The 121,959-nt window shown below is 45.9% G+C and overlaps 1 protein-coding gene across 1 annotated transcript; it reads left to right on the top strand.

The window, feature by feature from the left end:
• Positions 1-17,737: 17,737 nt before the first annotated feature.
• LOC106743965 (lachesin-like) lies at positions 17,738-76,426 on the top strand. The gene is made up of 7 exons (XM_014618324.1): positions 17,738-18,133; positions 19,371-19,553; positions 46,350-46,513; positions 51,293-51,503; positions 68,883-69,010; positions 71,126-71,294; positions 72,405-76,426. The coding sequence occupies exons 2-7, from the start codon at positions 19,430-19,432 to the stop codon at positions 72,491-72,493; spliced, it is 885 nt and encodes a 294-aa protein (XP_014473810.1). The 5' UTR covers positions 17,738-18,133; positions 19,371-19,429; the 3' UTR covers positions 72,494-76,426.
• Positions 76,427-121,959: the final 45,533 nt, after the last annotated feature.

Here is a 121,959-nt window from a genome sequence, read left to right as displayed (position 1 = left end):
TGTGAACGGCTCGTGGGCGGTCCTTCTATCCACTACTCGCCGGTCTCGTTAACGGCTGAGATTCGAGCACAGTTGCTCCGGGTATGCATATCCTATCATGTTAACATTTCATCGGAATCTCGGTGTATTCTAGACTATGAAATGGTTCGAGCAATCGGGTACTATGATTGGATGCCAACATATTAGCAAAGGTTGGGGATAGTTTCTGCGTAGCGGGATTACATCACGTTTGAGATTGCATCGGCTCTTTCTTCCATGCATTCGACACGGCATCTCTTTAGACATCCCTTTAGATTGATGTTAGACACTCATTATTTTAATATGGGCTTGAAATATATTAATAACAGATACTCTGCGCGCTTTGTTATCGGACATAACGCATTTTTCTGCAGAAAGATGATATTCAGAGATATTTTGGTGAAATTTGACTTGTGTTTTATCGCATTCGCATTTCACCACCGAGTATTCCGTTCAAATATGAATGTAAGTTTAGAGGAGGTATATAATTTTATACACAGCGATTTATAACTCTTTATAACTATTTATAACGCTTTATAACTCTTAGAAATGTTATATGATACTCGTATAAATATTCTTGGATATCAAATATTTTCTTAGAAGATAGGAGAACAGCTTTTCTCTCTCGTTTATCATATAGACGCGGAGATTCAGATTTCGATTTCATTCAGATTTCGTACTAGGTACATCAAAGATACGCGACGAATTCTGCATTGTTTCTATGCATTTCACAAGAAATAAATGCGAGATACGTTACCTCCGTCTCGCATCCCGCGTTACGATGGTCAAGGCTATCTCTTAAAATTTCTACTCGCGACTTCGGGAAATATGACCTCTCGGAGAATACGCCGTAATACCGGCTCGTAGTGCGGGTTCTTTATGAGAGAATTCAAATTTTCATCCGCCGATATCGGATATAGCGCCGAATAAAAACGCGCATCCTTATCGAAATACGAACGCAGAACGTAATATACGCGTTTTCATCGGGGATAAGCGGAGACGGAGAGAAAAAGAAAAAGGAAAAGTGAGAGAGGAGGAGGAGGAGGGGGGGGGGAAGGGGGAAGGATTGCCGGGCATGGCAAATTTTGTATAACCCGCAGATACATCTCGTACGTCTTCTGGTGCATAATTCATGCATCGAAGTGCATACTCCATAGCTGAGGCGGCTCTTATAAGCCCGAGGCTTTCTCGAATTCTTAAGTTCTCCATGAAGTTGCGAGTTGTTACTGATCTCTCTTCGTGCGGGAGTTATGCCGTCGCGCGGCCGCTTCATCGGCTGACTATATTATCGACTCCAGTTTGACGCCTGAGCTGATTTCGTTCCGGACACGACCCGAATTTCTTCTCAATACGGTAGCGCGCTGCAGTGACGCTCCTGTGGATTTAGCATGCGCGGCAAACTCGTGACACATCTCAGGGCTGGCGGACTTTCGCGAAGCTTAAGTTTCTGTTCGTCCCGCTATCTCACGCCCCGTCACAGATCGTCACGTATCGCGTCACGTTACGTAACGTAACACGATGTAAACGCTGCGTCGCTGCGAAAAGTGCAGACGCAATGGAATCAGAGATGCGACGGTGTGTGTACGATACGATAATCGGAAATATCGAATGAGATTTTACGCAGGATATGTCGCGCGATAATCTAATATTGCATTTATTTCTCTGACGAGGTAATTTCTTAAGTCAACATTTATGCGTGTTCGTTAAAATTACGCGAGTATATCCGCGAGACTTACGCGACATAAATAATCCCGTCGACCGGCGACATCTGCGCCACGCGAAGAAGCGCGGTGTCAACTTTCAGATAGATGCACCGAGGAAGTATGTGCACGAGCGCGTCATCGAAAGCAACCATAGGCTGCATCGAGAACTCGGTTTTGCATAACTCGAAGATACGTTTCCCTCGTCGCCTGGTCCATAATTCATGCGCCGGTGTACATACTTCGGGACGCTCTTATAAGGTCACGGAGTAGAGCCTGCCTCTCTCTCTCTCTCTCTTTCCCTCCCTCACCGAGTTCTTCTTCGATTCTTAAGCTTCCCGCGAAGTTACCGGGTAGTTACTGATCTCTTCCCCCGTCTCTCTTCCTCCCGAAGTGCGCCCCAGAGTTGCCCCAGGCGGACACCGTTGGCCGACTACATTATCGACTCTAGTTTGACAGTCGGGCTGATAGTTTCAAGTATGTGCTCGACTCGGACTCGCGGTCGAACTGCAGCTGCTGCTGGTACTACGGGAGAGAGGAGAGGAAAGGAGGGCTGGAGAGAGAGAGAGAGAGAGAGAGAGAGAATATATACGTCAATTCGGAACATGAAACAAACCGACGGTTTCAGTGGACCGCTGTAGGTACCCGGCAGCCGCGTGTACGTTTCTCCGTATCAGAATATATACATGCGATCGGCGGAGCTATGCAATCAACGGTGAACCACGCAACCCGATGTTGGTCCCCGTGTTTGTTTCATGCACGAGTAATTGTGACAGTCGGCAATATGCACGAACTTCGGAGTGTTAACGCTGCGCCGGTATAACTCAAGACTACGATTCGCGGTTGTTTCATCGTGTATACACACTGCACCGAGACCTCGATGCAGCGCGTCGCGAAATAGCAAGCAAAAAGGCTTGCGAAGCAACAATGCGGGAACCGCACGCGAAAATCGTTACGCATTTGTCGGGGCAATTTAATCGGGCCCGAACTCGATATACCGCGCGCTGTTCTCGAATTAAATATTATCAGAAGCAGGAATGCCGGCAAGAGATGCGCAATGTTACGTTTCTAGGTAGATTGCGAGCGAAGAATCGGACGAGAAGGACGGATATTTCTCGCGGAATTTACCGTCCAAATGGCATTTCGTCAGAAACGAAAAAAGAAAACACGTGGATAGGGAGGACTCGTCGTCACCTTTTTATTTCTTGCTTTTTACAGCGTATAATTAAAAGTGCGGACCGAGGTTCGCACCGGATCCTATTGGAAATCGCACTCACACGATCAATCAGTTACAACAATCGTCGCAAATGACTGCTCGAGCAAGAGGCATCGCGCGCGCGCGATACAAGCGGATTATCGAGTTTGCTTGTGAAAGCGGGAGCTCACGTCGGGAAAATACGCGGCATGCCTGTGCCGCAATGCCCGGTCGTAATTTACCGTTTTCATGTTCCCCAATACTCATCGTAAACCTGTCAGCCGCGTGCCAAGTTCCTGCCGAGTTCTCCCATGACTTTTTATAGGATCCGTAATCACCGGTGTGATAAAGGCTTTTACCTTAACAACCCCCCGGCCCGGGCGACAGCTCGAAAACTTTACAAAAAGAACGTACTCCATGATAACCGCGATGATAACCGTGCAAAAGGCGGAACGACGGAGTGCGATAATCTACTTTACAAAGCGGCGGGATGCTGAAGCGTGGCATTAACTCGTTATGAATATACCTTACGGATGTCTAATTGCCAATCGATAACTTCCGCGCGAGCGATAACGAGAACAGCGTCGGTTTACGTCACTTTTGGAAATGAGAATTTAATGAGCACATATTTAGTGTCTCATGACGATCCCCTTATATAAAGTAAACGTCGTGTTCCGTTACACCGTCGACGTAGTTGCGAGCTGCGAACGCGACATTATTATCTCCCGCGATGATTGGGAATCATTTCTGGATCAGAGATATTTAAGCATCATCTAAGCAAATTGGCCCGATATTCCGGCGGGACTAAGGTTGTCGTAACTTCCCTGTTGAAACTATATTCCCAGGCGAACGAAAGTTGCTTATTAGCACAGCCGACGACGTTCGATCGCGCGACGCTTCATTATTCCCGTCGCAATAAGCCGCGCCACCAGGATTTTCCTAATCCTCTTTAGATATCAACGGTATTAAGCGCGATTAATTATCTTGACATTTGCGTTAAAGCGAACGACTACAAAGCGAAATAAAAAAAAAAAAAGAAAGAATCACCGTGCACCGGTCGTAATGACCGTTAAGCTCGCCAAATCCTGCTAATTAAAAAAGTGGTGTTTGTTATAGTCTAGATAAAAATGTGTGTTTTGCGCGTTTACGTGGGTGTAATTACATTAAGAAGAGAGTCGCGTTCTTTTGGCTCCTTTAAATATACTCAGTGAAAATACAGTTCGCTTGCTCGTCGGCGAGAATCATTTTATTGCAACCAACCTACTTAATTGTTCTCTGCAAATTAACCTGCGACAGTAACTCGTCATCACTGAAATTGGATATTTATACGCACATGCATAATTATATGCGGCGCAGTCTGATTAGTTGTTTCAATAGAACGTTTGCGATTTATGATTACCGTCTTACAATTAGCCGAAATTCCGTTGCACGGGACTGGAAATTATCGTCGCGAGTCAAAGATATATTGCGTATCTTACATCTTTTTAACATACGATATACGTCTGAAAGTAGATTCTCGGTAAGAATGAAATCCACATTTTTAAGAGATAGCTTCACAAAGCTGACGGTAAATCGACGCGATCCATCGCTCTTCCTTTCCCACGAGGGAGAATGCCTTTTCTCTATTCTCTTTGTCGCGTGTTGCGTATGGCGTCGACGAAAATTTCCAACGATAACATTGAGGAATCGAAAATTAGATTGGACCGAAACGCTTAAAAAGATAATAACGGCGTAGCGGCCTCGGAGCGGCGGGCGAAAACGTTGAAGCGGCAAAAATGGGGCGAGGAAATCGTCCGGTATTCTTCGAATTGTTCAAGATTACATTCTGCAGCTCGTGCAGTTTCTACGGCTCCGTGGGCTTGATAAATGCTCGGGGAAAAAAAGAATGGTGACGCCGGGATCTTTAATTTTTCACGAGGGAGGACCGGGTTGAATACAGCGACCGAATGCTGGGGCTCGACAGGGCACAAAGAAACGCGTCGAGTTCTGTATAAATCTCGTTAATGATCGAGCATCGATTTCGCGCCAGCTTGCAACGTCGACAGTGCGACGCGATGATTTATCGGTCCCGATATCTTATCCGCCAAGAACGACTTCGACCGCGCGAACTGGCGAACGTCAGTAAGTCCGCAAATTATTTTCAATGTGTTATAGAAAATACTCGGTAAAGATTCTTTAACCCTTTGACTGCGGCGCGCTAAACAAAAAAGCGCTCTCGATGTGCGGCACGAGATTCTCTCGCGTGACGCTGAGACGGTTCGTCTAAAGCAGGTTAGGGTATTACGTGCATAAAATTGAACAAATGGAGTAAATAATATTTAATATTTACGTAGATTTTTTGTGACCATTGCGCTGTCCCGGCGCACAGTAATGCACTGTACATGGAAGTGTGGAAAATAACTCTGGAGTTTCTCGATATGTTTTATGATCTCATTCTTTTTATGCTTGTGCAGGAGCAATAGCGATCACGAGATTTGCAGGTGACAACGTAGGAAAATAGGATAGTTCACGTGTGATTTGATCGAGCAACGCGAAAGACTTGGTGTATCATTATTCGAACATCACGGCAAACAAAATTATAGATATAATCTTCTAGTAGATCGAGAATGTTATTACAATATAAATTTGCGTAGCGAAGTTCGTTACAGAAGTAGCTTGCTCGCTCTGTTCGCAGTCGGTTCATTTTCCCTTCTTTATTTTTGATCATGCTGAAGTGCTTGTTATCGCGTGTGCTTTTCACGCTGCATAAATGCGAACGTTAGATTTATAGTTGGATGTAAGTCTTCTTCCGGAGACATTCACGTATTCCAGAATAAATTGTGAACGATTAATATTGCGAGAAATAAAGTCGTGTTTAATGGACAAGTGCTTGATGTTGCAACTAAAATCTCGGCTCTTTCGTCCGTGCATTTTGTCGTTACTTAAAACAATGTCCTTTCTTGAACTTTTAAGTTCACGTGGAGAGTAATATTAAAACGTCCAACATAGAAATGAAATGAGAATAACGCTATATTAATCTATAACTGTCACAATCGTGCGCGCGCATTGCAAGAAAATTATTTTATAATTTCTTATGCAAGAAATAGCGCGTAATTTTTGTGAAAACAGTTTAATCATGAGATTTGCTGTCACAAAATACAATCAAGAGCTTTGAGGAAAATGAAGTATTTTTATAGGCATGATGAAATGAACAGAAACTTGAAATTTTATTATTGTTATGAGCAATGTAATGGGATTTTCATTAAGAACCTTAGAAAAGTAATTATGTCATATATAAAGCAAAACTATACATATGTGTGATACATCGGATGTATTTCAGTTAAACAGGCATTAGGTAGTTAGAATATAAAAATCTATCTACAATTTGAAATTTTTTCTTTAAATCAAGTGTGAATAAAATAGATTAATTTCTGTAACAAGATACTACTATTTACCTTAAAATAACAGTCAATACATAAAAACATTATTTTCAAGATTTTGAGTTTTTTTCATCTCCATTGTGCGGCGCGCCATGTATATCCGTCGTACATAAATGAAGAGCGACGACAATATATACGACACACTCAACGGAGAGATATTTTTCTCCGACGAATATATCCGTCGTACGTAGTCAAAGGGTTAAGGCATGCGGATAACTGAATCATTCGAGCGGTCAATTCGAAGCGCCGGAACGTCGCGAAACGTTCGAAATATCGCCAGCGATTTGTCGACATGTCCCCACGCGCGCAACTGATTAATTCGTACAATATTCATCGCAATATTCCGCGCAATTTATCACACTTTTGCGCGTTACGCTGTAATGTAAGAACGAATAACGACGCGAGAGAAAAACTCCCGGCAAGACGGCGAACGATGCGCCTCTCGCAATCATGTTGGCGTGCTCCATGCGCGACGATAAAGGAACGAGAAGAATAGAAAAATTCGAGATAAAGTATCTTAAAGTCCGGGCGAGCGCGCGGAGAAGCAGCGGAGGAGCGTCGAAAATAATGGAACAGAAGGTGCTCGCGGTCCAATCGAAACAACAATTTACCGGCGGCCGCTTTTATCTATAATAGCGCCGGACGGAAACGCCGATAGAACGCGCACCAGGAAGGTAGTTCTATCGATGCCCCGACCCCGAGCGGCCGGATATTCCTCGGGCTTCTGGTACAAACGGTCGGACGACGCGAAATTACTCGGTGTTCTCCTCCTAAACAGAGGTGGCTGCGAGATCGACGACGTCGAGAAACGACGCGGGAGCGTCTCGGCTCGTAACTCGGAGTATTTGCTTTCGAATCACTTGACGAGGACGCAAGTAAGGATTCTTGGAAGGAATAAGGTTATCGGGACGCGGACACGTGACTACGTACACGTGCTCGATGTTTCGAGGACGAAGGACAGTAGGAAAACAAGCTGATACTACGAAGGGGACGACTGCCATATGGCGGCCAAGAAGGAGGAAACAGACATCACAGAAGATTCGCTTCGTTTAACCGGACCAGGCGCTGGACGCCGGCCAAGCGGGTATCATACGGACGTTAGCTGCCCTTTTGAACGTCAGTTATGAGTCTTTCGAATTGCATCAAAGCTACACAATGGTTTCGCTCCTTTTCTTCCTCCTCACACCCCTGCTCCTTTCTCTCTCTTTCTTTTAGTCCGTCTATCTGTTCATCTTTCTCCTTCTGTTCCGTTCTACTCTACGGATTGTTCTCTCTTTCGTGGACGTGCGCGGCCGGAAACTAAAAGAGGACATCGGACGGGCACGTCCTTGTACCTCGTCACTCCTCTTCGTCTTCCTCCGCTTCTTCGTTGACTCCTTCCGTTCTATTCCGCGAGCTGCTTCCGCCGCTTTCCCGAGGGAGAACTCAGTGTCCTCGGTGCTGTTTGCCCGGCTCCGCTGTCTCTTGGCAATTTCTCTAAAGCATGACTTCGACTAAAGATTTACGAGTGCCGAGCAAAGTGAAGTTACGATTTTTAATGTTGTACTTGGTTCGCGCGGCTTGTCCGCCAGTATCCGTAAGATTGTGAGTATCGTGCAAAGAGGGATTTACAGAGAGAGAGAGAGAGAGAGAGAAACAGAGAGAGGTTTTAGGTAATTTTAGTGAGATTCATATATGAAAAATTTTAATGCAATTTTAATTTAAACGATAAAATCACATATCCGCAATAACGTTTGACGTTTACGTTTAGACATGTGATTCGCACGAATTACAACAACGTGATCCGAGGATGCGTGAGAAGTAACGAATACATCGAGAGATTAATGAGCGTAACTTGCGCAAGCCCTGGTCCCAACAAACGAATAATGATGTTTCCACAGAGGCGACGAGTCGGAGAGATTTATGTCACGTAGATTCGTTCTGATAAATGTCGCGATCGGGTCGTTAAAGTTTTACGACGGTGCGTGTTGCGCTCACGGCGGATTCTCGCGCACGAAGCCGAACGGCGAAATTCGCTCTAATAGATTCCATTACGCGTCTCTTTCGACCTTTGATTTGATTTCGCAAATTTATTTTCGGCCGCGCGGTCAGCGGAACGCGAATAGCACGGAACACGTACAGCTCGTTACGCGCGGCAATATTTTTTGGTTCTCCTGTTTCCTGTCGCGTTTCGGACGAGTCGCCAAACCTACCTGCAATTTCCTGGCTTGCGCTGCATTTGAAACATCAGGAAGCATTTATGAAGCTACGTGCCAGGTTATCGAGTGTCACGCTTCGCTCACGCGGATGCGATTTTCCAAACGCTCGATTATTTTTTTCACGACGAAAATATCCGTCCGATCAGTGAAATTTGGACAGAGAATTGTGCGTCAGTGATAGATAGATAGGACTCTAATTGAAAGGAGCGAGGAGGCGGCTATGGAAGTTACAAGTCACAATATTATGTATAATTGAACATTTCCGTAAACCACTAGGATTATTTTTTTATTTAAACCAAGAGAATAGAATAGTGAGAATTTTTCTAACTTGGCACGTTATTTTTGTGTAAACACACGTCAGCGTTGCAACGCGAGCAACTGAGCTCTATACGGAAAACGGAAAGAGAGGCGGAAAACAAGAAATGTAATACACTGCGTTAGAAAAAATATCGTCAGCAATGCAGTGGCGCAGCGAGGCCTGAATTTCACGTGAAAAACTATCGCGCTTTCAGCACGATTGATTTCTTCCTTCGAAATCAAGCGCCTTTCGCGCTTTACGCAAAAACCTCCCATTTGACTCTCTTTCCGTTTCTCTTTTTTTTCTTTCTCCGGCTGTCGGCCGTACAGGATGTACGTTCCGCATTTTCCTTTTTTTTTCGCCGGCGGGCGTATGTCGATATCGGGACGTGAATGGCACTGCGTTTCAAAGAACCGTGAAAAAAAAAAGTGAAGGCTCAACCCGACGAACGACGATTAACGAGCCGCTCTGTCAAATACAATCATTGTAAGAGGGTTTCCTATAGAAAACGCGACTGTGTAACGTCGCGCCGTTCAGCTTGTCTATATCTCAGATCAATGGATTTTTTCCTCTTCGTTGGAATAGTCTCGGCCGCTTTTGCACGAGGCTTGTGGCGATATCATTATCAACGTAATGTCCAACGTTTAGTTATATAAGTTGATCTCCTTGCAATATGACCGGCTCGATCGGAAGGAGTAGACAGAAGAAGCGAATTCGTGCTCGCACGAATTTTCTGAAATCGCGAATTTTGTAATTATATCAACCGGTACAAAACGATGAAATTAATCGGACGACTTTCACATGAGATTTTTCGCAACCGATATACGGAAAAGAGAATAATTCCACTACCCAAAGTGTGTCGCTGCCGCATTCGAAGATAACTACTTTTCCTCGGAAATATTTCCCGCAGCTCCCGAATTTAAGCATCCTTTAAATAGAGAAGCCGCTCAAGATTAATCGAGAATTGAATAGTCTCATAAACGTTTGAGTCAAGGAGGTGCCGCCGCCATGTCAAATCGTGTCTATTGCACGTCCATTTTTCATAACGTCGCGACGAAAAATACGAGAAATATGAAGAATCCGCTTATGTAGTCACGAGGTCTCTCTTACACATATCCACCCTGGGATAACGGAAGGGAGCGAACCACTGGCACTCGGCCAGACCGAAGAAGGATCAACAAAACGGTGATTAAATTTTCATTAAAAAATGAGAGAGAGATGTTTTATAGTTTTGCTCTTTCTTTCGCGAGAAGCCGTATGCTCGGTTGTCCGTTCGTCGGAGAGTTCGCGGCACAGTCGTGAGGTAGGAGGAAGAGCTTTGCGGATTAGTACCTGGTGCCAAGTAGCGCATACGTATACCGACTACTAACGACGATCTGCTTTGAGCCGGTGCTGTAACTTCTCGTGCCGCGCCATGCAGCACGCTCTCTGAGCAACCCTGGCAACATATGGCGTTCACCAAGAATGCTTGGATTTCCACGACCCGTGATATAATCGCCCCGGCTGCACGCCGCAAATACAAAGCAGCTGCGTTCGCGCGGATAACTTCGACGTCGTAATGCGCGCCCGTCGCTTATGCGAATCGCACCTTCGCCACAGGAAGCTGTCGATAAATGTGAGCAATTGCGGATTCTTGTGTATCGCGTTCTTGTCGCGAGCGAGTTTTGTTTCGGCGGCTTGTTAAAACCAGTCTCGAGCCCTCGCTCCTTCAAACGCGTGGAACGTGCCGTTTCTTCTACTCCAACAACGATATCTTGCGTCTTGAGCTTTCAGGGGAATACTTACTCCTCTCATTATTCCGACAATGAAAAGATTTCATTTGTCTTCATGTTTGCATCAGTGTTTATTCCAAACTGAAAGGAACTAACGTTAAGAGGATGCCGAAGTACCAGAATTTGCCAGAATTTTTCAAGCACACTATTACCATTTATGTTTACATAGAATCATTAATTCTTTTATGATACACATAGAGTCATAAGTTTTTTTACGATGGCAATACACACAAGCATATATATGTCTAATAACATCGATAACGTCGTAACGTAATGTTACCAATTATTTTATTACTGACACTCTTATCGGAGTTCGATAGCCAAGCCGACATCCCCTTAAATGTCATTTTAACAGTTGAGTGCTGATAATAACAGAGTGGATGTGTTTTATTTTTTAGAGTGCTCAATTTTTTCATAAATATTCAATTGTTCCTTAATTTATTAGGTTTTATAGTTAGGTTAAAACTCCATAGTGAAATGAAAAATTGCTTTAAGAAGATAATTATAAGGTTAGTCAACAAAAATCTACTTGTTTTACATCAAATAAAATGAAAAAGTACTATGTGTACCTGGTTACACATGATTCACGCCAAATTAGGGATATTTGATCCACGGATTAAGTCTTCTATATTCAAGTAGCACAATTCATTAACAATGCATTGGTCCAATATTGGTTATATTGACATTCAATAAGCAAATGTTGCTCAATATAAAGCTAGCCTGTTAACCTAATCTAACAGATTAATTTGTTATCATGCTCTTCTGGCAAATCTTGTTATATTTCTATTAGCACGCTGTCGACAAAATTTATAGCAGATATTGCACAAAATCTAATTTTGCAGATTTGGCTGTTTGGCTGGCTTTATACTGGGTAATATTCGTTTAATGTATCCCCAATGAATTATAACGATTCTGGATTCAATGTTATCTACTTAATTATTCTATAATAATTTTAACAGATAGGTATATCAAGACAAATATAATTTATTTTATTTTAAAATTATATTTTGTAATAATTTAACTTAACAACTTAATTTTGTAAAAACTTTTAGTAAAGATTGATTACGATTATTCAATATCTTTTATTACATTAATTAAAACATAGGGGTGATACGATTTCCTTCGAATCAAGCCCCCCATTTCTGGATCAAGTTTCCTAAAATAGAAATAATTGATACATTTCGATTGTTTTATTAAAATATAAATTATTTTAACTTCATTATTATTTTTAACTTGATCAACATGATTAGATACACTATTAAAATATCTGTGATATAACATAAGAACATTTTGATTTCCCTATAATTTTTTGAAATATTCAACAAAATCAAAAGAAGGGACCAAATGTACTCAAATTCCCCTACAATTCAATCTAATCTTTCGTGCTTTTATATACGTGTATTAATAAAAATACGTTACATGATTGTGTTAATGGCCACGCGTCATAATTATGCGATATTACTGAAGATTCCGCTAACTGAATTATACGGCCTTGTACTAACATTGACTTTGGAGATCGCAATTAACGCCCGTGGTTATTTGCGCAGTCATTCGTGCGCATCGAAAGTAATTAGGGAAAAGCGGATTGCGCTGGGCGATTTTAAAATGTCAGCGAATGAGCGATAATACACTCGGAATCGAAATGTCAAAGGGGCTCGCATACCGTTTCATTCGCGCGGCAATGAATCGGTTGGGTTACCTTGAATTGCCTAATGTATCGTGAAGCTTAACGACAGTAATTCGTGCTCGTTTTCGGTTATCAATTTTTAACAATGTACGATCAATTGCTCAGAACAGATTTTACCGCACGTCCGGGCTTGAAAATAAACGCGCGGGAATTATATCCGGGTTCCGATCGCGGAGATAAAAGATTTGTCGTTATCTCATTGCCCTTACGTGACTCGAAGGCACGAAAACGAACGTTGAAACGTAAAATCTCGCGACGAACGTGCGCGCGAGAAAGAGAGAGAGAAACGAGGCTACTCGAGAGATCGCCCCTCGAAAGTACCTCGTTTCCTTTGTAAATGGATTAGGTCACTATTGTCCAGGTCCTCGAAGATAATCCTATGCATGCCGTGTCGTGATCCAGCAGTCACAGCCAGAGAATAAATCTCTCTCCACTCTAAATGCTAATGAACCTCGCGTGAGCGATACTTTTACATCGTTTTGGGGTAAACCGATGAGACGGGATAGCAACTGCANCCCCCCAATATAGGGGGGGGGGGGGGTGTTGTGTCAACAAACATCGAGCGACATAAGTAATTCCTAATCACATTTTCGACGATAATGCTCGCTTTCGCTCCGAAATATCAGAGTACAGAGAGTTCAAGCGACAACGCTCCGCGAAATTCGAGTCTATTGTGAAAGCTGCTAACAAAGGGACGTAAATTTTTGTTTGTGTAAAATTATCTTGCAATTTGCAATCATGACAGCTCTTTTTGCATAATATATACGTATTGATAATAATAATTTATTATGAAAATACGTATGTATTTTACGGAAATTTACGATAATACATACAGGAGGAATACGATGATTAAACTAGAAATTAAATTTACCGTCGGTCGAATCGATAGTCGTTTGTTACGATAATTGAGGTCTGGAAATTGGGTTGGAATTTTGCCCGACGACGATGCCGCGCGTAACTTGCTCGATTTCTTTCAAGGCGATCGCTCCATCGAATATTAAGCATCGATTCACGCCACTCGCCGGAACTTCCTGTTTGTCAGAAACGCCGGCGACACGCGGAACTACGTTAAACTTACTACAGCGCGCCGTAATCAGCAGATACGTCGGTGTGCTGCGCGAAATACTTAAATGTTTGCGAACTCGTGTAGCGTAACATTTGCATATCAACGTTAAGCTTATTACGCTCAGAGCAAATCATCAGCTCGTCAAAACCGGGTCTCGAACGAGACTGCACAAGCTCCGAGTCGTCGTTCTCGTTGTTCCTCGATGGAGATATCGGTATAATCTTGAGAGATTACAAGCCACTCACCACCCGCGTAATTCTCCAGGATCTCGATCGTGCGATCAATCCTCGAATACGTGACTCGGTGATTAGTTCCAATTTGCTGCGGTATCGGTGATAGTATTAAGTAATTACTCAACGCGTCGATGCGCATCGATGTGCACGCGCGCTTCGCAGGAGGAATTACAGAGCGCACTGCTTCTTCTAAATTGAACACTTGACATCCTCGTGACGTCCGCGCGCTCACAGAAATTAGAGGAAAAATGTTTAACCGTACAGTGCAGTCAGCGTATTATCGCTGAGAAACAGCCGATAGTCACTAGTGATCATAGTTATAAGCGTAGCAGTGCAAATCAGTAAAATGACGCTGTAAAAGTCTATTAATAGCAGCAACTCCTTTCCATCGGAGAAATCTGTCTGCAGAAAAAATAAAAAAGGATATTGTTTATTATTTCCTTTTCATTATCTTGATTCCCCTTTTAAGGCATTGCCAATGATTTTGCCTGAAATATTCTTAATTATATTTAATTTATATCATATTTGTATGAGTGTGTGTGTATGAAAAACACGTTTATCCTGATGGGACTCGAACTAGAAAGCTCTAGCTTTAGTTCTTCTTGTTATCACACGAACTACGCCAACTACGACATATAGTCGAATATACAATAATATGCACATATATATTCCTGACACGGAACGCGTAACAGCGATTTGCAATGAATCTTCTGCTGACAAGATCAAGTTTCCAGAAGAGTTTCCCATTCAAAATTAGTGGATACTCACTGAGATTCGATTTAGGAAAATAACGATACGAAAACAAGAGTGTAAACTATGATGTCCCCGTTCAAATTCGGAGTCGGGATTCCTGTAAGGTTCGCGTTAAACGATCGTCGTAAGCTCGAGTGAGGTCAAATGCGGGTAATCTCGTATTCCCACAAATTACAGACAAATGACGCCGAAGGTCGCGGCCACGATCGAGGAGCGGAACCGTCTACGGTGCCGAATTTGCATCCCTGCGGTAACAACATCGCACGATACCGCAGAGTCCAGCTTTTCCGATATATAACGGTAGATGCCGAGTCGTGGGAGGTGCAATCTGCGATCCGTATCCCTTTTAGCGGCGGGCATTAACGCGCCGTCAGCCTTCTGATCCTCGTTCCCGGATTGGAGCCGTAAGTGGAATGTCGGCGTAAACCGGAAGCAGTTACTGCCACAAAGACTGTCAACTAATGCCACGACGGTGGCCACTTCGGGCGGCATACCTTCCGCGAAGTTTCGCCGTGGCATTTGCGGCGGCTGCGCTAATGCGCTTAATTGTTACCGCGTGCACAGGTAAAACGGGTATCAGATCTCTTGACTAAGCCGGTAGACTATCGCGTTTGCGTATCGCGGCGGTTGACTCCATGTGGAAAGATACATTAGCACAACGTGGTTGTGCTGACAAAAAATACTTTCGAACGCGTACGCGTGTACTTGCGCGGGTAATTAAAGATTTCTCTCGCGTTGTCTTTCAAGATGAAATACGTTACAGGAAGTAACGCTTCTTTAGGGACGGCTTTCGTTGTATCCTCGAGTTCTTCCTCTTTGCTCCGCTTTGTTCGGGGATCGCTTGAACTTTGAGTTCGAGGCCGGATGAATTATGACGGGGAAAATATTTCGGAAAACTCCGTTTCGCGAACGCTGGTGTTGCTTGGGGCGCGCAAGATTAAAAGGCGTTTTAACGAGGTCATCATCGCGCGGCACACCCAAGTCGCAAACACCTGCGAAGCGTTCCACCTCGCCTTCTGGGCGGGCCATACACAACCATTTGCAGCTGCATGAAAATTGCAAGATACGGCGAAAATTGCTCCGTGCCCTTGCTCCGTGCGCCGTCTCTCCCGCATCTCGGTATTTACGAGTTTGCGACTTGTGCGCCGCGCCGTGAACGAGGATCGAGGACTGCTGAAGCGAGCCCCCTCTGCAGATATCGATGATCGATACGACACCAAGAAAGAGGGATGGGGGAGTGCTAGAGAAAAGAAGAGAGAGAGAGAGAGAGAAAGACACGCTTTTTAACACGCTACCTTCCTCGAAGTATTCAAGCGAAAAAATGCCGTTCTGCGCTTTATGCTAAGATATCTCCGGATGCCAACCGTTAAGGAGAGCTTCCGGGAGCACAACGAGAAAATAAAAACAGTATAAAACGCGGGTAATCGATGAGAAGGAATTTGGTATTCGGAGAATTGCCGGACAAACTTTTTAAGTCGTTTGGCTTTTGCGAGAGCTTGTGATTTCTCGTGTACAGATCGCGAGTGTAGCGTAAGGAAAAAAGACAATTCGCCTCGTTACTCGGAACGAGGTCAAATATTCATCGCGATTGTTGCAGAGAGAAGTGCACCATAATGATACTTTATTCAGTAATCCAATGAGAAACGGAGAATGCGATAGCCAGCGAGCGAATTTCCAACGATCGCGGAAACGTTACAATTTCCAATGACGTTAGCGGTCGGTGCCGCTTATCATAATATCACATTGATTGTTTAAATTTTGTGATGAAATATAATTTGAAAATATAATTTGAAAATTTTCCGCATAATAAATTACGATTTAATTAGGTTTATAATTTTAATTTTTATAAAATTCAGTAATAGAAAAACCCAACAGAATTAAACGATAAAATTAATAATAATTACAATGTCAGGACAGAATGAAACGATAAAACCTGTAACGGCTTGAATATTAATATAAATACCGTTGCCTATGTATTGCCGTTAACGTCAACGTTAGCGATCATGCAGGCAGATTATTGGTAAAGAATGAAAGGTTAAAGGCCTGGGAGCCGTCAACATCGTTAATCGATAATAGCATCATATTAACGTCCCGATAGATAGAATTTTAGCTTGATGTAAAGAAGAAAATCTCCAATAATGCCGGCAGTTGCCTGACAATACCTAAATCGATGTTCCTTTTTTTCTTAATTAATAACGGATACAACAATATCAGAAAATTATCACGTATCTGCGGTATTGTCTCTTCTCCATAAATAATGCTGATCGTGTATTTGAGAAAAATCATTGCCATCATATTCCACACAATATCGGACATTATATTGCGATAGGTGTAAAAGCTTCATTCTCAATTAATGGCACAGAGGTGAATATTAACCGAGGCACGCAGAGTTACGAGCAACGATCGGCAGGATGTACATTAAGCGCGATTGTCAGGCGTGCCGAAATGACAATCCATTGAAAAAGCGTTACGCTCGCCGAGAGCTGAAACGCTTGAAATATTTCCGGGCCGATAAATTTTCTTTCATACGTCGATACCCGGCCATAGGCGGGTTAAATATCGCGAACGACATCGGCTAACTCGAGAGGGGGTGATAACGGCCGCGCGTTTATCCCGCTAACAGCCTTAATAACCATGTAACGCTGGAGCGCGCCACGGCGGCTCGACACAAAAGTCATCGATACGACAATGCTCGCGCTAGCAATAGGAATGCCATCGCGCGCGCGGGGTTACGCCAGCCGTTCTCACAATCAGCCGTCGACGACGCGACGGTGGAACTATGACGGCGCGCACGAGAGGGGTGGCGCGCCGGGGGGTGAGAGTCGGCACGGTTGGGCATCGCAGGAGGGTTGGTGGTGGTAAGAGTTGACGTCGGTGGTCGGGGGCTGATATCTAGCTAAGCGCTGGCGCAGTTGGGTCGCGGTCTCCACCACGGCAGCATTTCGCCCACCGGTCTCTTTACGCACCTATCTCTCCCTCTCGCTCCCTACCCCCTTATCGTTCCCTCTCTTTCTCTCCCTTCGCCCTCCCCCCGCCTCCGCGGCCGGTGCATACACGACACCGGTGCATACACCTTCGCTCAGCCCCCTCCACCCCCGCGCGTGTAGACGAAGGTATTCGCGAGGCGCGGTAGTGTGCGTGCGGTATGATGAATGAACGACATTTTAGAGGGACGGAAGTAGCGCGCGGTCCCACGTAGCCCTTTCACGCGATCGTACGTCACACGCCGGCGGCACACCGGGGATCCTCGCGAAGATGCGCCTCGCGCGGGAGCCGCAGTCGCCCACGTGGAAGTACGGACCAGCTGCGGTGGAAGGATTTAGTGACGCACCAGTTCTCCCTCTGTGATTACGCGGGACCTACGGTCGTTCATTCGTGACAGCTGATAGGGGCGAAAAGGTGCGTCCGCTGTTCGTGAGGGCTGTTCTATTTCGCGAGATGTTCCCTTTTGGTAACGAACGACGCAGCGTACGGCGGTGCGACGAGGAAGTGCGCCGAGCGATCTCGAAGATTAGACGCGAACACGCGGCCGCCTGTCAACTCGACGAACTCGTGGGGCTGCGCGTTAAATTGGGATTTCTTATTAATCGCGAGTGCGCTCGGTGTCGCGCCGGGTGCACGTGTGAAGAATTCACGCGCAGCCAGGACGACGGGAATGACGGACCGTAAGAGCAGCGGACACGTGGGTCGCTTCGGCGTGCTCGATGTCTCGTGAATATTTTGTGACGACTGCTGTGGTGTGCGAACCACTGTTCTGAAACCTGGTCTGTTACTGTGTTTCGCGGCGTTCTCAGGTAACTTGATGATCTCTCCATGAGAATATTTCCCTCCGTTTCTCTCCCTCGCGCGCGTTATTTTTTACATAATTTTTTCCTTATTAATACATTAGTAAATATATACATTGCTGTTGGCTGCGTGTGATTTTTAGAAATATTTTCACGAAATATTAGAACTGTTCGAACTGAATCTTTGATTTTCGATTATTCGTTCGTACAGCACGAACAGGTAGAAATAATTTTAGTACGTTAAGGCAACGTTACTATTGCGGGTGTTAACAGAACCGTCTTGTCGCGTCGACCTTTCAACATCCTCTCGCCGACAGCTCGATGGGGTAGAGTTGTAGATTAAGCTATTTATTCAGCCTCATTGGCGCACGATTGGTTTATAGCGGCAACTACCCCGCGCGGATGCGGACGCACTCACTGAAATCCAATGACAAGCGAAATTAATATCCCCGGCCGTGTTGTGTGCATACCGAATTAATTCTCTGGCCGATTGTATGATTTGTCGGGGCCGGGGGTAACACCCTGCCGAATAACGGCGCGCGCGAATACAATCGGAATCAAATCACGTTCGTTTTCGATCGAGTGTTCCCCGCCGCCTCACTTAATGTTAACTTAAACGGGAGGGTCGCGGCATATGTCGCGCGTTTCGCGCACGGTCGCCGTTGATCCCGCTGCTCTCGCGACAGCAAATAACGCACACTTTTCACAGGAGCACGCGCTACGTGCTTTAATACGCTCGCCTCTCGTTTTTGCCGCGACGCTTGAAATCGTAATCGCGCCGGAAGTAATTACTTTCCCGAGTAATTGCGCGCGCTCGCGTATAACGCTTCGTTGCATAATTCGGCGAGGTATTAGGTACATCGTTGCATATAATATGAGATGTTAACGTGATTGCGGGGAAGATCATTTTCTCGCGTTGGCTTTCACCGTCCACGCCACGCTCTCCCGAATAACGATCGTTTTTACGCGCGATTTAACACGGTCGTGTGAAAACACGAGATACCCGGCGCTCTTGTCCTTAATTGTAGGATGAAGTTGTCTCGCCGTTATCGACGTTTCGGCGAAAATTCGCGACACGGAGACCCTTCGATCTCGATTCGCAGGCGACGTTGTCGTTGCTCTGCTTACAAAGTAAACAACTTGTCCCTCTCGCGCGAGATGTCGCCGATGACTGATAGAAATAATACGAACGAGTGACAAGTGTTGGAACTGTCAGTGAGAAAGTGAATTTCTTTTCATCGTCAAGCAGGAAGATACGTCACCCCGGTTGGACTATTGCGACTTCGAAGAGGCGGTCGACGCGAAATGTACCGGAAACGATGGACCGTAAAAGCATTGGGAATGGATTTGCGGTATAGCGGTAATGGGGCCGGTCGGCGCAAACCCTTCAAAATGATCAGCATCTTCTTCCTCGCTATGCTGCTGCACGGTGAGTAAGTCTCGAATTCGATCTCAGATCATTGCGATTATTGCGGCCTGTGTGCTGATGAATTAAAAAACCGGGTATTAATCAAGCTATCGTGAAATCAGTCATTAATCTATACGCCGATAATAGGATTCCGTCGGCATTAGCTAACGCGACGATATCTCGCCGCGTGGTCGCAAATGATGTTTACTTGCAGCGTGATTCGTACACCGAGATTACTTTTTAATAAGCTGAAGGGAAACGTGCGACATATCCCCGGCTCGGTGACTGTGTTAATCAAAGCCGGTAATCTGTTCGACGTAACGTGACACGGGCGTATTTTCTCTCTCTCTCTCTCTCTCTCTCTCTCTCTCTCTCTCGTAATTTCTATAAAAATGCGGTTCATCAAATCGCACGCGCGCATCGTACGAATTTCGGGAAGAAAAAGAGGAAAACGGGTGACACGCTCGTCGAAGAGCGAAGGTGCAGGGGTACACCGTGGACTGACAGGCGACTGTCCTACCGGGAAAATGGATGCTAGGAACAACAATGACCCGGCGAATTCGCAAATGTTGTTGCGGCGGGTTAACAAAGGGAGGGGAAGTAGAGGATGCGTACATCGTTGTAAAAAAGTGTACATTCGACCGGCACGTTCGATGGAGTAGCTTTTTACGGCGCGGAGCAGCGTAGCGCGCGAGCGAGCTAGCGAATCCGTCCGGCCGGCCATTATCGGAATTGCTACGAGCATATTTTTCCATTTGATAAACATTGCCGGGCAAACACGGCGGACGTTGTTGCAGCGTGCAGCGCTGCATAACATTCGATAACATTCGAAGAAGTTTTTACGCGTTAAGGCGATGCAGATCGCTTCGAGACGCGTGAATACGCGTTCTATTCGCGGGATCCGCAAATTCCCCGCTCGACGGCTCTCTGTTTATTCAACGATGCGATGTGATTTGCAGTAATAACAGGATGGATACCTTCATTGCGGCTCTCGGGTCGTCTTTTAACGCAAATTCGGCTCACGCAAATTCGATTACTATAACCGGATAGAACCGGCGGTTAGTTATTAATTGGATACAGCCCTCAATATTTATTGCGCGTGAACACGCTATTAATGTATTCCATTATTACCGGTATATCGATGCGCTATGTGTTACTATTAATTAGTATATATTCGCCGCATCAAACGTTGCGCGAACGTTACCAGAAATATGACGCAATTTACAAATCGGGCGACCTCGCGCGCGCGCGCGGCGACTTTATGAATCGATGCTGATCGCCGGCGTTGCTGCGAAAACCAACCGGGGATCTCTTCGCTGCAGTCAGCCTGCAGGTGCAAGACGCGTTATTCACGGGCCGTAAACGCAGGCGACGTAATATCGCCGAGGACATCTCGGTTGTCGAGGACAACCTGTTCGAATAGGAGGACGCCTTTACAACCGCTCTCCGGGCTGACTCCCGTCAGACCGCTGCTCGCGTCAGCGCGGTTCCTCTTGAGCCCCGTAAAATCTCGCGCAACTGATTTTACTTGCCGCGCAAGAAGCATCGTTTGCGAGCGAGCTGCTTCTATTAAAATGTTCAAGTGGATCCCGGGGAGACCCTTATAAGTCGCGAGTCGGGCGTTAAATTCGTTTCGATCGCTCCGATCGCTTCGTCCGCCCACGGACCTTTTTATTATCTCGAAATATCGCTCGCCTCTTAGCGGACTATTGTCTGGCTGCGAGCCACGTGAGAAGAAATTTGGGCGAACGGATGGATCCACTTATCTTCGTGTCGATGCGAAACACACGCGGAAATACGTTAATGCATCATCTTGATCTCGCGTATACGAAATTCCACGCTCCCTCTTCCCGTTGAAATATACGAATATAATGAATACGTATATACGAATAAGAAATATACGAATATAATGAATACGTATTGCGATGTCGATTTCGTAGGCGTGAAAAGTAGCGCGATGGAAACGGCTGTGAAATCGTTTTACCGGTCCTTCGGTGCGTATGCGCGCGTAACATGCGTGCGCGCCATCGGCAGGCGTGTACAGCCTCCAGTACATAAAAGGGCAGTAACTTTTTATTAAATAATACTCCGCGGCGCGTAGTGAATCCATCACTCCTCTATACGCCGTGATGCCCACTTCCGCCGATGTTCTTGCGTTTTATTCGCGTTTATGTGCTTCATCATCCGCCATCTACCGCGGCGTCATACTTCACGTAGTCTGACACGCGCGCCCGCCCCGCAAATATGACGTGAAGGCGCGACAGTGCAACGACGTTCCTTATACGCATATCCTTATCCCATGCAAATGGAGCCGACGTTTTACGGGAAGCCAAAGCTGGACCGAAGTGCTCGGGCAGGGGTGATAAATCCGGAAGCCTGATAAGATGAGGATAATAAAACTGCGCCGAGAAAGCCGAGCTCTCTTAGCTCGCATTTTGCTCCTGAAAGGAGTACATATGTCACCGGCGCATTCTCTACCCCGCGTGTTTTACAAACCCGGCTTGCTCCGATGTAGCAAAATTCGTTCGCGCGTCGTATACGACACGTAATCAGCTCGGATTCACGCACTCTCGAGAAACGAAATGCAGTTGCACGCGGTAATAATGTCGGGAAAAGTCCCCAGCGGGATGTAAGCGATGCCACGAAAGCGGATATGCGTGTCATCAAGTGGCTCAGTCGACGTATATTGATTACTTGATACGCTTTGCGTCTGCAATTTTCAATCGGCTGAATGATCGCGACTGAGTGACTGCAGTTACCGCATATATCCATTAGGAGATTGGAGATCGTAGGTATTCCACATCGTGGTACGATCGCATGCGGCTTGATATGGGGAGAAAAAAAGAGTATTCAGCGGATCTCCGAGGTCGGCGTACACGCGAGCATAATATTCGCGCGCGCGCGCACACATACAACAGGGCAATAATCTCTTCTACATTGAATGGCGATTTTTCGACCGCGCGCGGTGATTTTCGAAATCGTCCTCGAAATATCCCTCTGCCATTTCCGAATCCATAAATCGATTGCCGACGTATTCGCACGCGATAAAGTCTCCCTTGCGGCTGGAGTAAATCGCGTTTCCGCGACTGCCCGGTAGATTCGCGCCGTCGATCGTGTTATCGCCGCCGTCGAAGTTAATTACGATTTGCGGCTCCTTCCGAGCGGCTAAGTCGGTCACCGCTTAATACGATTAACCATAATTTATACATGGGGCTGCGGCTAAATATGCAGGACGTAAATTGTAAAACTCGATACCTCACGACCCTCACATTTACTCGAGATTGATGTTTTATTCAAACGACGCCGCTTAAGATCGAAAGCCGCTTCGCCTCGACGACGCGGCCCGTAATTTCGTATTCGACTCGAATATTTGTCGTGGGATTAAGTTTAGCTAACGACGTGGTATTTCCGTCGCTTGAGGATAAAACGCATCGATCGATATCACGAACGCGGCATTCTCTTTGACACGAGATTAGAAACGTCGTGCGGTACGTGCAACGTGTATAGCACGGACTCGAACTGAGAGGTCCCGTTCAAGATGCAACGTATCGCGTCTAACCGGTTTCGAATTGCGTGTACATAAGTATTCGGCTATAACATTATCCGTAATGGCACTGGGAAATGGGTCGCTTGATAAGCATGGATGACGCTTTAGAAACGCCGATAATACGGGAGAAAATAAAGGAAAGCGGACCGATTCACGAGTTCGCAGAAATTCAGTCGGACAGATAAATCAGGGTTCCCTTTATGGAGACATCTACATCGGATACGAGTAATAAAGCAATAAAAAAATAATCTCCGAGCTATCTCCGAGCAAGTATCTATCAAGGGGGAAACTTCTCGAAACATCTGCGCGCTAATATCCTGTCTGTGAAGATAAGTCGACGTTTTATCCCTCGATTCAATCGCACGTCCTTTCACGAGAACAAGCGCTTAACTTTGTATTGTTTAGTCGCTCCCAAGTCAATATTGAACTAACGATATATCGGAAAGATAATTTCGAGTTTTCGAGCTGCTAGCGTAAAATCTCAGTTTCGAGAGTATAACGTCGACACTTGAGCGATCCGGATTTGGCGGCTAATTAAAGTACACGTAATAATTTCCCGTTTTATGCACGAGACGAAGCATGAATTCATTATGAATGCATTATAATTACCTAAAGATAATATTAAGCGGTGTCTGCAATAAGTGTAGCAAGCATTAAGAAATTTACCAGTTACAATCGGTTATTCTTTTCACATTCGACTGTGATTGGTTAATTTCTCACGGCTTAAAGCTTACTACATGTATTTTGCAAGTAAAAACTAAACTATTTTTGATATTTTCACAACCAAAATATTTTTCCCGTAAAAAACATCTATTTTCGATGCTTCAAAATATTCTTTTAAATCTGACTTCCAAATCTCTGCAATGGTCCGAAAATATATATTTTTCGAATACGCAACAAATCATATTTTTTTCTGTTAAAACTATTTTACAACTTCATCGTCTTACAGTTAAAAGTCAAAATAATAAAAAAATTCATAAATTACGATTTTTTAAGTAAAACACTATTATTAACAACACCGCTGCCTAAATTCGAATTTTTTCAATAACTTAAAACTTAATTATCTGTGAACGAATAATGTAACATTAAAATAGAAGAGTTGTACTCTATCTTAGAACTTGGTCATCTCTTCTTTCACCATTTTTTAGACATGAAATTAGAAAAAAATCGTTTATGGTCAGTACGATCCTGTTTGCGGTGTGAATTACATTTCGGAAGTGTACGAAAGATTAACATTAAATTGCATTCGCAGGCGACTATGCATTAATAATCCCCCACGGTTCACAAAAGCTCGGATCATTCTCGGATCCATCAATATAGCCGATCCTAGAAGAGGATCGTTAGCTATAACGGATTATCGGACGTCATCGTTCTTCGTCGTAAAAAGGCCGAATCTCCGTTCGTTCATCGACCCGCGCCACGACCGCGCTCGTTCGGTGCGCCTTTTTGCTTCTCCCGAAATCTCGATCCGATCGGAAGTTCATTCCGAAGTAGCGCCTTCGATAAGACGCTTACAAGTAGGTGCTTCGGTAAGAAAGGAATGACGGAGGGTGAGCCAGGCGCGGCGGAACGAACTTTACGCCGACGGTGCTGCTATTCAGAAATGCAAACTTTTATTCCCGAAGCGTTTCGCAAAGTCCGCGGGCATCCTCGATATGCGTCCCCGACAACTCGCTGCGAGTTCGTCGGTATTCGCGCGGAGATCGGGACATTACGTGTCCCATATAATCGCCAATTTTACGACCGATACAAAACAATGGGAGTTAGTTTGGCGATTAATGGCGAATAAACTCCGGGGAAAATTCGCCGTATTGCCGAGCGAGTCGCGCGCGCTGACAAAGGGTCCTTTTTCCCGAGCTATTAAGTTTTCCGAGTGCTTCCGCAAAGCACCTCGTTACAAAGCCTTGGAAGACGAATTTTCTCCCGAGATACTTAATTAATTAGGTACGGCGCTCTAGATACGAAGCCGTAATTTAGACCGTGTACGATCTCTCGCCGTAATCGACCCCGCTACCCGGCGTCGCCGCACCTCCGCCGAGCCGCAACGTCGCCGTTAAACATCCTCTGTCGTTCGACCTTTTTTTTTATTTGAACAACAAGAGCGCGACACGTGTGCAAATAAATTTCTCTCGAGCAGAGGGGACTTTGCGTTAGGTTTTAATTGGAAGATTTATATCTCTTTTGAAAATAAGGCGGTACCCTATTATTTAAGCGAAGTCGCGGCGGTCGCCGCCGGCGGGAACGAAAGGCTCGTAAGTTGTCGTGTAATAACATTTTTGCGGCTGCGCGCTTCTTCCCGCGCGGGGTCATCCGAAAAAAAAAAACGAATCATCTTTTAAGGAGCCTAATTAATTGGCGCCGCTCGTTCATTTAACGTACCAACTTGGTCTCGCTACTCGCCTTCCGCGACCTACTTGTGGACATCGCCTTGCAGAAGCTCAACGGAAGCGCGATGTACGGGCCGACATTAATCATCCCGGTAGAACCGAAAAGTTGCCGTCTGAAAATAATTAAATCCGCCGGGTAGAACATCTGCCGGCGGCAGTAAACTCGGGACACGCTCTGAGATAGATTGCGAGAGAAAGAAAGAGTCGCTTTCCGGAAAGAATTCCGCCGCTTTGTCTCGCATTACCGATCTCCGAGATGAAACTCGGCAACTCTTCGCGCTTATTCTCGGATTAACCTAATTTCTTCTTCGACACACGGAAAATAGATGTCCGCGTTATATATATATATATATATATATATATATATATATACTCATTTCGCGAGCCGTGGGCCGTGATGAAGGTACTTTGTGGACGTTCGCGCAGTTTGCGTTTTCAGTGAAGTAACTCCCTTAACTCGGCAACGAGGGATAACTGCACGACGTAATACGTCCGTTCACAGCGGTTAACCGAGGTAAAGGGAATTCCTCCGGAGGCTGAGCGCGAGTGAACGTTCTTTGATTTATGGCACGGCTAATGGATAGATTCTCCGTCGCGGGTGAAAATTCATCAATTCGCAGCGGCGGTTAACGCGCAAGCTGGTCGATATATCCGTAACATGCGATATCACCGATCCGTGGTGCAAATATTTTTGTTCCCACCTTGTCAGGCGTTTTTCAAAAAGTCCCGTCGGCCGACGCCGTATACATAGATCAGACCGAGAATATAACATTGCACGCGCAATATCCACCGGTCGCGTCATGATATATCAAAGCGCAATTTACGGTCGCCGCTGTATCGCCAATATCAAACGAGCTTTTTCTCCTACCTCCGTCGAGAAAATATGGTCGTGTTCCGCCGACGAATCCGAAATTTATAACAGGATCAGCCGTGCGAGCCGATGACGGTCTCTGATCGTAACATCCTTCATCGAGGGCGCGCGAAGGCGATGGGGGATCGCCGATGAAGTGGGGTTGTGCGCGCTCGCTAAGAGAAAAGTGAATATTCTGCCGTTTCAACGTTGCAATTCTACGGAGCTTTCTACGTTCAACAAGTGAAAGGACCGCGGCGCTGGCGCGGCAATAAAGCATTCGCGCGTACTTCCGAAAAAAATTGCTCCCATAATTGTAACCGACTCGTACCAGGGAAATTTCTTATGCCCCGGAACGTTGCCGTTGCATCGAGCGTACGATTTATCTGTTTGCGAACAGATGCTGGGTTCACGTCGAATATTCCGCACAGGACGGTTAAATAACGACTCGAGATATTGGCGTCTGCGAATCAAGCGCTCCTTCGACATATTGAAATTCGGATCTAACGCTTCGAACGATATTAACGGAGTGCGCCTCGCGTTCGGAGCGAGCGAGCCTAGTACGGCGGGGTGAGGAATATCGAGGAAAGCGAAGAATCCATCGCTCATGCGGTACGAACTGCCGTGCCATTTAGTCCCTATAATGAGACCGCGCTTCTCGGACGAAGAAAAGAAATTCGATTCTCTCGGCTCGATTGTATTTTCCTCCCTTTCGATATCAATATTTCCCGTTGCCCCGGAACATTGTAGTCTTCTGGCTTATAAGAAATCTCTCCATTTCACTTCGCCGAGGCGCGCCGTAAAGCGTTCCATTCTTATAATTTACACGCGGACTGCGTCTCGCGGACGTAATTTAANATTTAAAACTGACATAGTCTCGCCCCCCCGTTCCCCCCCCCCCCCCCTCTCTCTCTCTCTTTCACCGTGTAATATATTAAAGTGTCTCATAAAGTCAGAGTATCGATCGAGGCGGCGCTTAATATCGGTGATACGGGCGCTCGGCGAGGTTACAACGGGACGTTGTTCGTTCGTAATTGTCTCGCACTACCGCTGTTAGTCCGCGATGGTTCGCGATGGATTCTTGACAGATCTATCATGCCGACTCATCAACGTTGAAATTTCGACTATGCGCCGCTGGAATCGGGAGAATGTTAGATGTGAGGCCCGGCTACATCGGGCATTTGAATTTTGATTGAAACGCGCGCCGCGGCACACGCAACGTTGCGACCGAGAATTTTTTTGCAAAATATTGCGTAAATTCAACACGTCGCGGAGCGATGTCGGATTCGCGAGATTCTTGAAAAATCGGAGATAACAGCTCGCAAGGGGGCTGTCGCGGATTGTAGAGTAATCCGGCCTGCCGAAGATATCGACGGGTGAAGGTTATTTCGCTACGCGCGTTCTTCGGATAAATCATGATAAATTGACCGGAGAACAGATTCGCGCGATCGATCGACGATCGTGTCACCCGCGGAATAACACGCGCTCGTTTTCGTTTGCGCGAAACGGATCGAATGGGAGAAAAGGCTCAAAGGATAGGAGCGGGATAGGATAAAGCGGTTCGCGCTGGTGCGACACCAGCGGTGGTGTGCGTCTTAAAGTGCTCTCGTTCTGACGCGCGATTTTGCATAAAGTAAATTTGTCGACGCACTCACTAACGAAAGCTGTGTTACTTAGAGGAGTTTTATTTCGCGCGAAACGCCCGATGCTGCTTTTTCGCGACGGGCGGCGCGGGAAGTAAAGGGAATCGATCGGCTGGCGAAGAAGGTGGTTCATCTCGATATGCGTTTCTTTATTACACCGTGAGGCCGATACGAGCAGACGCAGGAAAGGAGAATTTGCATCCCAAAGAGTTTACATTGGGAATACGAGCGGCCCGGTGCAATATTTTCCGAGGGAAAGGGTTCCTCGCCGCCGTTCTCCTGGTCGTCCGACGAAAATCGACGGCGCGTGTATATACGTAAAGGCGGGTTCTGCCGTTATTCAGAAACCGCCTCCGTTCTTTAGAAATTCTACCGAGAAGTGGAGAACGAGATATAACCGCATTTAGCGCTAACTACGCGGTTCCTTTATGAACCACTCTCGAAAATACGAGCTCCCAGGCTTCTCCGCAGCGGCGGGAGCGTTAAACCGTGAGGGGGCTGAATTGCGCTTCGACCGCGACTTCTCGAAGTTCATTCCGCAATACGTTGGATGTATATATATATATAAAATAATGGAAAGAATCCTCTTATATTTCCATGCCCGGCCGTTTAATTAAACGGCAAAGCTTTTAAGAGGCTTATAAGCTAAGATCGCCCGGCGCCTTATCGCGGCGACACGTCTGCGGTTGTCAGCAATTTNCCCCCCCCCCCCCTCGATACGACGAACCGCTCCTCGGTTCTCGGGGGGTAATACGAACTTTTTTTCGACTTTCTAATGGTTAGCGTCGAAGAGATGATTTATTCGCGCTACGCCGCACGACGCGAGGCAGCTATTATTAAGAAAATTCTGCGACGAGTCGCCGACGAGGACACGTCTCGCGGAATTCCGCGTGAGTCACGTTGGTATTTGCAATTTAGTGAGTAGTGAGCGCTACGGTAGACAACCCTGGCCTGCCGACAAAGCAAGCTTCCACCTGAATTGGGAAAGCACACGTGTTTGCAATAAACGCTCGCAACGATGCGTCAGGCGATCTTCCGCAGCAATAATTCCCTTGGATTTCCGCTATATTTTGGAATGTTTTACTCTAAGGGAAGACTGGGACTAGTTGGTACACTTAAGATGACGAACGACAATGCCGTATAAAAAATATAATATTATCGCAAAAACATTGTAGTTATGTTTGAATAACTTTTAAGCTACACAACGTATTTTCCAGGATATATAATGTTTTTAGTTTTATATAAAAGAAGAAAAGTGAAAGTAGAAAACTATGGAGGTGAGTCGAATCAGGCCGTATTATTTTGCGACAAAAATGACCTCATTACCGAATCGAAAAGTTAATCAAAGGACCATTCAAAGAAGCTATCAACGTACGGTAGACGAGTATCAACGTCACTAATTAGTACTTTGTACTATATATATGATGCAGTAATGCCGACAATATCTATTAAGGACGCTAAAAGGGAAATGCAGGCGCACGTTCTTGCGTCCGACGAAGAACCGCTCCATTCATTTACCTTTCTGATGAGGAAATCGCGAAGGAGCTTTCTCTTACCATCTCACCCTTTCCCTTCGCCATTCCTTCCGCCCTCCATGTCCCTCCATGCTATTCCGTCTAATTAAATCGGAGCTCCTTTGAGAGTCTTAAGCGCTACGTTTCCAGTTCTACCTCGAGCCATTTGCTTCTCTGTTATTTAGTGTCCTACTTCTTTGACGACGGCAACTTCGCTACACGACCCGCCCGGATTACGGCCGCGGAAGCTATGCACCCTTGCTATTTTGAAAACGAGCCCTGTCAGTGACGTACGAAACTGGCACGATTATGGCGCGTATAATTTGCAACTTGACATGACAAGATCAAACGGACGACCTAGCCATTCTCTTTGCCTAGCTATCGATTTTTACCAGTTATACTGTTCAAGACACGCACGAGTCAGCGTCAGATAACAGGTTCTAATTCATTGACAACTGAGAAGATACACGTGAATCATTATTTCCGACATTATTATCTTTTTTTTGCATTAGTTTTGTTGAACAAATGAAATATAAGGAATAGTGCGATATACAGACGTGACCATTATTGTGCCATATTATATATTACATTCACGCGAACTGCCGGGAATTATCGTTCCATTTCACAGTGAAGGAAACAAATATTTGTTCTTACGGGGCGGTTCTCGGTGGTCAAGGTTTGAGAGCTCTCCGGAAACGTAGCTGTAATTGGAGAGACGGAGGAAACAACGGCAATTGTGCGGCCTTTTGGTAGAAATCTTGCTAATCCACGCGATGGTCAAAGTATCTCGTCGGCGTGTGCGCACGTATATGTGGAAGAGCAGCGATTATACTTCTCGTTCGTTTTTTAACCTTCCGCTGAAGCGTCGCCGCGCTGCGAGAGTTGGAAGTTGCGGGGAAAATGAAAATGGATCGCGCCTTCTTTTTTGGCATGGAGTAAGCCATCCCCCCGTTGATTCGAAGGGCTGCTGTTCGAAATGAAAATAGATCGGTGAGCAAGACAAATATGCTTCCCTCTATCGATGAGTTTGCCGAGTAACATGCACCGCGCGCTGACAATGATGAGTCGGGTATTTGAAAGTACGCGGGGGGATGTCTGAGGGAAAAAGGGCGAATCCCGTTGTGCGAGGTGCATCGATGCAGTTTCCCGTCGAACGTGTCTATCGAGAAGCGCTTTCTTTTCTGTCTCTTTCTCACTGAAGGTTGATTTATTTGCTAATTTAGCGAACGAGCTATACGCTATATGTGTGTGTGTGTGTGTATGTACGCGTACGTTTCTAGGTGACTCGTCAATACGATATGATTGTTAGTTCGTTCCGTTGCGTGTCGTAACGGCACGTAACTTTCTTTCGTGCATCGGTTTCATCAAAATAGGAAGTAAAAAGAAGACACACACACACACCTATTACAATTATATCTTGCCGGGCATATAAAGAGAAGAGCGAGCTCAAAGGGAAAACAGATAATAAGTAGAACGTGCAGGCAGCGATTCCTCTCTCGAGTATGCTTCAAACTGTCTACACGCGTGCACACGCGTGCGAGAGATCATTAACAGGACGGAGAATGCCGATACGTCCGCGCTAACCATCGTGTTCGATGATTCCACGTTCCGCCCAGGTTGGATTCGCTTCCTCGCTCGGAACTGGATATAACTTCGCATAAGAGTTTCGTATGGGGATCCCGGTATATACGTGTAACGAGACTCCGCTATTGTGGCGCGCCGGTGTATCGGAGGTGGCGCGTAGTTAAAGAGAACAGTCGTTGCTTTTTATCGGCGACGGGCTCTCAACGATCTATTCGCGTGAACGCGGAACATCGCCGATAAGAATTTCTCCCCGGGCATCATCCCCGACTAGACAATAGAAAAGAAATTATCCTTCGGGATGAAGATCTTGTTCCATGGGGTGGACCGTGGAAGAGCCGGATGATCGTGATAGGGGACACCCCACCCACGGTGTTTCCGAAGAACCCTCGCGTTACGGCGATTTCGCTTCCGTGTACACGAAATGTCGTTAGCATCGACGAGTTCACGCTCGGGCCGTGTGTGCAGGTGCATTGTTGCGGCGTAAAACCGGCGCGGCGCGATGGTAACGGCGTTCCTCCGGAATACGTGCTCTGAAAGGTATGCCCTAATGCCTCCATTAAACGAATTCATTGAACAAGTGCACGAGAAGCTCGCTCCGGCCGCCGAGCTCGTTATAACGATTACTACTACGCGTATATGGATCGGTCGTCGAGGCGAACGACAAAAATACCTGCCGCGTTTCGTCGCTCGCTTTTTCACGCCCGGATCGGCGAGTACCGTCCCTTCGCTACGATGCTCCCTCGATCGATCGACTCGAGGATATCGTTGTTTTTGCGGCGCCGATGTTAAACACCGACCGTTAAACTCGATATTTGAGAAATCGCAGCTTGTGTGCGCGCGCCCGGCAAATATGCATACGCCCGCAAATATGTAATTTGTCGGGGCTCCCTAGCAGCGGATATTACGAGCGTACATAAACAATGTCTCCGTACATATTTTGATAATGCTGCCGATCGATCATCCGACGGATCGATTTTTCTCCCGAGCTTCCGGCCGGTTTAGCGGTGTACTCGGCTACACCGGAAACGGCGCGCCGTTTGCCTGTGTTAATACATATCTGCGAAGAGGGCATTAATTTCCCATCATGTTCTCCCAACTTTTGCAAGATTAACGTTGGAGCTGCGCCAACGAGTGCGAACGAGGTCTCAGGACCGCGCTCCAATCTTTCCTATGAATATGCAACCCCCTTCTCTCTCTCTCTCTTTCTCTCTCTGCCGCACGTTCTCGAGAAATGTTTTGCTAAAAATGACGCTAGAAACGGTTTCTCCTCCTCGTTGCGAAGGAGAACGACGTCGCGTCGAACTACCGTATCTTCCTTCTTTATCCTAGAAATGTATATTACATCTCGAAGACAATATTCACGAATCGCATCTCGATTTCAACCGCGACCGAATGCCAAAGCGGGATAACCCACGGTGTATTTTCATCGGAGAGATATAGCTCTTTGTTTTGATCGCGTGGAAACCGTTCCGCGATAACATCAGCGCGCGCGACACCGACGCGGACGGAATTAAATTTTCCCCGGTAAGATGAAGAAGAGAGGAGAAGAAGTTGTACATGGAAACCGCGTCCGCCACAGCCACTCTTCGGGAATTTTCTGGCACCGTCGCGATAGGAAGGTCACGAAGATGCCGCTCCTTTATCTCATATCTCCCTTAGGAGAGTGGAAACGTATATCCCGGCGAAACGTTTCGAGGGATCGGCGCAACCTCTCTCCGTCCTTGCGCCGTCGATCCTTCTGTCGAGTTAACCATCGGTACCGGTAGAACCGGCGAACGGCGTAACGATATTGCGGAAATCATCCCCCGACGGCGGACAAAATGCTCCATTTCGTGGCAAACGTCTCGAGATGTTTTTTAAATTTGACTCGGAAGCAATTTGTAGCTCTCTCTCTCTCTTTCTCTCGATCTTCCCGCTTCTCTCTGCGGACTATCATAACGCGAAAAGCGGAAAAATGGCAACCGAAGCGACAGTGGTAGTCGTTAATTATCTCGCTCAATTTGTACGAAATGTTCCCAAGAATATGAATAAATTATAGTTGGAGTAACAGTCGCGAAATATGTGCACATTACATAAGATATAAATTGTAATATTCAATAATAAATTTGTAATATTTTTATAACGCCGAGAAAGTAAAATTATCCGCTACGGTTTTCGAACAATTATGCGATTATGTGGCCGATGTCTTAAAATTCGCGATGGCCGTGGCAAAATTTTAATTATTCCCCACGTCGCACCATAATGTCGCTGGAAAAACGGGTACGTTTAGGGAGAGAAAGCTGGCGGGAATAAACGAGACCTGAATATGATCGAGAAAAAACGAGAGACGTTGCCATGACGCGAAGGGTCCTTAAAAATTCCGCAGAATGGGGGAGAACGCCGAGCTGGATGTTCGGTCAATCGATCCGTAAGTATCAAAGACGTATTATTAAAATCGTCGGGCGTCTCTTTGTTCACAGATGAAAGAAAAAGTAGAAAAAAGTTCTCCCTTAATGAGGGGGAGGGAGCGCTTGATTTTCCGTAGAGAAATAGATCATTTGATATCCCGAAATCCCCGGAAGTCAACCTTCAACGTGCCCGCAAACACGTGGAAATTCGGGAGACGATAGAAATCGCAACGAAATAGCGAGCTTAACATTTTCACTGTTGCTTGTTTGGTATCCATCTACATAGATTTTCGTAGGAAACATTGAAAATGTTAATTATCAGGCAACGTTACATCTGTCTGTTTATATCTGGAAAAAGAAAATAATAATAATGAGTGAAGTGATAAGTAAGAAGAATTCGCTTTTCCCTCTTACTTTGTCTTCTTACTTATTCCTTGTCCGCTCACGCCTTGCGTTGTCAACGTTCGTCTTACGAGCATGAAAAATACAGGAACATTTAAAGAAGCATATTTCGTTCGTAGAAAACATATCGCGCAGCTGTAATAATAAAAAGTAATCCAGATGTATACACGGCCATCTTTTCGAGAGAGAGAGAGAGACACGCGTATAATCAACAATATAGCGACGCGCGCCATGAAATTCGTAAGAAACGCGCGTCACTTACACTAGACGGCAGATGTTCGAATACAAATCCCTTGAAGCGAATTTGATTACGTCGTCACGTCCCATGAATTTTCTTGCCCGGCCAGATCGGAGGCTTAGAAAATACCCCAATTGCCGCCATAACTCCGGGTAATTTTGCGCGCAAGGTATCCCCAAGGCAAGAGGGGTCGGGAGCAGTTTCATATTAATATCGGCCCTTCTATCTTCCCAGGCAACGTCTCGTACCAAGCGACGTCACCTTCGTCGTCGGTTTGATTCAATCAGGCGCGGCCCTTTCCTAAATTACTCGTTGGCGCTTTATGGCACACAAAAAGCCGTACCCTCCTCGTTTCAGGCACACGGAACGAGCGCTAGGTCAATAATCTTCGACCAACAAGCCCTCTCTCTACCCTCTCCCCCTCTCTGTCTCCTTGACTCTGTCTCTTTCACCTCAAACCCTTGGCTTCTGGCTACATCGCCGCGATGCTTCGGCGTTTTGGAAGCGTCGCTCGTATTTTCGTAAAGTCTCGTCTACCTTTAATGTGTTTATCTGGCTCGAAGAGTTCTCGACGTGACGTCGCGTCACCGAGCTTCATGTTGAATAACACGGGACGGTGGCCTCGGAAAATAGAGAAATACCGCTGTAATATCGTTTGGTATCGCGAGCTGAAAATTTCACGCGGAGAGATCTGTGTGAGTTCAAACAATAATAAATTTCACACTACACCCGCGGCGTTGTTAAAATGCGGACGAGGCACGTAATAGCGTTTTATTAGCAGCTGTGCAAGCACATCGTTTGTAATGTCGTCTGATAAATCGCTTCGGGTGCGGCCGCAGCAAAGAACAGACGGAATGTTAGGATGAGCTTCTGCCTTTCTTTCCGCCATGCAATATCCGCCGCTATTTTCCGCAATACGAAACCCTTTGTTTACACGAGGCTGCCCAATGATAAATTCCTTTCGTCGCACATTCACGCCGCGAATTCTTTTACTGTGTCTACGCACACTTTGTGCACATTTCTATTTTTTTTATCATATCACGTGTGCTTTCCGCGCATATTCCGCACGTATAATTAATTGCGTGATTTCGCGGAGCTTCTCGGCGAAACACATTCGCTTCGCGTACGCCACGATATTACAGAAAAGATATGAATTAATTAAATTTATTTCATGTAACGGCACGGAATGTTCTAGGAACTCGCGTCGCGTTGAATCGTTTAGTAGAGAAAGTCAGCGTGGGACAGACCGTTAGGTCGGAAACGCGACAAGCTGCTTCGCGACGAGAGATTGTCTGAAATCTTGTTTTATCCGAAACTCCGGTCATTAAACACGCGATAATTCAGCCGGATAATGCACTCGCAACGCGGCAACCCCGTCGACTGCAATTCCACGCGTGCTCCACGCCCCTCCCCCTCCGCCACCTTCGCCAACTCGGCAAGAAGAAGCCGCCGGAATAATTCACCAAATGTTCTCCATCTCGTGAAGTGTAATGTAGAATAATGTTTTACACCATTGCAGCTCATCCCTCTCCCCCCTCCCCGAATGCTAGGTCGGGGCACGGCCGCGGGGATAAAATGAATTTTGCAGCGTAAGAACGCCCGCGCGCACTTCATCCATCATGCGCTTTTTTGTATTATATTTTCCGGCAAAAATGGCGTAACGCCAATACGGCTACGTGAATCGCGTGCGGAAACGCGGTGCATTAACAACGGCATAATCGGCACAAACAGCGAGCGTGTTTAACATTTGTTGCTGACGATTCTTTTTTTTTTCTTTAAATTTGCTCGCCGAGCATTCGCAGGTTTTCGTCGCACGCGGTGATTACGCGTTTGCGATGGGCGAATTTTTGAGATAATTCGGAAAATTCATGACACGCGCGTAAATTCCGGCGGAAGAATAATAATATCCGCGAACAAGCCCATCGACTGTCGACAGAGAGAGAGAGAGAGAGAGAGAGAGAGAGAGAGAGTCAATTCGACGAAAATGGAAAAAAAATCCGATTCGACGGGCGAATCTCTTTGTTATTCTGTCCCTGTTTGCGGATAATGCGAAAGCCGCACGACCCGGAATCGTCGCGTTTTAATCGTTCCGTCAACGCTACCATAAACTCGCATATCGCGGGCCATAAACTCATGACAATTGCAATTAACGTATAGCAATACATATCCTGAGAGCGGAATGTGCGCGTACATGTGTGTATGCATGTGTATATAATATATTCAATAGATAATGGCACCGATAAAGAGCCGTGCACCAAAGGGGACGAGACGTGAAGCAAATATCGATCAGCGCGCAAAAACACCCGGCGATTTTCCATACACTCGACACCGTATATATTCTCTTTCCCCGTGTCTTCCCGTACTTCATCGCTTCTCCATTGATACATCGGCGTCTCCTTTTTCTTTGCCGTCCGCACTTTTGCCCCGTGTGTTACACACGACCGTGGCGTTTGCGAAACTTTAAAACCGCGAGAGTTAACTCTTTCGGGACAATTTAGCCTGGCTGCCGCCCGCGAGATATCAGATTGCCCCCTTTTTACGTTTGTAGTGTGCTCAAAAAAATATCTGCAAATAAAACTTTCGCGATTTCCACGTCGTGCAATTTTCTCCGCATGCCTGCATACGTTACGATGACACGATGAAGTTATAAAATCATGTGTGAACTCCCTTCTCTCTCTCTCTCTCTCTCTCTTCGAATCGTTCGTATGTCAAATTTTCTCTTGCCGTTCGCATAAAGTTTCTCGTTGCATTTGATGGGATACATACGGGGTGTCGCGGTTTGAGTGTGTCATATTTCAACACTAGATAGAAGCTCACCTAACGGATGGTATTTTGTATTAAAAAATTTTGCAATGCTAAACCATATCGGAATTATGACGAAAGCTTGTTATATCTGTAGCAATTTTTGAGTGATGTATGTATGCACATGAAAGTACGTCATCAAAGATTACACGTTACAATTTCAGTAATAATTCCGGTATGGTCCGGCAAAATTTTATGATAATTTTCACTACAATGTTTCCTTCGTGTACTGACGGAAATAATAATTCAGAGAGAATTTTCTGTTAACGTCGACTGTAAATCAGTAATGTGAAGAGATAACATTTTTGACGGGACTTTACCTCGACGGAGATATAATCAGACCTTCGCAACGACGACTTTACAATGGTCTGTTTAACAAAGAATGAAAATAGAAGAGATTAGTCGGAACTCGTCAAAAAGTGCAACGGAGACACCCTGTATGCACCGCGGCAGTGCGAGGCTTCGAAGTTGCGTGCGAGAAATGAAATTATTTTATAACCGTCCCGCCTCCCGTGGCACTTTTTGTCATAACTATATCCTCCCTCGCCGGGTATTCCCGGGCGATTCTCGGCGCTGCCCTTTTCCTCGTAAAACTGGGTTAAATCCAAACGGGTGCGCCGCGTTTGGCTGGAATAAAAAAAAAACGCCGGGAGTGGAGAAGCGGAACGCGCATCCGCACCACCCCGGCGTCAGGTCATTGCTTTCTAACCATTCCGCGCTGTTGTTTCCTCCTCCCTTTGCAAAAATGCACGGAGAATATCTCGTGACGGTAACATCTCGCCAAGCGAGAAAGAGAGAGAGAACAGAGCGACGAGCGCGGTATAATCGCTATTGGTGACACCGTCGTTACTCGGCGGGCGACGAAGTGCGGAGTGCGCCGTATCTCGAAATTATAGATCGTCGCTTGCGCGACGAAGTTTCACGACGCGCGTTCGAGAGAGAGAAGGACTCCGGCTGGAGTACGGCGCTACCTAACGTTAATCCACATAGTCGCGACTAATAGCCGGGGATCGCGATTTACTATACGTCGTTCCCCCGATCGACCGCACACAGCTGCCGTTGCACGGAATTTCGCCCGCGAGCCACCATTCACGCTCCTCGCGCGATCTCCTCTTTAACAACTGAATAAAATTCCGCCGGGTTGTGGCACGTGAAAAAAGTCTGCGGCGGTGTTGAGCGCGAACCCGTCGTCGACCCTGCCGTCGTCGTCGTCGTCGTCGGTGTTATTTCCACGCGGAGAGAACCGAACATAAGTGTGGTTTCGTAAACAGTCGACGCGCTGCAAAGCTATTCCGGCACATTTACACCGGACTATTTGCATTTTACTGCCGGTACGATGCACACTGCAGGAAATAGCGAGAAGCTGTGGACGATGTCGTTGCTTCGGACGCTGCTCCGGAGCGGTAACGGCCGTGGATGGCAACGCGGAGAACGACGATGACGACGAGCGGGACGGCCGAAGGACGTTGACGATGGTGCATTACCGGCACGGTCGACCTCGCTTTTCGCGGTATGCTCGCTGGTGGTAGGCGGGATGCAAGGGCATGCGAATAGAAACGTTCGAACGCGGTGCGATGCACCCCGTGACCGAACTCCGGGTGTCTCGATGCGAGGATTACGATAATATCCGCGAGGCTCGAATTCAAGAACGAGAGACGTCGAGAGCGAAATTGGATCGCGCGCTACGCTGAAAAGAGAACGTATCGATTCCCGATGTTGTTGTTCCGCGGGAACTTTATCGGGACTGTATTTTGAGGAACCCCGGGAAGAACGGTGGGAATGGCTCTGTCGGGGTTTCTCCCGGGTCTTTTTTCAATTCTCCTCCCGAGCGGGATATTCGCCAAGTGTGCCAATAAGAAACGAACGCCGAGGAGACGTCGTTTAGGGAGACCCGTATATTTCCGTCGCGTTTCCCCTGCAAATAAGAGACGCGCGAATCGTTCAGTTAATAATCGTTAATCAAATTTCCATTTCGAGGCGCCGAATCGGCGTCCCGCGAAGCTGAAGAGATCCGAATGATTTCTCCGATAAGTCTTCCGTGCCAATATCACGCATAGCTCCGACTCGTCGGAAGTTTAATGAAATTCCATGGCGGACTGTGCAATTTCGCACATTAATTGACATCAGTCCTTTCGCTTTGCTATAATGTCGGCATCCTCATTCGTTAGCCACGGACATCCGCGCGGCAATATTCCGTCAGCGGCGTGCGAGAAAAGCCGGGAGAGAAAAGCGACTAAATAAAATAAATATGACGCGCATGGAGAAATTATGGCAATTCTCAGATATTTACTGAGACAATCGCACATGTATTCAAGGCGAATACGAGTGCGTCATTTTTCGTAATATTGTATAAGACGAACGTTTCAGTTAGCGACAGTGTCCTAATTTGTGATTTACAATCGCATTTATTTTCCTTAATAAGGCAGATAATATATCTCCGTATTTATCTTACAAAATTTATTTTCATTTTAAATTTTATATATTATCTGTTATTACAAGTGTTAAATAAAATTGAAAGCTATAGTAAGTACTAAAATATTAGAAGTGTAACCGTGTGCGCTACTAACGATGATAGTTCGAGCGATTACTTGCCGACATCTTAGAAGTTGGCGGTGTTAACCCTAGAAAGCTCAATGGGATCTAATGGATCCCACAACCATGTTAAACTCTGGCTAACTGAACATGTAAGGGCGTATATATACATAACATATACATGCCCTTTCGTAGCCAAAAAGTTAATAGAAGCAATATCTAACCATTGATTTATTTTCACAATAAGATTACTTTGTCACTAATTGGAACGTTTACCTTGCACGTGCTTTTCCTCGTTGGCTGGTTCTCGCGAACTTCCCGTGCTCCTCGTTGGAAAAGCTCGGAAATCTCCGACAAAGCGCGCAAAACCCACCTCCCATTCTGGAAATCAAAAATTCTATTATGTTTACCACGTTCGCACGCCGCTGCTCCATCGCGAGAGTAAGCCGAGCGTATTTCACAGGGAGAGAAGCAGGAGGGAAAGAAAGCCGAAGGTAGCCGATATTCGCCATGTCACTGGTGGCAAAATCGCACTAGACTCGCAAGTGGCATTTGCTTGCGATGCATTCTTTGCGTGCCCGGGTTCTCTCGGGTTCGCGGCGAAGAGCCCTAAAACGCACGAGCGGCGCGATGCATCCGTCACCCTCGATCGTCGACGTCGCGCGCCACCGGCGTCTATTTCCCCGGAATTTCCCCTGTACTTTTCGACACGTGTACGTACAACCGCGGACGTTTCTTCGTATCCGTGAGATCCCCGCTCTCTACAACTTTTCCGTCTAGCCGCGCTTTTCCCTGCCGGCGCGCGAGAGCAGAGAGAATGTTATTCCCGAGCGGCCGAGTCGTTCAACGACTTCTTCCAACGACAGTTTCTTCTTCCTCGATAATCTTTCATGATATGGCCAGCCAAGTAGTTTACAGATCTTTGCTAGCCGACTCTCTATGCAATTCGCTTAAGTTTCGAGCGATGCTAAAGTAATACCACCGCGTCGCCGCTCTTCTGAAATGCGTCTCGCAAATGCATTCATTGTGTTACTGCTAAGTTTGCTATTTGGAGTAGGGCTAAGTTTTCTAAATGTTCCGCGTATTCCCATCGATTTTTCCCGCAAGCACTGCTCTTGATGTATTTTCCCAAAGAATTTAAGAGTCTATTAAGGAAATATTCCACCTTGTCGGGAAGCTAATGTGACATTTATTGAAAAAGGTGCTGTAGGAAAACTATTAAAGCTATCAAGATAAACTTTTCTTCCACTTTATGGAAAGACGTGTCTTTTATAAGCCTGTCAAATTGGAAAGCGATGTCTTTAATCATTTTTGCGTTATCACTCCCGTTAGTTTGAAGAATGGTTTAAGTTTAAGAGAAAAACATGTTGAAAGTTTCAAGTTGTATTTAAGTATAGCTTTCGACTATTTATATTTAAACAGTTATTCTCGGGCCATAAAATAAACCTTCTATTCTACTCAAATAATTCCCGTTCAGCTAGCTTTTCATCTTTCCAAACTATTTTTGCCTCTCGAGATTTAGTGGAGCATCGACGCTCGGCAGCTTTCAACCGCTCGGCATCGCGCGTAATTATGAAAAATTTTGTCTGAGGCTCAAGTTTTATCCCCGCCACCTCCATAACCTTTAATAGTGGTGTATCTTTCATTGAATATACAAACTGCTGAACAGACAACAAATTTAATTATTTTCGATGCTGAATATATTTCGGAGCGAGATCCCGTAGCATTCAAGTTCTCATCATTATTTTGAGTATAGTCCTCGAGGTATTGTTCTAATAAATCTTGAAAGGATAGATTTTTGTAAATCGGTCGAAGGTCGAGGTGGAGGGTCATTATATCTAAAGTTCCATCTACGGTTTTCTGTCTGCGCGCCGCTTCAATCTGTGGCCTATAATTCCGACAATTCTTCGAATTTTCACTTGAAACTTCACAAATGCATTCTCAAGGCTTCGAAGAAACCATCGAAATATGTAAAAACCGAAAAGCCAATTTTTTGACCCGACAAGATAGAATACCCCTTTAATTTCTCGTTTATTTTCTCGTAAAAAGAAAAGCGTTCGTCTTTCTAAGTTAAGATTATTACTACCGCTAAGATTATTACTACCGCGGTTGCCACAACGTTCGTAATCTTTCAGTAAGCCTCTGGAAAGGCGTTACACGTTTGCTCCCGGAATGTCATACTTCGTCGCGGGAGATTCGATGTATGTTTTGTTAACATCTTCTCAGATGACGCTGTATTGTACCCGTAGCTACACGTCTCTGACTTCTCCATTTTACCTTCCGCTTCTTGCTCCATTTTTCCAACCACCTCTACAATGTCCCGACCTCTCGTTGTTTGAACAACGAAGGGCGGATATTATTGCCACGAGATCTTTCCAGTCGTCTTACAACTCGACCCGTGGATAGTCTCTTTTTCTCGACGAACCAGATACCTCTCACGATATCATTCCTGCGATGTTTAACGTCGAAAATTATTCGTCTGGAATTTAAACCGTTGAAAAAACGCTCCACGCGGAAACAGAGATTTATGAATTCATGGGTACATTACACTTTTATTTATCATTTTATATGATATGTTTGTTAAATTTTATTGAAATATCAACGTTGTTTCATTATGCAGCTATCATTATTTAGATTAACACGATATTAATTATTATTATTATTGTAATGGATTAAATACGTTAAAATGTGAAGATATGTTCGTTACAAATAACAAAAGCAGCTCCATGATATATCTTTGAATGCAAATGTCTGACCGGTAAATATTTTATCTAGTTCGTGCTTAACTTCCTCTTGTTCCTTCGCTGTACCTCGCGATTTTTTCTTTTATCTCCGAGCTTTTTCCGGCTGATACCGTGCCGAGCGTGCTTTAAAGACGAAGCGAATATTATTTCAGCGCAGCACCGTTAACCATTATGAGAATCTTGCCACGAGAGATATTTCCCTTTTCGCGAAATATTACTTCAAATTTCAGATAATGCGCGGAAAACGGTAGTAGCTTCCCCGAGCAACGTTTTACTAACTGCGCCCGGCGATATGAAAATTTCGCGACATTAAGCGTCCCGTCGTTGCACGCCGGGAAACTCGGCCGTCGCGATCGGAATACATAACGATATCACGCAAACGATGCATTAGCGTTAAAAGATCAGAATTAAAAGTTTCCCCAACCAGTCTCCCCGACGGTTCGCGGCCTCTCCTTTCGCCCGAATAACGAAGCCGCGCCAATACGGTTTCGGCGACGAGGGAGAGGTCACCTCCCCGGAAACTCACTCCGTAGTTGGCAGCGAGACTTCTCTTCCCGTCGGCAGGCGTTTCTCACGAGGTGCAGCACAGAGAGGGCTTCCAATTCGCGGGGTTGCCAACGCGCTCGCATAAGATGTAAATAATGTTTCGCTTCGGGTGCATTGCGCATGCATTGAAAATCCGAGAGAAATGAGCGGCGCGCATCCGTCGAACCGGCGGCCGTCAACGTCGGGAGCCAACACCATCGATACGTCCATTTCCGCGGAATTTCAGCCGCATACTGGCTTGCAGGAATTTTCGTGACATATGTCTTGCGATTTCCTCCGACAGACGGCTCCCTCTCTTCCTCTCTCTCTTTCCTTACGAAATAACCGACAGAAAGAGAGAGAGAGCCCCGCCGGCTTTTCACGGTCCCACTTTATTTTCCCTCTCCACCATTTTTCTCCTTCATTCACCTCCGCCCCAGCCGGCAGCAGTTCCGGTTGTTTGAACAACGGCGCGAATATTATTCCGCCGATTACGCGCGACTTTTCCGGCTGGAAAATCCCCTCCGCGATTTTCGCACACGCAGTCGGCGGTTCGCCCACCGGCAGGCCGATATTTCTTTCGAGTATATGCACGTGCATATGTGTATATACACATATATTCCGTCAATGTCAAACGACATTACCAGACTCTTCAGCGCGAGATACTATTGGATATCGACGGCTTCACTCGGTGCAGTGCCCTTCAGCTCTTTCATAGGACGAACTACGCGATCAACATTTTCTTACGTCGCAATGGCGTGAGAGGAGACGAAGAACTTGGCAACGCAAAGCGTCACGTTTCGCGGAAGTGCGCAAAATACGGGTCAATAGCGATCTGCGAGAACGCAGCTCTCTCGAAGTAATCATCAAAGTGTCCCGTTTCCCATAGAGTTCGCCGTGTGTTTCTCTCGGATATTAATCTCCAAGTATCGCAACATGTTATTTGTCATTACGCCTAATTTCGGAAACGTAACCAAGTTATCGTCGCGTCGGATAAAAACATAGTAGTTTCCTATTGTCGCTACGGTACAGTAAAAATCCTCAACTTCCGCCGAACAAGATGCTCATTGCTTGTAAGGTGACCTTCGCTGGCAACAATAGCGCGGGGAAGCCTTTTCACTTCGCGAAGAGGTGTATACAAGTGAAAATACTTTTATAGCAGCCCGAGACGCACAGCGAGAGGGATGCGAATAATTTAGCTGCTTGCTAAACCCCGGCTTTTGCTAGGCAGCATAGGGAATGGAAGGGGTTAATTTGTGAGTTTCGTAGGATCCTCCTCTCTCTCTCTCTCTCTCTCTTGAGGGCTCGCCAAGCTTATTACAGTAAATAGCTTAGGCGAGGGTGCCCTGTTCGACCTCTGTTCAGTTGGGCCTTTCATCTCGCAACACTCGTCTCGCTTTCCCCCTCTCCTTGCCTCCCCCTTCCTGTTACGCGGCCTAGGAAGGGGGATACAGCGCGTAGAATCGTTATCACTTTATCAAAGTCGGGCGCGCCGTCGACAGGAGAGAAGAGAGACCGTGCTTTCCACCGGCCGTATCGTTTATTAACGGCTTAACAGCCGCGCGCAACGTATATTGCATTAAGGTACGAGACACCGTCGCCGATTAAACTGTTGCTGCGCCGAGTAAAAAAGGTCGTTCCGCCGTGAACAACGCGAAACGAGAAACGACCGCCCCCGCACGACATATTTAAAGCGCACCGCGGTAATAGGATAGCGACGCGACGAAAAGTGGTTTCGAAATAAACCCTCTTAACCCCGCGGCCCCTTTCCGATAAATTCGCCGGGCGAATTACCATCGTGTGTACGGTATCCTCTAATTTGATATCTCACTTATGGCTGTTTGCACAGACGCCGTATCAACGTTGAATGTAACAGCGGCGGATGGCACGGAGGGATTCGAACACACAAGTTAAATATAAACCGCACGGTCGAACAGATTCCGAATTAATTCATCTCTGTCTCTCAAGTGTGATACGATCGTCTTTTAACCCTTTCGCCGCGGCGCGCTCCAATCAAAAGTGCTCGTTGCATCGCGTATTCAATTAGCCGTAGCAAGAAAGATTTGATCCACAAAATTGTGATTTTCGATATTTTGTTACAAACGGGTAGTTTATACGTCCTTCTGGATAAAACAAAAAGATCCAAGCTTTATGAATGGCGCCTAAAATTAATTAAATAAGAGTTTTGATTTTCTACTAGTTGTGCCATTTTTACTAGTTGCGTCTTATTTACGTACTTTTTCTTTATTTAGAGTTAATTTTGTCAATGAATACCCTGAAGGAGAAGAAAATGAACAATGCTTGACTTCTCGAACGATTGTGAAGAACCTCAATACTTTTTGTATTTTTGTACTTTCTAAATCATGTATCAAATTTTTATTTTCATTCTTTTCGAAACATATACCACTATATGGTTTGGATTTTTTGGACTACTCGGCAGAAAAAAACATATTTTTAAACAGAATAAACATTCTCCTTGAGGGAAAAAGTAACTTTTTGAATTTTGGAAAGATTTATTTCAATCGAAAAATTGCACTTCACGAAAGTATATCCGATATGAAAAAAATCTCAGTATATTAGACGACCTTTCAATTCGTCCGCCCGTTGATTCCGTTGATTCGCCGCTTCGCTCCCGATTATCGCAGCACGAATTCTCGGGCATGATTTTTAACCTGTTAACCGGGGAATTCCTTTTTTAATTACGCAACATATAACGGGCGCGTACTCTTTCAACACATATTTCAAGGACGTATTCATATGTCCTACCCGTACCCGATATTGTTTACGTTTGACGTATTTATACGTCCCGCTCGGTTAACAGGTTAAGGCAGAACGGAAAGGGGGTGCTCGGTGGGGCGCTTATCGAGCGATTCGCTGGAGTCAGCCGGAATCCACTTTAAAAGTGAGCGAACTTGCGCGCGCTCTGTTCCCGATCGCTGCGACGGCGGCAGCGCGGTAATGCTATCGAACTATCTCCATCGACGGGGGGGGATCGTGATTTGAATGGTAATCATTCCCCGACGCGGTATGTAAGCCACTAACGTCTTCCATGCAAATAGACATGACTTCGCTCGTCCACGCACGTACCGCGTTTCCGCGATTGTGTGCGTGCGCCCTTCCGCCCCGCGCTCTCACGATCCGTCGCGGCAGATATATCCATCCGGACGAAAGATTGCCGCAGTGCGGGGCCGGATATGTACGAGCTGTTCGACGGTGTACTTTCGAAGCTGTTGCCCGCACGAAGAACCGTTCGCACAGTCCGAACGGTGACGGCCGTCGTCGTGTTTCACCATTAAAAATTAGCGGAATAAATGGCTGAGCGCACGCGTCCCTTCTCGGCCGCGATCTCGAGTAATTGTTTTTTACCTTCGCTTGGTTGCCAGGCCGTATCTCCCGTGAAACGACGATCGATGAAAGAGGACTTTGAATTCCGACGGAGATTGTGGCGTCAGTGTGTAACATATTCGCAACAGTCACGTGTAATACAGCTTAATGCCGCAGACGCGACTTTTTCTCTTTACCGCCCCAGTTTTATCGTTCCGTTTAACTCTCATTCGTTCTCGACGCCGAACTTGTCGCGATACAATCTCCCTCTTTCTTTTTTCCTCTTGCGTTCGCGAGAACGTCTGTATTAACGAAAGCTGTTCTTTGCTTCCTTTCAGGAAACATCGCGCACGTATCGAGTCACTACAAGGCGGATTTCCAAGAACACGCGACGCTGGAGACCGATCCGTACTTTGACACCGCGGCATCGTCCGACGTCACCGGCTTAGTCGGGAAAACCGTCGAGCTGATGTGCAAAGTGAAGAATCTCGGTAACCGAACGGTGAGTGCATTCTTCTCCTTGCGTATTAACGCAATATTTATCGAGTTAACGAGCTTTACGTCGAGCGTACGATGAGGGACGGAATATTTCATCGTTCATTACCGCCGGCGAAATTAACGCGATTAATCGCGCACGCGCGTCGCGTTAAAATTATCGGCTCGGCCGAACCGCGGAATTGCATATTTCCCACGAAGCGAATTTTAAGCCTTAGCGAGCGGCGGGAACTCAGCTTTCGACACGAGATATCGGCAGGTGGAACATAACCACCGACACGCCGCGAGGTAGGCTTGCTCGAGTAATGCGCGGGATTCAAGAGCGACGCGCGGAGGCGGGCCGCATCGGCAGCAACATTTTCGAGATGCCGAGAGCAAACGAGGAACTACATCTCGTCTGCGGTATTAACCGGCGCTGGTAATAACGGAGAACGCGACATGCACAATACATCGCGTTGCGCGATGTTTACGACGTAATTTGCCGGCCGGCGCGAAAAGGGAATCCGCCGCATCGGCTGCGACGAAAACCTCGCGCTATTCCGATTATGCAATTATCGTCGTCGCCGTTGCTTCGGCTAAGGCCCGGACGAGAGATTTCTGTTGCGCCGCTGCCGCCGCACTTCCGGACCGGCGAAGTTGATTAAGTTCAATCCGCTCGCCGTAGGACACATTTTTTCGCTCCCGCGGCTGAATCGGTGTTTCGAGCTGGGTCGATAAATTAACCCGAGGGCAGACACGGCCCTTGGAGAATTTATCTTCCGCTATAGGACCCTCGGATGTCCTCGACCTCGGGGTATTAACGGTCCACGGCACTACTCGGGGATTATCACGTGGAGCGGTTAAGTAGAAAAGGACGACCTTTGTCGGACTACGTCTTCGTGCAGACTCGGCCGTCGGGAGGTCGCAGTTTTAATCCCGCTGCTCATCTCTATGCAAAACTTGGCTCTCGCATTTATGTCAGCCGCAACTACGTGTGTACCGTCTAATACGTTTCGCTGATACCGCGCGGTTTATCCGTCCGCAGGTGCGCGCGTGCAGGTGTTCGGGCGCGCCGGCAAAAATGTAGCGCGAGCTTCAACGGGTCAATCAATATTCTGTTAAGAGGGACGATATTAACAATATGTTGTCACGTTGATTTAGCAGCGGAGGCAGTGCCCTCGGCGCTAAATACGTACACGCACACGTACCTCGCGTACACACGTTTACACGGCTAATGTCGCGTGGGAATGCCGATGGAGCCGCGTTCCTCGGTCGAGCGAAATTACACGGTGAACCCGAGTCGAAATTTAGAATCTGCTGTAAGTGTCGTAAATACTAACTTGTAATCTTATAATGCTCCTTGTGCGCACAAGTTCTAGCGTAGCGTTGCTAACGACGTCTTTTGAGCTCTGTTTAGCCTTACAGTTATACTGAAACCGAAGTTAAGCCTTAGTTGGTACTTTTGAACATATGACTATCTGTGCGCTCAACTCCATTCTTTTCGTCCCTTTAGAACGAACAAATCTTATCGATAATATCAGTGTCTTATGCTATGCGTTTGTACGGAATATTCGAAATTATTCAAAGTTCGGCTACCTTCGCAGTCATATATTGGCAGTCATATCGTGTCGAAATTTTAATGGAAATTTTCGTCCTATTTTAATTTGAATTTAGATGTGCATTAAGTCTTCGAAGGTCTTCTATTGTGCTTCTCTGCTGCTACAAATGAGGAAGAATTGCCGTTTTGTCCAATTGATGATTTAATGTAGAACTAAAATTTAGACTGCAGGGATATAACTTTATATTTCTTAGTTTTCCTGAAAAACTGGAAAATATAAAACTATATGTCACAAGAAATTTACTGCGTATCATTTCTCGCTTCTGACGTCATGCAATCAATACGGCTGCCGAAGACAACCGAGTCTGAAATAATTTCGAATACTCCCTACAAGCGCATAATATAGGTAACCATCTTAGAGGTCCTCAACAAGCCCTTCTTCAAATCTCAGTGAAGAAAACGGAAATCAATTCCCATTTCTAGCGTCAAAGAAACACAATATTCTATATAATTTTAAATTCCACATTAAGTCTTCAAAGGGAGAGAACGAAAACAAATTCCCAATTCGTAGCAACGAAGAAGCATAATAGAAGACCTCTGAAGACTTAACGTAGCGCTAAACTAAACTTAAAGAAAGACTAAAATCTCGGGATATCCGGGGATCGTTCGATAGACTTACAAAGCACGACTGTATTCGCAAGCTTAATATAGAATTAAAATTTCGACACGGAAAGTTCCCGCGGGAAAAGTCCTCCGTGGGCCACGAAGAAGCCGAAAACGATGAAGTTGAAAAAGTGGCGGCAGGGCGAAGCGGTAAGAACCGCCGGGTGATATTAACTCGGGAAGTTGGCGCCACGTACGCAAAAAGATTCGAGGGGCAATTGCCATTACGGCAGCCACAGCGGTGCGTTCTTCTTGGATTTTACCCGCTCGCGTATTTCTGTTGGGCCGATGCCCGACAATCACGCTCTTTCCCGCTTTCCCTTTTGCTCGCGCGCGCGAATTTTATTACGCGGTAAAAGTTTCGCCTGAGTAGCGGAGGCCGCCGGTGGGCGACGCCTTCTTTTTGCGAAAAGTATATTAACCGCGACGCCGGCATATTCGAGCGACAATCGCATTAAACTGCCGGCGCAGTTTATATTTCCGATTATATTCAAGCGCGCGCGCGCGCGCTTGCAAGAGATTTAGCACTGCAGTATCGATACTTGGAGTATCGATACTTGGAATATCCTTCATCCCCCCTCTCTATCATCCCCCCTCTTAATCATAAGTTATTAGCGGGTGTTAAATTAATCATAAGTTATTGCGCGATGATACGAGTTCACAGTCATAGGGTTAATTAACTGAAATTATCTGCTTCCGTGAATATTTTTGCATAAATAAATGCTGGAGTATCTCTGCGATGCGCGGATTACCGGACGATATTGTTTCCGGTTTGGCTCCCATTGGGAGTCATTACAGCCGGTTCGGTTTAATGAATGCCAGCGTGATATTCCGGTTTTCGCTAAAACGCGCGCGCTCAAATCACCCTACGCACATTCGACGAAACGAGCCGCGGCTCGAAGACTCTCGCGTAATCTGTTTAAATGGCAGACCGGCAGAAAGCCCGATTGAAGTTATTAAAGCGACGGGGACTCGTCGTTACGCCGGCAATTCCCGACACGTGGGCAAATTGCTCGGGGTTACGGATGTCACGACGGGTCCGAATCATCGGTTGGATTCTGCGCTAATTAACGGCTTTGACAACTTTCCAGCGTCATCCGAACTTGGCGAACGTCACTTTACACCTTTCCCCGGTCATGCAAAGTTCGTCCATATCGTCTCTCCTCTCTCTTCTCTCTCTCGGGCCGACGTAACGATGTAATCTCGCAGTGATCGACGCTTCTCGTGTTCGCAACACCGTGTCACATATTTCGACACGGTGCCCGGCGTTATTAACGATTTTGAGGTATGCGACTAACGTGCACCACATACTTTGTGCGTCCGGCGGACAAGTGCCTCAATTATGCGACGCGTTTCATAATTTCCCGGTAAAATCCGCGGCACGGGCGCGAATTCGCCGCGCCTATTCGGCTATAAATAATTACGAAGCACCGTGGCCGCCGTCGCGCCGAGATTGTGGTCATACATCACGGAGTTATATAGCATTAAACAAAGACATGAAGTATTCCTGCTGCGGCGGATCTACCGCACTCATAAATTTCTCGGGCTAGGAAAAGGGAGAGCATAAAGTTTTATCGCTCAATCTTACGAGCAACAGGGCGTGAGCGGTTGATAGTTAGCAATGCGTGCGGCCCGCGGAAATTCAAGATTTCTGCATTCAGATTGTAGAAACCGGGCGTGCTTTCGCCGGTCTCGTTGTTAACCTCCGGCCGGGTTTACCATAAAATTTCGATGACTCGTAACCCACCACGTATAAATTAGTCGTACTTTGTTTCGCACGCATTACACACAACAATAAATTCCAGTCCCTGTCCATATTATCAGACGCGCCTTGATTTCTTACAATTCCATTGACTCCCGAGAACCGGCTTTATAACACGGCTTATCTCTCGAGCGAATTATGTTGAGGGACCATTGTTCTATAAAAGGTATTTTTTATGACGTCATTTCGCTCGGTTGTTACAATGATCTTGAACAGTTATGAACCCGCGCTAGTTGCATTATTGGTGATAATAGCAATCGATGGATGGTGACTAAATGAAGGCGTTAATTGAGAATAATCCGCGTACACCGTTCAGAAGATAGCAGAAATCGTAAACGTTCGGAAAAAAGTATCATTTATGATTCATTATTTGATGAAGAATACTTTTGCTTGGATACATTTCTCATTATGATGTTTACGTTCCGCACAATTTGCCCGGAACAAATTTAACGGGTCGATTTTCCATCCGCGATGTGCTGCTTAAGCGCAACGAAACTGACCCCGTTTTTGAAATGCATTATGACGAATGACGAGAAATGGTTTGTTTACGATAATATTGTGCGAAAACGCGTGAGGCCAAACTGGTGAACCGCTGAAACAATACCAAAGCCAAATATCCATGCGAGGAAAATTATGTTCTGTATCTCATGGGATTACAAGAGTATTCTTTATCATGAGCTGCTCCTACAGAACCAAATCATAAATTATTGTTAATCAAAAATTATGTTTTATTTTGACCCAAGAAATTCATACGAACTTCTCGGACAAGCCAATAGAAGGATCTTAAAATCTCGCTAAGTCGTTGTCTCGTTATTTGTTCTCAGGTTTCATGGGTGAGGCATCGTGACATTCATTTGTTGACAGTCGGTCGCTACACTTACACGAGCGATCAGCGTTTCGAGGCAATGCACACGCTTCACGCGGAAGAATGGATCCTGCGGATACGATATCCGCAGGAAAAGGATTCCGGTATCTACGAGTGCCAGATATCCACCACCCCGCCTATCGGCCATTGGATTCACCTCACCGTTGTTGGTAAGTTACATAATTTCTCGAATAGAAATCAAACTGGGACAGTAATCTCGGTCGTGATGAATAATTCGATGAACAGAGACGACGAATGAACGCGAATTCGTGAGACAATTCCTCCCTTTTCATCGGAATAAATCTGAAATAACGTTCCATTACGGACGAAGTCGTGCAAAATCCACATTAATAAAGCGCATATTTCTCCCGATGAACATTGGCTAAATATTGACCGTGTCATCACGAACAATCGCGCAGAAGAAAAGAAGAATGAAGGGTCATAAAGAAGAGAGAGGTATTATTACCTCGCTCGAGATACTCCGACGACGGGGAACATTTGATTTAATTTGCTTTGAATAATTCGTGCGAACGATTTAACGTGCCGATTGTCGTCGTTGTCGTCTCTCTCTAATGTCTGGTTCTTTAAAATGAGATTCGCGGGATTTAGTTATACGATTATAAGCGTCTTTACATAGATCGGGAGATCCGGCAGAACGTTGGAGAAATCGAATTACTTAGCGAAGATCGAGCGCATATATTATCGACAGATAGGAGCGTATTTAACCGCGAATACCCGAGTTGGAATTTTGGTTCCACATTAACCCTACAAATCCGGTTGAGCTTGAAGAATACCAAATCAAAATCTCAAGACGTAACATTTTACATATTATTTCCCTATCTTGATGTTACAAATGTTTACTTAATACCCTTTTCTTCATGTTGAATTGCTATTAAAAAAAAAAGAAATAGATTCCTTTTACAATTATTTAATATTCAATCTTCTATCTTCTATCTGCATTTATAACAAAATATTATACATGTAGAGGGTGATTCATAAATGCATGTCCATATTTGAGGGGTGAATCTATACACAAAATAAGTAGGAAACGTCATGTGTGTGTGCATAATTCCGAAACGTTTTTTTTTTTCTTAAAAAAAGTACCTTCTTAATAAAGATTCACAACATGAAGAAAACGGTAGCAAGTATCTATTTGACACATCAAGCTAAGCTAACAATTCGTATAGTGTTACATATGTCGAGATTCCTTTTAGTGGTCCTTTAAATTTGACGGAATTGGCAGGATTAATATAGAACTATAATCTTGACTTGTGTGACCATTTGTTCTTTGCGACTGAATCGAAAATCTGCGTTTACTGCGAACGCATGTTGTGACGATCGTCATCAAGCTTTTATCTAGACCACATCTGACTATCGTGAATAATTCAAGCGGCATGAAAGAGATTGGAGGAAAGAACGCGGAATAATATTCCCGTAACTTTTTTTTTTTCAAACTTCGTTGATCATTTTAAGTATTAAGAGGGCATGGCACGTAGCGAAAGTTACGGGTTAGCAGGTCTCGTGGGGACTGCCAGACGATCGAAAGAATTATAAATCAATGCGGAAAGTTACTCCGGGGAGAAATTACCAGCGACGCGCATAGCAGACGAACGTGGACATTGTCCGCGACTTACGATATCGTGGAATCACGTTTACGCGTGTCTAACGTACAAGAGAAGCGAAAGTTTCGCAAAGCGGTGCACGCGCGTTCCGGCAAGTGTCGAGAGAAACAAACGCAATCTGTTTTATTTCGACGCTTTAGGGACAACGGTTAGAATTCATCTTCTCGTTCGTACTTCGCGACAATTGCGTGGTACATCTTACTTACCCCGGAGCGCTGAACCGAATCGTAATAAGTCTTCGTGTACTCGTACAGTCAAAGCATATAACGAAGTGGAATAGTTTATAAATATTAAATCGCAATTCGCTCTTGTAACGAGAACAGGAGATATTCTGTATTCTTTGCAACGCGAAGATTCGTTTCACTCTTTGGATTCGCTCGAATGAAAATTGAAGTCGCGCTTTTAATCATAGATTTATCTTTAGCTCGAAGCGAGGGAGAAAAGCCGCGAGCTTTTTCTCCTCGATTGGTATCGATCGGATTTTCAGAAATTCGTAGTCAACAGTTATTCTTTCTTCGGATGCCTTCGGATCCTTTCTTGGATCTCGGGGTCGGGTCGGGGGTGGGGGAGGAGTTTTATCGCGATAGATCCAGAAGGGATAACGTTGCCGAGAGACGACGCGGGCGTTTCGCGAACACGAGTCACGAGCGTCGCCAATTATCGCGAAGCTAATGAAGCCCCTTTACCGAGAAAAGAGGGTGGAGGTCGGAGAAAGAAGAATCGACGGCATCCGCTACTTTGCCGCAACGATCTCCTTCTTGTCTCTACACCATCCATCACGTTGTCCTATTCCTTGTCTCGCTTCCGGCCTCTTCTTCTCTTCTCCTCTATCAGTTCAGACTTGTCACTTTTTTCCGTCTCGTTAAATTCCATGTATTTCCCAGCTTTGATAGAAGAAGGAAAATTTCTTGCTTTCCTCCTAATCCTTCCTGGGTAGCATTTCGCAATTTAATAACGTTGTCGCGTTAACTGCGGCTCCCACAAAGCATAGGGATTTGTAAACCAAGCGAGAGCAAATGTAACTTTCACTTTTCCCCCTTGACATTAATTCGAGTTAAAGGAGAAGTAAAAATTCCGCGAAGTTTTTACTTCTTCTTTTGCAGTAAAAAGAAAGAAACAGGATTCAAACTTTAGCCTCGGCGTTTCTCACGAGGGAATAACAATCCCTACAATTCCCGCTGTCCCTTTCGTCGATCTCGAGCGAGAAACGTCTAAGGATAATCGCGGGGTCGCAATGGCTGCTCGATTATCCGTACATCCGTTCTCGTTCGTGTGCGTGACACGTACATGTGTTATTCACGCCGGCTACGCACGCAATGTGTAGGAACGGCGTGACTCGAGAAGAAGGATAAATTGCGTCTGCGGTGGATCGGCGCGACGCGACGCTGCGAAGCTCCCCTTCGATCTTCGCCCATTTAATAAAGACACCGAGCCAGGCGACGCGTAGCGGATCGAAAAACAATAGTCGACCTTTCAGCGGCATTCTTGGCACGCGATGCCCGTGAAATTGTGGCGACAAATTGAGCCTTTCCCGGAGCGAGAGACTTTTCCCCGATGTTGCGCTCGCTCGTTCGTCCGCCCGCCCGCCTTCCACCACGATTCTCATCGACTGTCTGAAAAGGGAACGGTTTCGCCTTCCCTTCGCGAGCCTCTTTTAAGAGCTTCTTCGTCTTCCTTTCCTTCTTCGCTTCTTTCCGAACCGCGCCGGTGCTTCCCGCTGTCACGATTGATGTCGCCGTGGGCTTACATCGTTTGACTTGAAAGCTCGATTTTTAAACGCGTTTACCGTGCGAGACGTCGCTCTGAAGAGCGTCCAAGTCTGCGGAATGCCTCCGCGGGAAAATTCGAGAAAATTCCGGAACCGCGTTTGCACAGATATTTCACGCGAGGTCGAAGTTACCATCGTGTTCGTTACGCCCTCATAAAATAAAATGGTCAAATCGAGAGGAGATTTATTTCACTAATTTGCATATCATCTACTTGTTATTACAAAAATTCCTCCTCGCTTCATATTTCAGAGAAAAATACGTTCTCGGGGAGGGAGAAATGAGATATTCTTATCTTATTTTTCAAAAATCTCCTTCGGTAAAATCATTTTTAAGTATTCTTTTATTTTTAAGTAAGATTCTCACTTTGTGAGAATCAACGCCAGAGTGCCATTCATTGCCAAAGTGATACTACTTTTTTAATTTGTATAATTGGATAATTGGATCACTTTTGACCTCATTTCTCAAGTCCGATTTGGAGCCGGAATCACTTTAATTGCACGAGGAGCAAACGGCACTTATTCACTTTGACGACTTCCCCGATCGCGCTTACGCCCCCTCGTCATCTGTGCTTTCGCTTGCATGACGATCGGCACGGCTGGAAAAGTTCCGATTTGCGTTGGCCCCGCATAAAGGCAGGAAGCGATTCGTTACGGAGCGCCTTGCCGTTTGCCGATGTTAACAGCTAAAAAGTCGTCTTTGTTGCCGACCACCTTTTTTCGCGCAGTGGTATTACCTTCCTTTTATCCCTGGGTCGCCCGCCGCTTCTCTTTATCTTCCTCTCTATCTTCCACTTCATTTCATTGCCATCTAGGACGGCAATAAAGGACATGAAAGTTTTATCTTTTCATTTGCTCCTCTCTCTCTCTTTCTCTCTCTCTCTCTCTCTCTCTCTCCTTTCCGACTAGTTGTCTCTCGCCGAACTCGCCGCGAGACCATTTGATAACCAAACAAGAGACCCTCAACGCGGACGGTATTAAAACAACTTAAATAATTCGTCGGATCGATAAAATGAATTACACGTCGGACGGCATCCGGGCCGTCCGACGTGGCTCTCATTAAACATCGTGTCACAAGTATCGGCTCGAGCGGGTCGCGATGTTGAATTCGCGCGCGAAAAGGAAAGGGGTCGTTGCGACCCTCTTGCAATTTGCTCTTGTGCGATTGAGCAGCCCGCCCGTTAACTTACGGCGAGTGTCGCTGCCAAAGGCCGTAACAAATGCATCATTTGCATCGGGACCCTTCGCCGACGTTCATTTACCGTCGACACATCTGGGCCAGTAATAATACGATCGATTCTGTCCTTTTACGAGCATTCGCGTCGGCGAGCCGTCTTCAGATGCGACCCATCGATTGCCGTGGAGCCGCGTCGTACGATTAAACGGAGCTTGTACAGTTCAATGAGCCGTAGAGCGAGTCGTCATTAACATACGACGAATCGAGTAATTAGCCGAGCGCTCCGCGAGATAAAATACTGCGGCCGCTCCTCCCCTCGCGATCCTTTTTAACTTAATTTGTTTTGCCCGAAGCGCTTCCTCGGCCGTGCTATCCCCACAAAAGTCACCCACCGTATCGTAAAGTCCGCCATTTAATTCTTCTCCCCGTTGCGGACTCCGAATTTAATTAAAGGCGCTATTTTTTACTACCGAGCCCGGCGCGTCTTTGAGAGCGCATGGCGGCTCCGCGGAAGCGAAAATAACTCGGAGAGAGGCGAAGGTACGTCGTCGAAGTCCGCCGCGCGGGCGAAGCGAAGTGTCGCACCGGAGAGCGAAGCGAAATGTTCCCGGCGTCCCCCCGAGGTACGTGCATTCTCGTGCAAAATTTCGAGAGAGGCGAAAGCCTCGCCAACTCGCGTACCAACTCGCGGACTCGCGCTATATCGGGGGAGCCTCGTTCCCGATTTCGATCGTCATCCGAGTTACGACGTAGTTACCGCCTTCCTTTCCCCGACGGTGGTAAAGCAATATAGCGTTTTCGCCGTGAATCAATTTCGCGGCTGTCACGTACTCGCTCAAGTCGTTTCTCATTGACGTTAGCGGAAGTACGAGAAAAAGGAGTCTCTCTATTTCTCTCTCTCTCTCTCTCTCTCTGTCTCTCTTTCACCAGCTCTTGAAAGGAGCCGGCGGTAACGCCGGGTAGAAGTGCCCGGCGAGACGAGCGGCCAGTCGGTAGTTTTCGTTTGTCGCAAACGTGCGTGGAAAGTTAAAGCGTGCACATACAGCATAACGAATTTACGTTACCTGCAGCGCGCCGAGTTCCTTAACCATTACTGAGTGGCTCGGCTAGCCGGGGCATTAGGCAGCTAATTAGCGTTCGCTAATTAGTTTGCGCACGGACGCGCAGACTAATGCCCCGTCGCCGAAGCCGCGCGCGCGCTCTATCGCCGCTGCGACGTCGCGAGGATGGAAGAGCGCGTTGTCATCACCGCGAGTACGCGGGATTTTTAGCTTTTTCGTACGAGGTCTTGAAAAGGTTGGAAAGGGAAGCTATTTAAACGCGGGATACACACATTGTGTCGCGCTGTGTGCATAAGAACACGCGTCAAAATGGTCGGATCGATAATGCCGCGTGACGTAATAACTATTATCGCCGCTTCGAAATTTCGCGCCGCGGAACACGTTGTACGTATCGAGAGTAACAAATGTACCGCCGGGCGAATTAACGAAGGATAACGTACTTCGTTACGCGGAATTTCGAGCGTCCTGCGCTCGTGGTGGAGTACGCTCGCCGCGCTGAAAAATGGAGCGTATTAAACTCATTATCGTTGTAATTTCAGCGGGCGATATTAATAACTGAAACGCGCACTATAATAATCGGATATATTTCTTCACTAAGTTTCTCCGCTCTAGCATAACCGCCGTGCAGCAACGACGAAGGCGGCGTTAAGCGGGAAGAGAGGGAAAGATAGATAGAGAGATGTGTGTGTGTGTGTGACCGTCGCGCGTCGGTGCATTTATCGCGAGGTAAGTGGTAGAAATTGCGGCGCGAGTGCGCGGGTCCTTTGAAAATTAAAGAGGCGCCCGCGAATCCATTAAACGCAAATTTATCCGCCACGTCCATTAGGAGGCGCGATTACCGAGGTTGTCGTGACGCCCTTCCGCGAAAACTCACTACTCGCGCGCGCGGAGTAAACGCGGTTATCCTGTACGCGTGATATCGCGATTACGCGTTCGTCCCTCTCCGACGAGCTTACGGATTATTAAAGGATGCCCGCGCGCATAACGTCTCGGCGAATATTGAATCCGATAAGCGGGCAACTCGCCGCAGGTTTACGCGCGTCTAAGGAACTTTGTTCCGCCACGAGCGGAATTAATGCCATCCACGGCGGGTCCGGCAATGCAAATATGGCCGGTGCCCGCCGGTGACGTAGTGTATTCAATTTGTCAGAGTTTTGGGACGTTTCGGCCCGCCGTGTTCGCGCAGTAGCCGCCGGTGGGTTAAACTACTGCTAGAAATCCGCGGCGCACACACAGGGCCCGGGGTGAGCCTTGTGCAAATCATACGACGGGATTAGGAAGTGAAATACACGAGAGTGGGTGGTTCCCGGGGAAAACTGGATCAAGATAATCCCACGGAGATCTATACCTCCGGACACGAGTCCGAGGGAGCGAACGGTGATCGCGAGCGCATCGGCAGAGAAGGGGAGACAGAAGAAGAGAGAATCGACTACGTCTACGCCTCCCTCGGGAGGACGTGCCGCGCGCGCGAAATTGCGGAGACGAAGACGTTCGGGGGCTGAATTCAACGGACGGGCGCGACACGGGGAATATTTCGCGGCGAATCTCTCCAGATTGCCGCTTTCGACGACGGCGCTCTCTAATTAGCTTTGCACGACGCGTCGAATTATGCATATCGGCGGGGAACTCACTGCGTGGGGAAACTCCGGGCAGGAAGCGACGCTTCTGTTTTTCCTCCGGCGAGACACTCGTCAGATCTGCCTGTCTGCCTGCCTGCCAGTCTGCGTCTGCGTTTGTATCAGTTTGCTCGCACTCGGCGCCTCACGGTAAGGGATATAAATCTCGCCCGGAATATTGTCTCCGTACGGCTTACCGCGGCGGACACGCGTACCGTTTGTCTCAATTGCGGGCGCATCGATTGCCGGCGCAAATGTTATTTTTGTCGCGACGATAAAGTCGTGTTTATTGAATTTTTACGGCTCACCTTACCGCCCCGCTTTAATCCGGGCGCAACGCCCGGCCGGATTGAAAGCGCTTTAGTGTTTTGCCGGGAGCCCCGATTTCGCGATGCTTCCTCATAAATATTAATCGGGGGACTTGACAGCTCGCCAGACGCGAATCGCCCGCCATAGAACACGCGTACGGCCGCGTAAACGTACACGCACGCGCGTGTCGCGCGGAAAAGGACACTCCGAAACGTTGCAGTTTCCTTCGTTTTTTTTTTTCTTCTTCAATCACCGATCGAAGCCCCGTTAGCGTGACAAACGCCAATCGAGTATTTTATCGTCCGCTCGCGGACTTCCGAGTGACCGCAGGTGTTCGCGTTATAATGCGGCCGCACAAGCGGTAATTAATATATACGCAGTGAAAAAGAAAGGAAGAAGAGGAAAGAGTGTTACACTTTCTAGCGGCGCGGCGCTTTATAAGATATTCGCCGATAGTTTTAACATGGTTGAAGGAATCGTTATGAGCCGGCGGGCGGTATCGCGCACACATCGAACACGGCCGGTGGTCGTATTTCGCTCGCGCAAAAATAGCACGGTGCACTTAAGCAACGGCCCGTAATTACAATGCCATGCCGTAGTAAGAGCTGAGGTCCAAGTATTGTTATCACGATAATCCGGTCGGCCTGTACTTTGTAATTACACGCCGCTCCACACGGGCTTCCTCTCTCTCTCCCTCTCTTTCCCTTCCGCCGCGAGTCCGGCCGGCCTACAGTCATTGAAATTAAAGGTTTCGCATTTTCAACGGCCCCTCGTTAATTCGTCACGATGACGTTTTCGTGCAGCGTATTACTAATAATAAATCGTCCAATACGGCGCACATCTCTCTCTCTCTCTCTCTCTCTCTGTCGAAGGTGGGGACAGGGTAGCGACAGCGACAACGTGCGATCGCGAAATAAATGGCGCGAGGTTGGCGGGGGTGGCAAGGATCAAACCGCGATTTAATTGCTCGCCCATCGGCAACCGCCGACCGCCTGGATATCTCTCTCCTTTTTTTTCCGATCCGTAAGTTCGAAACTAATTAAAAGTCGACTGCTGGTGATTTCACTAGCAGGCGGTCGGTAATTTCTCGCGCCCCCGCGCTGCGCTTGCCGCGCCGATTTACCCCCTCGTTCTATATCGACAACCACCATTACAAGTCGGACATTTTCCTCGCACGCCGACTGTGCTAACGCAATCGCGTCCGTCGCAATCGGCCAGCTTGTTTCCCCGAGTCGATTTCATTAGATCAAATTTCGCCATCGCCAGACAGACGGACAGTCACGGATTCAATCGCCGGATCGCCGGTTCGTAAGTTCCCGTGATGTTCACTTCCGCGCACTTTAGGGAGCAGAGCCGGGCTTACCGATAACGGCGAAGGCTTTTAACGACGGCGGGGATGGGATTTGAAATTCCTCTAATCATTACGTGTGGATGGGTGTGTGTGTGTATCTATATATATAGGAAGGGAGAGAGAGAGAGAGAGAGAGGAAGAGATAAAGAGAAAGAGAAACGAACCAATTTCCGGGAAACATTGGTTAATCCCGTTTCCGCCGTTCTCTCGTGCCGAGCTGTGTATCCAGACGCGGCTCGGGTATAACGTTGGAAAACAGACGCGAGCGTCCGCATTAAAATGGATAACTATCTACCATGCAAGACGATAGACACGAGTGATCGATGCGCTCACGAAAAAGCGAGATTTATCTTTGAAGTTGCAGGCACGACGATGGAAGTTGTCAGTTCGTGTAGCGAGCGGTTGTATCTTTTATATGAATTACGTAGTAGAGGATATCGCGTTAAGCGCGAAACGACGCTCCTTCGGAAGCGACGGCCATCCTCTTCGGCATCCTCAAATGGATCACGTATTTTCCTGCGAAATTTTGTACGAAACATTGGATACCGCGTCTCAAACTCCCCGGAGAGTCGTAACGATAAAGGCTTACGACGACGATCGGAAAATCAAGAGAAAGAGGAGAAGGAGGGACATTTGTTACACCGTGTAACGACGGCGCAATTTCAGGAGCATTGTTTAATCCAACTTTAGATAATCCCCTCCCGCAGTCGGCCGTATATTCGGCGACTAAGCCGACGCACGTATGAACTTTAAGTGGTAAAGTCGGACTCGAACTTGGAATTAGCGAGTAGTACGGGTCGGATCGTGTGACGACGCGTAAAAGTGAAAACCGCGCGAAAAAGTGAATTTCTCAGGGCGAACTCTTTTCCGTGAGAAGAGAAGTGGGGTTCGAGTGCACGTTTCGCGCAACGTGGTCGCGACGTAACGATATGTGTTCGCGGATATCAATTTCTCAGGGGCCGTTATATTATGATGAAACAGCCGCTCGAATCCATAAGCCATAAATCGCGAGCCGCGCGAAGGGAAATTCATCCTCGGCGTAATAACGGCGTTCAACTATTTCGAATATCGCGAGGATGAAAATATATCGCCGCACCTGGAAACTATTTTGCAAGCGATGCGCGGTTAGCGCCTGATAACTCCGTCGACGATGCGCTCCTATCGCGCTTACGTAATCTTTACACGGGTAATTATATATTCGCTCTGCTAACGATAACGTCACTTTTCTCACGTCACGTGAAAAGAGCCCGCCAAGTCGTTCCGTTCTTGAGTATGTAGTAAGAGGATAAAAGCGAGAAGCGATGTGACCTCGCCAAAGGACGACGGGTAAAATGGACCGATTTTAGCCCCTGGAGTGGCAGGTAAAAACGATGGGTTTTTTGCAGTTTTTGAGCTGCCGAATCCGATCCTGAGCTTTACAAAATTTTAATTGCCGAAAAAGTATTAAAGTCAGCATGTGAAGCTATTAAATACACGAGAAACTATTATAAGAAAATTAATGAAAATAAAATATGAAACTATAATAAAATAAATAATATTAAATGGAAATTAATTGATATATAAACAACAGAAATTAATAAATAAAGGAGGTCTTATTTTCGGTTAAAGCGGATTTTGGTGCTCAAAAATATTTTGTGCGTGAATCTTGCAATTTCCAGTAGTAAAATATTACGATAATAAAATACTTTTAATGAACGGAAATCTACATATTATAGAAAAATATATACATAAGAAAGAAAGAAAACAAAACGCTGAGAAAAAATAAATAGTCATATTTCGGTCCCAAGGATGTGACTATAGAGAGATTCCATTGTATAGAATACGGAAATGGGCTGATCAAAACATAAACTATTAGAGGCGAGAGTATTATTATATTTTTCTAACAGGAAAACACGAATGAATATGTTTGTAAAGCTCAACAATAATCATTTACGGTACTAGATATTTAATAGATTCATATACTGATTTTGATACTTTCTCGACAAGTTGGCATTTTTTAAAGGTCAGCGTCAGATTCAGCAGCTCAAGAACTACAAAAAAGCACACCGTTTTTATTTACCATTCCAGGAGTCAAAATCGGCTCATTTTATCGTCTTTTAAAACATGAGATTCTACGTTATATAACTTTAATTATTTAGTGAAAAATTAATTTATGGATATTGATAAAAACCTAGGAAAGGGGGGAGGGGAGGGAAGAAATATGCCTTAGAAAGAAATCTACTTGACATCTTAGGAAACTGTTGGGCTTTTCGGACTTTTCACGCGCGAGAAGACGAATCCGACGTCGCCTGCGCGCGGCACGGGGGAGCTCTTAACGATCGCGGCCGGTTGCCGTTACGCGTCGTACAACGACGGGGCAATTCGTGAGGAATCATTGCTTAATCCGGTTCCGATAATCCTCTCATCGTCGCTTGTACATTCGTATACCGCGGATAGACGTTGCCTAGAAAATAGAACAGGATTAACGTGCGCGCGCGGGAGTGGCGGCGCGGGGCCGTACGCCGGGATAAAGTTTCGTTAGTTCAATATGGCGCCGAATGATTTCCGATTCTGGACGGCGGCCAAGCTCCTTCCAGTCGGTTTAGCTGAAATAAAGGATGTCATATTGAGAATTTGAGGAAAGTAATGCCCGGCCGGCCGTGCCGGACACCATTGTAAGCCGCGCGCGCGCGGATTGCCGGGGTCTGTTCGCGGCCTGGAAAACGCTATTTTGCGGGATTATCGCGGACGATAAAATCGGTACGTCGTCACTGTGGGGAATAACGCTCGCCGGGTTTGTTAGTCGAACGCGGTTTCGGGATAACCGCGAGCTTTTATCGAACGTTCCTGTCGGGATTGTTTTCGCGGTCGAGAGAGGGACGATGTACCGCGAAACGTATCGCCCGATCGGTTCCACTGCATCGTTCGGTCTCGCTCGGATAAATTGCCGATAAAGACGTCGGTAAAAAGTCCCGTTTATGGACCGCCCACCGCCGTGGCGTACGATCGTACAAATGTGATCCTTGAGGCCGCGCGCACCTCCGCAATCGCCGGCGAAAATGTATCCGACAGAGGAGTTTCCGCCCGTTTGCAAAATCGAGCCCGATACGGTGGGCACAGGGGATACAAATGGGATTGTGGTTTGAACATTGTTTTCGCTTAACGGGCTGTATTAGTGTCGTAACGGGCCGGGATCGATCGCGCCGGATGACGGCGGCGAGAGCGGATCGTAAACTTTTCAACGCGGGAAAAAGACCGCTCATTGTTCTTCCCCTTTTTTTCCCCCTCTTATTCGCCGACAAACGTCCGGATAGGTCGTTTCCTCCTTTTTTCGTTTTTTCGTATTTTTCGTTTTTTTCTATTTCAAAGGGCCGCCGCGATCAGCCAGAATCGCTTCGCCATTTCCGCGATATCACGAATCGTTCCCGCGCCGAATCGGCGTCTACGAAAGTAATTAGAATTCCTAATGGCTGCGAGCGCGCTTAAGTAACTGCCGGTAACAACGCATTATTAGGGGTACAGATACTCGAGCAGCTTTTCCCCGGGGGCCGAAACTTGGCCTCGGGTGCTCCAGCTAAGAATCTCGCCATTACCATCGCCTTTTGTGTAAATGGCTCTTGTTCGGTAGTTCCCTTGCCATAGCAGTTCCCTTATGGGCGTAGCGGGATCGCGCCGAGTATCGTAATGCAGCTGGGCATCCCTCGATTCATGCTCGAGAACGCGTTCTGATCGCGTTAGTGTCCGACGGCTAAGGCGGCGGAGGCGCGCTATCACCGTCGCCGATAACGCATTAATCCGCAAAATATGCGCCTGTTTAGAAGAACGTCGATCGAATGCCGTACCAGAGACTATGCACAACGCGCCATTGCGTATGTATCTCGACAACTCGATAACGCGACGATAACACTGCGAGCTGAGCGGTGCTAAAATACTAACGTAGTCGCCGCTCACTTTCCGCGGCGGTAATCCGCGATAAAGGAGAAAAGAGGGAAGAGAGAATTCCTCCTCGTGAAAATTACGTATTGCGACGTACGAAAGCAACTCCGAACGCACACACGTATCGGGAACCCGGTGTAATCCACCGAACAATTATTTACTTGGCCGCGTCCCCTTATCGTCGTTTCAACCCGTCCATAAATGACGCGTCTATCGGGAGAGGGAGACGCTTCGTCGGTGACGTACTGGCGAGTGATGCGCAATCGGCATGACGCGGCTTCGCGGATGTGCACTCGTGTCGTGCGTGTGTACATACAAACCAAACGGGTGGGAGGGGGGTGGTGATTCACACTGTAATGCAGCCAGACGCACGACACAGTTCTGGACACACAGTTTGGTGTCCGCGCGCGCGCGCGTCCGCCATCGATCGGCGCTCTCGAGCGCAATCAATTTCTCATCGGCTACGGCGCGAATGGAAGATCATTATCGGCGTAGGAATGCCCGTAAGGGGTAGGGAAGGCTGGGTCACCCCCTCCGTGATGGTGTTCTTCTCTTTCTCTCACACTCTTGACGATGTGGCGTGTAACGTATGAGAGCCACGGTACCGTGTTACCGCGATCGTTCGCAGCCCGGCCCTCATTCTCTCGCGCTCCTCTCCTCTCCGGCCGGCGGCAGTTCGCATTCGGTGGTCGCACACACTCGTACCTGTCCCGGCCGCTAACTTATCCCCGATACCGTCAGCTGCGTATGTCTGTCAGGTTAATGTCCCTGATCAGCACGAGAACGTATGGACACCGGTCTCTCGGAGCGGCGCTGCGAAAAATGGCCCGCGACCTGCGTACCTGCGCCACGGCGTGATTTATCGAGCGGTCGTGTTTTACGCCGACCGAGGAGATTAGTATCGGAAGGAGATGGACGCGCGGGGACGATTGCGGGCCCTTTATCCCTGCACATCGTGCACCGTGTGCGTAGCGCACGCGAAATCGTATCACGCGATCTCCGTCGCGACGGTAATATCTTTGACGAGCGAACCGAACGGCTAACACGTTTATTCTCTTAGGTTGAATCGGGGAAACGTTATCGCGATGATCAGAGTATTCGCTCATTTTTAGTGGGAACTCATTTTCCCACTCGATTTTATACGCGATTTTCGTACCGGAATTAAAGTGTTCGCTAAGCTTATCGCAAACGTATCTTATTCTTGTCTTAAGGTGTAGCGATTTACCGTTCCAGAGAAAATGAGTAGGTACTTTTGGAGGCCATTTTGCCTGGAACGGTAAATGGCTACACTTTAATACGTATATATTCGTAATTAGATTGTCAAGTTCTTCAGTCTGACGCCAAAATCGGGTGTATAGTCGAGCGGGGAAATAACGGAGGGGACATCTTAGCGGAACTCTTTTATCAATTTGCAGCGCTACACTTGTAACTATGGTCACTAGTGACTATTGACCGCTTCTCGGTGACAGTACACTGATTGCACTTTGAAGAATGTAGAATTGAAATACGAAACGGTGTGTCATACATACCGCACACCGCGAGACGGGGGATGATAACGAGAGGAGAACAATGAGCGCGGCATCCTTCTGGTCCGATGTCAAAGGGTAACAAGCCATCTGGTAACGATACAGAAGCGATCGTGGTATCCGGATGACCCGCAATTTTCGCCCGGCGGGGGATGGATGGAGGATGGAGAGGGAAGGAAGGTTCACAATCCCCTTATACAAACGTATTTCGCAAAGGGAGCGCCGATTCACTATCTGCCCCGCTTGTTAGTTTTTTTTTTTTTCGCAGGCAACAAGGCGGAGGAGTGGCGATTCAATTGCGGACGAAGTCGCGGCCGCATACGCGACTCGTCCTCGATTTATTTTCCACTCGGGGTTTTTTTATCCCCGAGGTAACGCGGCGATCGATCAAAGATGGAAGATCGATGGCGCTCGGACAAAAGCGGATCGGCCGGCTCTCTCGGCTTGCCCGAAATTTAGAAATATTCCGTCGACGTACGCGCGCGCGCGGATATTCGCGGTCAAGAAGAACAACGGAATGTCAAGGGTGCCTCGAAGATCCTGACCTGGGGGTCAGGAGCGCTCTCGACGTCGAGTATAAGATATATCTTATGCATAATGCTTTATGAATATATTCGCGATAAACCGGCGCTCGGCGGCGCGCACACTATTTCCCCGCCCGGCAAAATAAAGTAAAGGAAACTGAAAGAGAGAGAGAGAGAGAGAGAGAGAAAAAGGAGGATGTAATTTACGGTAACTGCGTTGTTACGGGGCAATTATCATAAATTAGCGTCGAATAAACCGTTATTAATTATTACTGCGAGTTAACACTCGGTTGCTCTTAGATATTTCCTCGACGCGGTCCAACGATTTCTGAAGCGTTGAAAAACGCGTCGAGCTTCAAACAGTTATTACGCTTGATTATTTTTATTAAACTTACGTCTCGATTATTTGCGATCGCGACTTTAGCCGGTCGATAGCCGGACGAAAACACGCTTTGTCGTCATGCCTGGCTCTTTCTGCTCACGCGGAGGTACAACCCGGCGAAGAATGAAGACCGACGGGCTGAATTCCTGACGGGCCCGTCGGTCCCATTGGACGAACTACAGTAGACTGTCGAGGTAACTGATCGTTCCTCTTAATAGGCGCTACCATGCGCGAAGAGTCGTCGAATTCTTGAGATACCTGCAGCGCATCGTAAAACCGACCGACGTCCGGCGCCTCTCTTCGGAATGCTCACGAAGAGCAACGTTCGCCGAGTCGCCCGAGAACGTATCTCCTGAGTAGGAAATGAAGTTTACTCTCTCTCTCTCTTTCTCTTTCCTGGCATCCAAACGAAGGACCAATGTCCACTGACGAATGCGAGTGCGATCCCGGTTAGAATAGTTGTCGCGCAATTGAGCCGACGCGTTGACGGGAATTCCGGCGTATCGCGGCATCTTCATTTCGGCGTGACGTCGTTAGCGTCGCAAAAACGCGCTTCAACCCTCTCTCGAAACTAACGACGGGTTCCTCGCGCGCGTTCTCGTTAACGTCGTATCTTAACGACGCCTGTGCTCTCTCTTCAGCCGAGGAAAGCGAGGAAAACCAACCAACCCACTCACCCACCCACGTATCCGACCACCCTGTCTCTGTTACCCGCAACTTCAGTCGAGTGGTGACAATACCGCGCCCGTACGAGTAACGTGCTGAAGAGAATTGCGTCCCCGAGACTTGCGCTGCCGAGCTCGGTATACTCGCGAGACTAAAGAACGCAGGGAGCGATTTCGTTTTACGAGGAATACCGTTCTCTTCACCGAGGGGCGTCCGAGGCGTCGAAATCTGGTCATTAACGCTCTCTGAGTCCGTTGAAAAATCCAAATTCTTATTAGAAGTAACATGAGCGAACTCCGAGACGCAGAGAGAGAGAGAGAGAGAGAAACATACAGGGTGAGGGTGAATCAGGCGGGAGGCTTCGGAACTGTGTCGTGCCGATGTCGCGTCGGGGCGATTTCGTTTAACGACGCGCCTTCGCGCGGTAAGCTTTGCAAATAACACGCAAGCATGGTAAGCCCTCGCGAGCGCGGTGTTATTACGCGGAACACCGGGCACGTTAACGACGAGGGCGGCGGGTGTCTGTCGTTCCTCGCGACGCCGGGATGTAAATCCACTCATATTTCACTCCATCGGGAAGCCGAACAGCCCGGTCGCCGGCGTCTGTCGAGCGAGAATAAGTGCCGTCGAGGGGAAGCAGCCGCTCCCCACGCTCGATGAAACAGCGGTAATAAGCCCGGTATCGCCGCTCGAAACACGCTCGCTTCGGTATTCCCGGAGAGGAAATGAAGATTTCCCAGCGCCGCCGCAGACCGCTCCGCTCGCAAGTCGGTCAGCAAACGTAGGAAGTCTCGAAACTGGTTTGTCGGATAATTGAGATCCACCAATGGGAATCCGAGAAACTTGGAGAATCTCGGCCGGCGGACTGTAACGATCCTGTATATACCGCGGACGGCGGAGATTCGCCGCGGTGGTATTTCCCAGCAACAAGATTTAACGGCGAGGGCCGGGGAAGGAACACGTTTTCCGCCACGGTCATTGATTCTTACGAGCGCCGGCCGCGGGACAAAAATTCCGGACACGCCGAGGTATCGCGCGCCGATATCGCCCTCGCGGAAATTAAGCGGGCCCTTAACGCCTCAAGACACGAGCGCGGGTATCGCGCGGTGGAGATATCGACGTACCTTTAACCGGTTCGAGGAACGGGAGCGCTTCAAAAGAATCCGTATATCTCGTGGTTCAATGGTTTCCTCTCGATCGCATACAAAGCGAGTCTCTCGGACGGAAACTCCCAATCATCCGGAATTGATTCCGTCGATACTTCCTCTCCCGGAGGAAGGTTGTTTCCCAGCGAAATAATGCGAGTATAATTCCGAGCGACCGCTCTTCCGCATGGTTGTTGCATTTCATTTCGGCTGCCAGCGTTTTCCCTTTCCGCGGGACGGTCGCGCGGAAAAATACGGAGGATGGAAAGCGCCGGTCAGAGCACGGATGAAAGGGACAATTTCGGACGTCCGGGGAAATTATATAAGCGAATTCGATTGTTCCTTTCTGTCGTGATTACGGCGATTAGAGAAGTCTCGTTCTGCAGCGTTTCCGCTAATAGAGGCCGTTTGGGAAATAAAGAGGGGTGTAAGAAAAAGTCGACATTTAAATTGAAACGCGCTATATGCACGCGACTCTCTTTTATTACAGAACCCGTGACGGAAATAGCCGGTGGTCCGGATCTGTTTATCAACAAGGACAGCACGATAAACTTAACGTGCTACGTGAGATTCGCGCCCGAGCCGCCGTCGACGATAATTTGGAGTCACAACCACCAGGTAAGCGGATCTTACGGCTTGCGAATGACCCGCTTGCCGCGTTGAAAGTCACTATCGCCGCAGTCGCGCCCGAAACTCGCGTCACGAAGACGCTTTCAACTGAAACCTATCTGAATTTCATAACCAACGTCGGTTTGCGAGCGAGACACTGACATCGGTACAAACAGAGACATTTTTCATGTTTCTCGCAATCGTTGAAAGAAAAAGAAAAAATCGAGGAGAAAGATAGATAGATAGATAGAGAGAGAGAGAGAGAGAGATACAGAAAGAAAGAAAGCGAGAGAGGAAAACAGTCCCCGCAGCTGTGTACGACCTTCCATCGATCCGGCGTGTCTATCGATTATCGCCGGTAACAACTCCTTCGAGCTTGCGATATTTATGAAAGGCACCGACAATGTTTTCTCCCCGTGGTCGATGAGATGACACATTTGCGCTCCAATCGCACGCGCGCGAACGTCTACCTTGAATAATCGAGTCTCTCGCGACATCGACGCGAATCGTTTGTTGCAGACGCATCGTAAAAGTTTCCGGATGTATATAGATATATATATATTTTTTTTTTTAGGTTGACGCGTTCGCGCGTAAATTATAATTAAGACAAATATTCTCGTAATGTGACATCAGTCTCATTCCGGCTTAAGAGCCTCGTGACAGCACTTATTTCCGTGAATGCGTACAAGCGGAATAACCGAGACGCTTGCACAGACGTCGCTTTAAGTCGTACTTTCGGGCGAAACTTGTCTCGAAACGCTTTCTGCCACTCAAGGAAGACACCTACAGTCGCCACTTTTGCCTCTTCCGCTCTCCACAAAGTGCCTTAAACCTCATCCAGTCACGTCAGTGACAGACCGAAACGGTGCACTTGCCTCTGTCCTTCACTGCGAGCAAGTAATTAACTTCCGTGCCGGTTAGTTATATACTTACGTCGCGATTGTCCGTGACAATTGAGTTCAACGATGGACATTGAGAAAGACGTAACACGTGCAACGGCGTTTTAATGAATTCTAAACTCTCCAAATTCACGATTCGCGGATCGTTTTCCACTAATGTTTTATTCTTTTTGTTTGTACTTTCGTTAAACAGTGAAATTTGAACGTTAATATTTATTTCGATATTTCACATGTATTGTGCGGCGATCGTTAAAAAATTATCACTGGAGTTCCTCGTCGACATTTGAGCCCATGCGGCTCTAAATACAGAGAGATCACGATCGTAATTCGACTGGTATTAGTCAAACATGATTAATTCATTGACGTGATGAATTCTGTTCCATATAATGAGGTTTAAAACAATCACGTATAATGGTCTGTTCAGTCAACCGATCCATTAATTACTGATTACGGTGAGATCCATCGAACATCTGCTAATTTCAATGGAATCGGGTTTTGAGATAAAAATAACGGATATATATTTTTGTTCCACGAAGAATGCGGAAGTTCCACGAAAAGGATAGAGAGAATATCAACGGCCGTTTTCTGAAATAAAGCTTTTGATTTTCCCGTTAGAGACTTTGGCCCAACGAAATCTCTCCGTTATCAGAGAGAAAGTGAGTCGGAAGATTTTTCGACGAAATCATTAATGACATCTTGAGAATAAAAAAGAACACTTTACGTGTTGAAGAATGCAAATGAGAAGAATCGACTCCTTTAGTAATGAGTACTCCTTTAGTAGTAGAGTGAGTGAAACATTCACCCCACGATTGGAGTGGAATATTCCCTCTTGTGAAAAGCGACATGCCATTCCATTTCACATAACGATATTTTCACTATCACTTGTAATAAATTCTCACTCGCTTGAAATGAGGTTTCACCTCAAGAAATTTCGAGAACACGTCGATATTCCGGGGGTTTTCGTAACTACGAAATCATGTATATATCACCTCGCACCGCCGTTTACTTCAATATTAACGGAATAACGGCGAATTTACTCGGAAAATGAATGTCACTGGGTTGAAAAAAAGTTCCGCGGCGAGAAGATTCTTATCACCGTCGCGAACACGTTCTGCGTCGACGCTTCCTTCCCTCTTCCTGCCTCGCCCGCAGAGTAGCCCCATCCGTAGCCGGTCACGTTAGAGACGAGTAAGTCGACGTGCTTTTTATCCTCCTTCTTTCGCAGGCGATTAACTTCGACTCACCGAGGGGTGGCATCAGCCTGGTAACGGAAAAAGGACCTGTGACTTCGAGCCGTTTACTCATTCAGAAGGCGATCGAGAGAGACTCCGGCCTTTACACGTGCTCGCCCAGTAACATTCATCCTAACAGCGTACGGGTCCACATAGTCAACGGTAAAGGAAAAATGCCAATTTCGTTTAGAACGGGCTCTACGTGCAGGCATCCGAGCCGTTATCGGTTTATCCTCGCGCGGAATGTTATTTACATTGGAAACTGGACACAACAAGAGAGAGACGCAAAACTCAAAATAAATTTTACTCTCGGCGGCTTATCGTCAGTAGTATCGAATCGCAATAATTTTTATCGTCCCTGCTGTTTGCCACGAAACAACCTGTACGAAGACACGTTTAAAGAAAGATTAACGTAGAATGAAATTGATCGTAGAAGTGACATCAATTGTATGAATTAGCAGTGTTATGACGTAAACGGGTGGAAGAGAAAATCGAAACCGTCTTTATTGAAGAACGAAATTTCAGCGTGCTGTTACATACGTAGAGACACACGGATAATAGAAAGAAGTATATAAGTGTTCAAATATATGCTTACGTGTATATATCTTAAATATTATTATAAATTATAAATTCTCTACCATTGTATTTTCAAAACGAAACGGTCAATAATTCTAGAATTTGCTTATAATATCTGCTTATAATATTAGTCTTGAAAATTACGATAATTTTTCAAACTTTCGTCTTAAACATAAATATGTTAAGTTACGAGAAATTTGGGCGTTTCGTGAGATTTTTATACGCTTTCACCCGCATAAACTTATAATTAAATATCTCGGGAACGACGGGGCAAAGACCATCGAAATTTCTATTGCGCATTGTTAGTTCGATTGACTTTTGCATCGTGTACATATTACAGGTTTATTTTATACTCAGTCAAACGGTTACAACTTCCTTGATCGATACGGCTCGCACTTTGAACCGTTAATCTTCCAAGCCGGGGCGTCCGCCTGGGGCGCGCTAAAACAGCTAATTGAACGCGATATCGGCAGTGATCTCGGGAGTGGTCTCGGGAGTATCAAGCCCGCCTCTTCGAATACACGGAAAGAGTCTTCTCATTGGAAACGCTTAGCTTGTAGCCGGTCGAGTGGAGCGCGACAGCTTCGCCCAAAGCAAGAGCTCGCGTTCTCACAGCGGCGCGGAAGCGTCGCTCTAAATACCACCTGCTAAGAATCGCCCGAGCGAAACGGCATTATAGCGTGGCGTTTGTTTCAGAAGAACACCCAGCGGCAATGCAGGGCAACGGCGACAGAATGGCCGCGACGTTGCTTCCGGTCGTCCTACTTCTTTGGATGATATTCTAGCCGGCGCTATGCACTCCGGGTTGAATGCGCGGAACTTAACGCGCCGGTCGGCGAACTCCTACGCGAGAACCACCGGTTCGTGAGGTTCTGTCTCGCGGTTTTGTCGTCGGGGATCCAACTCACTGCGACGCGCATTCGACACGTCTCTTCTGCGAAAGTAGCGGAATCTCAGCGGGGATTCGCGTCGCGTAGTTCCTTTTCCTCTCTTTCTCTCTCTCTCTCTCTCGTTGCGTTTCTCCCGTTTCGTTGTTACGCCGATTGGGAGGCATCCTGCCGTTGCGGAAGATTCAATTGCCGCAACGTCGTCGTCTGCGAGCTGAGGAAGGACTATTGTTGGTGGGTAGTTGCACTGGTAAATGTTGCCACTAAATATATTCAGTTGCACGTGTGATGAAACGATGATGATATTTTCGAGACATTGATGAGACCGAAATGTAGCCTGTTTGATACTCGAGAACTACGTACGGGAATAATCATTCGTTTGTGGAGCTTCCTCGAAAATTATTTAACGACACTTCTGAACCGCTCATCATTAATTCCTTCACCGTAATTGGCAGGTAAGAGTTCTCCCGCGGCATATCGTAACGCGATTCACTCACCGAAATCAGAAACTCCCGCGATACTTTCAAGGTCGTTGCTATTTTGCGAAAAAGAATAACGCCTAGAATCTTGCCCCGCTACTGCGGAAACAAGCGCGAAGTCTTTTTCTGTTCCGGCGGGAAGTCGCAAGTCCGTTCCCGTCGTCTGGAATCTTTCCTCACTTTTAAAAATAAAAATCGTCCGCGAGGAAGAAGAACACTTTCGCGAAGGCGGAGAATAGCCATGTGCGAATATAGACCGGTGTGACCTAAGAGAACGATCCAACAAACATTTCTGCGAATTTGCGCGAAGAAGAAGAACGGCAAAAGTGCACCGTTACCGAAGGAATCCGCTTATGAAGGCGGCACTTTCCGATATTAAGTCAATTGGAGGAAAGTCTGTTTGCGCGATGTGTCCCGTGTGAATTTCACCAATATTCGCGGAGCCGGGCGAATTTACGTCCACGTAAAATCGCATGCGCCAATTAAAGGCGGTGCAAATTTCGTCGAGGCATTCCTCAGGATATCCGGACGTTACAATGAAATCTGTGAATGAAGTCTGTCAATGAAGTCCAACTCTTTGCTGATCCGACTGTCAATCATTGGCCAAAATTTCATTATCCAGTTACAAATCATTATTAACAATTAATTAGATGTCTATTCCGCAGTGTGTTTATAATATATGGATGATTTTATAACGCGATATCAGCAGTGACTATAACGAAAACGTAAATTGGAGCAGCTTACAAAAATTAAATCATAATTCATTTTTATATCATAACAAACGGAAGTTTAGTTTTTTTACGGTACGAGCCTTTTTCTGCGAATCGTTTGAATAAAGATTGAAAAATCGCACTTCGCACTATTGTAGATTCGTCTTGAAATGATTTTAAGCGAATCAAAATTAACCGATAGAGCGGCACAATCGCTTCACGGTCAAAAGCGGAATATTCTCAGCTATAAAATGCAATTTACCGCCGTGTCGCTGCAACATTTTTTACGCGGAAATATCAGCGAGCGCGCGCACGCGCAGCGAATCCTTTGACGGGGACCGAAGCCCGGCGACAATGTTACGCATCGTACCTTCTCGATCAAACGCGCCGTCAGAAGAGGGACAGGTGTCCAAGTGCGCGGCACGAACGTACTACAATATGTGACAAGCGTGCCGCCGATCGACCCCTTTCGAACGGTGATGCTGCGCTCCGACTGAAAAAATAAACAGCCGAATCGGGGCGGAAAATTGACGTACGAACGTGAAATAAATGCCATTCTGCTTGGTATCTCGCGCAGCACGCGTTTTGCGTCGCTCGCGTATGTGCTCTTATCGTGTGACGAGTGTGTTCGCATGTATGATTACGACGCATAATATACGCGACGCAAACGGAAACGCCAAGATACATTTCGATACGGAAGTATAATGAGCGTCGGAACGTTTTATTTAAATAAAATATGAACCTTCCGGCGTAATTTATTGGAAGAATTTCGCACAGAAGTTTCCGCGTGATCCGCCACCTTTCCCGAATTACGCACGCGTGATTTCGAAGCGTAAATTAATATCACGAAACCAACGGGCATTGTGCAAAAAAAATTTATTTTTCGACGATGTATGGTTGCGAATATTCGCCAGAGAGCTGGTTGCAGATGTTGGACCCGAGTTATCATTTGATCGCAATTCAACGCTGCTAACATCGGGTCTGACATATTGTCCAGCGTCAAGTAATGGTTCGACACTAGGCCGTTTGTAAAATTCTATCGCCGCAATAGCTGAAATACACTCACTACACACAGATTTCCACAGGAGTAAAATTTTATTAATTAGAAAACGTGTCTGAAGGAGACTATCGTGCGTCACGTTAGTGTTTCCGACAATGAAATTTTACTCTGCGAGATGTGAGAATTTCGACGCGCGAATACGAATCACTTTAACAAGGAGAAACATGTTGGGAAGGGATATAGTCTCGTCGGCACTCGCGAATGTCGGGAATATTTATCGGCAGAAGCGCCGAATGAAATTGCCACTTTTATTTGGTCCCGGTCCGCTGTAACTACTCGTTCTCGTTTCGGTGCTTTCCATTTTTGCTGAAATTCTCAGATACATTATGAACACCTCGGCGGCTTTTACGATTTTCACGTCTCGCACGTGACAACGTTAAATTCGCGACTCGGCTGAAGTACATTGTTTTAGAAACTATCAGAAGGCAAATCCCGGATTAAGGTAATCGATGCGAGAGAATGAGAGCGAGTTAACGAAGTGTGTCGGATTATACGACGAAATACACATCGCATCGGCGAGAAGCGAACGAGACGAGTTCATAGGTTCGTTCGTACGAGAGAGAGGGAGAGAGTAAATTGCAAACAGACGCATCTCGTACATATCAGACGATAAAACTCGCTGAACTTTGGGTGGATAGACGCGCTGACGGGCCTGCGGAACGTAGAATCTGAAACTTGGAAACTTGCATGCGAAAGAGAGAGAGAGAGAGAGAGAGATGGCTTTCATGTAGGTACGTAAATATAACGGGACTTTTCCGGGGCTCAGCCGGCGGTGTAGCGCGCATCTACAGGAAGAAGGCAGGTTTATTCGCTGAACTTATAATGGCCTCGACTTCGAGGCGGATTTTATCCTCGTTACGGCCACTGGTAAAAACGGTACTGTTTGAAAGTGCATTAGCTCTCTTCCTCTCCCTCGCTATCTCCCCTTCTCTCTCGGGGATTCGTGCGCGATGCGCTCGGACAATCCCAAGACTTTTCGCCCCCTCGAGCCGGAGCGAGAGAGCATTGTGTCTCCGTAGCGAGCTGCATTGTTGCGCCGGAAGTGTAGCTCGCGTCTCCAGGACCATTCAACGGGAACGTTAAAACGGCCTGGATATCCGCGTCCTCGATGTCTTCGTCGTTATTAGCGTCGGTGACCGAATCTTTCTTCTGTCAATGGGACCATGTAACCGAGGAGCGCGCTGGTCCGATCGAGCGAGCGTAACTCTCTCACGTTTAACAATCTCGTCCTCCAGCGTGCCCGCGTAACAAACGGTCCTACGCTTGCTGTGTATAATATCGTATTAGACACGTAACCGTAAGAATGAATAAGTCAGCGGCAGTCTTTCACCTAGCTTGTAACGGGCGCCGGAGCTCATCGTATCTCGAGAGAGAATAATGCGTAGAGAATACGTTTTTATAGACACCGGCGGTGTATGCGCGCCCGAAGCGAGCGGAGAAAGCGCGACGGAAGCGCGACACCCTTCCCGACCGAGATCTCATTTTCATAAGCGCCTGTACATAATCGCCAAATTGTCACACTGTGGATCGAAGACCTGCGTTTGTCGGCGTTGTATGCGGTTTAATAAAAGAATGAGAAAAAGAAAACGAGCCAAACCGACTCTCGAGGATTCGATTCGCGGGTGGCGAACGGGGCTCACCGTTCTCGGCTCCGTTCGCTCGATCGTCGGCCGAATTCTCACGTCGTGCCGTCGTCGCTTCGTCAGCGCGAAATTTGACGGCACCGCCGCAACAACAACTCGTTATCCCCGTGATTTTTCCTCGCTGTTGATTACCGCCAGCGTCGCTTTAAAGGAGCCGTTTTAATTAATACTTGAGTTGACGAACGCTAATTACCTCCCTTTATGGCGCGAAGACTCTTTTACGCCTTTCCGCCTTCCCTCCGCTTTGTAATACGAGCCGGTCATCCCGCTCGTTAAATTTCACATACCGCGACCGTAACCTGGACGCGGACCGCAACATCTCTCTTGCTTTTCAAACCCGATGAGCGCGAGTCTCTCGCGTTTGTGTCCGTGCGAGAGATCGCCTTTACCGAGACGGCGTACTTCATAATTTAGTAATTTCATAGCGCCGCCGCCGGCGCCGCTTCGTCGCCTTTTGCTCGAAAGCGGAGCTACAATTGAATTGAAGAGAACGGCGATAAGCCAAGCGACGACGGCAATTATCGACGAGGCGCGAGACACGTCGGGGGATAATTATTCGAATAAGTTCCCAACAGCACGGCGGAGAATCAGCGGCCGGCGGAGAAGCGTGAGTACCTCCGAAGCAGTTCTCTAATGTTTTTACACGCGCAATAAACACACACACACACACACCTCTCGAATGTGTTCGACGTAGTCAGCACGACCGTTCTCATCGCTGTATAATTATTTCCATAATTATTATCTCCGCGGAAAGCGCAGAGGAAAGAGAAAACTTTCCGGGCAATAATTTCCATCGCGAATGTAATTATTAATGCCGCCGGGGACATTATATACCGTGCAGTTCATTATATGAGAATTAATAAATTTAATGACAGTCCCAGCGTGCGTCATATCGCGATGCCGCCAATGGCGACGCATTAGCACGGCGGCCCCGTCAATGCGAGACACGCATCCAATCGGAAAGTCGATAGACACTGTTACGTGACACTCTGCGATCACACGTTCCGTTTCACGTTGGATAACGTTCCTTTTTGTTTCTCATTTCATTCCCGAGATGAGCGCGATGTACATGCGCATCTATATACACATACATATATATTTTTTTTATGACGAAGCATAAAGCCCATCAGTAATAGGAATACTGCGAGGCATTCGCCGGGACGGTTCGGCAGATCGAATCTCACGAACAACAAATCAGTGACTATGGAATTAACGTCATCAATCAATCACAAATCCACCCCGTGCCCCGCGTAACTATTCGTCCGCGCTATGAATTCACCTCAATTCCGACTCTTTTGTGCTCTCTGATTCTTCCGTATGAAAAAAAAATGATCTCGCTTAGCGCGTTATAAAATTTAATCCGGTAGAAATCCGCGCGTATATAAAACGTTTGATATCCAACGAGGAGGAAAGTCTAGACAGAATAATTTGGAGAAACACAGTCTCTCGGATTAAGCCGGATATATCAGAACCCGAGACTTTTTTTATTGCGACGCGCGCGCGCACCGACGGTTTCAATGTTCGATTAACAGCGCCATCATCAGCGGCACGTATATGAATCCGGCATAGATTCTCGATCAAACAGCACGCTAATTCCGTCAGTTAGTGCTTGGTTAATACAATAGGTCAATCATCGGACGAGCCGACGCATGTGTGCCGAAATTCCTGTATCTATACGCGTAACCGATGTCGGCAGTCAATAGCCACCGCGAGGCTAGTATGTGTGTCGGATGGCATTGTCAGAAGTAATCACGTATATCGCATTGTCATAAGTATCCGTACGAACGAGCAGACTATAATGCATCGAGCGGGATATGAAGAGGGCTGTTGAAATTGTACCGCTCCAATTAGTATCTAAAGCGACGGATAGCGCAAGCGTCCTACCCTCCCTGCCCGCGCGAACATCGAATTTCTCCGGTGCGGCTTTTGGCTTTTGAGCGCAGCGCCGGTACGCGGCGCCAAGTCTCTCAACAATTATTCCGTTACGTGTTATTTCGAGAAACTCATCCGTGGATAACGATAAGCAAATGTTTGTGCGGGAGTTAGCGGCCGGGCCTAATCCGTGTACGACGGCAGAAGACCGTGAAACGCCCCGGAAAGGAAAGTCGATATAAATGTAAATAACAGGGCAAGACGACGCTCTTGACAAACAATTAGCGGCCACGTTGTCTTGCATATTCATGTCAGATTTCAGCTCGACTACTGTGTCGCGGCGAAGCGCTACCTACTGTGCTTGTAAATACGTACGTGATGTGCAAGGTGTCCGGGAAGTTCCGACGGAGCGTTCCGTGTGCAGGTAGAATGGGTTAAACCAGGTAGGAAAGTCATGTGCCATTTTGTGAAATTCACAATAGTTAATGAGTAATTAATTAATCTGTCTCTGAGCGAATGAGGGCCCGGGAAGTCGCAGCGAGCGGCGTGAGACATCCTTGTAAGCGTATAATGTTATTTAATATTAAGTAATATTCTAAGTATGTTGTTAGAATATGAGACGTAATATTCTAATAATATTCTAGTAATATTATTTAATGTTATTGCAATATTATATATTTTTTAAATATTTAACTTTATGTATATGTACAATATATATAATTGTAATTTTTATTTCAAATACGATGTGTATTTCAATAACGATCGTTTTATTATATAAATAAAGTCGAAATAATTTTGTATAAAAATACATTTTATATTAAAATATCACACACACACACACACACACACACACACAAAATGATTTCTATTATTATTATTTTATTTTTTTATATTCTAAAAACAGTTTTATAACATGCTAAGAATATTATGCGAAGTAGACTTATAACATCAATAAAACATTGCTATAATATTATTAGAATATTATTTTAATATTTAATAATATGCATATAATATTCTGGGAATATTATGCGCTTATAGGAATAAATTGCATTATTCTTCCTCTCGAAATCAGTTGTCGCTTATTATTTGTAGAAGATCCTAAGAAATAAGCTATTTTTCTGACACACTTGAAGTCATTTTTTGCACATGCCTGCGGAATCCGGTCTATCGCTTCCCACTTACTCATTAACTACTGCGAAATTTGCAAATGATATATGACCTTCCTACTCGATTCTAACTTTTCGAACACTCTGTATATATACGTTGATGTATTCTCCCTATTGATACAAAGTGTCACAAGCTGCAAATTCCGCGACGGTGAAAATTTTATGCAGAATTTATGGAAAATAGAGTAGAGATAGAACGGAGAAAAGAAAAATTCATATTTAGCGAGACTTTCGAAACAACTTCTTAGATTTAATCCACCTATCAGATTGGACTCAGAAATTTCTGATCAAATTAAAAGAGAAGCGTTCGCAAGTAAAACCTGCGAAAGGTCGGCGTTTCATTTGCTTGATCAATCTAAGAGGATTAACGCAAAAAAAATGACGTTACACAGAATTACCGTGTTAATATAATGAGATCGGTGAGACTGTACGGCAACTCGGCATGTGTGCGCACGCGCATGCAAACTACGTTTAATTATCCGGCATACATATACGTAACGTCAAATCCGATTTCCCGGTCAACTGTAACGAGCAGACTTTAGAAAGTATTTGCATTATTATAAGTGATTCAATCTCTGCTCTATCGCTCGGTTCTGCGCGTTCCTTTCCCAGCGAAATCAATCTGGACCGTCGAGGACGACGCTTTTATCAATTATCAACGAACCGTATACAACCGACAGCGGTGCGACGTTCCCCGTCGTGTCAGTAGTGCGTACGTTGCACCCTCGCGGAATCAGTATTAACAATCTTCCTCGTTTGCGCCCGTAGCCGTCGCCACTACTTCATCTCGTCGCGAACAAAGCGCTCGGCTGAAATTTCATTTAACTGCGAAATTAGGCACCGCGGTTGAATTACTTTTCAGGCAGGAAAGCGCGCGCGCATGACAGTTTGTCATAACTGGAAAACGGCCTTTGACGCTGCTCTCGGACGACGTAATCAGGCTTGATGAAATATTAGAGTTGCTTAGAACGTGTGAACTGGCGGCCGAGGGAAAGGTGTGCGCAGTGAGAGCGACTGTTTCGTTTTTCTTCATTTCCCTCGAAGCTGAAAACTGAGACGACAAGGAGAATTGCTGCGCAATATTCGCAGAATCGTATCAGGAGAATGTAACAAGCGTGGAGCTTGCATGACTTAACCTTTTCACCGATCCTGTTCTCTTAATATAAAACTAAAGTCCGATGGACTCCGCATGCTGCGCAGTTTTCGCAGAATCGTATCAGGAGAATATAACGAGCGTGGAGCTTGCATGACTCAACGCCTTAACCTTCTCGCTGATCCTGTACCCCTAATACCAAACTAAACTCCGATAGATTCCGCATGCTGCGCAATTTGAGCAGAATCGTATCAGGAGAATATCACGAGCGTGGAGCTTGCATGAATTAACCTTCTGGCCGATCCTGTTCTCCTAATACCAAACTAAACTCCGATAGATTCCGCATGCTGCGCAATTTTCACAGAATCGCATCAGGAGTATATAACGAGCGTGGAGCTTGCACGCCTTAAACTTCTCGCCGATCCTGTTCTACTAATACCAAACTAAACTTCGATAGATTCTGCATGCTGCGAAATTTACACAGAATCGTATCAGGAGAATATCACTAGCGTAGAGCTTGCATGACTTAACCTTCTCGCCGATCTTGTTCTCCTAATACCAAATTAAACTTCGATAGATTCCGCATACTGTGCAATTTTCGCAGAACCTCATCAGGAGAATATAACGAGCGTGGAGCTTGCATGACTTAACCTTCTCGCTGATCCTGTTCTCCTAATACCAAACTAAACTCCGATAGATTCCGGATGCCGTGAAATTTTCGCAGAATCGTATGAGGAGAATATAACGAGCGTGGAGCTTACATGACTCAACGCCTTAATTTTCTCGCTGATCCTGTACCCCTAATACCAAACTAAAGTCCGATGGATTCCGCTTGCTGTGCAATTTTCACAGAATCGTATCAGGAGAATATAATGAGCGTGGAGCTTGCATGACTTAAGGCCTTAACTTGCTCGCCGATCTCCTAATACCAAACTAGTCCGATGGACTCCGGATGCTGCGCAGTTTTCGCAGAATCGTATCGGGAGAATACAACGAGCGTGGTGCTTGCATGACTTAACCTTCTCGCCGATCCTGTTCTCCTAATACCAAACTAAACTCCGTTAGATTCCGCATGCTGGGCAATTTTGGCAGAACCGCATCAGGAGAATATGACGAGAGTGGAGCTTGCAAGACTTAACCTTCTCTCCGATCCTCTTCTTCTAATAACAAACTAAACTCCGATAGATTCCGCATGCTGCGCAATTTTCGTAGAACCGCATCAGGAGAATATAACAAGCGTGGAGCTTGCAAGACTTAACCTTCTCTCCGATCCTCTTCTTCTAATACCAAACTAAACTCCGATACATTCCGCATGCTGCGCAATTTTCGCAGAAACGCATCAGGAGAATATCACGAGCGTGGAGCTTGCATGATTTAACCTTCTCGCCGATCCTGTTCTCCTAATACCAAACTAAACTCCGATAGATTCCGCATACTGCGCAATTTTCGCAGAACCTCATCAGGAGAATATAACGAGCGTGGAGCTTGCAATGCTCAACGTCTTAACCTTCTCGCTGATCCTGTACCTCTAATACCAAACTAAACTCCGATAGATTCCGGATGCCGCGAAATTTTCGCAGAATCGTATCACGAGAATATAACGAGCGTGGAGCTTGCATGACTTAACCTTCTCTCCGATCCTGTTCTCCTAATACCAAACTAAACTCCGATAGATTCCGCATGCTGCGCAATTTGCGCAGAATCGCATCAGGAGAATATAACGAGCGTGGAGCTTGCATGACTTAACCTTCTCGCTGATCCTGTTCTCCTAATACCAAACTAAACTCCGATAGATTCCGGATGCCGTGAAATTTTCGCAGAATCGTATGAGGAGAATATAACGAGCTTGGGGCTTGCATGACATAAGACGTTAACTTTCTCGCCGATCCTGTTCTCCTAATAACCAAACTAAAGTCCGATGGATTCCGCATGTTGCGCAATTTTCGCAGAACCGCATCAGGAGAATATAACGAGCGTGGAGCTTGCATGACTTAACATTCTCGCCGATCCTGTTCTTCTAATAGCAAACTAAACTCCGATATATTCCGCATGGTGCGCAATTTTCACAGAATCGTATCAGGAGAATATAACGAGCGAGGAGCCTGCACGACTCATCTCCTTAACCTTCTCGCTGATCATGTTCTCCTAATACCAAACTAAACTCCGATACATTCCGGATGCTGCGCAATTTTCGCAGAATCGTATCGGGAGAATATAACGAGCGTGGAGCTTGCATGACTTAACCTTCTCGCCGATCCTGTTCTCCTAATATCAAACTAAACTCCGATATATTCCGGATGCTGCACAATTTTCGCAGAATCGTATCAGGAGAATATAACGAGCGTGGAGCTTAAATGACTTAACCTTCTCGCCGATCCTGTTCTCCTAATACCAAACTAAACTCCAAAAGATTCCACATGCTGCGCAATTTTCGCAGAACCGCATCAGGAGAATATAACGAGCGTGGAGCTTGCATGACTTAACCTTCTCGCCGGTCCTGTTCTCCTAATACCAAACTAAACTCCGATAGATTCCGGATGCTGCGCAGTTTTCGCAGAATCGTATCGGGAGAATACAACGAGCGTGGTGCTTGCATGACTTAACCTTCTCGCCGATCCTGTTCTCCTAATACCAAACTAAACTCCGTTAGATTCCGCATGCTGGGCAATTTTTGCAGAACCGCATCAGGAGAAAATAACGAGCGTGGAGCTTACATGAACCTTTTTGCCGATCCTGTTCTCCTAATACCAAACTAAACTCCGATAGATTCCGAATGTAAATTAAACTGTACGTATTTGACGTTAAGGCGGATAGGGTATCAGACGCGTTGGGAAACATACGGCGCATTTAGCGGCGAGCCATCGTAATCTTATCCTTTTTCCTCCTTTTTACTTTAGCTCTTGCCCGAAGTCGATCTGCTTCCCAATCATATAAAAAAAAGAGGAATTCGTAGTTTCCGAGATACCTAGGACGTAACAATAGTTTTTATGCAGTTTGTATTTCAAAATTCTTCATCGGTTTTTCAAATTCGGACGGAATTTGCTGAGGACTAATGTAGAACGAAAATATCGACTCAGATACTTTCTTAACACGTGCATACATATACGGTATACTTTTTTCACGGGAGTGACCCACATCCTTTTCCCGAATTTTACATTCTACTTACACTTTAAATGTTCGCGTCGAGCATTCTCAACACGAGCGTGTCGAAGTTGGATCGAATAATATGGATTTATGCGAAATAAATTATGATAATCCCGACTGAAATTACATATTTCATATTCTTACCAGTGACACGAAAAACACTCCCGAGCGCGATTAGCATAGCGCGAGGACTTACCTTACGTTCGCCGTTTCATGGAGTAACTTTTACTGTTCGGACACGGCGGATTTGTAAAGCTGAATTTAATTTGAAAAGCAGATTTATGCGCCGCACCCGTACTCTTCTTACGCCGAAACTGTTCCTCGTTTCTTAATTACGTCTACGGATCTGCTCCCGCCGTTTTACGATTCGCATTTATCACAAGCCTCGTAAGATTCCAAGTGAAAATATACTGCCGAGAAACAAGAGGTGGGCGGAAGTATAAGGGGCGAAGGGAGGGGGAAGGAAACTACGCCGCTGTTCGTTAAGACGTTTAATTTTATATGGCTCCTGAGAGAAGTCGCTGCGGCTCTCGCTACGTTATTTATTTTCTCACGAGACATACTTTCTCTGTGTTGCGGCGATCAAGCGTGGCGAAAGTTCAAAAGCAGCAGCCCCCTCGGAGCGGGCACCGATTAATGCTTAATTACGCCGGAACACTTCCCAATCCTATTATTCTCGAGTGTTCGTTCCTTTTTCCGTTACTTTACTTCTACTTTGCTCGTTTACCTGAATCATTGGCGCGTATTAAAAGTACCAGCACGTAAAAGGGTTCGAACTCGGCGTTCTTCCCCCCACTCTCTCTCTCTCTCTCTCTCTATTTTCTTTTTTTTCTTTACTCAAACACACGGAAAGTGTAAAACTTTGACCTTTCGTGTGATTACGTGCAAGCGGAGCAAGGTATCTTCATTAATCACACGCGAAAAATACTTTAAGTCATTCTTCGCGCGCGCGCGCAAGAACTTTCGACGCGATCGGTTTTCGGTGAAACGCGTTTTCGCAAATTGCGGAAGCGCGACCACGATGCAACCGTGGACCGACAAGAGTGTCGATCGCATGTTGTGCGAGGTGATTGGCCGAATGGGTGAAATATTCTCAGAGGGAACAAATATCTCCGATACGTCGGACGATATTAAATTAATATTAACGACATATCGACGCGACACAAGACTCGTCGTCGCCATACGCGGCTCCTGTGGCTCTCGATCTCCGGAGGATACATTAAATACCCATTACAAGCTGTACATTAACCGATATCCCAGCGTCGAACCCTCGACGATGCCGCTGTAATCTGAACGGGGTTTAATTACTGCGCCGTCAGCGAGTGTCGGCGAAAAAGGATTGCACTAATCGGCAATTCCATCGGAGCGGAGGGCAGACGTCTCTCTCTTTCTCCCCCTTCCCCTCCCCCTCTTTCTCTCTGTACTCTCTTTCCTTTTTTATCTCTTTAACGCAGCGAGATAAATCTGCGGATTCTGCTCACTGGATGACTCCCGAGGGAAGGAACTTCCCTTTGTGTGCCGCTCCTTACCTTCGTGGGGCGTCATTATGCGCTCTCGCGCGACGTTAACAACGAGATACTTTTCTCACGGACATCGTCGTCAACGGTGGAGGTAGAATGGAAGAGGAACGAGTGATTAATATCCGCCGGTAAGGCGGCGCTAATAAACATTGCGGACTCGCGCGCGAATTATTCCGTCGAGCCCCGCGCGCGTATTCGTTTCATCCGCAGATGTTTTGTTCTTCGCGGAAGGATTCATTTTTGAAGCATCGCGCACGGAGATGCTCCTCGAGTCCGGGCGCCTCTCCTTCTCGATCCACTTAGCCCCGCGCACTGTCGTACCGCGGTGGTGGTCGTTTCGCAGGACAATGAATCATGCTTCTTCGTTAGCCTTTCTTCCCAACAGCCGCGCGACCTACTTGTTCCACCGTCTGTTCCGCTGATGGATACCCTCCACCTACTTCCGCGCTGGTCTTATTTCAATTCCGTCTCGTTTTTCGCGCGACGGCGATACGGTTCACTTCCGTTCCACGTCCGTGAATACGTCGCGCAAAATCAAACGCGACGATCGCGATACTCGCGTGTGTACGTCACGTGCGATCAGTGTTTGCCAATTGTCGACAAGATTTTGTTACAAAGTCCTCCGTGAAATCCTACGCGCAAATATCAAATTTTGCCGAATTTTATGTAAAAATTGCTTTAAAAGAGGAATAACATAAGTTAGTATTATTGATTCGTATTCATAAACGTGTGTTTTTCATTAAATGCATTAATCCTTTTTACCTCATATTTAATATTTTTATTTTACACATTTATATTTTATCACATATTAATAGAGGAAGAAGTAGTATTGTAGGTATTACGGCCCCCTTTAGTATCCCTGTTATGAGATGACGAATTCTATATACGGAAAAAGTATCTTAAATTAAGAATAGGTATTCTCATATATGAGCAAGAATATCATAAGAGACTCTTAAGAGTCTTTTAGTCTTGATTTGGTTGAATTAATATTGATACAAGTATTACTTGAACTTAATAAAAAGAAAGAATTTAAAAGATTATAATATAATTCTAAGATTATAATATTCTTACTTATACATGAGAATATTATATTTGAATGTTTTGTTCGTTATTTAATGTTTTATTTCGCTACATATTTCAAATTATGCAAAGTTAAAGAATAGCATTAATGCATAATATTTTGCTAATTTGGCTACTTTCACTAAAATAGATCTAGAATAGAGGTTTTTATGTCGAAATATTAGTCGAAATATTACAGTTATTCGATAAGTCAATAATTCAAGTTAAGTTTAAAAGTCTATTGTAGAAATTGTCTTTTTGACAATTGGCACTTACCTTCTGACAAGCAAGTCAATATCTATATTTAAAATTTATGGTTATATTCATTGTTGTTCCTAAGAGTTTATTTTAAATACATACATATTTTTGTAACAAAATAGTCTGCGTTATTGTAAACAAAATCAATTTTCAAATAAAAAAACTAGATTACTACGGTCTATTATAATTACTACGGTCTAATTCTCTTACAATTTAATGACAAAACTACCGGGTGATTAGGATTTCTACTGATTTGGCAACATTGCATATGATTCGATGCGCGTTCATGGTCAGTGCGTAAAGAGTACAAAATTTATCGGGAAAATATAAAGGAGATAGACAGAGAGGAAAGGAGGGAAGACAGATTTGACAGCATACAAAATTAAATCCCGTGTTATACATATATGCGCACGGCCGCATGGATTAGCAATAAAACCTCTAGTTTGTTTCCCATTATCGCGAACGCTATTATGACAGGCGAATTAAAAGAAAAATTAAATTGAAATATTCATTAATATCGGCGCGCATTCGTTTTTCGCGTCCATCCGAGTAAATTATCAAACGCGGACGCATGGCGTGTTCGTTAAAATGCAACAACTTATTATAACATACAATATTTTCGTGTGTGGAATAATAAATAATTGTTTATTATTCATGTATTATATTTGTCGTCCATCAATTTTCTTTGTAATTGCTCGCATAAATATGCATCTCCCCGACAATCGTTACGGATATTATTTATTAATCCCCGATATATTTTCCCGGATCTGATACAGCCGTTCTTCTCTTCGGTATTCTCTCTTTAATCCGGTTTCCTCTGCAAACGAAAACAGGAAAAATCGAAATACTACATTCGTCCGTTTGTTATCTTTATACTCGTCCCGTTATCGTCCGCCGGAAGAAAAAAATATTCTCTTCGGTACATCAGCGAATTTCGAAGAAGTCTTGCCGATCCTCCCTGCGAATCGAAGATCGAAAGATGCTACATTAAGGGAGAAACCAGCGTCATACACGGGACGTCAGGCCTTCGAAAGCACATCACATATCCGACTTATCTTCATTCCAGCAATGTGCCTCATCCTTATACCCGTCCATTTATCCCGGGACGTGTATCCGCTCGCCCTCGAGCTGGATTTTAGCCCCGTGGAGCCGCTTTGACCCATCCCCCTCCTCACTTTCAAGTATCGACGCCGGCTCCCTTTTTCAAGCGTCGTCCCGTGAATTATTCGCTGCTCGATATCTCGTCCCCGCGCCCTCCCCCCATCGTCGAGGGCTACTTCCGGTGGGAACTCATCAGACGTTCCGGCGCAGATTAAATTCACGCAAGTATCGGAGCCGGTACGGAGGAACGAGCGCGGGTAACTTTCATTAAAGCTCCTTTCCGACGCGGCTAATCGCATTTGCGGGCGGAGCAGCTCGCTTTCGCCCTGTCCTGGATGCCGGGAATCCTGAAAAACTCCGAGACACGAGCTGTGTCCGCGCTCGACGGCCGCGGTGCCGTCGGCTCGCTCCCTTTTCATGGTATTTAGCCGAAGGTTACGTATCATCCGGTACTTTGTAAAGCGTGTCGGGTTAACGCTGTTAGCGTTACAGCGAAGATCCCGGTGCTCAACTGACGAAGTTGCTAGTAATAGTAGGTCGAAACGATCGAAGATGACTTTTTTCCCCCGGCGCACAGGGGCGAAAATCAGTCGAAACGCCGAAATTTGTGGTTGAAATAACAGAGGATGAAGATCGGTACAAGATCGAAAATGGTTCAAAGGTTCAAAATTTACGGTGTAAAATAATATCGCCCGACAAATTATTTACCACTGATTTGTCACTCAAAAATTTACAAGAAAACTAACGCTAGTCCACCCACTGCATACAGTGGACCAAAGTTCGTGTATTCGACAGGATTCGGCATTTTTTTTTAACCTTTTTAGAAACGAATTTGGCTGAATCAATCTGAAAATGGACAATCAAGCGCGAAACAAAAGTTTCAGAACAAATAACTAGAAATTCCATATCCTTCGACGAAAACACGCATTAGTCTACTTCCACATCGATTCGGCCAAACTGATTTTTCAGCGTGGATGTGTCCATTTTTCATACCTGTATCAACTTCGCGTTTCCTCTAATATAATAAACGTAATTAAAGTATAAAGAAATCATTCCTTCGTCCGCGCGATTAATTGTCGGCCCGCGCGATTCGGATTACTTGAACTCGTTCCGTCATTCGCTCATTCAACCGCGACGCCACTATGTGCGAATTATCGATACGAGTGTTTGCGCTCCTCGATGCCATTTGAACTGGCTGTTCCGCGGAAGAAGCGTTCTCCCGGCTATTTATCAGCACCAGCAGCTTGCTCTGGCAACATTTACGACCCTCTTAATCCGCGGTTCCATTAACGCGCGGCATACGCCGCGGTGAGGTATGCTGCATTAGGTTCAAGTCAACCGTAAAACCTCTGCGGGGACGTTTAACATCCATTGTTTCAGGTTTTAAGTTACACGTGGCGAGGCTCACTTCGCCTTCCGGCCACTCGCGGCCTCTAATTAAAGTCGCCGTTAAGAGTCATTACGTAGTCTGGCTGCGTTTTCTTTCATAATGGTCTTAACGACGCGTCGATAAACTGAAGAAGACGACGGTTTAAGCGGTCACTTTTGCAATTTGATTATGACTGTAATAAAGTTGATGAGGAGAAACGGCACTCCACATCGAACGGTTCACCTTTGCGGTTTGTCGTCGTGCGTTGTTACAAACAGCGGTTTAATATTAATATTCGTACATATCGACGAATCGTGCTTCAAATTACGTGTAATTACATATGCGATGTCGCGCGTGCAAACCGAGTATATTTGCGACATTAAATTGTCTCTCTCTCTCTCTCTCTCTCTCTCTCTCTCTNCTCTCTCTCTCTCTCTCTCTCTCTCTCTCTCTCTCTCTCTCTCTCTCTTTGAGGATATTCCATTGTGTAAAACGTGAAAAGGATAAAATATATATATAACATATGAAATAACAAAAAAATATATTATTTCCACATTTAATATCGCGCTTCGCGTTCTTTCCTGCTATCGAACGAGCGGTACAATGGTCCCCTTTAAAATCTTTCTTCGATTCAATACGCGGCCCGGTGCTTTGACCAAGGTACATATTTTATTTGGTGCACACACACACATACACACACACACACACACACACACACATACACACACACATACTTGCGGCTTCTGTGCGATTCGATTTCTTCCCATCGTTTTAAAACGGATAGAGCTTGAGAGAAGCTATTTGATAAATGGCGCTGCGCCACTCAGTGATTGCGGCTACACCGGATCGATCGTACAATTTCAAATACGGATCACGCTGTGTGTGTTGCTCGACGCAGCACATGTCCTTTGCGGTGGAGGAGCACTCGTAAATATAAGCGGGACGCGCAGCCCGACCGCGAGTCTCACTAAAGGCAAACTATCAATTTTTACTGTCTATATTTGTCCATATCGAGCGCACGAGACACGTTTATCGCAAGAAATTATGTGTGTAAATATAATGGGAATATAATTATAAATAAAAAATATAGATATCAATCTTAAAATAGCTTAAAGTATGAGAGGTAACACTCCGACGAAGGATAAAATCGTCAGAAAACACAGAAAAATACATATCGCATTTAAGTAAATATTATTTGTTTCAAATATTTCACGCAGGTTTATATGTCCGCAAATATATTACAAGTTCACCATAAGCGTCCGATTTATTCAAAATATATTCAGAATTTTAGTAAATTCAACACTTCAATCAAAAATATTAAATTGAAACATTAAAGCTAAAACTTCAGTTTACTTACTCAAATTAAACTTTAATCCAAACTTTAACTTTCTTCTGTTTATAACATCTTTGAATAGAGAACAAATTGAGTAAATGATAATGCACTTTCTAATATCTATGATGAATATATTTATTAATATATTTTAATATTATCATAAAGAAAATATTCTTTGTCCAAGATAACTGTTACTTAAAAGAGGAAAAATAAATTGAGTAATTGCTTTTTTCGCAGTATAATTATATTTTTCTCTGTGTATAAGACTATTGAAGCCGGGCACGGATGTTTCAGCATCATTAAATATCAACAATGTAATGTTATTATTAATATGAATGTGGGAAAGTGAAGTTGTGAAGTGTCTAAAGTATATATGAAACGTAGTGAATTTTTTCGGCTCGACGAAACGCGATAGCAACCTTTCACATATAAATTAACCCTTGAGTCCCGGTAATATTCGGTATAAATTTTTAAACTGTAGAAAACCCTTACCCAATTGCGAACTAAATTAGTAAACAATCATATGACTCTACTTATTATGCTGCGAAAAATACAACTTCGGCCACGAATCGAACTAATGTCTCCCTATTTGCCGAGCGGGGCGCTTCATCATAAACACCAATTATGCCGAATAGTCTTGAAACATTCGAGATTTTTGCGATCTTATATAATTAACTTAACGAACGGGAACCTTCTGACGACAAAAATTCCCGAAGCGTTACACTAGCATTACAAGCAAAACCCAGCGACTGATTGGCGGGGTAATTTAGTATCAAGTTAGCGGCCAATAGGTCGTAATTATCCGGAGACTCGCGTAATTGGCCCGACCGCGGCGCACTCGTGTAGACCTGCACGTGTCCGGCTGTAATTTAAAGTAATATGCTTTAGTTCGTAATCAGTATTTCCCATTAAAGTGCCGCGAGTGACGCATTCGCGCGACACGCCCGCGACGAGGCCGTGTCCACTGCGAGCGGCCTCGCGAGCTGCGTCGGCTAATTATTGATAAATACAGGTGCGAGCAAGTTCTCGGCTGTGGCGGGTGTGCACGAAGGATGACGACGCCGGTAAAATTCACGGTGTGCGATTGCAGCAGTCGAGTGACGCTCTCTCTGAAAACACGGCATGAATCGGTAAAGGCGCGCTGGGCGGCGAGAGTTTCCGCCGCAGCGGGGATTTACACGGGAGAGCTGAAATTTAAGTAACACGTAACAGCGTACTCGGAGACTCGGGCGAAACTGTCCCGCGCGGTCGCATTCGCCGTGTAGATCCAAGCAGCTGTGCAGCCGGTATCCGTCGGTTCGGCCTGAATTCTTCATGACGGTTTAGTGCGCTCGTGCACCGCGCCGAAGGTCAACGCAGCCCTCCTGCAATTGCGGACTATCGGCACTTTCCGTTCTACTCGTTCCGTATTCCGTTCTCATCGTGCGATCCCCAGCGGTCCATGTGTCTTCGAATTAGCGATCATTTCGACCTGTATCCTACACACACATACGCTCCATTGCCCGCGCATTGCTCGTACTATTTTGCGCTTCCTAACCGAATTTTAGTCATTCTCTGGAGATACATTTTTCTGTTGGATGCGAGATGCGCTACGAGGCTCGTTGAAAAGCGTTGCGACCATCTTGTCACTGACCGGTACGGTACGTATATATACATCATGTTTTATGTACATGTCATTCGGAAGAACTTAACTAGCTTTGAGGCAAGTTGGCATGTTCGAACTTGATGGCTTGTTCTACTTTCAGGTTAAGTTACGCTAATGTAGTTTTAACTCTACTGCGCGAGATGGTTAGCTTATTACCCTTTAAGTTGTATTCAATCGGACTTCGAGAAAATAAATAAAATATTTTATTTCTTATTATGTTCGCACTTTTTTCCTGTTCGTTTCTTCGTTGCTTCTCCATGTTTTCTATTTATCTAATTAAAACAAGTTGTAGAATTATAAGTATTAATTTGGAACAATACAGCTCTAATAATATACGAATGTATGATATTTACTTCTTCAACTGTAGCGTGTAAATTACATCACACTTAATATTTTTGATAAAAATATTATTATCAAGAAATATTTAATGTGCATTCTGCCATTTACTTAATACAGAAATTACATACAGAAAAAAATGATGTATCAATAGCACTAATTTAAGTTGAGCGAATTTTGTTACTTTACAATAGCAGTCTTGATAAAATAAATATGCCATATCATCGTTTTAATACAGCTTGAGGTATATAATATACTGAAAATAAAGTTGAATTAACTTGATATGTTAATGGTAAATCATAACGTCAATATTTAATTGAATCAAACCATATTTGTTTTGGTATAGCCTATTTACCTTGAGCCAATGTATTGCCAATGTAGTTGCCAGTTAACGTGGCATGTTGGTACGTTTGACAGCTTTCAAGATAAAACCGATTTGCTCTATTAAATTTATCTTTAAACTTATTAATGTATATTTTTCTGTCGTCAGAGAATTGTACCTTCGAATTATACTAAAAATTATATTAAACGTACAAAATACCGCGTACAATTATAAAAATTATAAAAACGTACAAAATACAGAAAAGAACAGAAAGATAAAATGTAAAATGTGTGCCAATTAGCCCCGAACTCCTCTACGCAAGAACAATATTAAGCCAATTCAAAAGTTCGATTGAATTTTTGAATCAAGTTTGTCTTCATTATATCCAGTAAGGACAAATTAGACGGGGAGTTCTCGAATCAAACTTTTCGACTGACCCGACATAGAGATATATTAAGATTGCAATACCGCGATTGCTTGTTCAAGAATAAGGTGGAAAAGCTATTCCGCGATAATTTCATTATCCTCGTTGGCGGAAAGATTAATCAGAAGTGAGCGGTTCGCCATCATCGGGTCACACTTCACATTATACATACATATATATATATATATATATATTTCCTTATAATAAATTTAATTGCAATTTCGTTATTACGCCGTGAGCTCGTTAACAGTTCGGTAAGGATAATGTTTTCCGGGGACGCAAGTCGCGAGAGACCACGTCGTCGTGCGATGAAACGCTACGTGTCGTTATTTCGAACTTGTTCGATATTCCATTACGCGCCGGCCATCGAGCCGACTCCTCCTGGGGTGCCCGTCCATGTATTTCTGAAAACTCGTTTACAGTTACTTACGACAATGGATGAGCCGCACACTCAAGGCGGAAGGCTATCCATACGTCCTCCATAAACGTATTTCACGCGGGAGAAATAAAACGGACGAGAAACCGTGGCTCGACGGTGTTACACGCCCGCGTCGCCGCCTCGCGCAGTAGTGCGAGACTATCGCTGATCAGACAAAATCGCTTGTCGCGCGGCGAAATGGACTCGGGGAGGGTAAATGCTAACGATAAACCGACAAAATTTCCATTTTCCAGCCAACACATTCGTTACGCACGTTGCTAAGCCGTTTCGAGATTAGCTCAGCGAGTGTTCTTGTTTACATGTATTGTGTACTGTACTGCAAAATGAACGGGATTACGATCGTATGTAAACTCAAGTACGCGTATCAATGCTACATTCGTCTTGACTGTATTTGGGAAAGGGAAATTTAAGAGGAAAGATTTCGGTGTTAACTAATCAATAATAAGAAGCTTGCGGCCAATAAGAGCTCGTGTTATTTCATTTACAGTTGGTCTAATAAGAGCGTGACCGATATAACTTTTAAGTCATTTATCATACAAAAATAAAAATAAATACATATGTAGCACTTAATCAGTACCGTAACACTTTTACATTAATAAGTCACCGAATCACCGTCGTTAGCAATTACTCCTGACATCTTTGAGATATACTTTCTGTCAATGTTGTCAATATACTCTCGAGGTCGCCATGTCGAACGAATCTGTCGAAATAATGGTTTCTCCGCGTACACTTTTTCCCACGTGACTTCATTTTCATTAATCTCCCGATTTTTTCGATAGGATTTGCATCTGGTGACTGTAATGGCCGATCTAACGTTTCGATGTTATTTCTTTCCTTCCATTGGCAGCAAAGACTATTCCAACGGTTTGAATCGTCGTCCTCTTGGAAAAATCCAGTCTCGATTTTTGCTTCGAAACTACTTTTCAGCAGATGGTATTGCTGATAAATTTTCACCATCTTTCTGGCATCAAAATTCTCTGCACAGAGACAAAGTTCCAAACCTTGTTTGGAACACAGCCTCAGATATGCACCTTTACCTGGGTGTTTCACGGTCCTTTGTATAATACGCCGTAGAGGAAGAGCCTTTTACCTGTTCGTTCGGAAGTTTTCGATATAACAGTTTCCAAACATTTGCTTAGTCACGTTCTTATTAGACGGACTGTAGATCGTACTATCACAAATGTGCATCTTCTCTTATTGGCCTCATACCTTTGATCATTAAATTAAAGCTCTCAGTGCCACGGATCTTTAAGGTTCAGGCACGAATTAAGATGAAATTAGCTTGGCGCTCGAAATTCGAGTAGATGAATTTCAACGTTAACTCTTGTCAAAACGCCACTAGATTATAACCGGACGGTAACCGTTACGCCCCGTCGTTTCGCGCTCGACAGATTACTCGGAAGATAGCGCAAACATATTTCATCTCTGAGAGTAGACTCGCACGGCGCACTTCTGGCGTTCTTGATCAATCAAGAGTCTAGAAAGCCCGGCGCGACGTATACCGTTGACCTCTCGGGGTTTCACGTCGCGGCAACGAAATCGTCTTGGAGGAGAGAGAGAGAGAGAGAGAGGAGCCCGGAAGTGGTTTGCTCGCGCGGACAGCCACGTGACGCGGTGTACTTTTCTAAGAAATATCTAACCCGGCTTGTGTGTCCGCCGGCGGGTCGTTATAAGCCACGAAAGTATACATGTATACGGTGTAACGAAATTCACGCAATATCTCCCGGGACGGGGGTGAAACTCGCGCGACGAATGACGGAGCACTGTCGCGAGCGACCGACGCTCCATCACTGTACCTCCTCGTCGTCAAATGACGCATCGATCCCGCGTTCGAGAGGTATTGAAATATTACATTAAATATAAGATTACACGCGTCATCGGCCCGGCACGTGTTACACAAAGGAAATTTCCTAGCGAGCGGTAGAACCTGGGGGGTGGTGGAGGGAGGGCGGGAACACGTGGAACATCGATTCCCGATCGATGAATCATTCATGCCGGGGATCCGGTAACGCGGTCGCGTTTAAAATTCCCATGCCCGATCCGTCCGTTCCTGATATAATTCCCTTCTTCCTGCCGATCCTTCTCGCCGGCTCTCTATCTACCGCCGCGGGTATGGGCGCATTCGCGCGCGTGCATACGCTGCAGATAAGAACGATTATAAGGTCGCTCATTACCATTTTCCCTCGCACCCCGTGGGGCGGCCGTTTATGCCTGGAGAATAATAGTGCAATCAAAGTCAACGACAGGCGGATCTTATCGGCGCACGAGGAGCATTTAAATACACCCTCGTTGCTTTCGCGAAGCGTTCGGCCGAACGCCGGCCCGAAATTAACCGGCCGTTCGGATCGATGCGCGCCGGCTATCGGCGCGACGGAATCATCCCCGTCGCCGAGGTGATCAGTATTTTCGGCCTATCCCCCCGATTTTCTCTCCGTCGGGCTGATGAGGGGAGAATCGCGGCGCGAATACCGTCGCGTGCCGTTAGCCGTGTGAGCCCTACATTTTAATAGCCGCGCTCGTGTATCAAGCCGCAGTGACAGAATTTTAATTTGCCGCGATAAAGTGCGCGATAAAGCGCGCGGCGCACCGCTAAATAATTCGCATCGCGATCGCGCGTCGGCATGTGAGACCTGAGAGAGAAAGGGGAAAAAATGTGAAGGAAATAGATCCCGTCGGAGCAACGATTTGCCGCGACGTTTCTCCCTTCCCCCGTGATTCCGACGGAATATCGCGAACAGCCGGGGGAAACGAGCCGCGCGATCGTGCGATTCCTCGCTCGAAAACGAAGCCATTTATCCGAGCCGTAAAAAGCATCGGCCGGAGCCGTTAAAACACCTCGGGATTGCCGGCGTCGCGGGGATGCAGCGAGAACGTCGGCCCGGTCAGAAGCGCACGGTAGAGAGGACAGGATGGGGGGAAGGGGATGGATGCACCGGTGAGGAAAGAAGGAAACGAGTGCCGATGACTCGCGCGTCGAGGCCTGTAGGAAAGCTCTTGAGAGCGCATCGCGAGGCGATCAAAGGTGAGCGGACATCCCCGCGCGTCGGTCGACCCGGCGATAAACCGTTATTCTAGTTAAAGCGGGTTAACTCGGCCGAAAGTAATTACCCGAGTGTCGGCGGGACTCGTGGTTTCGAGAGACGCGATGCGCCGATGCGGGCGAAAGCCGATGAGATAGATCGCGCCGCGTAATCAAAGGCGATCCGTCATCATCAGGGATGACCTCGGGGGAGGAGGGGGGGCTACGACCGTGACGGCAGGCAGAGCACCCTCGACTATGCGTCCCGCGGTAAACGCGGCTGCATATCGCCGCAGCACGGCCTGAGCGAAAGACCTTATCTCCTTTCGTATGCCCCCGTTCGGTAGATAAGGGCCGGCTACTACATTATACCTGTTACACCGCGGAATTCTGACGCACGTGTACGTACACACACACATAGACACAAACGTGAACACGTACTCGTGCGTTCCGGTTTTACAGGGTGCGAGCGCGCGCATTCATCGTCGGTTGGTGAAGCCGAGTTCGCTGGGAATAATAGCGACATTGTCGGGTTGATCGTGACGAAATATAAGGGGAAAGGGGTATCAAAAGTGACACAGGTATGAGAACTCGACCTACCGATGTTTCTCGGCTATAAAGTACGCGGGCAAATTGAAAAGCTCGCGGCTTATCATACAGAGGTTAGTTGTCGCGTTTCTGTTTCTCATCGCGCCGTTACGCCACATTCGTCCTATGAACGGCTATGAAGTCGCTGTCAAGACGATGTGTCGAGTTGTTGGTTAGAAACAGCTGTTTAAACAGTCACTTCGGTGCATTGTCGGAAATGGAGAAAGTTGAAGCATCGCGCAGTGATCGAATATTTCGTTAAAAGGGGGAAAAAGAGAGTATTGCAATCAGGTTGGCGAGTATTTAAATCTTACCGGGTAAAACGGTGTCCTAAAAATGGGGAGCATCTTGGCTGCTTTTTTGTCCCGCGATGGAGTAAAAGCATTGGAGCATCGGTGGACCAAGTGTATTGAAGCACAGGGAGATTATATTGAAAAATAAAGATGATTCCAGAAAGAAAAGTCAGTTTTTTATTACCAGGCCGCGAGCTTTTCAAATTGCCGGCGTACTAAATCTGTAATATCAAATTTCTTATTGGGCATACACGTAAATTTTAATTCTACGCTTTTTAAACAGGATTTCAAAGCCCAAGAACAAAAGGATACGTCGGTCTTAACACTTCTTTTCCAACATCTTTTCCTCGGCGTTGCGTAAGCTGTAAAGAAAGGAAGAAAAAAACGACGTTACTTCGCATTGATTAATTTAATTACTTCTTCCCACAGCAATCTTATAATAGAAACTCATTATTGCTCGCTTATTACGGCGATACATCGATCCACCGATACATCGTTCTCGTTTTTCCCCCCTTCCTCCCCTTCCCGTGGATATTGCGCGAACAATGCGGAAACTGGAGCGCGAGGCGGGAGAGAAATCAGGTTGGCGGGTGCGACGACGTTCACGCTTGGCACGTCTCCTGTAAAAACGAGGCGCAGGCGCCGGGATGAATTAACAATCGCTGTGCCAGCGGGAGTATACGTACGAGCGCTACTTAGTGTTATTCGCCGAGCATCGAGGGGCAATCAGTCACGGATCAGGGCCGGGTTCTTTTCTCGGTCGCATGTCTTCATTACCCGGCGCGCCCGGGCTGAAAAGCGTGGGAGAGTGGAAGAGGGAGGACGCATCGAGGAGGAGTCGTCACGTAAACCGAGCGCGTGACTGGACTCGCGAAATGGTTCGTGCACCGAACCAAACCACCACCTTAACGGAAGCCATTCGCGACGCGATCGGCAGCGCGACGCAGAAGGATGCAGAATGTTACGGGCGATCCCTTTCGCCCTTTCCCGCGCGCCCTGCGAGAATACGCTCGTCCGAACGAACGCGATAGGTCGGCGCGCTCGTTAAAATCCCGAGCTGGTTCCCGAAGACCGAGGGAAGACGACCAGCTCCCGGGAACGAGCCCGCGACGGCGCCGTTCCGCGGAATCGTTCCCGTGTCAGCGCACTATTCTCACGATTATTCCGTGCATGTCAGCTCACCGTTTCGTTCCCGTCCCGCCTGCCACGCGGATGTCTTAAACTCCCGGCTCCAAAGTTGAGTCTAATAGTTGAAGTAGAACGGCCCGGCTTCAATCGCCGCCGACTTTCGTCGCGGTGAGTGAACGCTCCTTCCCGCCGGATCGATCTCTGCCGTTATCACCGAATGAATTTTCTTCGGTCGATGATAATTGAAAAATGACGTCGCCCATGGCACAAATGTTCATCCTAGAGACGTCGCAGAATGTTCGAATATCTTCCTGAGACGTCTCTGTCTTTTGAACATTTATGCTGCATGAGCGGCAGCATTATGGTGGCCATTTATATAATATTTTTAAATGGCTTCAAGACGATCTTGACCATCGAATAACAAGGTTGGACCCGACCGAATCCGGATACGTATTCTAATGTTTCTGCACACGCGCTGATGAAGCGTGGCGTATTGTGGTTTCGTGAGTCTTGCAAGCCATTCTTCCAGCAACGACCAATAGCGTAAGCTAAGGGAGATTATATGATCCTGCGCAGGATAAGACTTAATTCCCTTACCCGGCTCGCTTTCCCGAGCGAATCCGACCTTATTATTAACGTCACTTTTTCTCAATTACTTTTTCTACTTTATTTTATTATTTTTTTACAAAATTTTTGTCAAAAATTCACAATGATAATAATTTGTAATTATTTTTTGACAATTAAATGGAAAAAACGGATAAATCTCGCTCTTTCATCCTTTTTTAATAAAATTTTTTACAATGTTTTCCTCCTTTTATTTCCTTATTATATACATATTATTTTATTACATATTTATATTATATTACAACAGATGAGTCTTAAGATTTCCGTCCAAATAAATATCGCAACATATTTTGTATTTCGGATATTTTATATATTTTATGATATATTTGATTTATTTTTAAATATTTTATAATTTATTGCAGGAATAAAAAGTACTTAGTCGGCAAAATCAGCTGAGAAAAGCTACAAAATGTTTCTACCGGTCGGATCCGATTCACCTTGTTATACGTGTGACTACATAAACCTTATTATTCGAGGGTGAAATATAAAATCGGACTGTGAACAACACACATTGACTTATATCTTTTTAACGCGTCCCGAAGGAAGAATCGCATGTTTCGACGAGTTTCCTTCACACTCCGCGCTTCGGAGGGATCGGACTCTTCGCCTCTCTGTTCGCCAAGCGGCTTAAATTCGCCGCGTTTATCCAACAGAACGAAGTTCCTACTAATGGCTCGATTGTGGCAGCTGCAACACGGCGATTCGCCGTTCGTGCGCGAGCGAAGGGAAACGTCGCGATCGTCGGCGCGCAAGATGTACGTAATTGAATGCTTAAGTCGGGGGACGTAGCCAATTTAAATGCATTAGAGTTTCGGAACTTTCTTATTAACCGGAGCATTCGTGATCGGGTTCGGAGTGCCATTTGTATTCTGAATATTTCATGCCGCGCCCCCGTCAACAGCGCGGAATAAAGCTCGCTCGGTGTATTTTTTAACTGTAACTTCGGAAACGTCTCTCCTATAATCGCCATGGGGGATGGCCGTCGGAGAAAGAAAGAAAAAGGGGGGGGGGAGGTGAGAGAATAAGAAAGAGGACATAGAAATACGATCGTCTCGTTTCGTCGGCACTTGTTGCGGCGCGGAACTATCTATCTGGACTTAAATCGTTGCCTATCAGCGTAGGGCGCACCCTTGGCGCGGCCCGAAATAAATTTCGTCACGCACGAGACTGCGTGAAATTTATCTGCAGAGGGGAACGATGATATACACGAGAGGGAGAGGATCGGGCTGGTCACCCGAAAGCCGCGTAATAGGGGTTAAACGAAACGAAATACCATCTTTCTTCCACGTTAAAGCGCGGATCGTATTATTCGCGCTTTTAAAAAGGATATCACGATATCCTGTCCCGGGACGTGCTCGCGGGTATCTTTTCAAGTCTCCGCGGTTGAGTTTTAAATTCGCGCAATGTCAGAGGGATTTTCCTCCGCACAATTCGCGTTCTACCTTCTTCCCCGAGAGGGAGGATCAAAGATCGAGACCAAGGATATAGTCACCCCCCCTTCGTCGCATAAACCGTCTTTCGAAAATGTCACGTGATCGCCGGATATTAAATGTCAACGATATCGCTCCGCAGCGTCGGCGGCGAAATATTCAACAGCGATATGATTCTCGCGATAAATGTCCATGCGCGTCCGCGAAAGGCTCGCTGGAAAGTGATTCGCGTGTAATTCACAGGGATCGTCCCGAATCGTCGTCGGACGATGAAAAAAACATCGGGAAGAAAAAAAGCGTCGAGGTATAATCGACGCGATCGTTTGTTAGTCGGGATTGTGCGCACGATGCGTTTTCCACCGGGAAAAATCTCGAGCGCAAAGCTACGATCCGAACTTCCATCAGCGACGTCCCGAAGCGAATCCTTGCCGGCGACGTACGCCGGGCTTTCCGCAGACGTAAAACGAGATCGCCTTACGCGCTGCATGCCGGAGCCGCGCGCGTTCTTTACGATCCGACGTTACGAGCAACGAGCCATAAGTGCGTTATCGAGCGAATATAATCAACTATAAAGGATTGATACCCGATATCGGCGCCTCGGACGGCGTCACTCACGGTCGATCATGGCGCACCATCAACCATCCACTATCGATCATCTATCGTCCGTTTTAGCGGCCACAGGAACGCGCCACATACACTCGGCTCGATCGAGGCTTTGGAGCGGTTGAATCGGAATTCGCGCGGCGTCGACCGACGCGTAACGTCGCGGCGATTTCATCCCGCTCACGTAGCCCGTTCGCAGCGCAAACCTGCTTTGACATAACGACCGTATTCCCGGCCGATATACAAAGGTGTATCCGAAGCGCGGACGCGCCTCCGCTCGATGGACGCTCCGAATAATAGAACGCGAAACTCGTCGCGCTGAAGACTCGGCAACGCGCGACGAAAGCAACGCCCACGACAGTGCGGATCAATTTCGACGGACGGTCGGCATTGTGTTTGAAAATTTGTAGGAAATCACGCACGTGATCCTACGATATAGTAAAATATTCCGCGTCGAGAGACGGGATATTAATTTTCTTCGGTCAAGTGGCACTCTTGCACCTATTGTCGACATTTTGGTTATTACTTTTGTTATATTTTTTACTATATTTCGGTTATATATTAATCGTACAAATTTCGTCCCCAACTTGGAGGACATCGTATAGGATATTGTCTTATCTGAATATAATAAACGGTCGAATCATTTATTCTCAATTCTAAATCACATTCTTAATGCGATTTTCTCTATGCTGAATTGTTATTGAAAAAGAATTCAGAGGTACTAAATATTCAGTTATCTCAGTATTCTATTTGTTGCATTTAATCTTTATTCTTAGACAGAGTTCCAATAAGCAATGGCAATAAGCGATATTATGTGATTGCGATAAGCAATCTATTGATTGTATGAAAGGCAATATATTGATTATTAACGGCAAGTGGAAAAGCAAATATGAAATATAAAATAAGTAAACATTAATAACATCCCGAGTAATAAATATTTCACAACTTTGGGTCTAAAATCGATCCGACGATCCTTTGACGAATGTAATCGTTCAGTTTTCAATTGAAAATATTCATTGTTGACAAAGTTATCGTACGAAACGTAAGCAAGAGGCCGCAATCTATTCCTCTATTACTTCCTTCGTGGGAAGTACAAGTTTAAACGGCCACGTTTGATTCGGACGTTTTAATTGTGTTTTTCTAATTGACCGGCGCCACTGACCGCGGTAGGAATTGCAACGTATACGACAGTCGGGACACGTTTCGCCGAAGTAACATGGATGTCGCTTAAATTCAACGGGAGCGGCGCAGCAGCAGCTTTCGACGCTTTCGGGAGCGCTAGACGGCACGAGGACGGGGAAATTCAATTATTCCCTTAGCGTGGATGGGACGAGGCGCACGCGAATGAAAGCGACCACCCGCGACGATCGAGGCGATGCAAAAATTGAATCGGTCGACACGCGAGCGGGACAGAGCGAATATCGTTATGCGCTCGGCATTGCGCGATACAGCTGGTGTGTGTGTGTGTGTTGACAGAAACGGCTCGCTCGAACCCGAGCTTGAACGATGTCGTAACGAGCGTCGCCGCTGCCGACGCCGCCGACGGAACGTCAAGTCACGCAGCGTGCGAGCGTAACGTGCCGGTGGTACATTTACATGCAAACGACGTTATCTTTTTTCTTCCTTCCTATCGTTCTACCTTCGCGAAGGGTGATGATCCCTTTCGGGATTATATACGGCCGGAATAATAATAACGCGCGGGAAATGCGCGGACTTGACTGCGTAAAAATGCCGGGCGGTCCTCTGACTCGCGTGCGCGCGCGCGTCAACTCGTCGCGCGACAACGCGCTCTGATTCAAATGCAATCGCGGAAATGCAATATGTCGGTCGGTTCGACCGCGGCTTCCGCCGCCGGAAAGGCCAACTTGCGCGCGCTATGTAAATTCGACGTCTTCGTGCAAATTCGGGTAAACTCCTGTCGCGCGCGCTGTATGATATATTCGAGCAGCATCGTTATGCGGCAGAGTACGTCGTGCCTGGTACAAGTGCCCTGCATGTGCACGGACACGCGCCACTCGAAAATGCAAGGGGGATTTAATTATTCCTCCGCCGGCGTAAGAGCGCTCACGCGAACCCGAAAGGGCGAACCTCGCTCCTCCTCCGGCCTCCTCCTTGCCCGCGGCCGACGATACGCGGCATCGGAAATAAAACGCGCATCACGGCATGTTCACGGCAACTCTCCGGAAAGCTCCGCATCGCCCGCAGCGACCCTGCATTCGATTCGGGCGTTTAAGGCAATTCGCGGCTGTGCCGAGAACTCGTGTAACAAGCGGAGCGAGGCGATTCCGAAGGATACACGCGCCGCACAATATTTTCTTATAAATATTGAGGGGCCATCCAACAATTTCATCCCACGAAATTTGGGTACTTTTATCCCTCCTCCCTCCTTTTCGTCACATTTTCGTCACAAAGTATCTGACCCCATCCAGTATTACCTGACATGTGGAATTATCTTCCTCCCCTCTTCTTCCCGCCGATACATAGAATAAGAAAAAATAGTTTATGATTATATTGTAGGTAATAATTATTAGACTGCATGCTATAATCTTTTTCTGAGATACAAATAATTTTTTGGCGTAATATCAAATTAAGTATTTTATATCGTAATTTTGATTGGTAAAAGTTGCGTTTTGAAAAGTATAAATATTTAAAGAATAACATTAGCGTTATTAACCCTTCGACCGCTTCATGGATCAGACAGAGCTGGTGAGTTGTGTTTGAAGAGCTATAGCGAAGAGAAGTTTTTGATTTATGAGTCCTCATTCCTGAAAAATCGTTAAAGGGTTGCTCTATCCGTTAAACGTGGTGCTGATATGCCGATTAATGCGTGTTTGGCGGCCATCCAAGTTTGACGTAGGATCAATTAGACTGATAGTGTACGGTTGGTATATAATTTAACGCCACAAATGCAATTATTTTTCATTTATGTAAATGATCATGTAAATTTGCGTGTAAATGAAAGCATCGTAATTATGCGTATTTCTTTAAATAATAACTAATAATATTATATTAGGATTATACAAAGTCAGATGACATGTAACGTAGACGCGCCTTGCAAAACATTATTCTAAATAATTTATTATTTTTTTAAAAAATGTGTGTTACCATTTTGCAAATAAAAAATAAATATATTTTTGATACTTTTACAAGAAAAAAATTTTTTTCCATAAAAACATTTATTAATAACACTTGGAAATGCCCTTTTTTCGGTGGTCTGAAAAAAATATGTTTTTTGAACGCAAACTAGACTCATATTTTTTCCTGTTAGAACTATATATATTTATACTTATATTATATATTTCAACTTCATCACTCGACTGTTGCAGATAAAAATAACAAAAAATATAGAAATTACGATTCTTTAAACAAAACTTGCATTCTGCGAGACCACTGTCTAAATTCAAATTTTTTTCAGTAACATAAATCTTAATTTTCTATGAATGCATGATTAAACATTGAGATAAAAAAATTATATTTTATTCTAGAATTTTGCCAACTTTCGTTTTACAGTTTTTCAGATACGGAATGTAGAAAATCGCATATGTTCAATATAACTTTATTTATAGTGTGAGAGATTTTTCAGAAAAGTGCGGTCGAGGGGTTAACACAAAACCACATGTCAAAATTTAAACATTTTCATGAAATGTGTCACGAGTGCAAATAAAATGGATAACCACGCGCATCTATATTTACAAGTTATATCATTCAATATGACGTTTTATGGCTTTTATTTTTCTCCTGCCATCACAGATCGTTATGCAAGCTAATAAACCCCCTTCTCCTCTTTATGGCATGACGTAATTATCGAATGGCTCTTAACGTCTTCGTTCAAACGCAACGAGCGTGCGGGAGATTTGACGCCTGTCTGCCGATTTTAATCTTTCGCGAGGATTATTTCGCCCTCATCTGATCTACGCCGCGGTTTCAACGATTATTAGTTCGCAACACTCTGTCGAGCTCTTAGCCGGCGAAAATTTCGAGTTAGCCCACAATTCGGTTATCCCATTCCCCGGTGAAAACATGCGTTGTACCCGCGCTACGATATGTCACGGTAAGTTCGCCGCTGACAACTTTTTTAATTAAAATATTTGACGCGTGGCAACGGAGACCGGCTGTTCCGACGAGATGCCGTCCAAATGGCCGTTAGGTAAGACAAAACGCAGCCGGATATCCTGCTCGATTTCACCGGTGGCGCGCTTTGAGGAAGATAGAAACTGACGCACGTAATACACCGGGAATTTTACGAGCCCGCCGGAGATCGATAGAGAAAATAAAAGGGTAGGGCGGGAAATAAAAGGGCAAGAAAACCGCGGCGAACCGCGCGGTAAACGAGACGTTACCCGGCGCGGGCGGAAAGGTCGGCCAGCCGGAGGAGGAGTAGCTTCGCTAGTTCTTCCGGTATTTATTGTTTTCGACGCTCGCCCGCGGAGCACGGAGATGCGATTATGCGGGCATCATAAAAGAAATCATAGTACCTCGGAAGCTCTGCTTTCGAGGCGGATAAAAAATCGTCGGTCGCAGAGCGCTCTCACGTCGATTTCGATCGATCGATCGATCGAGAGGGAGAGAGAGAGAGAGAGAGAGAGAGAGAGAGAGAGCTACATTATTAATGTGTCAAGATTTTATTACCGTCAACACCAACGCACACGCTCGCAGGCGCGCGCGTACACACACGCACATATATGTCCGTGGTCATCGATCGATATAAAGCAAACGGAAGCATAATTAAACCGCGGGATATAATGATAGAGAGCTCGATTTTACCGCCGCAAACGACATGATGTAACGATGTGGCGCGCGTTTCTCCTCACTCTTTAGTGTTAAATTAAATACTCCATCCGTGCTTCTCTCTTTCTCTCTCTCTCTCTCTCTCTCTTTCTTTCTTTCTTCAGCGCGCTGTCGCGTGTTACTTCACAATATAAATCCTGCGCGGCATTATCTACTGAGATTTGCCATTCAAGACGCGTCGTGATTCACTCCGCTGATATACAAATGTGCTTCGCCGATCCCCGCACTCCGTGGCACGTGGCCGCTATATTTGCACGCACGTGCGGGTGGATATGCGTGTACCTGTGTAAAGCTTGCACGTAGATTAGCACAGTACGTGCGGTATTTATCTCGCGAGTGTAACGCGCATGTTACCATGGCTGTTACTAAATTATGCAGGCGAGGACCGCGTTCAAGTTATTCTACACCCGGACTCCCCGGGTCTCTCAGGCGTCACTCTGCAATCTTCGTCGTTTTCTAACGTTTTATCGACATCGGGGGAAACGTAGATAATACAAAATCAAATAAAACATGCAACACTCAGAAAAAAATAGGGTAACGTAAGTGACAACAATACGGATTTTGTGTGTAACATTGATGTGTATAGTTTAATAAATTCTTTAGCATCAATAACTTTTAGCCATTTTTCAGGCAACAAATGAATGCCCCTGTGATAAAAGGACTCGGGTTTTGAACTGAAGAACGCAGCGACAAATTTTTCAACATCTGCAACTGTGGTGAACAATTGCTGAGCTAGAGAGTGTTGCATAGAACAAAACAAATGAAAGTTGGAGGGTGCTAAGTCTGGGGAATAAGCTGAGTCTTCCAAGCTTCGATCACCTTTCTTAAACCTGACAAACCATTGTCAACACGTTCGCTCACCAATAACCACATCGCCATACGCTTGACATATTGAACCATATGCTTCGCTCACACTTTTTTCTAAATTAAACACGAATAACAAACAGTGGCGCGCGTGAACTTTATCGACCGCCGTACTTGGCTTCGTGAACGAAATAACCGCACGGTAGCCGGATGGTTAGACGACTACAGCGACGTGTATCGGTGGCGGGAACTTTTGCATACCCCTAATATCCTCCATAATTAAAAAATCCATTAATTAAAAAGCAGGCCAAAAATTGTGGCGCGCGAATTATCTCGGTTTTTGCGTCAACATTCGACTTGCTTCATTACGCCGACATACTCCCGTCTCGACGCATCCCTCGTTTAATTAGCGTCATGTAAATTCGCTAATTACGCTCGCTGTCCGCCGGCGGAATAGAGAAAAGTACGACGGCGGGCCAATTGGCTAACGTGCGCGCGTCAATCATCGGCGCGTCACAATATTTCCTGCCGCAACGTCGTCGTGCTCACGGCGGCGAACGCTCGCGATGCGATCGTTTATAAACGGTGCGTTCGCGACGCTATTAATCATACGAGTCGACGAGTCGCGCTAATTGAACGGATCGCCGTGCTTATTCGATCGCGTTAATCTAGCGATTGCTAATATGTAATAACTAGCGAGCGCATTTGGATTCGTATTCGCGACCGCTGTGCGAGGATTAACTGGCCGCTGCGAATCCACCGGATCCCTTTAAAGCCGCCCCCCAGCCGAAGCGCCAGAATGTAACACATCGACAATGAACAGGTTAAAACAGAGAGAAAGGGAGGGCAAAAAGGAGAGAGAGAGAGAGAGAGAGATGCATTTATTCAATGCTCTGAGACAACTTCAAGTGCATTAAAATATAAAATGGAGAAAAAATTTATGCAAATTATGTTAATAATACGATCATGCTAGTAGCGAGCACAAGCAGCACTAATAGTGACCCTCCATTATAAAATCATACGATTTCGATTTAGAGACTTGCGGACTACTCAAGCTACGCAATTCTATGAGCAAACTATTTCACAATATTGCGGACATAACTTTAAAAGAGCGCTTGTACAATTCTGCGATATATGGAGACGGTAAGTAGATTCTGAAGCGCTCTAGTGTCTCTTGAGGAAACGATAGATCTGAATTCGAATCTTGTTGAACAACAGGCGGGTGTGTGATTCCAAAATTAAAGCTAACAAGATAACCGATAAAATGAGCTACGCTGGACTATCTTCAGCCATCGAAGTTTCACAAAAAAAAAAAATAATTCCAGCCGAATCTCTTTTTGAAAATATGCTCATCAAGACTTACATTGAAGATGAATCTTACGTAGTTATTCAATGAACGCAGCAATCTGCTGTTACGTTCTAACATTATACCCGTGAAAGTAGCGTAATGATAGTTTATGTGCGGCAGGGCAAGTGCCGTAATCAATCTTATCCTCAGCGACGTAGGCACGAGATGTTTACATAACTTTAAATTATTTAAAGTACAATTCATCTTCTTTACGACTTTATTCATACGCTTATTCTGCAAAAGAGTATTGGTGAGTGTGACTCCAAGATATTTAACTTCCGCAAGGAAATTAATGCGGAAGTCGACGACATAAAGCGGTAGTAATTCATCAAAACTTATTTCGTTGATGTACGTTGCAATATCGAAAGTGATGGACTATGTTTTGTTAGCATTAGGCCATTATTGTACACATACACGCATACACAGAAGGAGAGAGGAAGAGAGAGAGAGAGAGAAAGAGAGAAAAATTATTATAACAAAAAGTAAATTAAAAAAACAATCAAATATGAAACATAAAATATGTAATTATATATTTAAAAAATTAAATAATTTGAACCAATTAGAAAAGCAAAAAATGATAAGAGAAAAATACAAACAAAAAGAAAAATAGAAAAAATAGAAAATGAAAAGATCGATATGATGTAAGACAAAAAGACAAGCAGATTTAGCGCGTCATTCGATTCTCATCTCGCTGTCGTAAATACAAATACAAGTCGTACGCATAAAGATGCGCATGGAACCTAGTAGTTCAGAGTTCGTGCGGTAGAATTTCAAAAAGAGATACGGCTGGAACGATTTTTGGAAAATACAAGTTCAGCATTGTGGCAGTTGCAGCGTGCGTTGAGGAATGCACAGCGACGAGAGAAAGAGAGAGAGAGAGAGAGAGAGGAGCGAGTCTGGTTCAGCTATTCCTATATTTCGCATTGTGGAGCTCGTGTTCGACGACATTATGCCATTTTAATGAGTGCCACCGGCGAATGTGACATTCCGGCGTAATTACGGACGCGTCGCTTGTTACTCACGATGAAGGTCGACGAAGCTGTGAAACGTGCACGACGATCGGCGACGCGGGGCCAACGACGCGCGAGTGCTCGCTTTGAAAGCGACCGTTTGAAGCGAGTGCACCTGCAGCGAGTGATCTACGAACGCGATGTTGACGCGCGTCAGAACTCATGGGATAGCTGCGATGGACGTGGGCGATGGTACATGGGACGCTCAGTGAAATCGCGCGGCCTCTACCACCGCGACGAGTAAATCTAACGCGCGGAATCGTTTGGCAGCGCGCGCGCGGTTACCGGAATAATCGCTCGCCTGCGCGGACTTTGTAGTTACGCGCGGATCCGGAGAAAGTCGATTGAAAATGCGATCGTCCCGTCCGGTGGGGCGATATTGAAGTGCTTCGGAAACGCGCGGCGCCCCGAACTAAATAATGAGTGCCGACGGGAGCGCAATTGCAGAAAATACGTACAGTCGATACGTTCAACACGTGGCGCGAACGGTATCGCGAGTGAATCCATGTTGATGCCAAGGACTCAATGCGGAAAGACACGACCGCTGAGCGCAGAATGGCCGGCTCTTGTTCAGCCAATTGCGGGATATATCGAGCATAAAAAATCGGGACACTATCAGAAAGATCGGGACTTTTAACGAAAGATAAATCAATTAAATAAGAATAGGTAAGGGTAAGTAAATAAAATATTTATTCATTATGTCAAGATCAAATAATCAACTGAATGTAGTTTTCCATTGATATAAATAATCATTAGTTTGTAAAAATAGACTGATAACATTTTTGGAATGAAATTAAAGAATAATCAACGAAATATAACTTTCTTAAAATTACACTAATATTTTCGAAATAAAATTAAAAGTATCTCTCTCTCTCTCTCTCTCTCTCTCTCTCTCTCTCTCTTTTTCTCTTGGCAATCGTTTCAAGGCACGTATTATGGATTCTCTTTCGGGATTCCGTCCGGAATCGCTCAATCATTCCTTATAAAATACAAGAGAAAATCTAAGGAATAGGTAAAAGATTCTGGTCGGAATCGCTTCCGAACAGGTTCATAATAGAATGCCATAATAGAATGCCCAAGTTAAGGTCGCGGCATAGCAGATCAAAGATATCGATTCATTCATTGTCAAATGTTCGGGAGAGATCTAGGTTACTCCGGCCGAGCCCGCCGCGAGTTGAGATTCGGATCCGGATTCGACGTGTCAATTGTTCGTGCATCTCAAAAGATCTGCGGATCTGTGGATAACCTGAATAATGTGGATAACCTGAATAATGTTTTGAAGTTTCGGATCGGGTCCAATCTCGGATATCTGGATAGTCATTTATCCGAGCACATAGAAGCCCTAAAAGAGATCTTTCAACTGACAACCTATTTGCGGCGCTCGCAATTTCAAGGGTTCAGTGAGTTCTGATGCAATTTATTATTGTATGTTGTATCATTTAATTTTCGTTGAGTGAAAAATCGGGACAAACCGGCGTATGCCGCTTGGGATTCTGTCGGGACGCCTCTGATGAGAACCGTAGATCGGGAGAGGTCTTGCGAAAATCGGGTCGCCGCGGCTGAGCGGGAAGATCTCCTTTTAAAAGCAACATGAGCTGGCGTGAGCGAGGGAACGCGAAGGGAGAGGTATAAACCGGTGAGTTCGTCCAAGGAAGCCCGCCCTTTCTTCCGTCTGATCGACCTCGCGCGGGTCATGTATCTCGGCAAGTCATAATGCAACAAACAGGCAAGGTAAACGGAATGCGGGCGTTGAAATTCGCAGAGCTTGCCACGGGAGCGTACACAAGGAACACAGGCGCGCATACCACATGCGCTGTGTAGGGTCGCTGTGTGATGTGAAGGAGATGGGTAGACGGATAAAGGGAAGGAGCGGGGGGAAGTGGAGGAGGAGAGAATGAGACGAGGGCTGGCAGGAGAGGAGAATACGAATAGCACGGGGAGGAAACGGTGCGGCCAGTGTTTACACAGTGTTTACCGACCAGGTAATTACCCGTGATGCCGCGCACTCGCTCGCTCCTTCGCCGGGTCCGCGCTGCGAAACGCCTTCAACATCAATCACCTACGGCCGCGATACGGGGTTCAGAGCTACGGCCAGACCGGCACGCAAATAGCCGCGGCACGACGAAAAGAAAGACAGATGCAGCAGCGGTCGTGGCGCGCCGGCCACACGCTCTGCACCTCCGTCCGGAGGGGGTGAGCTTTCAACTAAGCGGAGAAACGCGAACAAAGCGCGCGCTGCGCTCGAAAGATCATCGCTCGAGAATAAATCTCGCGCCACTTGAAAATAACGCCGCCGCTCTCGTTTTTGACGCGGCAAGAAACTCTCAAAGTTTTTGAGGGCAAAAGAAAAGGGGCGCGCGATTATTCAGGATTAATTAAACGTTCCTCCTCGGGTTGGCAAGAAGCATCCGGCGGGAGACGGAAAGTCGGGGAAGTCGACGTGTGTCGGTAGAAATTCTTACGCAATGAAATGTGTGTCTATGGGTGCGTGTTATATCTAAAAGTACTGTATGGGTAGATTGAAAAGTTTCCGGAATTGCCGCTAGGAGCTTGCTTTCCTCCAGATATTTTCGCGTCATTATGCCGGCAAGTCTTTCAGACGAATTGACTGCAAACGTCAAATCGGTCTGACTAATAGTCTGGTTTTGACAAGCATTCAAGACGAGTAACTTTGTATGTCTTCAGTTATGGGTAAAAACGATATTCGAGCGGTCGTCAAATTTTTCCATTTAGAGGGGAAACAATGTGTTGGTATTCCACAGGATGTAGGATAAAGGTCGAATTAGCCGACGACGATGTCGACGACGACGTCGACGACGTCGGCGTGCACGGGGGCTTCCCTTACGCGCGTCCCGACGTGTAGCGCCGAGCAATGACAGGGCGAATTGGATTCGAGGAGAAACAATGAGCGACACGATACGCTCTTCTTTTATTTATAAGCGTCATTTCGCGCATACATCGCGCTTCTCGCGCTGCGCTAGACGCCGGAACGGTCGGCGAATGGATTTCACCCGGGGAGAAATGTTACAGCGCGCGGAACGCGCCAAGAGCGCGCGCTCCGACGTCGATCGAGAAACGACCCCGTTCGGGCGTTTCTCGTCGCGCCACGTCACACACACCAATTTTGACGTGCGACGAAAATATTGCGCGCGACAAAACTGCGCGGCGAAACAATCGCATTGAGCTACGACACCGCTGCGACACTACCATCGCCGCGAGGTGGCTTCATCCCCCCAGCGCGCTCGAATACGACGATGAGCTCGCAGCGACGAAACGGTATTAATTCGCGGCCGTAACTCTGTTACGCTGCGGCGATAAAACTGTTTTTTTGTTCTCGCGTCGAAACGATGTGTTTACAGAGAACTTGAGAATTCTCGCTCTCTGATTACGACTGAGCTCTCTCTCTCTCTCTTTCCCTCTCATAACGCCGTATACGCGGGAGAGCGTTAACGAATTTAATCGGCGATCATTACGCTCTTTTACGGCGGCTTTAATGCCGTCGCACTCGTCGTATAACGAAGCAAATTATAATGGTATCGCGCGGGGCCATCCGCGCGCTGAAACGTCAGGATTACAATCTAATCAACTTTATCGCGGCAACGCTGCTACGCGAATTTAATGCGCCACCGGCATTCGTAATCCGCGCCGGGGTCTCGTTCCGGTTGACTGACGAAATCGATATCCGCGCGATTGTGAATGAACTATTTCGAAACTGCGTTACATCTATCGTCGAGTTTGCGGTAAATTCAATCCCGCCATTATTTCTGCGAGACTACTCTACAATGTAATTAACGGTATTCGCGAAGCAAGAGAGAGAGAAAGAGAGATAGACAAAGGACGGAGCAATATATGTAGAGGGTATACATGTATGCGTGCGTATCCGAAGGCGCGAAGAATAGGTAGAACATTAATTCTTTACAAACGGAGATCGTATATATCCGCGGGCCATCCATCAGTGTCATGTTTGCTATAGATAAGCAAAAAAGCTGCGCGAAGATACAATGTACCGCGGTAACTGCGGGGCGCATCGCGACAAAATACACATCGGTACAGATACCGCTGATTGTAATAGTAGAGGAAAAGCAGCAAAACTCACACATGTACGGGAAATCGACGTGCCCATGTTTCTCGGCTATAAAGTACCGAACTCGGTCGAACGGTGTATGAGCTTCGTGCAGTAGATAGAGTTGAAATGGCAGTTTTCGTTTGCAAGCGCGTTTGATGCTGTTATTAGTTTCGGATGATTTTTCGACGAAGTTTTCCTCGAGCCGCCTTCTCGGTAAGTTTTCGAGTAACAGATCAGCAATAAGTAATTAGACTAAAGTACTATTTCACAATGTAAGTTTTGGACCTTTTAAGCCACTTGCGCCAATCTTTATCCTCTGTCGCTGAGCTACATGAGAAAAATTCGGATTGTTGTTCGGATTGTTGTGAACCGACATATCTGAACTTTACCGGGAAATATCCTCTCAGAATACAGTCGAAGCTACCGGTGATTGACTTTCCCTTGTTTTTTTTGTTTGTTTGTTTAAAATGGTTTTGTTTAACAACGTACCGTTTTATGGCACAGCCACAGTCAAAGAACGGTTGCAGCACTTTTTCTTTATAAATTTCGCAACGCATCTCGTGTCCAATAAGAGAATTCGTTTTTTAGTAATTCCCAGGAGATACATTTACTTATTGGACACGAGATATATTGCGAGACTGAAAAAAAAAGTAATGTTACAACTGTCTTGTGACTAACCGTACATGCTGAATTCACGCCAACTGTTATTTGTTTCATTGAGAAGCAAATTACTAGACATTAATTTGCTTCATCACTTATTCGTATTCTGTCATCATGTTTATTCATATAATTTATCAAGCTCCACATCGATCCGGCACAAAACGTATTAAGATGGAAAAAAGTCACGGCATCCCTTTTCATACAGTATTTTTTTTCATATAATAGAAAAATTTTTTATATAATAGAAAAATTTTCATATAATAGAAAATTCGAAAGAAAATAAGCATATATAATAAATGTACGAAATAATATAATTTCAGTGTTTTTACTTTGTTTTCTGACAATTTCCTAATAAGTAAACTTTCTTAAAAAGTAATTATTTTTAGATAAGATATGTAGTAATTTTTAAAAAACTACAATGTATTTTGGCGAAGAAACGTTGCCGCTTCACATTCATGCACATCAATTTCAATTCTACACCTTTAACAGGATTTTACGGCCCGAAAGCAAAATTGCACTTCGATCTTGGTGCTTTTTCCCTATAATACAAATACAAATGCGTACAAAAGCATTTCCTCTTTGATATGATCATAATTTCCCCGCAAATGCACGCACGACACGTACGTAATCGCAACGTAGGACTCGACCGAGATGCAATTCAGGTTTCGAGAGCGTACTCTCGATTCTCGATTCTTGGTTCAGCCGAGGGGGTGGACGAGAGACGCAACGACGGGATTAGCGCTCGAACTTCTTCCGAGAAACCGGACAAACTTTAATGGCGGTACAAATCTCGGTGAAATAGAGTTATTTCCGGCGAAGCCGTGTCCGTCCGCCCTTATCCATCGTTCCCTCGCAGTACACGTCGCGCGCGTTCCTCTCGCCCGTCGTTTGGCGAGTCCGACGATGGAATCCCATCGTGCCTCACCGTGGAAAAAGAACAACGCGAATCAACGTCCGGTTTGCCTAATGGAAGAGAGCCCCTCCATTACGGCGGAGACACTCGAACCGTTCGACCCCTCTGTCTCCCGTGCGGCCTCGTTCTCGAAATTCCATGTAATACGATAAAACGCCGGAATCCTTACCTAATTAAATTTCCACCGCTCCGATTAGCCCGATATCTCAACTCGATATCGCGTCCTCGAAATATAGGGCGACGTTTCTACACCTCCCCTCTCCCCACAGCCCCTTTTTTACGCCTAGCAATTCCATCGTATTCTCTCGATTCGGGTCACACTCGGCGATACGCGCAGTTCGATGCGCGTGAGATTTCGCGATTATTATTTCCAAGCAGAATTCGCATTTCGCGCACAACACGATGTCGATATACGATCGGCGTGAGATAAAATTACGTAGCCTTCGTATCGATGGCCGCGACAGTTTCGCGGGGAAAAAATATTCCAGCGCGTTACGATCGAGCTAGCCGTTCCCTCTCGCGTTGTTTAATTCTATAATCGGGACGGAAGCCGTCGAGCGGGTTTCTCTGCGGGAAATTCGCGCTGCCGTTCGCGCAGGCCGGCGGGAACATATTCGTTCGCGAGCGTCCATTTCGCCGTTAGAGACTCGTTCTGTGCGGGAATTAGTGAAAAATGACTAATTAATGAAGCGCGCCCGCGCGCTGCCTCGTTTCGCCGTCCTGAAAAATGTAATCATAAAAACGCGGAGCACCCGCGGCGCACGCTTCGCGCTGTTAATTTTACAGGTACAACATACACACGCACACATACACAAGTCCATATGTACATACGGGCGCGGCAGTCCGCGCTTGTAACGAAGTCGAATGAATCACACGATAATTAGTGGTACAGTCGCCGCAGCTCATTAGAAATTCGTTCGGGATTACCCGCGACTAACTTCCGCGACCCGAAATTCTCCGCTAACAACATATTTTTGAGCGCTAATTGTCCCAGTTTATGCGGCAAGATCCGCGCGCGATACGCGCGTGACAGGCCGCGCTCCGTCTTGGCCGGATTACAATTAATTAAAACTGCTGCCATCCACCATCCACGCGGAGTAAATTGTCGGCGCAGCGGCGACAGCAGCGGCGATTGTTACGCGGGAAACCGCACTCGACTACCCGAGGGCTAAAGGTTCTCAAAGTAAGAATCCGGCCGCCGACCATGTTCGCGCGTTTCGGTGGAGTTAAACTTTGTAGATAAATGGCGAAGCCATCTATTGTGGAAGTAGCAGAAAAGTCAGGAAAATTTAAACGGGGAAAACTCCGCACGCATGGAAAAAAATAGTCCGGTTGGCTGATAGAGAAATCGGACGGTGCCAACAAGATTTAACCCTAGATATATAAATTTGGGGACCGCAGGGTAGCTTTTTCTGGTTGGCATTTCGAAAATTGGAAAGGTAGAGGGACGTTGACGTAAAAAAGAATTTGGGATCCCCTCAATAAGCAGACGTGTTGACGCGCGTCGGTTATCGCTGAACCACCGAGCAGTGAACATATCAAGCGAATCAATTCGCCATTCTTATCCCTTGCAGTTTTATTAAAGGAATTGGAATATCGGGTAGCCAAATTTGTTCTTCACACTTTCAAGTATGCCCTTTCAGAATTTGCAAGAATTTTTCACATCGGTCTATAAAAAAAGATACGATTTTTTTAAGTGCTAAATCGAGATTTCTTCGTGTTTCTGAACTTTTCTTTTTTTAATTCTCCTTGAACTTTTCTTTCTTTAATTCTTCTTTCTTTTTTTAATATCTCCTTGATTCTATCAACTTTTATAAATTATAAGCCTGTTTCTTGATCGATTCTCCATCGATTGAAAAAAATAAATAAACTGAAATATGAATATGAATAGTATACTACACATCACAGATATGTATGCATACCCACTAGACTCGTGTAGGAATAATTGTAAATTGTAAAATTAATATTATGATATAAACTAAATTTGATATTGATCAAATGATTAAAAATTGTCATCAATTTGATATTAATCAAATGATTAAAAATTGTCATTAATTAAATCGTGTTAACCAACAACATAGATTTTCGTAATATATTAAATGCGTACACTTACTATAGAATGCAGTTAGCATCCATACGTTATTTAAATTTGTGGTTCCCGTTCAAACATCGTGTACATATATTTATAAAGTTACTCACCCGATGATATCGTTCTTGCTTCCTCTCGCCGATTGCTTCTCGCCAACTGCTTCCTGTCTCCGTGTGGTTCCTCGCTCCGTTTCCCTCCCACCTCCATCTTCTTTCTCACTTCGCCTTCTTCCTCGTTCGAACTGCTTCCACTCTCCGCACCTTTCCAAACGTTTCCAACGTTCACTCATACCACGGTAGGTTATATAAAAACGCACTTATACGATATCGGCGGTTTGCTTCGACACTTTCGAAGTAGTATATCGTAACGAAAACTCGAGAAACGGTTAGTCCCGACGATACGCGTCCAGCTTTGGGCTGTTACGCGAGCGTACTCGACAGATAATTACTGCCGGCTAATTACCACGTTACACTTTAATTAATGCGGTATTTCGTTCGACGCTACCGATACTGCGGTACGCGATTAAACCGACGACGTACTGCGGACGAGTACGTAAAGCGGACCGCGTCATTTCACGAGTCGGCCATTTCGGTTAAAGTGCGTCGACGTCACAACATGGCGTACACACTGTACGTGTACGAACCTGCATGATGGATGTACGATCACGATCGATCCACGAATACCAGTCGGCGTCACTCCCTGGTAGTGAGTAGAGACGGACTGATCTTTCCGAGACGCCGAACTGACGCGAAGCATCGGCCGGCTAGGTGGACGTAAGGTGACCGTGCATATCGAAATAACCTGCTGGACTGTTTTTATCGTCGTGCATGTCCATGAACAAGCCCAATACTGTTTTCATTCAGCTGCCAGATAAGAACGTGCGCATAATGTTTGATTAAGAAGAGATTCGGTACAATCACATCTCGCTGTTTCGAAACGCTTCGTACTGGGAGATTCGTTGACCGCACAGCGGGCATCATATCCGAAGATATCGTGGCTAAACATTCAAGATATCGTAACTTTCCCCTTACCGCTGATTCGAGCTTCCCGTCGTAAAATGCTCTGGCTAAATATTATGTCGATGTGCGCTACCGTGACACAGGATTGAACGCACGGCGTAACGTGCATCGCGAACGACATCGCGTACGCCATGGCGTACACACGACTTCGCACATATTCACGATCACGGTTTACGAACGAACTAGTCGGGGTGCTTCTATCCCCGAGCCGCGCGGAATGATTCGTCCGAGACGCCGAACTGACACGAAGTGCTGCCGGCCGNAATGCTCTGGCTAAATATTATGTCGATGTGCGCTACCGTGACACAGGATTGAACGCACGGCGTAACGTGCATCGCGAACGACATCGCGTACGCCATGGCGTACACACGACTTCGCACATATTCACGATCACGGTTTACGAACGAACTAGTCGGGGTGCTTCTATCCCCGAGCCGCGCGGAATGATTCGTCCGAGACACCGAACTGACACGAAGTGCTGCCGGCCGGCGTAAGTGGACCGCGCGAATCAAAACAACCATAAACAATAAACGAGCGCGCGTCGACAAGTGTCGAACCAGCTGTTTTACCGTCTTGCATGCACGCACACACACACACAAGCGCGATAGTGTTTTTGTTCATCTGCAATGACAAAGAGGTATGATCGGTCACAGAAAAATTGCGACATTTCTTTGCGCGAGTTTCCAAATGCATCCCATGGGAGAATTTATTTTTTAGTAATTCTCAAGAGATGAATTTTCTTGTCAGATACGAAATGCGTTGCGAGACTCGCAGGAAGAAAGTGTTACAACCTTTCTGACTATACGTATAATATTTCGATCAAAAAGTGATACTGTATAATCACTTTGTTGGTCCGGAACAGCAGAAAATTCTTTGACCAAGTGTGTAAGTGTGTGTGTTACAATCTGTGTTATACTGACGCGATACACGACCAAACGCCGTAGCATAGCATGCATTGCGAACGAATGACTAACGTGAAGTGCTCCATTTAACGAACAGTCCGTTTCGATTATCGCAGGCGCGAAGTCATGGCGTACACACGGCATCGCACGTATTCACGCGTTACGGTTTATTGACGAATTTCAGTCGACGTGTCCGATTTCCCGCGACTACAAACGCGAAATACACAATCTCGTGGAATTAACGCGAAGTGCCGGCAGTGAATGTCAAGTGACTGCGTGAATCGAAACGAGAAACGGAATGTGCTGCAAGTATCGGGTCGGACTGTTACCATGTTCTGATGTAAAAGATCATCGCATAGGAATAGGACCGTGACTGGCTGGATTGACGAGAAATTCAAGGTAAATCGCATTATTTCACGGTATTTATACACTGTCGAAAATGCTTTGGTCGAATACGTTTCATCGGTCAAACGCGTATTAAGGAAAATACTTGAAATAATAATGTTACATTCATACTACTGCGAGGTTATATTACAATTTTCAGTTTTACGTACATGGTCGAAAATCGCAGTCAATGTATGATAAGGTTAAAAATATACACATAAAAATATGCATAGTGTATCAAAAAATGAAATATGTTTTTATTACAAGAAATTCGACCAAATCATTTCAACTTATTGTAATTTCATATGATACTCTAATGACAATAAGTTTTTCTGACCTTATTGATGCAATTTTATGCGTATACCTGGTTATATTATTTATTATATTATGTTACGTTTTTAATAAGTACGTTATTACATTTGTGCTCATAATATGAATCATCGTAATTTATTAAGTATTTGCTTGCTGTAATGCAAACGGTGCCAACGCGTTCATTTAAATTCATAGTTCCTGTTCGGACATGTTCTCGCGAGTTAAAACACTCAGGCCCGACCATGAGAAATAAGATACCCGTAGCAAAAACCGGCTAGTAAAGCTGCTCCGTTGGCGAACGGGAGTAGAGCCTTTGATCCTTTTCGTCGGCTGCAATTTAATGTCAGCGCTTTTCAATTATCCACAGATCCATTTGATATCATGAACATTTATTTAAACACGCAAATTTTAGCAGCGTCTCTTGTGCCAATGTTTTGAGTTGATGCTTTTAATATTTTTCAAGAGGATCTCATAATCATATAGCGAATTTTTCTAGTCATGCCAATTCCCGTAAGGCTGGACACTTTGAACAGTACTTCGTCAATGCTAATGTGCGCGATTTGTATTCGAATATTTTCGATTCGAAATTTTCGAATTATCCGAAACATACACGGATAAAAGAACTGCGAGGTTGCGTTAACCGGAAGTGCAACCAAATATGACTAGTTAAAGAAAACAGAATCTCGAATTCTCACGATCTAAAATATGGCTCTCACAACCAGAAATTCTGTTTCCTCCGAACAAAATGCGTTCAAACAAAACGCGTCTAGTTATGCATTTCTAGCTAGTGCAATCAGAAACTTCTCCCCCCGTGCGGGGATTCGAATCGAATCGGACGGGACACGTATCGACTCGAATTCGAATTGTTCGCGCATCTCTATTCAGCGAGCAGACTTTTGCTTCTTCAGCCCTAACCGGCTCCAGCCAACGTGTGCTCGGCTAATTGTTTGCCTCGCCAAACAATACAGCTGCACGGAACACGGCGCAGTTTTCGGGACAGTTACGGGACGCTTGCACGGGGAGGCGAGGGCTGAAAAATCCGCGAGCGCTGCAGCGCGCGGAGTGTGTTGATCGGATGCCTTCCGCATTGCTGCGCCAAAATAAACTGTCAAAAACGCGCGAGTGTGGTATCAGCGAGCGAGCGAGCGAGCGGGGAGGCCGTCGCAGACTTCTACATCGCGCGTGTCAGAGCTGTTGCGCCCGTAAAGCCCGTAACACGACGCCGCGGATTCGGTGTAACGCCGAACATTCAATAATGCATACAACTTCGACCGCTTAAACGCTTCGCGTTTCTACCGTCGACCGGCCGCTCGGATTCGCAACCCGCGAGCGATCGCGAGCGAGAAAAGAGAGCGAATCGCGGCTGCGGCTGACGCGCGGCATCAATTTGTCGCGTTTTAACGGCGACGCGACTCGGTGATAAATAAATGACAAATAGCGTGTGACAAGAAAATAGATCAGTTTATCACGACGCGGACGGCAGCGAGTCGGTCGGTTAATGAACTCAAACTCGAATATGAGCGAGGGTGATGCGATTTTTGGTCGTCGCGCGTTTTAACCGGGCGGAGCGCGCCCGACAAATTCATGGGCCGCGAAAACGCTCATCGATCGGCAATTAATTGTATGCGGATTTCTTTTTTTCATGCGCCCACGCGCACGCGCCCAACGAATCGCGGTGAATCATTCATGGTGGGATGTAGCTGGCAAATTATTATATCTCCGTGATATGACGAATATTGAATTTATATTACGGGTAGATAATGAATTGCGCGTGTGTGTAGGTGTGTGTGTGTGTAACAGTGCGCGAAACGTGCTCGCAATCGGCGATCAATATTTCACGGATTTAATTTATACGTCCCTCGAAATAACAAATTACAACGTTATAACGCGCCGGTAATCGCGCGGATTATCCTTGAGTTGCCTTCAGCCTCGACGGATGCGGGGGAAGAGCCGAGACTCCTTGAAAAAGTCCGTGATATAAGCCGAGGATAACTGCGCGCCGGTCGAGGGCGCGCTTTTTCGCACAGCTGCTCGCGCGATGGATTTATTTCGTCGGCCGCGCCGCACGCGTAACGGCGAACAGCGTGCGGCGTGTGTCGCACGATTATTCAGCTCGCATAATCGGACTGTTATCGATGCCGTCATTAATAATGAGCGGCCGCGGTATGAGTAATGCCCGACACATTACGTCACTGAGGTTTTGCAGCAAGTGGCTCGCGTCCCGGCTCTCCCGCCGCCCCTCTTCAATTAATTCGTCCAGGTACACGCGCGAGCTTTCGCGGTATACACAGGCGCGGCATTACTTCTCGCGCCAAGCGCACCGCATAATGCAAATGCGGCATGAAGCACGACTCGATGGGATCGAGTTCATCGTCATGCATGTTATAATATCATCAGCCCGTGCAGCCCGA

This window comes from Dinoponera quadriceps, unplaced genomic scaffold (assembly GCF_001313825.1).
Source record: "Dinoponera quadriceps isolate SergipeBrazil2010 unplaced genomic scaffold, ASM131382v1 scaffold1128, whole genome shotgun sequence".
NCBI classification, from domain to species: Eukaryota; Metazoa; Arthropoda; class Insecta; order Hymenoptera; family Formicidae; genus Dinoponera; species Dinoponera quadriceps.
Note: the sequence above shows the minus strand (reverse complement) of the source record. Positions and strands in the feature narration are given on the sequence as shown.

Bases quoted from the DNA above. Each gene is read 5' to 3' on its own strand.
- LOC106743965 (XM_014618324.1), top strand. From the start codon at position 19,430: ATGTACCGGAAACGATGGACCGTAAAAGCATTGGGAATGGATTTGCGG. The intron at 46,514-51,292 runs GTGAGTGCATTC...ATTTGTTCTCAG, and splicing joins AGAATCTCGGTAACCGAACG to GTTTCATGGGTGAGGCATCG. The intron at 69,011-71,125 runs GTAAGCGGATCT...CTTCTTTCGCAG, and splicing joins TTTGGAGTCACAACCACCAG to GCGATTAACTTCGACTCACC.